This window comes from Mesoplodon bidens (genome assembly GCF_964165515.1).
Source record: "Mesoplodon bidens genome assembly, chromosome: 3".
In the NCBI taxonomy this organism is placed as follows: domain Eukaryota; kingdom Metazoa; phylum Chordata; class Mammalia; order Artiodactyla; family Ziphiidae; genus Mesoplodon; species Mesoplodon bidens.
Genome location: NC_138178.1, coordinates 132,619,455 through 132,747,219, shown reverse-complemented (window position 1 = coordinate 132,747,219; position 127,765 = coordinate 132,619,455). Strand labels below are relative to the sequence as shown.

General features: G+C 40.9%; 3 protein-coding genes, 1 long non-coding RNA gene and 1 pseudogene across 6 annotated transcripts; 2 read left to right on the top strand and 3 right to left on the bottom strand.

Annotated features, from left to right (window-relative positions):
* Positions 1-40,131: 40,131 nt before the first annotated feature.
* On the top strand, positions 40,132-80,729 carry DLGAP5 (DLG associated protein 5). Of its 2 annotated transcripts, none has more exons than XM_081228843.1 (19): positions 40,132-40,276; positions 42,718-42,956; positions 45,289-45,482; positions 49,277-49,339; positions 51,250-51,334; positions 51,408-51,527; positions 52,845-52,915; positions 54,768-55,042; positions 55,790-55,914; positions 56,308-56,437; positions 58,946-59,031; positions 59,802-59,962; positions 65,999-66,091; positions 69,416-69,635; positions 72,842-73,025; positions 75,497-75,557; positions 76,383-76,626; positions 77,464-77,513; positions 80,163-80,729. In XM_081228843.1, the coding sequence occupies exons 2-19, from the start codon at positions 42,719-42,721 to the stop codon at positions 80,301-80,303; spliced, it is 2,541 nt and encodes an 846-aa protein (XP_081084969.1). In that variant the 5' UTR covers positions 40,132-40,276; position 42,718; the 3' UTR covers positions 80,304-80,729. The 2 variants fall into 2 exon arrangements, with proteins under 2 accessions (XP_081084969.1, XP_081084970.1); XM_081228844.1 differs by having other exon boundaries at positions 80,167-80,250.
* Positions 42,300-42,566, bottom strand: LOC308614937 (large ribosomal subunit protein eL43-like; annotated as a pseudogene). Its single transcript has one exon. The product of its transcript is annotated as a large ribosomal subunit protein eL43-like (transcript).
* Positions 80,730-83,978: 3,249 nt separating the features above from the next.
* LGALS3 (galectin 3) lies at positions 83,979-100,928 on the bottom strand. The gene is made up of 6 exons (XM_081228858.1): positions 100,825-100,928; positions 94,339-94,360; positions 92,515-92,856; positions 90,955-91,043; positions 86,001-86,166; positions 83,979-84,289 (listed from the first exon to the last, which is right to left on the bottom strand). Exons 2-6 carry the CDS (start codon positions 94,354-94,356, stop codon positions 84,134-84,136), a joined length of 771 nt encoding a protein of 256 aa, XP_081084984.1. The 5' UTR covers positions 94,357-94,360; positions 100,825-100,928; the 3' UTR covers positions 83,979-84,133.
* Positions 94,377-127,511, top strand: LOC308614429. Its single transcript, XR_014015388.1, has 3 exons — positions 94,377-100,627; positions 104,694-104,770; positions 126,971-127,511. It is a non-coding gene; the product is annotated as an uncharacterized lncRNA (long non-coding RNA).
* On the bottom strand, positions 108,423-109,590 carry LOC308614426 (calpain small subunit 1-like). Its single transcript, XM_081228867.1, has one exon. The coding sequence runs from the start codon at positions 109,468-109,470 to the stop codon at positions 109,000-109,002; it is 471 nt and encodes a 156-aa protein (XP_081084993.1). The 5' UTR covers positions 109,471-109,590; the 3' UTR covers positions 108,423-108,999.
* Positions 127,512-127,765: the final 254 nt, after the last annotated feature.

Here is a 127,765-nt window from a genome sequence, read left to right as displayed (position 1 = left end):
AATGCTCATACAGATAAAAGTTATTATCTGCAAACAGTAGCTATCGATTATGGCAAAGCTTACAATAACATTGTTAATATTTTAGAGACACATTTATTGAGTTAAATTTGTGTTAGCTTTTTTTCCTTTTTAAAATTTATTTTGGCTGTGCCAGGTCTTACTTGCCTCATGTGGGATCTTTTAGTGCAGCATGCGGGCTCACAGTTGTGGCATGTAGCCTCCTAGTTGTGGCATGTGGGCTTCTTAGTTGTGGCATGCATGTGGGATCTAGTTCCCCAGCCAGTGATCGAACCTGGGCCCCCTGCATGGGGAGTGTGGAGTCTTACTCACCGGACCACCAGGGAAGTCCCTGTGTTAGCTTTTTTTTTCCCCCATTTTTTTATTATGGTGAAATATACATAATATAAAATTTACCATCTTAGTCATTTTTAAGTGTACAGTTCAGTGGCATTAATAAACACATTCACATCATTGTGCTCTGTGTTAGCTTTTTAAGATCAGTCTTTCAGTACAAGACGTGATTTTTGTGGCTAATTGAATTCTTTTAAATTCTCACTATATTTTTTTCCTACAGTCATGTGTCATCTATAAGACTGTTTGATGTATACCCAGAAAGCAGTTGAGCAAATATTCTCATTGTGTCATAACAAACACATAAACGCAAAACCAGAAATTTCAGATAAGAAAATTTGAGTTATAATATTTATGACATTAATTTCTACAGTAAAACGAATCTTTTAAATTATGATAAATTATATTAATGGAATCCCAAGTTTCAGATACACTCTCTTTTGCATAAAGAATAGGAATGAGTTGAAAAAAAGCATCTCATCTGCTTTGTATTGGTATAATGCAATTCACACGTTATAGTGGGAAGAGCAATGGAGCTGGCTGATTGGGAGAGGCCTCATTTCCACTACACGATGGCCTCAGTGGGGCGTGATGTCTCAGTCTGCCATTAGGTCAGGAGATTGATGGCATACAGGAAGATTAAGTAAGTATATTGAGACAATGGGAGCTAGACTTAATGTGGAAAGGAAGAAAACTTGGCCTGGAAGAAGTGATCCCCTAGTAGTAATGAACACTCCTAGCACCCAGAGGGTGGCTTCTGAATATTGTTCTCCACTAAGATGATCCAGAACTCCTTGAAAAAATGGCTGAAATCAGGGCTGGGACAGGGAAAGTACAATATGTTCCTGGAACATCTTGTTGAGCATAAAAGTAAAGAAGTACCCGAAAAATGATGAGGACATGTGGTGAAAAATGATGAGGCTCATGAGGACAAGAGCCAGACTGAAGAGTTTCTGTTAGCTAAATCTGGGACAATTTAAACTTCTTTTTTTTTTTTTTGGCCACACCATGTGGCCTGCAGGATCTTATTTCCCCAGCCAGGGATTGAACCCGGGCCCCCTGCAGTGGAAGCACGGAGTCTTAACCACTGGACCTCCAGGGAAGTCCCTGGGGCAATTTAAACTTAAAATGAATAATGAAAGCAACAGATTATGATTCTTTGGATAAAATAGGAATCCATGGGTCTATCCTGATGTAAATATATGTAAATAACTAAATGGGGCAAGAATAGAAGCTTTATTTTAGAGTACGACAATGCCAACTAATAAATGTAGAAGGAATGATGCAATTAGAATATCACCATTTGCCAACCATTATAGTAATAATTGGTTCAGCAAAGAACCAACAACGGACATGAAAACTGGGAGTGAAAATGTGATGAGGAACAGGACATTTACATAATATCAAAGTAGCTCTCCATAAAATACTTATTAACAATGTATTAATTAATAAGTACAAGATACTTATTAATTTTACAATGAAGTTTGGCAGACATCATTTTAATGAAATGATAATAGTCAACACTGATAGAAATGGGACAAATTAACACTTGTTAATTTGCCTCCTGATAATGCACTGAGAAGAACATAGTATCATGTCTCTGGTACTTCTCCAAAAAGATGAATAACCTGAATCCAATCATAATAAGTATAAGGCAAACTCAAATTGATGGACGTTCTACAAAGTAACTGGCCTATTCTCTTTTAAAAAGTCAATATCAGGAAATCTCTGGCAGTCCAGTGGTTAGTACTTGGTGCTTTCACTGCTGTGGGCCTGGGGTTTGATCCCTGGTCAGAGAACTAAGATGTCCTGCAAGCTGCGTGCTGTGGCCAAAAAATAAATAAATAGTCAACATCATGAAAGACATGGAAAACTGAGGAACTGCTCCAAGAAGGAGACTAAAGACACATAAAATTAGGTACAACACATGATCCTCTATTGGATCCGGGATTAGAAGGGAACGGGTGATTTAATGGTACATAACTAGTGAAATTCGAATGCAGGCTATGGGTTGGATGGTAGTTTTGTGTCAATTTTAATTTCTCGATTTTAATGATTTTACTGGATTTTACTATACATACAAAATAATTGAGTGAGAAAGAGATAAGAGAGAGAGAGAATAAGACAAATATGGTAAAATGTTAACAACTGATTAGAGAATCTGCATAAAGGGCAAACTAAAATCCTTCATACTGTTCTGACAATTTTCTGTAAGGGTGAAATGATTTTAGAATTGTTATTTTGAAAAAGCATAATGTGTAATATAAAAAAAATTTAATTTCAGTCCATGGAAAGTTATATTGGGCTTCTAGGAAGTAACACCATAGTTTTTGGATCTTCTCAAAACCCTACATACAAACAGAGAAATTGAAAAGCGAAATTAAAACTCATGGATAACACTTACAACAAAACAAGATGATAAGTTATCCCCACAAAATATGAGCAGGTGGGGACAAATCACCAACAACCACAGGACCATGATATTAGAATCTATGCAAGAGAGGAGAAGAATCAATCAATTAGATATTCAATGAACCAGAAAACTGGAGAATCCCAAAGAGAGACAGATATTTGCTGGAAAGCCAATCTGAGAATAGCAAATGAAACTGGGAGGGGTTTTGTCCATTCCAATAGCAGATGAGTGCAATGGAGCCCTCATAAGACCTGTAAGGGTGGGAACAGTCTCACCCATATGAATTCTCAATGCTGACCAACCAAACCTCCCTTCCAGGACATACCTCTGAGGAGAAACTACTGGCCTTGGAATAAAAACTGATACGGATAGGGACAACACTGATGAAGTAAAAAGGAGATCCAGATAAAAAGTAGTTGAGGGGAACAGGGTCAGGAAATCTCAGAAAGCAGTCATATTTTATTTTATTTTTTTTATTGTGGTATGCGGGCCTCTCACTGTTGTGGCCTCTCCCATTGCAGAGCACAGGCTCTGGACACGCAGGCTCAGCGGCCATGGCTCACGGGCCTAGCCACTCCGCGGCATGTGAGATTTTCCCGGACCGGGGCACGAACCCGTGTCCCCTGCATCGGCAGGCAGACTCTCAACTACTGCGCCACCAGGGAAGCCCTACAGCAGTCATATTTTTTAAACATTGCATAAAAACAAGAAGAAGCACCACGGTCAGGTTAGATAGCTTTTCTATTTTTTTAGTAATTGGTGATAATATTAGTAATATTAATATCCGTAGTAGTATTAGGTTTGGGGTTTTTTTTGGTTTTTATTTTGTTTGTTTTTTTGGCTGCACCATGTGGCATGAGGGACTAGAGATGGAACGTGTGCCCTCTGTAGTGGAAGCACGGAGTCTTAACCACTGGACCACCAGGGAAGTCTCAGTATTGTTATTCTGAGACAACTAGGATTGTTATTCCGGGACTGTTGTTGGTATCATGTGGGAAAAAGTAAATGAAAACTATGGAATATTCTAACTCTATCATCCCCTGTTACCTTGAGAACCAGGGTTCTTGGTGTGGAAGACAGAAGACACAGATGTAATATATTAGAAGAGGTTAAGTAAAAACTATGTCGTTCTGAATTTAAAACAGAAATGTGAATATGAACTTGTAAGGTAATATATATTCTACTAAAGAGGCTTAGAAATAGCAACTATGTTGTGGTCTTGAAACATTTCCCTTTCAAAGAAACCAGGAGTCCTCAGGAAAATGGCTGACTCTAGGGTTCAAAGTCCGTGGCAGAAAATGGAGCATCTTGACATACCAGCTGGCAAGAATGCTATTGAAAACTATTATGATCATGTCCAAGGAGCCAATTTGAAGAGTCCCTACAATCAAACAAGGGAAAATTGGAACTTCAAAAAAGATAAGAGTTGGGGAATTCCCTGGTGGTCCAGTGTTTAGGACCCTGAACTTCCATTGCAGAGGGCGTGGGTTCCATCCCTGGTCGGGGATCGAAGATCCTGCATGTCACAGGGTGCAGCCTAAAAAAATAAAAAGGATGAGTTGCAATAAACTGAAATCTCTTAAATATGTTTATTTACTTATTTATTTGGTTGTGCCGGGTCTTAGTTGTGGCAGGTGGGCTCCTTAGTTGCAGCTTGTCGGTTCCTAAGTTGCAGCATGCATGTGGGATCTAGTGCCCTGACCAAGGATCAAACCCCGGTCCCCTGCATTGGGAGTGCAGAGTCTTATCCACTGTGCCGCCAGGGAAGTCCTTTAAATATGTTTAAGTTCATTATAATATTTTTAAAATCTCATTGAAAAAAGAATTTTTTAAGAAGATGTTGGGGGTAGGAGTTTATTAATTTTATTTATTTATTTTTGGCTGCGTTGGGTCTTTGTTTCTGTGTGTAGGCTTTCTCTAGTTGTGGCAAGTGGGGGCCACTCTTCATTGCAGTGGGCGGGCCTCTTACTATCATGGCCTCTCTTGTTGTGGAGCACAGGCTCCAGACGCGCAGGCTCAGTAGTTGTGGCTCACGGGACTAGTTGCTCCGCAGCATGTGGGATCCTCCCAGACCAGGGCTCGAACCCGTGTCCCCCGCATTAGCAGGCAGACTCTCAACCACCGCGCCACCAGGGAAGCCCTCACTGAAAATTTTAAAACATGATAGGGAATCAATTCATTGTACCAAAAACTAGGGAAGTAGAAGGGAAAACTCAAACACTTTTCCTGCCTTTTCTGTAAAGACTGTTCCATTGGATAACCAAATAGTAGATGAAAGATAGCACCTAAAGTAATACATAAAAGCAAAATGGTAGAAATAGAATATCATCTTTTTGCAACTCTCAATGAATTAATGAATCTAAATATTGAGTATCAATGGCTGCTAATGTTAAAAGGAAAAAAGAAACTAGACTTCTTGAAAAAAGAACACAAAGGAATCGAACCTGAGCCTGATGAAGCCTCTGGATCCAGTTGCCAGCTTCTAGGAAATGCAGAGGCCACAGGAACTTGCTGAACTATATCATGAGTGTGCAATCAGCAAAATCCAGTTGGTAGAACAGTCTATGTGCCAAACAGACTGAGTTTATAACAGATAAAATATAAGGCAAAGAAAGGACAGAGGGAGAACCTGTAGATTAAAAGAGATTTAAAAGACATAACAAGATGGGTTTTTTCTTTTTCTTTCTTTTCTTTTTTCTTTTTGGCTGTGTTGGGTCTTCATTGCTGCACGCAGGCTTTCTCTAGTTGTGGCGAGTGGGGGCTACTCTTCTTTGCGGTGCGCGGGCTTCTCATTGCAGTGGCTTCTCTTTTTGTGGAGCACGGGGTCTGGGTGTGCGGGCTTCAGTAGTTGCAGCATGCAGACTCAGTAGTTGTGGAACACGAGCTTAGTTGCCCTGGCATGTGGGATCTTAGTTCCCCGACCAGGGATTGAACCTGCGTCCCCTGCATTGTAAGGTAGATTCTTTACCACTGGACCACCAGGGAAGTCCCTCTACGTTTTAAAAAGTTACAGTGGTTTACAGAGATAAATAAACCTGGAAAAGGTAAGAAAATAAGTATGTCCAATAGACCCTTATTATTTATTTATTTATTTATTTAATTTTTGGCTGCATTGGGTCTTCGTTGCTGCATGCGGGCTTTTCTCTGGATGCTATGAGCAGGGGCTACTCTTCGTTGTGGTGCACAGGCTTCTCATTGTGGTGGCTTCTCTTGTTGGGAGCACGGGCTCTAGGCATGCAGGCTCAGTAGTTGTGGCTCACAGGCTTAGTTGCTCCGCGGCATGTGGGATCTTCCCGGACCAGGGCTGGAACCCATGTCTCCTGCATTGGCAGGCGGATTGTTAACCACTTCGCCACCAGGGAAGCCCGAATAGACCCTTATATAATATAGTTGATTATTATTATGTATTTGGGCAAGGGCAGGTCCATTTTTGTCTTCCAAAACTTAACCATATAAAATAAAAGTAAAACTGTTATAGAATCATAGAATATAAAAACTACTATACATAAAATAGATAAGCAACAAGGATTTACTGTATAGCACAGGGAACTACATTCAACATCTTGTAATAACCTATAGTGGAAAATAATCTGGAAAAAAATATATAACTGAATCATTTTGCTGTACATCTGAAACTAACACAATATTGTAAATCAACTATAATTTTTAAAAAAGAATCATAGAACATATATAAACAGAAAAACAACAATACGAAGAGCTCTTACAGTTCAGTATTTTCTAAAACTGCCTTCTTTGGAACATTCATTCCACAGGAGTTTAAGTGCTATCCCAAAAATGCAAAAAAAAAAAAAAAAAAAAAGCCTAAATGGTCAAATAAGTCAGGGAAATGGAGTTAAAGAGTTTCTTTTACTGGCTAATATCTTAGGGGCTTTAATATACCACTGTGTAATTTGAAGCATTAAGAAGAGACTATAGTTGCATTATTTCCCAAACTTATTTGACCACAGTTTTTTTTCTTTTCTAAGGACACAAATATTACAATTTTATTAAATAGAGTAATGCCTATCTCTAACAACAGCAAATAAGGGATTTTATCATGTTTCATAATACCCTCTTCTCAATGAGATCAGGGACTTAGTTCTATGTATAACCCCAGTTCCAGTGCCTAAAGCTATGCCTGATACACAGTAGGTGCTCAAAAACTACATATGAATGAATGAATGACTTCTCAACACGGCAAGCAGATAGGATTAAAGAGCTTTTTTTTGTAGAAGGTCAAATCCATTTGTAGATTTTGTAGAAAAGCAAAGAGTAGTGGCCTGATTAACAGATCTGCTGCCATCTCAGTGGTCTTATGTGTTCCTTTCACATTATTGTGTTTCCACCAATAAATTTACAGGAACAATTCTTTAAAGAAAGCTGTAATAACCAAGTACTAAGTTCTATTCCTTTTATGAATAACTTTCATTTTATTGTCTAAACATTTGCCTTTGCACCTTATGCATCTGGGGAGACAGTAAACATCATAGTTAATTAAGATCACAGGCTTTGGACTTAGGCAGCGACACCCCATTCTACTTATTTCCTTCTATTCTTACAGGAGGAAATTTTAATACCACAACATACTCTGACATCATGCTAGAAAAGGAACCAAAGATTGTCAGCTGAATTAACATAACCAGAGTTTCTGCTGCAATGACTGTATTTCCATGCTGCCCCACTCTCCTATTTATTTCAGTTTGGCATTTTGACAGAAAAAATGATCTCATGAGTAGAGCCTTGAACTAAAATTAGAGTACTATTTTTCATTTCCAGTGCTACCTCTGATAAGCACTATTACCGAGGGAAAGTTATTTAACTTAAGTGCATTTCTTTCTTCATCTATAGCAATGACAACATTCTGACCTTCATGGAAGCAGATAAGATGATAACAAATAGCATAATGTGCTATTTTTTATCTCAGTATATTAAGGAAGTAGCAGGGTGTGGTGGAAAGTGCAGTGGGCTGAAAGAAAATTTGGATTCTAATTGTGATATGTCACTAGATGGCTGGGTAGTCTTGTACACATTACTTAACCCCTGTGGGTTAGAAACTAGCTGCTAGCTGACCTCTGGGATCCTTTCCAACTTTTAAAAAACAGTCTAAGATTCTAGTCATTACTCTGGCGATTACTATTGTGCACGTCTAAAACTTGTCTGTAAATTGTTCCTTCTATTGCCCCATGCTGGGGTCTTTAAAGGGGCCCAACACTATCACCCCTCTTTCCTGCCTCAATTCTGAGCCAATTGAGGAATAACATAAAGTCTAAGGCATTTGGGGCTGAGATGAACCAAAATATCAACTTTATTATTAATAAAGACTAGAGTGGATAATATGGCATATACCCGTGGGCAAGTAGACTTCTTAAAACTGAGTCCCACACTTAGAAGACAATCTCACCCAGGCCCAGACATTGGACTATCCCATACCTCTCTACATAAAATCAGGTAAAAGTAAAGTTTTTGGAATGGAAGAACAAAGGAAGGTGTGGGCTCCCAGGAGAAAGACTTCTGTAGATGTCCTTTACTAGGTTGAGAAAGTTCCCTTTGATTCCTGGTTTATTGATTGCTTTTATCATGAAAGGGCATTGAATTTTATCAAACGTTTTTTCTTACATCTATGGTTTTGTCCTTTATTCTGTTGATAAAGTATATTACATTAATTCACTTCAGGTATTAAACCAACTTTGCATTCCTAGGATAAATTTCTTGGTTATGGTGTACAACTCAAATCCAAGCAATATATTCCAAATCCCATGTTATTCTACCATCCCATACTCTCTCTGACAAGCTGTACAATCATCATATATTGCTTAATGGCAATAAAGTGAGAAGGATCAGAGAAATTAAACACCATTGCTCTTATTCAGAATGATATGAGAGCATGTGCTTCCCTAATTAGAAAGAAATTAATACCAACCATCAGTTGCTATGAGTTTTAGTGAGCATGGAGAGACACATACTACTAAACAGGATTGACTTATAATTTCCCCAATGTGAAAGAAAGGATCTATTAACTTCTTTCTATATATACCATCAAAGACGATAATAAAAGCAATTTAAGACATTAAATATATCTTCAAGTCTGAGTTTACCCATTTCACCTGAGGGCTGAAGTTGAAGGAAGGTAGGAGTCAAGAATCAGGGAGTCAAACGGAAGGTAAACGACAGGCACAGATTTATGGAACGGTGAGTTCCAATAATTAAATAACCAAAAGGTAATACATAAGAGAAGTTGCAACACAAATTGTAACCAAAAGTGCCTTGCAGTTTTCTGTGGAGAGAATAGGATTATGGATACCTTACCATAAGGGTCTGAGAAGACTTTGTAAACTAGGGATGTCTTTCCATGTGTCTTGAGTGAAGACTGGTTTTCTTCAAATTCTTATTTTAAAAAGCCCAGGTCTGGACAAAAAAGCTTAAAGACTTTGCCACCTTCTAAAAATCGTGAAATATTGGAAAACAAAATGACTATCCTTACGCGGGATTTAAACTTTTCTACAGTAGCTGGACGCTCTTCAAAGGAAATTTCACAAATAATTTGGAGGAATGCACATCTTGAGGCAAAAATTTTTCATTTAGGGCCATTTAGATGGTGAAAGAAAGCAACACCTCCCACCCAGAGATGCTGTGATAAAGTGTTGCTAGATTTTATACTGTTATGAAAGAATGTTTCACAAAAAAGATTGAGCATGTAAAATAAAAAAAAATACTTCTGATTGTTCCAGAAGAAGTAAAAATATCATCAGTTTATGTCAAAAAGCCATTCCTAGTTTACCACACCTGCTATAGTCCTTGTTCACTATGTAACTTATTGCTTATTTATACAGGACAGTTCAGCAAATGTCACATCTGGTTATCCTACAGGTTTGGAGTTTTAGGTTTTTTTTAGCTGGGATGGCATGAGAAAGTTCAGTGCCTTGAATGAGCTTACACTGCAAAATATTTTAACCTGAACTTTGTTACATCTAAGACTTTACTGAAACTTCAAGATTGACCTGAAAAGGAAGAGAAAGTGAACACTGTTCAAAAGAAGTAGGACAAGAAAGATAGGGGGAAAGAAACATCAGTACTGAAACCTTCCAGATTAACTGTTCACCCTGGACCTCATACACTTATTAATGCTTTATCAGATAACCCGGTTCTGTGCAGTGAGAGAAAACCTTTCAATGATTTGGCTATTATACATAGTGGTTAGCACAGTTTTCAAATCACAGTTTTCTGAATTTAATTTAATTTTACTGTAAGCCCCTCTTAATATTTGGCAGGCAAAGAGTTGTACACTCTGGAAAGCATCATGATGCAGGGTTACCAGATTTCTGAAAAATTAGCACTATTCTTTGTTTCATTGTGAAACAAAATAAACAACAACAAAGCTATATTTGAAAGTTAGCTGCAATAGCTACCTAAACTAAACATGATCAAAATAACACAAAAACCAAAACACAAAACCCATCCTCCAAACACGACAACACACATACACACACACAGAGGCTAGAAGTCACAAGGCAATAATTTGATTAAAAGTACTTCTATTAAAATTATACAACCCCAAAACAAAAATACCAGAAACAGAAAGGATATGGGTAAACAGGAACCTTCATTTACTGCCATGGAAAATAGAAATTGTATGATACAACCTTTTGGAAGAGCAATTTGACAATATCCAGTACAGAGATGTGGGACTCACAAAGCAGCAGTTTCACTTGTAATCAGACAAACTAGTGAAATTCTCAGACATGTGCACAAGGAGATATGTTCAAGGCAGCACTGTTTTTACCAAAAGAAAAAAGAATCTAAATGATTATTAATTAAAAAATGGAAAATCGAATTCACAGAGGGAAAACTATTGAATAGATAAAATGAATCAACTCAAGCTATCCAATACATGTATCAACATGGATAAATTTTGAAGTCATGCTGAATAACCACGATGAGCCACAGAAGAATATGCACAGTAAGAGGTAATTTTTACAAACTTTACAATTTTACAAAGTTATGTTATATATATTTTAAAAGAGATCTGTGAAAAAAGTAAAAAGCCATAGAAGTATACTGTTTAAGACGCTTGTCAAAATCACCGTTGACTCCCTTGTTTAGGCTAAGCCTAATTTGTGATCTTTTAAAAATAAGCAGTGATGGGACTTCCCTGGTTAAGACTCCGTTCTCCCAATGCAGGAGGCCCAGGTTCGATCCCTGGTCAGGGAACTAGACCCCACATGCATGCCACAACTAAGGAGCCCTCAAGCCACAACTAAGGAGCCTGCCTGCCACAACTAAGACCCAGCACAACCAAATAAATATTTTAAAACTATTTATTTAATAAAATAAATATTTTTTAAAAATAAACAATGAGGTAGAAGTTTCAGAATATTTTCAAAAGACTAGAGATTATTCAAAGATTTTTTTTAACTTTTAATTCTTTCTGCAAAAGTGTTCAGACATGACCACAATGGTTTCATCACTCTATTTAAGAAATTTCTTCTTTTCATATGTTCAAGTGAATCTGAACACCCCTGCCCCCATGACCATCACTGCTCATACAGAGGGCTTTGACCCAAATTTATGTATGCTTCAAATGGGCAAAATGTGGTACTATGACCCCTTAAAAAATAAATTCTCCTGAAGTCAGAATAAATTATAGTATAATATATAATATATCCAATCATAACCTCATTTGAGTCAAGTTTGATGGGTAGATTCCTCTTTGTACTTTATTAGCAACCTTAAGCAGAAGGCTGGCACACTTTGTGAAGAGCTTCTCACGGGAACTTTGCAAGCCCTACTATTGGAATAATGTGAATTAATCTTAGAAAGATGCTTGCAGATCCTGATGAGACTTACTTGAGAACAACTGTTACCAGTCAATTTGTTATTGCTGTCTTTTTTTTTTTTGAATGACGTAGGAAAATATTTAAACCTTTGGTGCATAAGAGGGGGTTTTCAAGTATAAAAAGGGTCTCTCCAAAAACAGATGCACATCACCTTCAAGGTGGTGATTACCTCTGGGGAGAGGTGGAGAGGAATAGGATCAGTGAGAATATAAAATAAGTTTTGATTGTATCTGTAACATTTTATTCTTTCATTTTTAAAAAGTGAAACAAAATTGCAAAGGCTAACATTTTAAAGCTGAATGGTGGGCATACAGGTGCTCATTACATAATTCTCTCCTGTTTTCTGTATGCTTGAGATGTTATACTAGAAAGAAAGAAAGAGAGAGAGAGAGAGAGAGGGAGGGAGGGAGGGAGGGAGGAAAGTAAAAGAAAGAAAGAAAGGAAGGGGGGGAGGGAGAGAAAGAAAGAAATGTTGAAGGACAAACAACAGACTTGGAAAAATATATTCAAACCATATGCTAGAAAAGGGTCTATTTTCTTTCTTTCTTTCTTTTTTGGCCATGCCCCACTGCATGTGGGATGTGGGATCTTAGTTCCCTGACCAGGGATGGAACCCATGCCCCCTGCAGTGGAAGCGTGGAGTCTTAACCACTGGACCTCCAGAGAGGTTTCAAAGGGTTTATTTTCTTAATTTATAAAGACAAATCAATAGGGAAAAGACAGATGACCCAAAAGAAAATCGGCGAAGGATATGAATGGGGAATTGATAGGAAAATAGTTAATTTATAAAATAGCCTAAGTATGTATGGGTCTCTCCATTTGTGTTTTGTGTGTTATACATTCATTAAAGAAATGCATATCAAGAAAACAATACTGCTTTTCATTTTCGTATTGGCAAAATTTCTTAAATTTCCCAAAACGCAGTGTTCACAATGGTGGGGAGAAACATTTTCTGTTTCTGAGAAGAGTGTGAATTTGTGTAATTATTCTGGAGGGCAAAATTGTTAACATACATTCCCTTTGAAAGAGCAATTCCGTTTCTAGAGGTTTTTAATAATTGCATAAATGCACAAAGACATGTATCAAGGTATTGTTTATCAAGGTAAAAACTGTGGAAAAATTAATTTCTATCAGTGGAAGACATTAAATTGATGATGATACATTTACAGACTACTTTGCATCGACAAATGAAGATGTCCACAATACAGCGTAAGATTAAAAAAAGCAAGTGGTGGAATACAATCTTATTTGCATGAAAAGGCAAACAAATGTCTGAAAGAAATGTAACAGTGATTATCTTCAGGGGATGAAACTGGATGTTGGGGAATAGGAAAGAAGTCTTTAATTTCCTCTTAGACTTTTATTGTATCAGTTAGGACTCTATTACTGCAAATGATAGAAAACTGCAACTCAAACTGCCCTTAAAAATGAATGAATTGGGCTTCCCTGGTGGCGCAGTGGTTGAGAGTCCGCCTGCCGATGCAGGGGACACGGGTTCGTGCCCCGGTCCGGGAAGATCCCACATGCCGCGGGGCGGCTGGTCCCGTGAGCCATGGCCGCTGAGCCTGCACGTCCGGACCCTGTGCTCTGCAATGGGAGAGGCCACAACAGTGAGAGGCCCGCATACCGCAAAAAAAAAACAAAAAAATGAATGAATTTATTGGCTCAATTTAACTGAAAAGTCTGTGAGGAGTTTCAGTTCATCTTGAACCAGGGCTCCACAGTATCACCAGGATGCTTTTTCTGGAGGCTGACTTTATCTTTTACACCTGTAATTGATGCTCTCTGCGGGTGTGTATCTGATGGTCCTGATTGTTTGGATGGCTTCCCTCAAATTAGCAACATAGTGACCGTAACCAAAGGCAAGAGTGAATGCTTCACTTTTCCAGAAGCCTCTACTTAATGTCTCTCAGGAGTTCATCAGTTATAATTGAATTATTTGCCTATCCTTGAGTCAGTCATCATCAATTGTGGTCATGGGCTTGGGGTCAGTTCCACCCAAACCAAATAACATAGAACTGGGTCTGGTGATTTCCCAAAAGAAAGAGGAATGCTGGCCAGCAAACATCAGATATCCAATATTGCTAGAAAACATTTTCCCTAGTGCACATAATTATCTATCTATCTATCTATCTATCTATCTATCTATCTATCTATCTATGTCTGTCTTCCTGTCTGTCATCATCTTACAGTCCCTTAGGGCCTAGACACTGAGTTCCACAGGAAACGACTATGTCTGTGTCATTCATTATCCTGTCCTTTGGGTCTAACTTGGGTTCTGGCTGTCAGAGAATATTTGTAGAACAAAAACAAAACAACCTCGCAACTTCACACTCCTACTAATCATTGCCTATGAATTAGAAAAACTTTAGTCACAGAATGAGCATCATCAGGGCTATCTTCCACAATATCTTCATCCAAAATCATCAGAAGAGATGCTGATGCAGTGAGAGAGATGCAATTTTTAGCAGAAACACTGGTGGCTCTATTAAATAGTTGCTGATATTTCTTTTTGTTGGTAGAAATTATTCAATAGTTTATGTCGATTCATTGCTTTTGAACTATTGCAATAATGGTTAAACTCAGCACATCCATTACTCTGTTGTTCAAATAGGGGTTTAGGATCAGGCTAATTTATTTTAAGCCTTTTGTTACCAGTGGGGCAGAAATAGAGACACAGATGTAGAGAATAAACATATGGACACCAGGGGGGGAAAGTGGCGGGGGAGTGTGTGTTTGTGTGTGTGTGTGTGTGTTTGTGTGTGTGTGTTTGTGTGTGTGTGTGTGATGAATTGGGAGATTGGGATTGACATATATACACTAATATGTATAAAATGGATAACTAATAAGAACCTGCTGTATAAAAAGAAAATTATAAAATTATTTTTAAAAAAAGGACTTTTCTTCCTCCTCTTCCCTTTCCTTGATCCTCCTCTGGTTACTCCACTCAATGGCCCACTGAGAACTGGTTCTGCCTGTGCAACTCGCCACATAATTAGTGTTGCCACCACATAATTGGTGTTGCCAGATTAAGTAAGTATCCCAGATATTGCATGGGATCAGATATTGAATGGGGATATACTCATCCTAAAAAATTAGTCGTTGTTTACTAGAAATTCACATTTAACTGAGCTTCCTGATTGTTATTGGCTGTAGTTTCTTATTTTATTAGCTAAATCTGGCAACACTACATATAATGCCAGGTGCCTGTGACTACTTTCAGTTTGCCAGAAGATAAATCCCTGGGCTTTCTGGACTATAAAAAACCTGATTATTGGATTTTTACCTTTAAATCTACCTCTTTTGCACTTCAAGAGAATTATAAAGCAAACCCCTGTGTAACCACCACCCAGGTGAAGAAATATAGCAGAATGATGCCAGGACCTTAGAAGCCATCTGTGTTCTCCTCTGCAGATGGCATCCTCCTCCCTCCCCTCAAGGGGTGACCACTATTCTGCCTTTTATAATCATTCTGGTGTTTCTTTAGGTTTACCACCTATGCATGTATCCATAAACAATATTGTTTATTCTGACTATTTCTGAACTTTATATAAAAGTTTATATATAAGTGACTTTTGTGACTTGTTTCATTCACCTAATTTGTGTTGTGAGAGTTATCCATGAGGCTGCATGTAGCTGTGCTTCCCTAATTCTCATTACTGGATAATGTTCTAATACGTGATTATACCCATGATTTATCCACCCACTGTATTGTTGTGCTGTTGATGGTCCAGTTTTAACTGCAATTGACAATTTTAACGTTGACAGTTTCAGAATGTTTTAAATTTATTGCACTAAGTTAAAATAACTATTGTTAAAACTTTCAGGGCTTCTCTGGTGGCGCAGTGGTTGAGAGTCCGCCTGTCAATGCAGGGGACATGGGTTCGTGCCCCGGTCTGGGAATATCCCACATGCCGCAGAGCGGCTGGGCCCATGAGCCATGGCCGCTGAGCCTTCGCGCCTGGAGCCTGTGCTCCGCAACGGGAGAGGCCACAACAGTGAGAGGCCCGCGAACTGAAAAAAAAAAAAAAAAAAAACTTTCATAATGTTTAGGGGAATTGTTAATACATAGTACTCCTCTGAAATTTTTTTTTTAATATTTATTTATTTTGGCTGCGCCTGATCTCAGTTGCAGCACGTGGGATCTTTTCGTTGCAGCATGCAGACTTCTTAGTTGCGGCATGCTGACTTCTTAGTTGCAGCATGCATGCAGGATCTAGTTCCCCGACCAGGGATCGAACCTATGTCCCCTGCATTGGGAGCAGGGAGTCTTACCCACTGAACCACCAGGGAAGTCCTCCCTCTGAAATTTTTTGTTGTTGTGTTCAATAATAGGGAAAAGTTTAAGGTGGCTTATATAAAATGTTTTTCATTTATAATCACTTAAAAATTTTGTATTGAGGTATAATATACATATAGTAAAATGCACAAATCTTAGCTATATAGCTTGATGAATTTTTATATATGTATATACCTATGTAACCACAACCCTGATCAAGCTATAGAACATTTTTAGCATTTTAATTTTTTTGAATAAATAAATATTTATTTATTTGGTTGTGCTGGGTCTTAGTTGCAGCTCGAGGGCTCTTTAGTTGTGGCATGTGAACTCTTAGTAGCGGCATGCATGTGGGATTTAATTCCCTGACCAGGGATTGAACCCTGGACCCCTGCATTGGGGGCACGGAGTCTTAACCACTGCTCCAGCAGGGAAGTCCCTAGCATCTTCTAATACGACTGTTTCACAGCTCTGTTTGTTTCCTGTTGCTACCTACAAGATAGCTGTCTGCCTACATTTTTAAATACAGGCCTGATACAGGTCTGTAGGATGCTGGTTTCTGGGCTTTCGTGTGCCACCACGTGGTCAGTCTGCTGTACTGCAACTTGGTTCCTTTAAAGAAGGACTCCAACAATTAGATTTCCAAAATGAGAAGTGGTAACACAGATTCTGATGCAGTTAACAAAGTAGGTGAACTTACGTTTCTATTAAAAAAAAAAGATTTATCTTCCAAAATGAGGATTTAAGATCAGGTAGATAATGACATCACATATATTTATAGTTAAATTGAATATATAACTTTCTGCGTGTATATTTAGCATATAAAGAAAAAAATGACTTATTGCAAATAATATCAGCTGCTAGCTGTAAAATGCCTTGAAGCTGGTAATGTATGGAAAGTATAAGAATAAAATTATATGCAAGTAATTTATTCAAACCTTTGAACTTATTCATTTTTAAAAATTATTGTACTGTATTCTGACTATAGATTGCTGTAATTCCCTTTGGAGTTATGCCATTCTACAATGGCCACATAATAGTATAGTAATATGTCTTAAAATGAAATTTTTGAAAGCTCACTAGAGATACATCATTCAAATAGGTCTTTCCAATATTTTACACTTTCCAGTTTTTACATTTATGGGGAGAAAAGAGAACTAAGGCACTGAGAATTTTAATGAATATTAAGGAAGAGCATACAGATGATAAACGATTTTGTGTGCATATGCAATGCATGTTGAAGAATAAAGGAAGGAGGAAGAAAATGGATGACGCTAAACAGTGTTATATTCCTATAAATTTGGTGTTTATTAAGACTCTCTAAGGGGGGATTTCCCTGGCTGTCCAGTGGTTAGGGCTCTGTGCTCTCACTGCCGAGTGCCTGGGTTCAATCCCTGGTCCGGGAACTAAGATCCCACAAGCTGCATGGTGTGGAACAAAAAAAAAAATCTCTAAGAAGAATTCCAGGTCCAGGTGTAGACTGTGACACATGACAAACCCCACACCCTCCCACTGGAATAAGACAGATATTTTTTAAAGCACAAAGCCACATCAGTAGAAAATGATTAGAGTATCATCAGTGTACCAGAAAATTTGAGGACTACCTAGAAAATAGAAAGCAAATGGGTTTGAATTTCATGAAAAAAATCAAAAGAGAAGAAATTGCATCTCAGGACAAAGGCAAGCCACGTTCCTTCTAAGAGGCTCAACAACAGCAAATTCTAAGAGAGGAGCTGTCTGTGGAGCAACCATCAGTGCAGTTCATGAAAGATGCTTTCTGGTAAGAGTATTGGCGCTTCAGAGAAAAATCAAAGCCAGACTTGTAGTAACTTCAGAATTTGGGCCAAAAAAGCATTAAACAAGATACTTTATAATACTGAAGGGGAAATTCACAATGGAGATATAAAATCTATCCACTGAAGAACATAGCATTAATATTCATAAAGCAAAAACTATAGGCGATACAAGGAGAAATAGAAACACACAAGAAATAGAGGCTCCAATTCACTTTTCTTAATCTCAAGCAGGTGGAGAAAAAGTAAGACTATAGAAGAAAGTGGAGGGGATTTCCTGGTGATCCAGTGGATAGGACTCCACTGCCAAAGACCGTGCTTCAATCCCTGGCAGGGGAACTAAGATCCCACAAGCAGTGTAGCCAAAAAAAAAAAAAAAAAAGAAGAAGAAGAAAGTGCAGTAATGTCTTCAAAGATCTAAGGGAAGATCTTTTTAAACTTAGCCTTATTATTAAATAAGCATGAGGACAAAATAAATATATCTGGGAATTAAAAATTTACCACTCATGCTCCATACATGAAAAAATTACTTGAGGAAGTGCTTCAGCACAAAAATAAGAATCCAAGACACCAGGTTATACAACAATGGTGGCAACTAAGCAGAAGCAGAAAAAATTAAGGAAAGATTTAAGCAGCAAACTTTTTTTTTTTTTTGCTGTATGTGGGCCTCTCACTATTGTGGCCTCTCCTGCTGCGGAGCACAGGCTCCGGACACGCAGGCTCAGTGGCCATGGCTCACGGGCCCAGCCGCTCCACGGCATGTGGGATCTTTCTGGACCGGGGCACAAACCCGTGTCCCCTGCATCAGCAGGTGGACTCTCAACCACTGCACCACCAGGGAAGCCCTAATTTTATTGATTTGCATCTTCTCCTTTTTTTTCTTGATGAGTCTGGCTAAGGGTTTATCAATTTTGTTTATTTTCTCAAAGAATCAGCTTTCAGTTTTATTGATCTTTGCTATTGTTTCCTTCATTTCTATTTCATTTATTTCTGTTCTGATTTTTATGATTTCTTTCCTTCTACTCACTTTGGGTTTTCTTTGTTCTTCTTTCTCTAGTTGTTTTAAGTGTAGGGTTAGATCATTTATTTGAGAGTTTTTTTTGTTTCTTGAGGTGAGATTGAATTGCTATAAACTTCCCTCTTAGAACTGCTTTTGCTGCGTCCCATAGGTTTTGGGTCGTCGTGTTTTCATTGTCATTTGTTTCTAGGTATTTTTTTATTTCTTTGATTTCTTCAGTGATCTCTTGGTTATTTAGTAGCGCACTGTTTAGCCTCCATGTATTTGTGTTTTTTACAGTTTTTTTTTCTATAATTGATCCAATCTCATAGCATTGTGGTCAGAAAAGATGCTTGATATGATTTCAATTTTCTTAAATTTTCCAGGGCTTGATTTGTGACCCAAGATGTGATCTATCCTGGAGAATGTTCCATATGCACTTAAAAGTGTATTCTGCCACTTTGGGGTAGAATGTTCTATAAATATCAATTAAATCTATCTGGTCTATTGTGTTATTTAAAGCTTCTGTTTCCTTATTTATTTTCTGTTTGGATGATCTGTCCATTGATGTAAGTGGGCTCCCCTACTATTATTGTGTTACTGTCAATTTCTCCTTTCATGGTTGTTAGCATTTGCCTTATGTATTGAGGTGCTCCTATGTTGGGTGCATAAACATTTATAATTGTTATATCTTCTTCTTGGATTGATCCTTTGATCATTATGTAGTGTCCCTCTTTATCTCTTGTCACAGTCTTTATTTTAAAGTCTATTTTATCAGATATGAGTATTGCTCCTCCAGCTTTCTTTTGATTTCCATTTGCATGGAATATCTTTTTCCATCCCTTCACCTTCAGTCTGTATGTGTCCCTAGGTCTGAAGTGGGTCTCTTGTAGACAGCATATATATGAGTCTGTTTTTGTATCCATTCAGCCAGACTGTGTCTTTTTGTTGGGACATTTAATCCATTTACATTCAAGGTTATTATCGATATGTATGTTCCTATTACCATTTTCTTAATTGTTTTGGGTATTTTTGTTAGTTTGTTTTTTGTTTTTTGTGGGTCTTTTTCTTCTCTTGTGTTTCCCGCCTAGAGAAGTTTAGCATTTGTTGTAAACCTGGTTTGGTGGTGCTGAATTCTCTTAGCTGTTGCTTGTCTGAAAAGTGTTTGATTTCTCTGTTGAATCTGAATGAGATCCTTGCTGGGTAGAGTAATCTTGGTTGTAGGTTTTTCTCTTTCATCACTTTAAGTATATCCTGCCACTCCCTTCTGGCCTGCAGAGTTTCTGCTGAAATGAGAATTCCTTTATATGTTATTTTTTGTTTTTCCCTTGCTGATTTTAATATTATTTCTTTGAATTTGATTTTTGTTAATTTGATTAATATGTGTCTTGGTGTGCTTTTCCTAGGGTTTATCCTGTATGGGACTCTTTGTGCTTCCCGGACTTGGGTGACTATTTCCTTTCCCATGTTAGGGAAGTTTTCAACTATAATCTCTTCAAATATTTTCTCAGACCATTTCTTTTTCTCTTTTTTTTCTGGATCCCTATAATTTAAATGTTGGTGCATTTAGTTTTGTCCCAGAGGTCTCTGAGATTGTCTTCAATTCTTTTCATTCTCTTTTCTTTATTCTGCCCCTTTGCAGTTATTTCCACCATTTTGTCTTCCAGCTCACTTATTCATTCTTCTGCTTCAGTTATTTTGTTATTGAGTCCTTCTAGTGTATTTTTCATTTCAGTTATTGTGTTGTTCATCTCTGTTTGTTTGTTCTTTAGTTCTTCTAGATATTTGTTCAACATTTCTTGTATTTTCTTAAATCCATGCCTCCATTTTATTTCTGAGATTCTGAATCATCTTTACTATCATTACTCTGAATTCTTTTTTGTGTAGATTTCCTATTTCCTCTTCATTTATTTGGTCTTGTGGGTTTTTACCTTGCTCCTTCATCTGTGACATATTTTTTTGCCATCTCATTTTTTTTTTTTTTAATGATTGGGATTGTGTTCCTGTCTTACTGGTTGTTTGGCCTGAGGCTTCCAACACTGGAGTTTGTAGGCTGTTGGGTAGAGCTGGGTTTTGGTGCTGAGATGAGGATGTCCGTGAGACCTCACTCTGATGAATATTCCCTGGGGTCTGAGGTTCTCTGTTAGTCCAGTGGTTCCAACACAGAGCTCCCACTGCAGGATCTTTGGCCCGATGCCTGGCTCGTGAACCAAGATCCCACAAGCTGTGTGGGGTGGCAAAAAAAAAAAAGAGAGAGAGAGAGAAAAATAGCAAAGTAAAAAATAAAATTAGACTAGGAAACTAACAGATATGTTAGAAAGAATATAAAAATAAAAATATAGATGAATCAACAACTGGAAGGTACAACAGTACCACAATAGTAAAAAAGAGGAGAGGGAAAAGAGAGAAAAAAAGAAAAGGGAGAAAAGGCCTTGGCTGTGGAGAGCGGGGCCTAAGCAAGGGTGAGGTTTGGGTGGTGGGCGGAGCCTATGCTTAGGACCCACAGGGCTGGAAAAGGCCCTGGGGGCTGTGGGGGTTGGGGCTTAGGCTCAAGGAACAGAAGGGGCCCAGGCATGCCCCCCACCCCTGGTCTCAGAGGACAGGGAGCCCAGCAGGCCTCCTGGACTCGAGTGGGTGGGGCAAAAGCCGTCCTCTCCTTTGCTGCTCCTCTGGGTCCCAGAGGGCCCCTCCCCCCGCCTCTCCTGATCTCCTCGGCCTCCTTCCTATGCACCCAAGGACCCATGAGGCCTGGAGGGGTCTTTGGAGGGCGATGGATCAGCCTGGGAGCTCAGGAGTCTCCCCGGCCTGAGTGGGTGGGGCAAATGCCCTCGCTCCTCTCCTGCTCCTCCCGGCTGGCTCCTCCCACCTACCTCTCCTGATCTCCCTGGCCTCAGGGGCACCAATCCTGTCTGGCCTCCAATTCTCCTCCCCCCACTCCATCCCTCCACGTCCTACCGGTTCACTTGGGGGTTCCTCCCATCTCCTTGGGCATCAGGGTACCCCACCAGCAGCTGGCAGGCGCCCTAGTTGTGGGGAGACGTTAACTTGGTGTCTTGCCTAAGTTTTTTTTTAAATGTGGACCATTTTTAAAGTCTCTTTTGAGTTTATTACAATATTGCTTCTGTTTTATGTTTTGGTTTTTTTGGCCATGAGGTATGTGGGATCTTAGCTCGCCGACCAAGGATCGAACCCACACCCCCTTGTGTTGGAAGGTGAAGTCTTAACCACTGGACCACCAGGGAAGTCCCTTAATTTTTAATTTATGTAATTCAATTATTTTCTAACAAAAATTGGATTAATTAAAGATAAATAAATAAGACTATTTAAAACACACTGTCTCATTAATATTTATAAGATGTATTTAAAAAGAACTCACACACTAAAATACACCTGTGGGTACAAGGCCTTTACTCTAAAAATTCACTATTAAGTTCCTTCCCATATTATGAACACCTGCTAAAACAATCATGCTGAAACACAAATCTCCTTAGTTTTATACAGATGAACAAATAATTTACCCAAAAAGAAACACTTGGAAAATAATTAGAGGGAAATACTAATACAAAATAGCAAGAGTGACAGAGCAATGTTAAGGAGCATGCAGCCTTTCAACAGAAGAAATCATTCAAAATCATTCATTTTCATTATCAAAATCACAAAAATAACTATATCCTTTGATCCACTAAAACCATTTTAGAGAATATATTCCAGCACTCTGTTAAATTAAATCACAGTTTCTCTATATATTCTCTATCAATATACATCACACTATATACTTAGTCATGAATCTAAACTTCATGTAACAAATAAATACATAAATCCTGAATCAATTTGGAGTTATTCAGATAAATCCTGAATCAGAAAAAGTGTATTATAGTCATTAAGCACATGGACTCATCACCTGCATCACAGTGTAAATTCCTTTAGGAACTGGGCAAATTCCTTCATCTCTAGCTCTCATTTTTCTCCTCTGTAAAATACTTATCTACTGGATGCTAGTTATTGTCCAAAGAAATTTATTATCAGTTCTCTTATCTTTTAGATACCAAATTTCCATCTGACATGTTAATTTCAAGCATTTCCCCATTCCATTGGTCTTCTTTTACTTTTTGTGTTCTTTCATGGAACTGTTTCTTATTTTTTATATATATGAAAATATATTTTATATATGTAGTATTTGAATTTTTCTATTTTGCCACCAATAATTTCCTTTACTGTTTCTATAATTTCTTTAAAATTTTAAAAATTTTATACAATTTTTAAGGGTTACTTTCCATTTACAGTTATTACAAAATATTGGCTATACACCCCATGTTCTACAATATATCCTTTAATCTATCCTACACCCAGTAGTTTGGGTCTCCCACATCCCCACTCCTATGTTACCCCTCCCCAACAATGGTAACTGCTAGTTCGTTCTCTGTACCTGTGAGTCTGCTCTTTTCTGTTATATTCACTAGTTCGTTGTATTTTTTAGATTCCACATAAGTGATATCATTTCTATTTCTATAATTTCTATGTTATTAGATCCCTTATTACTCAGTAATTCCCTGTCTGGGATTCTCCCCTAAGAAGTGATCAGAAACTTGAACACACAGAAAGGGATCACAAGAAGATGGAGATGGCAGTGGTGGGGAGTTACAGGTGGGAATAGGTGGTAAATGTATAAATGTTGCATTGTTTGACAGATATTTTTACTTCTTTCAGTTAAAAAAAATAGTTTTTAAAAATGATACCACTCCCCTCTCCCATTATAAAGACTAGGAAATAAAGAAATAATTTTGTGATATGAAAAAATAAATGGGGCTTCCCTCATGATGCAGTGGTTAAGAATCCGTCTGCCAATGCAGTGGACATGGGTTCGATCCCTGGTCTGGGAAGATCCCACATGCCTTGGAACAGCTAAGCCTGAGTGCCACAACTGCTGAGCCTGCATTCTAGAGCCCACGAGCCACAACTACTGAAGCCTGTGTGCCTAGAACCTGTGCTCTGCAACAAGAGAAGCCACGAAATGAGAAGCCTGCACACCTCAAAGAAGTGTAGCCCCCGCTTGCTGCAACTAGAGAAAGCCCATGCGCAACAATGAAGACCCAATGCAGCCAAAAAATAAATAAATAAAATAAATTAATTAAAAAAATTTTTTAAGAAAAGAAAATTGACCAAAAATTGACATTTTAAAAGGTGTTAATTAAATGATTATTTAAATAGGGAACAAAAAAGCTTAAATAGTTAATAAGAATAGAATGATTGTAATATATAATATATATAAGACAATAAATTATGCAGCAATAAAATAAAACATTTTCTTTTTCAGAAAGAAGTGTTTTTGTTTTTTTAATTTATAAGTCTATTGTTTATTTTTATTTATCTATTTTTGGCCATGCCGTGCAGCTTACAGGATCTTAGTTCCCCGACCAGGGATTGAACCAGGCCCAACAGCAGTGAAAGCACCGAGTCCTAGCTGCTGGACCACCAGGGAAATTGCAGGAAAGGTATGTTTCTTAAGTAACTGAAAAATTTAACATTTAATTAGCTCTTCATGGACATATAGTTACAGTTAGCTATTTGCACGAATTTTTAAGCTATTATTTATTGTACAAAAATTATTACAGGGCTTCCCTGGTGGCGCAGTGGTTGAGAGTCCGCCTGCCGATGCAGGGGACACGGGTTTGTGCCCAGGTCCAGGAGGATCCCACATGCCGTGGAGTGGCTAGGCCCGTGAGCCATGGTTGCTGAGCCTGCGCGTCCGGAGCCTGTGCTCCTCAGCGGGAGAGGCCACAACAGGGAGAGGCCCGCGTACCGCAAAAAAAAAAAAAAATTATTACAACACTGTTAAAAATTAAAATACAAGAAAGGTTCACACAGTCTTGCCACATCATACGGTTCCTTCCAGGCTTTGTCAGTGTGTATGTATAACTTTTAAATCATTGCAATCTGCCAACTCTGTATTTACACATTTTCAGAGATGATTTTGGAGGTGTGTGCTTAAATTTTACGGAGCTTTTAAAAAAAGTGTTTTCAATCATATTTTATCGGTTCACAGCACCATTGAAAATGAAATATTTGTCACTGTATATAAAAATCTACATACAAAAATCAACCTATTTATTGCATTTCTGCTGTGTTTTCTCAGTTTCTGAGGGAAGAATCATCAATAGCTTTTAATGATTGGTGGAAACAAAGCAGCAATAAGTGGAAACAAAGCAGCAATAAATGAATGAGTTCTTTTTTCAAATTTCAAAATGGCATCTAGGGGTGCAAGCAATGGCTTAGAGTGTTATGAATTAAGTGAAATCTAACCCACCCTTTAAACTAGTAAGACTGATTGGGAAACATCTCTTATGCTTGTTTTCTTTTTTTTTAATTAATTTATTTTTTTTTGGCTGTATTTTGGCTGTGTTTTATTTTTATCTTCGTTGCTGCACGTGGGCTTTCTCTAGTTGCAGCAAGCGGGAGCTATTCTTCGTTGCGGTGAGCAGGCTTCTCATTGCAGTGGCTTCTCTTGTTGCAGAGCATGGGTTCTAGGTGTGCGGGCTTCAGTAGTTGCGGCATGTGGGCTCAGCAGTTGTGGCTCATGGGCTCTAGAGCACAGGCTCAGTAGTTGTGGCACTCAGGCTTAGCTGCTCCACGGCATGTGGGATCTTCCCGGACCAGGATCAAACCCGAGTCCCCTGCATTGGCAGGCGGATTCCTAACCACTGCTCCACCAGGGAAGCCCTCTTATGCTTGTTTTCTGGAAAGATTTTACCAGTTTATAGTTTTGACCAACTAACGTTAATTTTGTCATTCCTACAAATTTTTGATAGCAATACGTCTTGCACTTTATTTCTCAATATTTTAATCAGAAGTGTGCATAGTTTCTATTGGTAGATTCAAGGATACTGTTATTATTCTTATTTTTGTCACTGTTATTATTTTAAAGTACCATTTGTTGAAAATCTACTATTTGCCAAGTATTTTATGCAATGTTTCTTTATCTTAAAATTCCATGAGGAAGGTGTGATCAAACAGAGGCTCTGGAAGGATTGAGTCTCTTGTCCAAGGCCATATGTGGCCTTTAACCTATGGATTGAAAACGTGGCAGTGTTGGGATTTAAACCCAAATCTATGGAGTCAAAGCCCATACTCTTTCCACACTATGCTATACTCATCTTGGTAGCCTGCTAATCCAAGGCCTGGTTTACATGGACCTTGGAGTCACTAGGCAGTAAAAGTTTATTAAGTTACAGAGTGAAGTAAGTCAGAAGGAGAAAAACAAATACCTTATGCTAACGCATATATATGGAATCTAAAAAAAAATGGTTCTGAAGAACCTAGGGGCAGGACAGGAATAGAGACGCAGACAGAGAGAACGGACTTGAGGACACGGGGAGGGGAAGGGTAAGCTGGGACGAAGTGAGAGAGTGGCATGGACATATATACACTACCAAATGTAAAATAGATAGCTAGTGGGAAGCAGCCGCATAGCACAGGGAGATCAGCTCGGTGCTTTGTGACCACCTAGAGAGGTGGGATAGGGATGGCGGGAGGGAGACGCAAGAGGGAGGGGATATGGGGATATATGTATACATATAGCTGATTCACTTTGTTATAAAGCATAAACTAGCACACCATTGTGAAGCAATTATACTCCAGTAAAGATGTTTAAAATAAAGTTTATTAAGCATATAAAGTAAGAGCATCTTTAAAACCTGGGAAAACAGAAAAGGAGAAGTCTTTGTGTGTAATTCCTTCACCCTTTAATTCCAGTGGAGATTAGAGGCCCTTTCACCCTCCTTTCAACTTTAACTGTTACAGGCAAATTGATTAATTAGTTAATTAAATTCCATTTGCCACCCAACCCCTCTCCCTGCCTTGTCAGAAACAGGGCTGGTCCAGGGAACACAGGAATGTCCACAGGATTTGGTTCTCATCCTAACTTTTCCCCTTTGTGGTCAGCCAACCATAACAACCATTTTTTAAGTGTTCACTGTACGCTAGCTGCTCTGCTGAGCTCTTCAGACAGGGTATTTTATTTAATCCTCATGACAAACTTACCAAGTTGGTATTGATAGAACCTGCATCAATGAAGTTTGAGAACAGACATTGAGCAACCCAGGACTCAGCTCAGGTTGGCTGGACTCTAAAACTCCACCCTTTACATCATAAATGTTTCTTGAATCAATGAATGATTCATTCCTTTTTGGTAATCCAGTTTCAAGACTCCACTTCAAGGGGTCCACAGATAAAGCTCATCAGGAACACACTTGTGGTTTAAGTTTGGTTAATTTACTTGCTGCGCAAGAGAGCATGCAGCCTCTCCTGGGGATCCTGGGATGTCTGGGCAAGAGAGACTTGGGAGGGGCTTACCTCAGGGCATGGGCCAGTGCTGAGTGATGCTGAGGAGGGAGCAGAAGAAGCGGGCATCCACTGTGGACTGGTGCTGTCACGAACAGGGGCACTTTAGGTTTCTCTGTCATCTTTGTTCTGGAAGCAAAAGCAGAGCAGGCGATGTCACTGGTAAAAAAGCAGTGACCACTCCAAAGGAGAGGAATTGTACAGCCTGAGGAGAAACATTGTACGTGGCCTTGGCCTCCTCCTGTTGGAAACGTTTTTTAAACTTCTGTTAGACATATTCTGGTCTGATTACCTGTTTTCTTGGAAACTACCATTTAAAAACCTCTTTTCTGAATCCCTGGGTTGGAAATTGAGGCTCCTTCCCTGTGTCAAAGTAACCCACAGGGAGTGAGACGTTCCATTTTCCTGGATATTTCAGACAGCGAAGTTTCTCATAAACTACAATGGCATTTTCCAGTAGCAATGTAATGTGAGCCAGACACGCAATTAAAATTTTTCTAATAGCCACATTAAAAAGAAACAGGTGAGTGGCGAGGCCTTCGTGGGGCAGCCAGAGCTGTGTCTGCTCAGAGGCCAGCCTCAGACACCAGCTCTCAGCCTCCCTCTCAGCCTGTGTCCTTGAAGCCAGAGGACCAGGAGGGCACTGGCCATGCCCAGCGGGCCCAGCATGCAGGAGGTGGATGCTAGGCAGCAAGGCTGCTGCCAGAATCATTTCTCCAATCAGTGTTCAGTGTATTATCATTTTGTGAATTTGTGGTGGGGGGAAGGTAGGGTTAATTTATTTTTCAGTAAGGTTGGAGAGGTAAGTTTGGTCCACTGGCCGTGCGGAAAGAGACCCACTGAAGGGCTCCTCAGGCAGTGTTACCAGTGGGTTCCCTGTAGAGTGCGAGTGCCAGGACTAGCCTGCTCTGGGGCTCTGGGAAGGGGGGCAGGATCTCAGGCCAGTCCTCTCCAGCTCATGACACAGTTTGGCTTTTTTGGGGAGCAGATGGGATATTCCCACTCAGCAGCCCCCAGCTGTCCCACGGGGAAACCCTGGAGCCATCCTTTAAGCCAACAAGATGCCCCTGGGCTTGAGCAGAGAGAACTTCAGCACCTGGGAGGTGAGCCCTGGCCCAGCCTGATGGGCCTCACCCCCTAGCTGCCACCAACCCCTAGGACTGTGCCCCAGGCCTGGAGTGACCAACTTGGCAGCTGTTCTGAGTTTCAGCAATGAGACTGCCAGGTCCTTGGACCTGGACCAGAGGGAAGTGAGGCTCAAGGACCTCACCCAAGCTGTGGCAGCCATCCTGGGCATCCATCATGGAAGCAATAAAGCTCTTCCCGGAAATAAATAAATAAATAAATAAATAAATAAATAAATAAATAAATAAATAAATAAATAAAAATTTAAAAAACAACAGGTGAAATTAAGTTTAGTAATATATTTTAACTCAATAGATTCACAATTTATCCAAAATATTATTTCAACACAGTATCAATATATTAATAAAAAATGTTGAATTAGACATCTCACTTTCTTTTATTCACATGAAGTCTCCAAAATCCAGTATAGCAAATCTCAATTTTGAGTTTAGATTTTCATTGAAACAGTTTATCTGTATTTAGATGTCATAAAATTTACAGTTGAAAAAGTGTACTCACGGACCCAAGTTGTTCCAAACATACATGAGTTTTCTAATAACTGAATCAAGTACCAGGTTGTAAATTCAAATTTAGACTGATTAAGATTAAGTAAAATTTAAAATTCAGTTCCTCAGTCACCCTAGTTACATTTTAGCCACATGTGGCTGGTGGCAACCATGTTGGATAGGTCAGGTCCATGATTTTAGAGAACAAGTTTTCTCATCACCATGACCTTGATGGTAACTAATAAAAGCAGATTTTATAGGTTCACATTATCCTTAGTTCTTTCTTCTCCTATCCCACCTTTTTTGTACCACAAATTCTCTGCCACGCTAAAAGAACTCCCGATTTTCTTAGATTCCAGTTTTCCTCTTCAGCTGCAGGGCAGGCCCGGCTACCCTAAATTGAAGTTCAGGATGGCTGATCAGCCCTGTTTCCTCCCCTTTGCAGAGAATCTATCATTATTGTGAAATAGAGACATTATCTTCTACATCTTGCAAGTACATCCCTGACAGCATAAAGGGACTATAAAGAAGTTTTTCAAAGCTCTTCCCTGAAATTAGATGCTGTTACAAGTAAGACACAGCACAGGTTCCTTTGGACAGAAATAATTAGAAGTGCCTGGAGTCAGCATTAAAGAGTTTTGGCAGGGCTTCCTTGGTGGCACAGTGGTTAAGAATCCGCCTGCCATTGCAGGGGACATGGGTTCGAGTCCTGGTCTGGGAAGATCCCCCATGCCGCGGAGCAACTAAGCCCATGTGCCACAACTACTGAGCCTGTGCTCTAGAGCCCGTGAACCACAACTACTGAAGCCCACGCGCCTAGAGCCTGTGCTCTGCAACAAGAGAAGCCACCGTAATGAGAAGCCTGGGCACCACAACAAAGAGTAGCCCCCGTTCACTGCAACTAAAGAAAGCCCACACATCAAGGAAGACCCAACGCAGCCAAAAATAAATAAATAAATAAATAAATAAAAATAAAGTTCCCTTTAAAAAAAAAAGAGTTTTGGTAGACTATGGGCAGCCTTCCCCCTATGTCCATCTGTTAGGATAGGGCCATATCTCACCTAGTTCCCAAGGACCAGGCATGTTTGTATTCTGTGATGATTTGATAGAGGTAAAAGTACACCCACAGTTATGTTTCCGTTTTGCCTTTGACTAATTACGAATCATTGGGTAAATAATTTTAATCAGCACATTTTCTTTTTGTTGTTGTTGTTGTTCTTAACTTCTGTCTCCCCCTGCTTCTTTTTAAAAATTTTTATTTATTTATTTTATTTTTGGCTGTGTTGGGTCTTTGTTGCTGTGCGGGCTTTCTCTAGCTGTGGCGAGAGGGGGCTACTCATGAGATCTTCCCCAGGAAGAAGTGGCTCTTCTACCAGGAAACTAGAACTGTGCAGGTCAGCTCTAGAAAAGTAGACAGGGCTTGTCTAGAACTGTAGGAGCAACTCTGGGTGGTGGGCTTAAAAGATATGCCCCAAATATGAAGGGAGACAAGAAGGCAAAGAGGGAAAAATTATGCAAGATCTCTTTATTTCTGGGTTCCCTTGGGTCTGTACCAGGTTTGCACCAGGTCTGTACCAAATCAGATTATCTCCAGTGCTTTGCACACTGAAAAATACCTAATCACAGTAAAATTATGGGGCTTCCTGGAGCATCTACCTTTGCTGAAGATTTTGGGAATAAAATACTAAATAAATTCCATATAGAGTTCATGTTTTATGAGGAAAAATGCATCAAGGTGATTTTTAAGGAAAAATGGGAGAGTTTGACAGTTTTAGAATGAGATGGACCACTTCGGGCTGCTTCTTCAGACCACTGGAGACACTATGAACTCCCTTCTACCCTTAGATCTATGCAATGGAAAATGTTTAAGAAATACAGCATGACAGGCATTGTCCTTTCATAATACCCTAGCATTTAAACTAAAGTCCTGTTTGAAATAAACCAGCCTTGTTTCAGTTACAAGTAATCAATGGATTTACCATGTGGGCTAAAGATCCCTAAAGGGTGGTATATTTCAGGGAGATTAAGTTGGTGCTGCAAAGACGAGCCACCACCACTTACAGTGGGAAACTTAGAGGTTCTTGATTTTATTTTTAGTAAGGAAGATGGCATTCTTTATACCAACTTTCTTCCTTTTATTGAATTTACCATGAACTGAGTTGGAGGAGGAATCTCTTAGAACTTATCTGTAAAACCATTTGGGCCTGCTGTTTTCTTTATGGGAACATATGTAACCATAGTTTTAACTTCTTCAGCTGGTTATAGGACAACTTAAGCTTTCTATTGAATTTATTCATTAATCTAAGTTCTCAAAATTGGCATATTGGTCTATTTATTTATTTATTTTTGGCTGCATTGGGTCTTTGTTGCTGCGTGTGGGCTTTCTCTAGTTGTGGCAAGTGGGAGCTACTCTTTGTTGTGGTGCACAGTGGCTTCTCTTTTTGTGGAGCATGGGCTCAGTAGTTGTGGCTCGTGGGCTTAGCTGCTCTGAAGCATGTGGGATCTTCCCAGACCAGGGCTCGAACCCATGTCCCCTGCATTGGCAGGCAGATTCTTAACCACTGTGCCACCAGGGTAGTCCTGGCACATTGGTCTTAATGGTATTCTCTTCTTGTTTTTTTAGTACTTTAACTGTAATTATGCCTTTCCTGTGGATTGCTAAAAATGGCTCCCAATGAATCATTCCGTCCTGTGCCCACTCCTCTTTGAACATGACTCTGCTACCCTTCCCATAAGATTGAATCTCCTTGAATCTGGGTTGGCCTTGTGACTTTCTTTGACCAATAGAATGAGGTAGAAGTGACATTCTTGGACTTCCAAACCCAGATCTTAAGAGGTCTTCCACATATGCTGAGAAGGAACTCAGCTGCCATGTACAGAAGTCCAAAATAGTCTGCTGAAGAAAGAGGCCAAGAAGCTGCTGGAGAATAAGACTAACTATGTAGAAAGAGTGGCCCCAGGTGATGGTCCATAACAAGGCTCCACACAGGTGGGTGAGATCATCTTGAATCCTCCTGCTCTACTGGGACAAAGAGATGAGAGAATGAGAAGAGAGAGCCCTATCCATCCCCGCCAGCACCTAACCAAGCCATCCCAGCTGCGACTACAGGCGTGAAGCAGAGATGAACTGTTCCATTGAAATCTGCCGGAATTCCTGACCCATTGAATCAAGATCAAATAATATAGCTGTCATTGTATGCTACAAATTTTAGGATAATTTGTTACACAGCAGTAGATAACTTGTATAGTCCCCTTTGTGTATCCTCATTCATGATGATATCTGTGTCCTGTTTTTTTTCTTTTTTTTTGCGGTACACGGGCCTCTCACTGCTGTGGCCTCTCCCGTTGCGGAGCACAGGCTCCGGACGCGCAGGCTCAGCAGCCATGGCTCACAGGCCCAGCCACTCTGCGGCATGTGGGATCTTCCCGGACCGGGGCATGAACCCGTGTCCCCTGCATCAGCAGGCGGACTCTCAACCACTGCGACACCAGGGAAGCTCATGTGTCTTGTTTTTTGAATTGGTCTTGCCAGAGTTTTATCTATTTTAATTTTTTCAAAGAATTAAGTTTTAACTTGGTTGATTTTCTTATTGTAACTTGCTATTTCACTGCTTTCTTTTCTTTCCTTTATTATTTGTTTCCTTCTATTTTTTGACATTACTCTGTTGTTATTTTTCTAACTTCTTAAGAGGGACACATAACTTATTAATTTTGAGACTTGCTGCTTTTCTAACATAAGCATTTAAGGCTTGAAATTTCCCTTAAACATCTATTTTGCATTATCTCACAAATTTTGATTTGTATTCTTTTCATTGTCATTTAGTTTTAGGCATTTAAAATTTTCCATCATAAGTTCTTCTTCGGCCAAGAAATATTGAACTGGGATTTTTAATTTATTTTTTGTTCTCAATGACTAACTTTATTTTTTTAATTTTTTAATTTTTAAATTTAGATTTATTTATTTATTTATTTTTGGCTGCACTGGGTCTTCGTTGCTGCGCGCGGGCTTTCTCTAATTGCGGCGAGTGGGGGATACTGTTCCTTGTGGCGTGCAGGCGGTGGCTGCTCTTGTTGCAGCACGTGGGCTCTAGGGTGAGCAGGCTTCAGTAGTTGTGGGACGTGGGCTCTAGAGCGCAGTCTCAGTAGTTGTGGTGTGTGGGCTTAGTTGCTCTGTGGCATGTGGGATCTTCCCAGACCAGGGCTCGAACCTGTGTCCCCTGCATTGGCAGGCGGACTCTCAACCACTGAGCCACCAGGGAAGTCCCTCAATGACTAACTTTACTGTACATATATGCTTTGAAATTTGTTGAAGCTTTCTTCATGGCCTAATATATGATTATTTGTAACTGTTCCATGTATACTTGAGAAAAATATGTATTCTCTGATTGTTGGATGTTTATTTGGCTTAGTTGTTAATTGTTTTGTTGACATCTTCCATACGTCCTTGCTAAAATTTTGTCTGTTTGGCCTATCAATAATGAGAGAGGTGTATTGAATTGCTCACAATAATGGTGGATTTATCAATTTTTTTCTGTAGCTCTATAAATATTTGTTTCATCTACTGTGAAGCTATTTTGTTAGATGCATACATGTCTCAGACTGCTCTAGCTTGGTGAATTGAATCTTTTGTCATTACACCATGACCTTCTCCACCCCTAACAATGTACCAGCTTTCTTCTGGTTAGTTATTGCCTGACAGAGTATATACCATCCTTTTATTTTTCACTCTTTATATCCATGTGCTTTGGGCATATGTCTTTTTTTTTTTTTTTTTTTTTGCGGTACGCAGGCCTCTCACCGTTGTGGCCTCTCCCGTTGCAGAGCACAGGCTCTGGACGCACAGGCTCAGCGGCCATGGCTCATAGGCCCAGCCACTCCGCGGCATGTGGGATCTTCCCAGACCGGGGCACGAACCCATGTCCCCTGCATCGGCAGGCGGACTCTCAACCACTGTGCCACCAGGGAAGCCCTGGGCATATGTCTTTTAAACAGAATATATCTGGATTTCTAAAATCCCATCTATCTTCTGACTGGTGAGATTACTTCATTTATACTTACTATAATTATTGATATATTTGTAACTTTTTCTATCATCTTAATTTGTAATTTCAATTTTTCTCACCTTTTTTATGTTTTCTACTTTAAAAAATGATATAGTAGAGAAGAATTTTATGACATCTTCATATCCCTTGTTTTTCCTTCATTTCCACCTTCCATATCTTGTTATTATCTAGAGTGTTTCATTCTCGGTTAGTTTAAATATATGCTCTCCTTTTCCTTTGCTTGTAGCAGTTTTTAAACAACAACAAATATTACGAAGGTATTTGCTCATCTTAAAATATCTGTTTGTCTCTCTGTACCTGCTGCTATATAGAAGCAGGTGCAGTTTGTCCCAAGAGAATAGCAGGGATGACACAAAAGCCAAACAATTTCTATCATATTTTATCCTCCTTTGCCTTATGCCCCATGCCATATGCATTATCCCATAAACACCAGTTCAGAACAGCCATATTGCCCCAGAATTTTCTATTTCCTTGGTATTTAGGTGTTTACCAGGTAACCTGGCTGTTTTTTGCTTTTTTTCTCTCTCTGTAGCTCCTCTGAGATTGATCTCTGGGGAAGGAGCTAGTAACTTTATTTTGTCAGCATCTTGTAGGAAGCTGAACAGGAACTAATTATTTCATTTAATTTTCCTAACATTCCTAAGAGGTAGATAAGGAAATGGAGATTCAGAGAAGTGCAGAAAACTTGCCAATGTGAAGTGGCAATTTTAAATGCCATCCATTTGACCCCAAAGTCTATGCCCTTTTCCATTCTCAAATCAACATGGAAACAAGCTATGTTTCCAGCCAGGAAAATGAAAATACCTCAGTTTGAGTCCTGATTCTGCTACTTAGTTAGCTGTGGGATCTTGTACAAGTCACTGATCTTCAAAGTTCTTTCCATCATTAAAGCTGCTAATTCCTCAGTTATACTCTCTGCCTGTGTTTCAGTAATTCCTAATGAAGTTTTAATTCATTGCAGTATGGTTTCTGCCGCCATCCTTCAGCTGAAATAATTCTCACCAAAGCTGCCAATCACACCCTTGCTGCTAAACGGATTGAATGTGCAATGCTGTGTCCTTCCATATGTCATGCTTCGCTTTATTATTTCTTAATTATTTCTTTAGTTTTAGTTAACTCAAAAAAATCATCTGAGGCTTTGCAGGGGCAACTTTTCCCACAAACAGCTAAACACACGGGTTTTATTTACATGTGATGCTGGACAATGTATTAAAAAAGTGAGAAAAGATTGAAGATACCACACACAAATTAATTCAAGATGGATCACAGACCTAAACATAAGAGCTAAAACTACCAAGTTTCTAGGAAAAAAACATAGGAGAATAACGTTACGATCTTGTGGTAGGCAAATAGTTCTTAGAGAGGAAACAAAGCATGAAAGATAAAAGAAAAATGTTTTAAATTAGACTTCATCAAACTTAAACCCTCTGCTCACCAGTGATGCTAAGAAAATGCAAAGGCAACCAACAGAGCCAGGTTTTCTACTGTTAGGGTGGGAGGTTACAGATAAGCAAAGGGAGGAGGCTAGAATGATCCATGTGGTAATGGATTAGAGTTGGAGACATCAGCATGAACTCATGATTAGCTTAATGTAGGTACAGATGTTTACATATAGAAATATTTATAGATCTGTATATACATATGTTAGTCTAGTTTCTCACCCCATCAGCTGAGAAACTCCCTAGTTGCAAGGAGCACACCTACTGTCCAGATCTTGGTTTCTAGTACCATTCTCCAATAAGAGGAACCAGTGCTCCTTAGAGAAATGGCTCATTCTAGTACTGAGGCAAGGAAAATATAAGATGAACCTGGAGCATATTGTAGAGCCAGAAAGTAAAGTAATACTAAAACAAATAAACAAAAAGAGACAAACAACAAACAAAACACCCACAACTGTGGGGACATGTCCAAGTGATGGAGGAACAAATTGAAAGAGCTACCAATGGCTGAAATTAGAACAATGTGAGCAACAAAATAAAGTAGTATTAGCATATAACCCAAAATAGAAAATAAATATCCACAAGTTCTAATGTAAGTGATTGCATAAACAAATAATGGGGGAGAAGAGACAAATTTCCCATGCAGAATAATTACAAGTAGTTTTTATGTTCATATTTTGTGCTCAAGAAGATGGAGTATAAGTTCTCAGTCCTTAAGTGTGTTCTGCCCATACTTTCTTCCTTCCAAAGAGTACAGTATGGAAAGGGGGAAAGAGAGTAATTTTACACTGGAGAAATCTGGCAAACACTCCCTCAGCCAAATAATCAAGGTTAACAATAACAGTAATAAATCATGTTGATAAGATATACTCTTGATGTGATATGAGAATGGCACTTCACCTCTATGGTGTTTCTCCCAAAAGCCCATAATCCCAGTCTAATTACAGGAAAACATCAGGCAAATTCCTATTGAGGGGCATTCTACAAAATACCTGACTAGTACTCTGCAAAACTGTCAAGGTTACCAAAAATACAGAAAGGTCTAAGAAACTGTCATAGTCTAAGAAGCCTAAGGCAACATGATGACCAAATATAATGTGGTATCTTGGAACAGATAAAGATCACTGGGTAAAAATTAAAGAAATCTAAATAAAGTATGGACTTTAGTTAATAATAATGTATCTGTATCAGTTCATTAATTGTAACAAATGTACCATACTAATGTAACAGGGGGAAATGGATGTGGGGCATATCGGAACTCACTTTACTATCTTTGTGATTTTTCTGTTAATCTAAAGCTATTCTAAAATTAAAGGTTTATTATTTTAAAAAGTCAATGCACAGACTGGGAAAATATACTCAAAATACATATATCTGAAAAAGGACTTGTACCCAGAATAGATAGAACTGCTACAACTGAATACTAAAAAGACAACCAAATTTTAAAAGATAACCCTCAATTTTAAAAACATAGGCATGACTTCCCTGGTGGCTCAGTGGTTAAGAATCCACCTGCCAATGCAGGGGATACGGGTTTGCTCCCTGGTCAGGGAAGATCCCACATGCCATGGAGCAACTAAGCCCATGTGCCACAACGACTGAGCCTGCACTCTAGAGTCCGTGAGCCACAACTACTGAGCCTGCATGCCACAACTACTGAAGCCCATGTGCCTAGAGCCCGTGTTCCGCAACAAGAGAAGCCACCACAATGAGAAGCCCGCACACCGCAACAAAGAGTAGCTCCCGCTCACCGCAACCAGAGAAAACCCGTGCACAGCAACGAAGACTCAAAGCAGTGAAAAATAAATAAGTAAATTTATTAAAAAAATAGGCAAAAGACTTGAGCAGGAATTTCACAAAACAAGATATAAAAATAGTTAATAGGGCTTCCCTGGTGGCGCAGTGGTTGAGAGTCCGCCTGCCGATGCAGGAGACACGGGTTCGTGCCCCAGTCCGGGAAGATCCCACATGCCGCGGAGCGGCTGGGCCTGTGAGCCATGGCCGCTGAGCCTGCGCGTCCAGAGCCTGTGCTCCGCAACGGGAGAGGCCACAAAAGTGAGAGGCCCGCGTAACGCAAAAAAAAAAGAAAAAAAAAAAGTTAATAAGCACATGAAAAGATGCTCATCATCATTAGTCATTGGGGAACTATAAAATTAAAATGAGATACCATTTTACACCACTAGAGGGGTTAAAATTAAAAAGAACTCCAAACGTTGGCAAGCATGTGGAACAACAACATGAGCTCTGAAACATCACTAGTGAGAGTGTAAAATAGTACAACCACTTTGGAAAACAGCTTGGCAATTTTTTATAAAATTAAGCATACCCAGAATGACCTAGAAATTCCACATCTATATTTCCCCAAGAGAAATAAAACATACCCACAAACATGCTTGTACAAGAATGTTTATAGCAACTTTATTCATAGCCAAAAGATAGCCAAAGCAATCTTGAAAAAGAAGAACAAAGCTGGAGGTATCACACTTCCTGGCTTGAAACTATACTACAAAGATACAATAATCAAAATAGTATGGTACTGGCACAAAAAGAGACACATAGATCACTGGAACAGAATAGAGAGGTCAGAAATAAACCCATGTTTATATGGTCAATTGATCTATGAAAAAGGAGGCAAGAATGGGGAATGGGGAACAACAAAGGGGAAAAGATAGTCTCCTCAATAAATGGTGCTGGGAAAATTGGACAACTACATACAAAAGGACAAAATTGGGCCACTTTTTTACACCATATATGAAAATAAACTCAGAACAGATTAAAGACTTCAATGTAAGACCTGAAACTACAAAATTCCTAGAAGAAAACATAGGCAGTATCCTCTTTACATTGGTCTTAGCAATTATTTTTTGGATATGTCTCCTCAGGCAAGGGCAACAAAAGCAAACTAAAAATTTTTTGCACAGTGAAGGAAACCACCAACAAAATGGAAAGGCAACCTATTGAATGGGAGAAGATATTTGCAAAAGATATCCAAAAAGCGGTTGATATCCAAATATATAAAGAACTCATACAACTCAATATCAAAAAGACAAACAATCCGATTAAAAAAGAGGACCTGAATAGACATTTTTCCAAAGAAGACATATAGATGGCCAATAGACACATGAAAATGTGCTCAGCCTCCCTTATCATCAGGGAAATATTGATACAAATCAAAACCACAATGAGCTACAACCTCACACCTGTCAGAATGGCTATTATCAAAAAGACAAGAAACAACAAGTGTTGGCAAGGATGTAGAGAAATGGGAACACTTTTGCACTGTTAGTGGAAATGTAAGTTGGTGCAGGCACTATGGAAAACAGTATGGAGGTTCCATAAAAAAATAAAAATAGAACTACCAGTGATTAGATCCAGTGATTCCACTTCTGGGTATTTATCTGTAGAAAATGAAAACATTATTCAGAAAATATATACCCCTGTGTTCATTGCAGCACTATTTACAATAGCCAAAATATGGAAGCAACCTAAATGTCTATCAATGGATGAGTCGGTGGTATAATAAGATGTAGTATACACAGACACACAGACACACACACACACACACACACACACAGGAATGATACTCAACCATTAAAAAAGAATGAAATCTTGCCATTTGTGGCAACATAGATGGAACTGGAGGGTAATATGCTAAATGAAATAAGTCAAACAGAGAAAAACAAATACCATATGATTTCATTTATATATAAAAATCAAACCAAACAAACAAACAAAACAAAACAGAAACAGACTCATAGATACAGAAAGCAAACTGTTCGTTGCCCAGGGAGGTAGTGTCAGGGAAAGGACCAAATAGGTGAAGGGGATTAAGAGGTAAAAGTTTTCAGCTATAAAACAAATGTCACAGAATATGGTAAATAATATTATAACAACTTTGTATGGTGACTGATGGTAACTGGATTTAGTGCGGTGATCATTTCATAATGTATAAAAATATTGAATCACTATGTTGTACACCTGAAACTAATACTGTGCTAATTAGAACTCAGTTAAAAAAAAATTCCACACCTACATTTATTTCCCCAAGAGAAATAAAACATGACCACAAAAAGACTTGTACAAGAATGTTTATAGCAACTTTATTCATAATAGCTAAAAATTGGAACAATCCAATATCCATCAACAGGAGAATGGATAAGCAAATTATTCAATGGAATACTTTTCAGCAATAAAAACAACGGCTGATTCTTGTAACAGTAGGGATGGATCTCGAAAACATTACATTGGGAGAAAGAAGGCAGACAAGAAAGAGTACCTACCAATCCTATTTTTAAGGTGATAGAAATCAGAAGAGTGATTGCCTAAACTGTGGGAGATTTGGAAGGGGGCTTGAGAGAACCGGGTGATGGAAGTGCTCTATATCCTGATTGGGTGGTGGTTACACAGCTGTTTACATTTAGCAAAACTCATCAAATCATATACTAAAAAAACTATGCTTTTCACTGTATTTGATAATTTTACCTCTATTTAAAAAGAAAAAAAAAAAGGACGAGAAAAAAAAAGACTGGTAACGCTGAAAGGTAACAGTAAAAGATGTAAGGAGAAATTTGATGTGGTGATAAGCCCTTTCTTCAAAACGTTAAGTGAAGAAAATATTCCAATAAGCTCTGCTGGATTTATGTAATTAAACAAGGACATTAAAAAGCCCTGCAGACTCTGAGTCCCCTCTCCTCCGTCCGAGTTCCTCTATCTTTTCTCGGATACCCGCGAGGCCCCGGGAACTCCAGGGCGGTTTCTGGCGTATCCTCTGTCAACCGCCGGCAATTGTAGCTCCCCGCCAGCCCCAGCGTTCCTACCGCTCCGCCCCTCATCAATATCGCATCGCGGACCCGCCCATTGATTCAGCTCACAGCTACCCTTTGAACGGTCAGTTCACCTTTCAATCAATTCAAATATAGCAAGGAGCGAACCAATCGCAAGCCTCGTCGAAGGGAAGAGGCGCGTACTTTTACAGGAAGTGTTGCTTAAAATACCTCCAATCAGAAGTTCGGTGTGGGAAGTTTGAATTTTGCCGAGTCTTGTAGGCATTCCTTCTTCGGAGGCGGCGGTGGTCTTCCAGGCCCAGAGGGTTCCTTTACTTTTAGTTTGGTTGAGGTTTCACGCTAGAAGCTGCCTCAGGTAGGTGGATGTTGGGGAGCTGGGGGAGGGCGCTGGTCCGCTTCCTTCTAGAAGGTCTAGAAGGGTCGGAGGACCGGCGGCTGCGAGCTGGACGCCGCTCAGGGGAGGCTCCTCTTAGGACCGTGTTACCTGTCCTTCCCGAAGCTGATGACGCAGTCCTTCGGAAGAGTAAATATTTGTTGCCATGATCTGTGTAGCAGCATCAGTTCACCACCGGGGCGTTATTGGCTTTGGGCCCCAACATTATGCCAGTGCCTCTTTCCAGGTTCTATGACAACTAAAAACGCCTGGGTTGACAACCTTGGCAAGCAAAACTAAGGCATTCTAGACTTTCAAGCTGGAAGAAACTCCAGTCAGCCAAAGAAGAGAACTTAGATATGTGTGAAGAGCCAAGCTGCCTGGCTTGAGATTCCAGCTCCACTACCTTTTAGCTGTGCAAATGTGGGCAGTTAATTTACCTCATCTGTATAACGGCAGTTATACTAAATACCATTTAGGGTTTAGGTGATAATTAAATATGCCTTCGGTGTTAGTTCTCTCTCTCTCTCTCTCTCTCTCTCTCTCTCTCTCTCTCTTTGCCGTGTATAGTTCTATGCTGTATTTTTAAATACCTAATACGTAATTTTAATTTTTCTTTAATATTTGCGGGAAGTGGCAAATCAAACAGTAGAGGAGAGTTCTTGGTTAAAAAAGCACAGTCCTTTGTCACTTCCCCTGGGCCCTTAAAGGAGAATGTTATTAGCATCCAGGTCAGATGAATTCTCGTTTTTATACTCTGTTGATTGCCTAAAATCATACAACATTTTAATTTGTTGCATTTCTTGTGCAGTTTTTTTTATTTGCATTTTTCTAGTGGACTCTTTTCTTGTTGAAGGTATAGTGTGCTTATATATATATTTTTAAATAGACCTTTATTGGAGTATAATTGCTTTACAATGGTGTGTTAGTTTCTGCTTTATAACAAAGTGAATCAGCTATGCATATACATATATCCCCATATACCCTCCCTCTTGTGTCTCCCTTCCACCCTCCCTATCCCACCCCTCTAGGTGGTCACAAAGCACCGAGCTGATCTCCCTGTGCTATGTGGCTGCTTCCCACCAGCCAACTATTTTATATCCGGTCGTGTATATATGTCCATGCCACTCTCACTTCGCCCCAGCTTCCCCCTCCCACCCCATGTCCTCAAGTCCATTCTCTATGTCTACCTCTTTATTCCTGCCCTAACTTTCTAATGGCAGACCTCCATCCTTTTTTTTCCCCCCTTCTCTTTTAAGCTGGCAAGACTTTTCCCTGGAGAATCAGTCCGCTTTCTCCAGTTTGGCTTGGTTGTTCTCCATACCAGCTGTGTAGGAGATGCCTTTAGACTTTCCACTTTCCTTTATTCTTTTCCTCAGTTGGATCCACGATTTCTTGGAACCCATGACATTGTCTTTCTTGTTCTCCCAAGGATCTTTCTAAGAAAAGAGCATATGCCAAGTAAACTGTATGATTTCTTACATGTCCGAAAAGAATTCTATTCTGCCCTCACCAGGGCAAACTGATATGATTATCCTTCTGCAACACCATGGTACTTCTGAAAACCCTTCTTTTTCTCAATCTCATATATCTAACTTCCTATTTATCATTCCTACCTACCTAATAAGCATCTTGTGTGTTTTGTTTGTTTTGTTTATTGGCTTGAGAAAAAAATGCCAGCCTGCCTGCATTCATCACCAGGGGAAAGTTAAGGAAACTATTCTGTATACTATATCCCTATTTTCACCTTTACTTCCTACTCTATTTTGCAGTGTTCTCTATGGTAAGCCTAGGCCCTCTTATTTATATTCTGGACTTTAGCTTCCTGTGCTTCACTTCATCTGTCAAGCAAGTTCCTGTTCAGAACCCCAAAATAGGTTGTAGTGTTTTATCTTTTGATAACCTCCTTCCCACTCTTCAGTCACATATTTATTCCATTTTGTATTTTTTATTATGTAAATTAACCCATTTATTATAGGCTAGCAATGTTTCAAATGGTGGCCTTCTACTGGTCCTTCAGTTCCTTCAGTCTTCTGGTGACTTTACTGTGACGGCAGAAGTGGTGTTGTAGGTCCAGGCACTATCAGCCACCGTTTTCATGCAGGAAATGCCAAATGCCCACAGCTTGTCTCTTCATCTTGGTTTTGCCACAGGAGCAAGTGTGCTAGGCGTGCTGACTGATTTCAGTTTTCTTCACCATTTTCCTGAGGGAGGCACCATAATGGGTCCAGTATTTACCCACGATTCTGACCTTCTTGGTGCATTTAGCCATGTTGCCACAACCTAGGTCTGAGCCCAGAGAGCTGTATTTTAATATTTTTATTTCAGAAGACTCTGGGGTAGGAGGTGAACTGGAATCCTGACTTTTTAAATAATCAAATGAAATTTCATGTAAGTTGGTCTTTCTCTCTTTTTCCTGATAGGATGGCTTCATCACATTTTGCCAGTCGACACAGAAAGGAATTAAGTACCGACATGATTAGAACTAAAATTGCTCATAGGAAATCACTGTCTCAGAAAGAAAACAGACATAAGGAATATGAACGAAATAGACACTTTGGTTTGAAAGATGTCAACGTTCCAACCTTGGAAGGTAGAATTCTTCTTGAATTAGATGAGACATCTCATGAGCTTGTTCCAGAAAAGGCCGATGTCAAGCCAAGTAAGTAAAAGTCTATTGTAATTTCAAGTGTTTGAAGAGTGAATAAAAGTTACTTTAATACCTGAGGTTAAAAACAACCCTGACGAGAAGAATGGAGTTTTGAAATGCCATTCTAAATAACTTGGTGTTTTCTACAACTAAATACTGTCTATTTCAAGTAAAGGCTGTGTTGGGAATTCCCAGATGGTCCAGTAGTTAGGACTCCACACTTCCACTGCCAGGGGCCCGAGTTTGATCCCTGGTCGGGGAACTAAGATCCTGCAGGCTGCCTGGCGTGCCCCCCTCCCCCCACAAAAAAAGCACTCAAAGGCTGTGGACGTCCTAGCTAGGCTAAAACCATTCGCCTGTGGAGTATTATAACACTTTTTATCTATATGGCCTTACAGGAATCCTAAAGTTCTTATTTCTGGAGCTTGGATAAGATAAATATTGACAAGATAAATTGATAAGGGACATAAAAATAGAACTGATTGAAGTATCCATGAAGTAAGGGTACTTTGCCAATGGGGACACTTCTTGGAGGGAAGAGCAAAGGATTCATCCCTGTAGTTTGCCCAAAAGGATTTGGGGTAATTAGTAGGGAAAGAACCAACCAGAAAAGAGAATGATCTCAGCAAGAGATAAAAATAATAAAAATGAATGTCTTAGAAGGCAAGGGATGCTATAGAAAAGAAGGAAGAGAACTGGGAAATGACATGCATTTAATCGGAAGGACTTATTGGACTCCTATTTAGTTGTGTTTATGTAGCAGGCACTAAGATTTAGATTGCAGTGAAATAAAGCAAGGATAAATTGTGAAGAAATAGCAGAAAGCTGAAGTCTTAGAAGTTTTATAGAGAAAGAAATGAGATGTCAAGTTGTTTTACGTGTTCACTACTTCAGTTTTATCATTTTTCCAGAACCAGTGTAATGTGTGACACGTACAAGACACTCAACATATTCAGCTTAATTGCTTCTGTAAAAGGGGAGGTTGGGCTAAACTATTTCTTCCAGACTTGTCATTTTTGTGATTCTAAAGGAAAGTGAGAGAAAGGAATTGGATTAAAGTGTCGTAGGGTACTTTTTTATTTTTGAGATGAAGTGATCAGTTTGTTTGAAGGTCAAAGGAAGTGGGTTTGGTGGTTGAGGGGGATAGAGTAAAGAATAGCATCTCTTAGGAGTTCAGAGGAAATGAACACTGGGTCGTAGGATTATATAGGATGGCCTTTGAAGGAAGAACTAGACATTTTCTGTCTGAGAAGAGGTGACATTACCTTCTGAGTTGTCTCCTTGCCTCTACTCGTACCCTCTCAAAAGCTTCTTTCCTTGATCAAAATCTTTCAAACAAAATTTAACCTTGTCAGTATGCTATTAGAATATCTTTTATTCCTCATTTGCGAAGGCCTGGAGGTGGGAGTGGGTGTGGTATGTTCCAGAGCAAGCAAGTAGGTAAGCATGGCTAGAGAAGGCAAACAGGTTAGCTCCCATAGAGCCCTGAGGGCCATCATTATAAGGACATTGGCTTTTTTTTTTTTTTGGCTGTGCTGGGTCTTAGTTGCAGTATGCGGGCTTCTTAGTTGTGGCACATGGGCTTCTCTCGTTGCGGTGCCTGGGCTCAGTAGTTTCAGAGCACAGGCTTACTTGCGGTATGTGGGATCTTAGTTCCCCGACCAGGGATTGAACCCGGGCCCCCTGCATTGGGAGTCTTAACCACTGGACCACCAGAGAAGTCCCTGTTTTGATTATTGTAAAGGATCTGCTTCTAAGGTGACTCATTCACATTACCAGCAAGATGATGCTGGCTTTTGGCAGGAGGCCTTAGTTCTTTGTCATGTGGACATCTCCATGGGGCCGCTTGAGTCTCCTTAAGGTTCCACGTGGCCACTGGCTTCCCCCCAGAGCAAGTGATCCAAGAGAGAGCAGGACAAAAGCTGCGATGTCTTTAATGACCTAGTTGTGGGAGTCGTTCTCTATCATTTCCACAGTACTTTCTTGGTTACACAGGTCAGCCCTATTCAGTATGGGAGGGGATGACACAAGGCATGTCTACCAGGAGGTGAGAATCACTGGAGGTCAGCTTGGAGGCTGACTATCATAGAAGCTAATTAATTTAAAAGTGAAGTAATACATGCCTAGAACATAGTAAACAGTTATATATTTGAACAAATGAAGGTGAAAGAAATAGGAATTTTAAAATAGGGGTGGAAATAACTTGAAGTGCTAAGGAATTAACAAGAAGTTACTAAAAGCATTTCTTAGCAACAGTTGAAGTTAGAAGTTAAGATGTTTGCCTAACTTTTTATCTGAAATGTTTTATATATTGTTTTTTTCTTTTTTTCTTTTTCCTACTTAGAGTCAGTGAAAACTATTCTAGGTGATCAACGAAAACAAATGCTCCAAAAATACAAAGAAGAAAAGCAGCTTCAAAAATTGAAAGAGCAGAGAGAGAAAGCTAAACGAGGAGTATTTAAAGTGGGTCTTTATAGACCTGATATTCCTTGTTTTCTTTTCTCAAACCAGAGTACTATGAAAGCTGAGCCAAAAAAGGTAAGTTTAGTATCCTAACTTGATATAGAGGAATAGTTCCTTTTAACTGGAATTTTCTTTAGGAGATTAGATGACTAAAATAACCATTTCCCGAGTCCCTTTATTCATTTAATTAGTTGGTAGGAGGTGGGAATGACATAATAGTAACTCAGAAGATGAAAACAGGGTCTCTTGATGTAGCTATATTTAGGTTGAGATTGGATAAAACTAGGAAAGCTGGTAGAGCCAGGCTGAACAGTGAATGCTATACCAAAGTATTTGGCATTTATCCTCTAGATATGGAGAGTCAAGGGAGGTTTATAAACGAGGTTGTACCATTATCAAAGTAATACTCAGGGAAGATTAGCCTGGACTTGAGGATTATAGTCTAGAAAGGGAAGCATTTACAGATAGGAAGACCAGTTGTGAGTCTATATTGTGAATATTCTCTATAGAATAGGTGAGATGAGATAAGTGGACTGAGCCATTGGTTTAAAAGAAGAAATAGGTGGCTTCCCTGGTGGCGCAGTGGTTGAGAGTCTGCCTGCCGATGCAGGGGACACGGGTTCATGCCCCGGTCCAGGAAGATCCCACATGCCGCGGAGCGGCTAGGCCCGTGAGCCATGGCCGCTGAGCCTGTGCATCCAGAGCCTGTGCTCCACAGCGGGAGAGGCCACAACAGTGAGAGGCCCCCGTACCGCAAAAAAAAAAAAAAAAAAAAAGAGGTTTAAGACATCATTTTTCTGGAGATATAATTGACATATTTGTTTCAGGTGTACAACATAATGATTCATTATTTGTATACATTACAAGATGATCACCACACTTAGTCTAGTTACCATCCATCACCACACATAGTTACAAAACTTTTTTTCTTGTGATGAGAACATTTCAGATATACTCTCTTAGCAACTTTCAAATATGCAATACAGTATTATTAACTGTAGTCACCATACTGTGTATTACATTCCCAGGACTTATTTATTTTAAACCTGGAAGTTTGTACTTTTTGACCACCTTCACCCATTTCACCTACCCTGCACCTCACTCAAGCGATGGACACTTGAGTTGTTTACAAGTCTTGGCTATTGTAAATAATGCTGCAATGTACATGGGGATACATATATCTTTTTGAGTTAGTGTTTTCATTTCCTTTGGATAAATACTCAGAATTGGAAATGCTGGATCGTATGGTAGTTCTAATTTTAATTTTTTGAGGATCCTCCATACTGTTTTCCATAGTGGCTGCACCAATTTACATTCCTACCAACAGTGCTCAGGGGTTCCCATTTCTCCATATCCTCACCAACATTTATTATTTCTTGTCTTTTTGATAATAGCCATTCTAACAGGTGTCATGTAAGACATTTTAAGAGATAAATTTGATAGGACTGGTGACCAAGTAGATGGTGAGGGGTGGAGGAAGTTGAAGAGTTAGAGATAAGATGATGATTCTGAAGATAATAGTTTGATCAATAATACAAATTTTGCTGCTGCTAAAAGAGATGAGGAAGGCAAGAAAAGCTTAAGTGGGTGAATATTAATACCCTTTTTTAAAAAAATCATATTTGGGCCATCTAGACATCAGGCGGTTGGGAATAAAAATTTGGAAATCAGGATGAGGATCCATGCTAAGATGTGGATTTTGGATATGATATTGGGAGTATGAATGGACACTTAAGCTGTAGGACTAAATGAGACCATTCCAATTAGGATATATAAAATTATGAAAGAGTGAGGTCTAGAGAACGCCTTTAGGTGGGCAGTGATAGGCTGAAAAGGACTGGGCAGAGTGGCAGCGAGCTAAAATGGAGGATAGAAGCTACAGGAGGGGTGATCTAAAGAGAATGGTTAGTGAATCAGGAAGGATGAAGTTTGAACAGGTCAGTTGGATTTGTAAACTTGCCAGTCACTGGTGATTTGCTATTTATTTATTTATTTATTTTTGGCTGCATTGGTTCTTCGTTGCTGTGTGCGAGCTCTCTACTTGCGGTGAGCAGGGGCTACTCTTCGTTGTGCGCAGCCTTCTCACTGAGGTGGCTTCTCGTTGCGGAGCATGGGCTCTAGGCGCGCGGGCTTCAGTAGTTGTGGCACGCAGGCTCAGTTGTTGTGGCTCACGGGCCCTAGAGCGCAGGCTCAGTATTTGTGTCGCACAGGTTTCGTTGCTCCGCGGCATGTGGGATCTTCCCGGACCAGGGCTTGAACCCATGTCCCCTGCATTGGCAGGCGGAGTCTTAACCACTGCGCCACCAGGGAAGTCTCTGATTTGCTATTTAAAGATATGTATAAAAGATCTCATTGACTGTATACTCATTCCTGATTTAAATAAGAACTGAATAATATAAAGGCTGAAGATATTGCTTGTTTTTCTAGGCTTCATGAATCTCAATGATTCATTTGACAGATCTTTGATTTATTTACTCTGTATGATCTTAGGACACTGTAGAAGAGACCAAAATTAATAAACTGTAGTTCATGGTGGAAGGATACAGATAAATATGCTCTTTATATTAGAGGAGGGATAGATTGTTTATATTTGGAGGAACATCAAAGAAGACCTCTTGGAAGGGATTAGGTTTAAGCTGTCTTTTTAGGAATATGTAGATACCAATCATTGGTCTACACTGTAAGCAACTATTTTAAAATATCTTTAAAATATATGTAGGGGGCCTCCCTGGTGGCGCAGTGGTTGAGAGTCCGCCTGCCGATGCAGGGGATACGGGTTCGTGCCCCGGTCTGGGAGGATCCCATATGCCGCGGAGCGGCTGGGCCCGTGAGCCATGGCCGCTGGGCCTGCGCATCCGGAGCCTGTGCTCCGCAACGGGAGAGGCCACAACAGTGAGAGGCCCGCATACCGCAAAAAGAAAAAAAAAAAAAAAAATATATATATATATATATGTAGGAGGAACAAGAGACACATCGTTGTGGGGTTTTTTTTTTTTTTAATTTTGGCTGCGTTGGATTTTCGTTGCTGCATGTGGGCTTCTCTAGTTGTGGCGCACGGGCGTAGTTGCGCCATGGCATGTGGGATCTTAGTTCCCCAACCACGGATCAAACCCATGTCCCCTGCATTGGAAGGTGGATTCTTAACCACTGGACCACTGGGGAAGTCCCTGATTATGTTTCTTAAGAAATTTTACAGAGTTGATAAATAACCTTATAATTTTTTAATTGATCTTTCTCATGCTAAATTTTTTTCACATTTTGTGATTAGGTCTCCATTTTCTTACTGACAATGGACAGGTGTATAATCATGAGATTTGAAGGCATATTGTCAAAGCTAGGGATGTAAGCTGTACAGTATCTTTTCATAAACAGAAAACAAAAGATCCTAATACTCTAGTTTGTTCATCTACCCCCTTTCAAATATGTCTAGCTAATCATATTAATGAGGATCCTAATACTTGGAAAATAAGCTTTGAAATTTCTTCTCTTTCCTCATTGAGAAATATGGGTAAGTTTTGAAGTTATTAACTTAAACATAATTTAAATTAAGCCAGAACCAGAAAAAACAATAACTTAGGGAATTCCCTGGCAGTCCAGGGGTTAGGACTCAGTGCTTTCACTGCCAGAGGCCGGGGTTCAATCCCTGGTTGGGGAACTAAGACACGCAAGCTGCACGGCACGGCCAAAAAAATTAAAATTTAAATTAAAAAAAAATTAATTTAAGTTAGCACGTATCTTTTTGCCATAAATGATTAAGGATAAAATTTAACTTTAAAATGGAAACTTTATTTCATAATGAAACATGGAAGTAAATTTTGCCAGTTTATTTATTTATTTTTTTAACTTTATCTTCTTTTGACTGTTTTAAGGCTGTTCCATCTTCTGTACGGATTACAAGGTCAAAGGCCAAAGACCAAGTGGAGCTGACAAAGGTATAGTTGATAGTTAGTAGGTCATTGTTACTAAAATGACAAATTGTACTTTTTTTCCTCAGAGTAAGTAAATTTATTTTTAATCTAATACCGTCTTCAAGCATAGTGATTATTTTTCTGGAGCCAATAGTACTACCAAAATCACTGTTTTGGTTTGGTGGCAGAGCAGATTTGGCCAGATGCTAAGGAAATAGTCACTTAAAGTATTCTTTGCCCAGACATCCCTTATGAGATCTATACTAAACTCTGTGCCACACTCTTTTTTTGTTTGTTTGTTTACCGGGCTTCTATTATGCATCCCATGTCACCATGAAGTGCAGATAGGAATATAAAGCATACAGGGTGAGTGTTATAAACTTATGGGTCTTCAAAACACGGTTATGGATAAACTTATTAGGAGGATTACTAAAATAAAGTCAAGTGGGCAAAGTGGGAAATAGTATGCCTCTTTGTCAGGTGAGGAAGCTAAGTTTCATGTATTCAATGAATCTGAGTCACTACCATGTTCCTCTAGGCTCTAGAATATAACTGAGCAAAACAAACAAAATTCCCTGTTTTCAAGGAGCTTACATGAGAGATAGCACTAAAAAAGAACTATATAGTGTGTCAGATGGTTAAAAGTATTAAGTATTATGGAGGAGATTAAAAAGAAGAAGAAGGGAGGTGGGGAGTTTTGAAGTAGGTGTAGGGTGGAATTTTGATCAGGCGTCACTGAGATGGTGGCATTTTATTTTATTTTATTTTATTTTTATTTTTTTTTATTTTTTATTTTTTTGCTGTACGCGGGCCTCTCACTGCTGTGGCCTCTCCCGTTGCGGAGCACAGGCTCCGGACACACAGGCTCCGCGGCCATGGCTCGCGGGCCCAGCCGCCCCGCGGCACGTGGGACCCTCCGGGATAGGGGCACGAACCCGTGTCCCCTGCATCGGCAGGCGGACTCTCAACCACTGCGCCACCAGGGAAGCCCTATTTTATTTTTAATAAATTTATTTATTTATTTTTGACTGCATTGGGTCTTCATTGCTGTGCGCGGGCTTTTCTCTGGTTGCAGCGAGCAGGGGCTACTCTTTGTTGTGGTGCGCAGGCTTCTTATTGTGGTGGCTTCTCTTGTTGCAGAACACGGGCTCTAGGCATGTGGGCTTCAGTAGTTGCAGTGCGTGGGCTCAGTAGTTGTGGTTCACGGGCTTAGTTGCTCCATGGCATGTGGAATTTTCCCAGTCCAAGGCTCAAACCTGTGTCCCCTGCATTGGCAGGGAGATTCTTAACAACTGCGCCACCAGGGAAGTCCCCAGATGGTGGCATTTTAAATGAAGTCTTTAAGGAAGTAGAAGAGTGAACTGTGGGAAAGAGCTTTCTTCCAGGAGAAGAATTTTCTAGACAAAATTCAAAGGTCTTGAACTGAAAACATGTCTGGTATGTTTAAGGAGTCTCAGAAGATTATAGTCAGTTATTTTTTAATAGCTTAGGTTATTAGCATTTTCTAAATTCTAGGATTCTGAAAAAGCTTATAAGGAAATGTATATAATGGAAAACTTGTTTCTTCATCTCATTTTATTTGGGGTAGTGGGTTTTTTGCTGAGTCATTTACAATATCAGGTTTCAGATGAGGGGTCAATTTACACATTAAAAATGTGGTGAGGGCTTCCCTGGTGGCGCAGTGGTTGAGAGTCCGCCTGCCGATGCAGGGGACGCGGGTTCGTGCCCCGGTCTGGGAAGATCCCACATGCCGCAGAGCGGCTGGGCCCGTGAGCCATGGCCACTGAGCCTGCGCGTCCGGAGCCTGTGCTCCGCAAGGGGAGAGGCCGCAGCAGTGAGAGGCCCACCTACCGCAAAAAAAAAAAAAAAAAAAAAAATGTGGTGGTTTGGTTCATTATGCAATTAAATCACATAGTACCTAATCTTTTGAATAGATTGATAATGGGAGTGATGTTAGAGCAATCCGACCTGTTCAAAGACAAGCTTCTGAAAAGAAAGTGTTGGACAAAGAGAAAAAAGGTAAGTTCTGATGTTGCCACAACAATAATTAAAAATTACCACAAACATTTGATTTTATTATTTGTTGCCACAGCTATACAACCTGTAATGCCACCAGTGAGAATGACTCGATCGGCTACTCAAGCAGCAAAGCAGATTGCCAGAACAGTGCCTCCTACTACAGCAAGAAAGCCAGTGACAAGGGCTACTAATGGTAAGAACATTTCTTGATCAGTGGCTGAGCTAGGATGTTTTGGTACTTGAGGTTCTTTGTGTTCAATTTTTTTAAATTGATTAATTTTTGGCTGCTTTGGGTCTTCGTTGCTACGCGCGAGCTTTCTCTAGTTGCGGCCAGCAGGGGCTACTCTTCATTGCGGTGCACGGGCTTCTCATTGCATTGGCTTCTCTTGTTGTGGAGCATGGGCTCTAGGCGCACGGGTTCAGTAGTTGTGACACGTGGGCTCAGTAGTTGTGGTGCACGGGCTTAGTTGCTCCGTGGCATGTGGGATCTTCCCGGGCCAGGGGTCGAACCCGTGTCCCCTGCATTGGCAGGCGGATTCTTAACTATTGCAGCACCAGGCAAGTCCCTGTGTTCAATTTTTTAAATCATCATGTACTTCTTTGAGTAGGAGAGGAGGAAACGGAGATTCTAATTCCCGAAGATAGGTTTTGTGCCCTGATATTCCGTTAGCACACAGTGGGTGCTCAAATGTTGAAGTACTGAATCGGTGTAAGCAGTGCTTCAAAGTGAAAAATTAATGGTCCCAATAAGTTACAGTCCATCCATTTGGTGGAATACAATGTAACCATTTAAGAACAATGTATGAAAGAACACTTAATGACATGGTTAATCATATTAAGTGGGCAAAGAAAATCAGCTCAAACTCTGAACAGTATGATTGAAATTCTAAAATATGTATGTGAATGTGAACATAGGAAAAAACTGGGAAAACGTACTCTGAAGTGTCAATAATGATTACCACTGAGTAGTGTAAGCTTGGGTAAAATTTTTGATTGTTGTTGTTTTTGTGCTCTTTAAAATTTTTTCTAATTTTCTATAATAAATACGTATTTGATATTCAGAGGCAAAAGGTAAAATACCTTAACACTTTTGTTTTGTTTTGTAAATAGATGGCCTAAACTTGGCAGGAAATTTCATCTATTTTTTTCCTATTTTATAACGTGACTTTTAATCATAAAATTCTTTAAGACATACATTCCTATTGCCTTTTTTCCTTTCCCAAATTACCTAGTACTTTTTTTCTTTTTTTTCGGTACATGGGCCTCTCACAGCTTCGGCCTCTCCTGTTGTGGAGCACAGGCTCCAGACGCGCAGGCCCAGCGGCCATGGCTCATGGGCCCAGCCGCTCCGCGGCATGTGGGATCCTCCCGGACCGGGGCACAAACCCGCGTCCCCTGCATCGGCAGGCGGACTCTCAACCACTGCGCCACCAGGGAAGCCCCCCTAGTACTTTCAATGCAGCATTTTTTATCTAGTCTAAATGGATGGCTTATTTCACTTTTATTTTAGATAATGAAGCAGAAACAGAGACACCAAATCAAGGAAGACCTGCCAAAAAGATAGAAACAAAACCTGACAAGGTAGAGTATAAACATCTGTTTATTTCTAGGTACTTTGAAAATCTCACAGCTACTTTCATAACATTGAAATTAAGCATATAGAAGTGCTTCAAGAAGTTAACTTACATGTGTATTAAAATCTCTTGAACCATAAAGAAGCATCAGGAGGATTTACTGTTGTTTTTCAGGTGTCTTATCCTCAGAGTTTTATAGGTAGAGAAAGCATAATTTGATTAACAGGGAATAGAGAAAAGTGATAAAAACACAGCTGACAGAAACCTTCATGTGGGAACTAGCTAAGAGATAGGATGGAGTAGGGTGAAATGCATTGACTCTGGATTCAGTTAGGCCTGAGTTTGAGTATTGTCTCTGCTTCCAGTTAGCTATGTAACCTTGGACAACTTAGGAATTTGTTTTCCCATCTCCAGCCCGTAATGCCTACATAGAGTAGTTTTAAGAATTAAATAACCTAACATTTCTGATAGCGTCTACCATAGTACATGGTAGAATCTTCAAAAAAGAGACACAATTTTGAGGCCCCAATGCCTTGTTTTATAATCCATGCTACACAGTTCCCTAACCTTAAGAAAAGTTAGGGACTTCCCTGGTGGCGCAGTGGTTAAGAATCCGCCTGCCACTGCAGGGGACACGGGTTTGAGCCCTGGTTCGGGAAGATCCCACATGCTGTGGAGCAACTAAGCCCGTGCACCACAACTACTGAGCCTGAGCTCTAGAGCCCACGAGCCACAACTACTGAGCCTGCATGCCACAACTACTGAAGCCCATGTGCCTAGAGCCCATGCTTCTCAACAAGAGAAGCCACTGCAATGAGAAGCCCACGCACTGCAATGAAGAGTAGCCCCCGCTCGCTGCAACTAGAGAAAGACTGTGTGCAGCAATGAACACCCAACGCAGCCAAAAATAAATAAATAAATTTATTTTAAAAGAAAAAAAAGACTCATGCCAAAGTATAAGAAATGTGGCTAGATTCTTAACTAAAAATTAAAAATCAGAAATGTAAAAACCTCTAAAAATTATGTTTATATGGGTGGGTGAAATCGGTGAAGGTGGTCAAAAGTTACAAACTTCCAGTTACAAAGTGAGTCCCAGGGATTCACTATAAAATATAGTGACTATGGTTAATAATACTGTGTTGTATATTTGAAAGTTGCTAAGAGGGTAGGTCATTAAAGTTCTCATCACAAGAAAAAAAAATTGTAACTTTGTGTAGTGACAGATGTTCATTAGACTCATCGTATAGATCATTTTGCAATATATACAAATATCAAATCATTATGTTGCACACCTGAAACTAATATAATGTTATATGTCAGTTATATCTCAGTTTTTAAAAAAAACCAAAATAATTAAATTGACAGAAAATAAGCTTCACATTTTATATGGTTAATCTCACTGTGTCACACTGAAAAATATTTTTCTCATATGATAAATTTATTTATAATCAAGGTTATTTTAAAAGAGGATTTGGTCCTTGACAATAGTAGTCATCCAATAAACATTGGATTTCTGATTCTCAACCATTGTAATTATCAACATAATTTAAATAAAAAGGTAAGTATTTGTTAGGTGGGTAATTTTTCCACCTTAGTTTTCATATATTTAATTTTAATACTTAAAACCTATTATTTAGTCCTTTTAATGAGGATTGGTTCTGTCTCTTTCTGGATCATGACAGTGGTTTAGTTAGCTGGCTACTGATTCCATATTTACATTTAATTGTATTTATTTTTTTCTCTTAAATTATGCACAAGGGACACATATGTCAACTTTCATATTTTCAGGCCTGTAAAAATTGGTTTGAATATATCCCCAGAAGAGAAATTCTTACTCCATTCTGTTTCCTCCCATCTAGGCCATTTCTTTTAAAGTTGATAGTGAAGAAAGTACTTTGGATTCACAAACCAGTACAACAATTGGAATGGATCCAGATGGAGTCTTATCAAAAATGGAAAATTTATCTAAGACAAATAGTGCAAAAATGAAGGGGAAGAATTCCTTTGCACCTAAAGATTTTATGTTTCAGCCACTAGATGGTCTGAAGACCTATCAAGTAACACCTATGACTCCCAGAAGTGCCAGTGCTTTCTTGACACCCAGTTATACCTGGACCCCTTTAAACACAGAAGTGTAAGAATTTAATGTTAATAATGAATTCCTTGCTAAGATGGTTAACAAATGCCTTTCTTAGATTTGTCCTGTGCTTTTTAAAAGTTAATATTTAGTTAGTAAATTATATTAATTATAAATCATGAAAATTTGGTCTTTTAAAATATTCTTCAGAAGGCTACAGTAATGTATTTGTTTTGATATTTCCTATACATTGTTTTTATCATTATTTTCATGGTACACTTTGTGTTGTTTTGCTTTTTATAAGTGACTTTATTATAATACTTAGAAATAAATGTTTAGAAGGAAAAAATTTCTATAATACTGTAGCCCAGACATGGTTTGGGGTTTTTTTGTTTGTTTTTTTGCCGAGTATTACTTTAGAAAAACTACTTCTAAAGCCAAAAATAATTAACTTGCAAAGTGGGGGGAAAATCAGTTGGAATCTTTAAGAGAAACAGCAAGATTGTTTCGCAAAGACTGGCTGGTGGCAAATTTACTAGAAACTGCTCAGCAGCATCCAAGACTATGAGTGCTTATGTTCCATGAAGAGATCTTCACAGTATTTGGATCTCATTATAATTAGTAAAGATGAACATTCCCACTACAGGTGTTTAAATTTTTTCCCCTCCAGAAAGACACATTAAAAAGAAATAGAAACATTTCTATTAAATCCCAGGTTTTTAAAAAGTAACATCATTTTGAAATCCTTCAATTAGATATATGAGGCTCATGTTTCATAAAGTATTTTTTTGCTATTGTTTTTAGTGATAAGACTGAAGCAACAAAAGAAATCTTGGCACAAAAATGTAGAACTTTCTCTGCCAAGACAGTACATCAAGATTCAAGTAAATTACAATGTGCTTTGGGTTCTCTAACAGTTTGGAGTAAAGGTATTGTATTTTAATTAATTTTTTACTGGCTTTTCTGGATTGTGATTTATCAGACATTTGTTTAGAGCCCTTTTCAACATATAGTTCAGGGATGTGATCTCGGGGTCAGGAGAGATGGGAAAACATGGGGAAAGATATCTGGAGAGACAAAGAGTTGGAATAAGGAATACAGACTGAGAAGATGGGGGGAAATAAATGTAAATTTGAGGAGATGAATATAAGGAGACACTTTAGAGGATATGTGTTGAATGAAATCATTGAGTCAGAAATAAAATTTTAAAATTCAACATTGAAAAAAATTAAAGGATTTAAAAAAAATTCTGTCTTGTGGGGGATGTCATTTTCTGAGTTGCTGCTTTGAAATTTATATGTAATATTTTCTTTAATCTATAGAACATGTTTTAAATAAAAATGAAACTACTAATAAAAATTCAGATGGCCTTTCAATAAAAGAAGAAGTCCCGTCACTTGAAGTAAATAAAGATCAGATATCTCAGCCACAACATGATGTGCCATATTTCAGGTTTGTCCATTTGTTCCTAGTGTAAGAATTTTGTATCAATGTCTAGACATTTAAAACCAAAATTACACTATTTTTAACCTGAATATAATAGATGAGTTGGGGGAAATTGAATTTTGGTGATTTTCATTTATCTTTTAAATTTTAATGATTTTTTTTCAGTAACTAGTACATTCATGTGGTTCCTAATTCAAAAGGTAGAAAAAGGTACAAGTGAGAAGTCTTTTTCCCACCTCTGCCTCCCAGGGGATAGTTTGAACCTTCCACGGAGGCAAGTGTTACTCATTTCTTGTGAATATTTCCAGAGGTAGATAATGCATATGTAAACTAATATAAACATATATATATATATTTTTTAACATAAACAAGAGCATACTGTTTTGTTTCATTTAATGTTAAATGCAGTAGACATTCCATTTTAGTACTTAAAGAGCTTTCTCACGTTGTTTTGTGTGTGTGTGTTCTTTAATGGCCACATAGTATCCAATAATATGGATGTACCATAATTAATAGGTCCCTGTTGGTGGTTATTTACATTGGGTTCAGTCTCTTACTATTACAATCAAGGCTGCCAACAACAAACTTGTATATGTTTCAATTTTCTCATGTACAAGTATATAAGGACCTCAATTTACATTCCCCCCAGCAAGGTATGGGAGTTCCTATTTTCTCATACCTTTTTTTTTTTCCCTCACAAAGAACTAAATTAAAGTTTATTTTATAAAATAAGGATAATGGGAGATGGTAGGAGGCTCTTTGGCCCACCAAATTATGAGACAGGATTATGTTTCTCTAACTGAATTGAAAATTAACATCCTGTTTGGGGAACTTCAACATGTCACCTAAATGCCTTGGAAGCATATCAGAGGCCTGCATTTCGAGAAAGGCCTTAACATTCCACATCACACAGAAAATGATTACACTCTGTTATCTTTGAATGAATATAGCAAGAAAATTCCCATACCTTTTCCAATACAATGTTAACAATTTTTGAGCTTTACCAATCAAACAGATAAAAAATATTAGCTTTCTCTTGTTTGTTTTATTTATTTATTTTTTATTTATGTATTTTTTATTTATTTATTTATTTTTTGGCTGTGCTGCGTGGCATATGAGATCTTAGTTCTCCGACCGGGGATCGAACCTGTGCCCCCTGCAGTGAACGCTCCGAGTCCTAACCACTGGACCACCAGGGAATTCCCCTTGCTCTAGTTCTAATATCCATTCTTTCTATTATGAATGAGTATCTTTTTATATTTTGGGGAACCACTTCAATTGTTTTTAGAGCATAACCTTTTAGAATTATAAAGTCTTTCAGAGATTAGCTAATCCACTGTGTTGTTCAACTGAGACATTGAGATGATAAAGAATTTATCCAACTAAATAATGTCAGATCTAAGCCAGGTCTCTTTCTCATTAATTAAGCTGTTCTCTGTTGCCACTGGACGTAGGCAGCTAAATTATTCTTCTAAGAAAAACTATCCTCAGTTTTCTTGCTTGGATATTTTTGTAAAGAAACAGTTTAAATTTTTAAGCCAGGGTTTCTTTTTTTTAATAAATTTATTTATTTTATTTTATTTTTAAAATTTATTTTTGGCTGCGTTGGGTCTTCGTTGCTGCGCGCGGGCTTTCTCTAGCTGTGGTGAGCGGGGGCTATCTTCGTTGCGGTGCGTGGGCTCCTCATTGTGGTGGCTTCTCGTTGTGGAGCACGGGCTCTAGGTGTGTGGGCTTCAGTAGTTGAAGCTCGCAGTCTCAGTAGTTGTGGCTCATGGGCTCTAGAGCGCAGGCTCAGTAGTTCTGGGGCATGGGCTTAGTTGCTCTGTGGCATGTGGGATCTTCCCGGACCAGGGCTCGAACCCGTGTGCCCTGCATTGGCAGGCAGATTCTTAACCACTGTGCCACCAGGGAAGCCAGAGCCAGGGTTTCTTAACCTTGGTACTACTGACATTTTAGACTGGATAATTCTCGTTGTGGGGTCTGTCCCCTGCGTCGCAGGATGTTTTGTAGCATCCCTGGCCAGTAGCACTCCTCCAGTTCGTGACAATCAAAAATGCTTCTAGATATTGCCAAATACTCCCTGGTAGGAAAAATTGACCCAGTTGAGAACCATTGCCTTTGGACAAGCAAAGCCTAATAGAATCTGTAAGGCCCTATCAGTGTAATTTGAGACTTACAGTAATTTGAGACTTAACAGTTTTTAGCTTCATCTTACTCTTGGCAATTGAATTCGTCTTAGTTCCATGGAAAATAACAGAACTAAGGAATGTCTGATTCTTTCTGCTTAGCCACTGAAAAATAAGAACAGAAAAGACTAGAAATATTAGCTTGAAAAATGGGCTCTTGGCATTAACCATCCACTTAAGTTTTAGGTGTGGAAGGATGGACATACATAGACTATCAAATTGTATTTATGGATTTTAACATATCACATTTCATAAAATAATTAAGCATCAGCTCTGGGAAGTTAACATTGTATAATTGTCATAGTGCTAATGTATGTCATCATTTTAGAAATACTCTCCAGTCAGAAACTGAGAAGTTAACTTCACACTGCCTTGAGTGGGACAGGAAGCTTGAATTGGACATTCCAGATGACGGTGAGGGAACATTTATATGTTTCTATGTCTTACCTTTATTTATTTTAATATGGTTACATTTATTTAAAACACAAAAATCCAGTGTTGTCCAACTTTATAATTTCATTGTTATTCAAAATAGCAAGAATTTTTCATATCTCACATATGTTCACTAATATCTCTGTGCTAAAATGGTACCTGACTTAAACGATATAAGTAGTCAGAACATTGACTATGATTCCTGAGAGTTCGACATTTGCCTGTTTTATTATTAAATTCTTTTTTTACTGTGGCTTTATGAATGACAGCTATAGCTGGTATTGCTTAATTATACAAAAATATTTTCTGAACAAAAATTACCTAAATCAATATGAAATCACATCAAAATCAATCAAGTTTTCTGAAAAGTTCCAACCTTGCCTATTCGGGAAAAGCTATTTAGAAAAACGTCCTTGGTGTGCTGCCACGTCAGTCCTCAGATACTGATGTGCAGTGAGTTGTCCGACGTTGAATTCTTATAAAATACAAGGAGAGGTAGAATGCTCTTCACTGTGTAGCAATATGTATGAGAATGTATATTGCTAATTGTTAGCAGGAATTGAAGCAGGTGGTAAATGCTCAATGTTTGTATGGCAAAGTTTTGTAGTAGATATTTTTTGTTTTGCCTTAAAGTAAGAATTTGATTCTGTAACTGTAGGATATTTGGAATGAGGTCGTCTTATCAGCTGGTTGGCTTGCAATAAAGGTCCTGTCTTGTCCTTTAACTTTTAAAAACCTCGTATTTCTTTTAGCTAAAGATCTTATTCGCACAGCAGTTGGTCAAACAAGACTCCTTATGAATGAAAGGTTCAAACAGTTTGAAGGACTGGTGGACAATTGTGAATATAAACGAGGTGAAAAGGAAACTACCTGTACAGATCTGGATGGATTTTGGGATATGCTTAGTTTTCAGGTACGTGGTCAAGTATTTTGAATATGTTAACTTTGAGTCTGTTTTTTCTGTTTTTTTGAAAATGAGGTAACAGTAGTATAAAAGGGTTAGTATTAGCTACTTATGTGCCTGTAATATTATTTATGTATTTCTTTATTTATTTGTGGCTGCGTTGGGTCTTCGTTGCTGAGCGTGGGCTTTCTCTAGTTGTGGCGAGCGGGGGCTTCTCTTGTTGTGGAGCACAGGCTCTAGGTGTGCGGGCTTCAGTAGTTGTGGCACGTGGGCTTCAGTAGTTGTGGCTCATGGGCTTCAGACGTTGTGGCTCGTGGGCTCTAGAGCACATGCTCAGTAGTTGTGGCGCACGGGCTTAGTTTTGCTCCGCAGCATGTGGGATCTTCCCGGACCAGGGCTTGAACCCGTGTGCCCTGCATTGGCAGGCGGATTCTTAACCACTGCACCAACAGGGAAGTCCCTGTGCCTGTAATATTAAATGAGAAATTAGCACCTTTATAAACTGTAATGTGCTGTCTAAATTTTTTTTATTATTTTATTTATTTATTTGGCTGCGTTGGGTCTTAGTTGCAGCACACGGGATCTCTGTTATGGCATGCGGGGTCTTTTAGTTGTGGCATTTGGGAATCTTTCAGCTGTGGCATGCGGGATCTTTAGTTGCGGTGCATGAACTCTTAGTTGCGGCATGTGGGATCTAGTTTCCTGACCAGGGATCGAACCCGGTCCCCCTGCATTGGGAGGGCGGAGTCTTAGCCACTGGACCACCAGGGAAGTCCCAAGTGCTGTCTAAATTTGATGACTGATTTCTTCTTCTCCCCTATATTGTCAGTATGATTTCTATTTGGGTTGGAAACTGAGATTATATTCAACTGTTGAATAATCTGTAATGATTCTACATGTGAGAAGATGAGTAAATCTAGTCTTTAGTAGTTCCGTTCATCCAGCAGTTACTGAGTTCCTACCGTGTGCCAGGCATTGTACTAGGAGTTGGTAAAATAAGGCACATTCTCTGCCCCAAAGGAGTTTGTAGTTTGATTAGTGAGTTAGACAAAATATATAATTCCAATCTAATGTAAAAAAGTACTATGAGAGAGGGAATCACTAGGAAGATCAGTAAAGGCATGGGAGGAGATGATACTTTGTAGATTTTTGAGCATATTTTAGAAATAAGCATATAAATTACTATTTCAAGAACCTATAGTCAACACCTATTAGACGTTTCAAGAAAGCCTCAAACCTGAAAGAAAGAAGCCAAAGCAAAAATAAGAAGAAAGGTATTTGGATGGAGGAAGTGGACCAATCTAGGAAGTAGTATCCAAATAATAGGAATTCCAGAAAAAGAGTACTGAAAAAATAGAAAATCATCAATGGAATGGTTTTAAAATTTTCCCCAGTACTGCAGCACATGAGTTCCAGATTGAAAGAGCCCACTGAGTGCCTAACACTGTGAATCAAGAGTAGACCCACACCAATGTCTGCCATTAAGTATAACTGTACAACTCTTGGGCTGAAAAGAAAATTGTAGAAGCTTCCAGAGAGAAAACAAGTTTCATACAAAGGGTCAAGGATCACAGTAGCCTTGGATTTCTCAACTGCAACATTTAAAGCTGGGAGAACAATGCCTTCAAACTGCTGAGGGAAAAAACTTCCAACCTGGAGCTCTGTAGCCAACCAATCAAGTGTGAGGGTGGAAGGGCATTTTCCAAACACACACAGTCTCAGATTTTACCTCCCAAGCACTCTTTCTCAGCAAGCTAAGTGAGAAAGTACCTCACAAAAAATGAGGGAGTAAGCCAAGAATGGAGGAGGAGGTGGGTTGGATCCCCAGCAAGGGGCCAAGAGAATTGAGGCTGAGGGGAGACAAGAATGTGTGAAGCACGCTTAGGAAGCAGCACTTCCTGTTGAGCACAGGGGGACCAGGGGTTCTACCAGACCTGTCTCTGGAAAGCTGAACTGAGTAAAATACCTGATTTGTTTTTTATTAAGAGGAGATTTAATGCATTCTCTTTTTTTCTTTTTTTAAAACTCATTTTGTTTATTTATTTATTTTTGACTGCGTTGGGTCTTCGTTGCTACGCGTGGGCTTTCTCTAGTTGTGGCGAGCAGGGGCTACTCTGTTGCGGTGCGTGGGCTTCTCACTGTGGTGGCTTCTCTTGTTGCGGAGCACGGGCTCTAGGCGCATGGGCTTCAGTAGTTGTGGCACGTGGGCTCAGTAGTTGTGGCTCTAGGACTCCAGAGCACAGGCTCAGTAGCTGTGGCGCACGGGCTTAGTTGCTCCGCGGCATGTGGGGTCTTCCCGGACCAGGGATCGAACCCGTGTCCCCTGCATTGGCAGGCTGATTCTTAACCACTGCGCGACCAGGGAAGTCCTTAAGAGGAGATTTATACTTACTGTGCAGAGTTTAGACTGAATCGTTGATAGACGCATGAACAACTAAGCAAACAAAAAGCAAAACAATTATTAAGTCTAGAGAAAAGTGAGTAAGGGAACATAATAGTCTCCATAACTTAATGGCCTGGATGTGAATAGTGTTTATGTAGTCATAATATAAGCATTACTTTGTGAGCAGTTTTTATACATTTACCAGTTTTCATATTGATGAGTTAGTTAACTAGTATCCTTTGATGGTGATCAATTAATTCTGTGTTTCTTACTATCATTGTTAATTTATGGATTTAAAGATATTTGATGTGTTTTCATTATTTACAGTTACTATCTTTATTGATGCTCATTTCTCAGCTTTGGCCAGTGACAGCCTCTTCAAACTGGCTGCTGGGGCCTTTTTTTTTTTTTTTTTTAAGAGTTGTATTGAAGTATAATCTGTGTCATAAAATTTGCCTGTTTTAAATACCGTATGCTAACACATATATATGGAATCTAAAAAAAAAGAAAATGGTTCTGAAGAACCTAGGGGCAGGACAGGAATAAAGACGCAGACATAGAGAATGGATTTGAGGACACGGGGAGGGGGCAGGGTAGGCTGGGACGAAGTGAGAGAATGGCAAGGACATATATACACTACCAAATGTAAAATAGATAGCTAGCGGGAAGGAGCCGCATAGCACAGGGAGATCAGCTCTATGCTTTTTGTCTACCTAGAGGGGTGGGATAGGGAGGGTGTGAGGGAGATGCAAGAGGGAGGGGATATGGGGATATATGTATACATATAGCTGATTCACTTTGTTATACAGCAGAAACTAACACAACATTGTAAAGCAATTATACTCCAATAAAGATGTTAAAAAAAATTTGCCTGTTTTAAGTGTACATACAATTCAGTGATTGTCAGTAAATTTACAGACTTGCACACCGTGACCATAATCCAAATTTAGAACATTTTTAGCACCACAAAAGGATCCTTCCTGCCTATTTGCAAGTCAATCCCCATTCTCACTCCTAGCCCCAGGCATCACTAATCTTCTTGCTGTCTTTGTAGATTTGCCTTTTCTGGGCATTTCACATTACGCAGAATAATACAATATGTGGTCTTTTGTATGTGACTTCTTTCACTTAACATGATGTTTCTGAGGTTCATCCGTGTTGTAGTTTGTATCTATATTTATCAGTTGATGGACATTTATATTGTTTCTACTCTTTGGTGATTATGAATAGTCTTCTATGAATATTCATATACAAATATTAGTGTGGATATATATTGTCATTTCTCTCGGGTAGATACCTAGATTTTGCTGGATTGTGTAGTAATTATGTTTAACTTTTTAAGAAACTGCCAAACTGTTTTCCAAAGTGATTACACCATTTTGTCTCCACCAACAATGTGTGCTCCTGTTTCACCACATCCATACTTGTTATTGTCTGTCTTTTTTAATATAGCCATCCTAGTGGGTGAGGAGTGTCTCTATAGTTTTGATAATGATGTTAAGCATCTTTTCATGTGCTTATTAGCCGTTCATATGTCTTTTTTGGCAAAATGTCTAGTAAAATCTTTTGCCCATTTTTAAATTGGTTTTCCTTTATTATTGAGTGGTGTTTTTCATATATCCTGGATACAAGTCCTTTATCCGAAATATTATTTACAAATATTTTCTTCCAATTTGTGGCTTCTGTTATAATTTCTTAATGATGTCTTTTGCAGTATAAATGTTTCTGATTTTTGTATTTTTTGGCCACACTGTGCGGCATGCAGGATCTTGGTTCCCTGACTAGGGACTGAACCCGTGCCCCTTGCATTGGGAGCGCAGAGTCTTAACCACTGGACCGCCAGGGAAGTCCCAAATGTTCTTGATTTTGATGAAGTTCAATTTATCAACTTTTTTTCTTTTATGTTGTGTACATGTCTAAGAACTCTTTTTGCCTAACCACAGGTCACAAAGATTTTCTCATGTTTTCTTCTAAAAGTGTTATAGTTTCAGCTCTTACAGTTAGGTCTGTGATCCATTTGGAGTTTGTTTTTCTGTATGGTGTAGATAAGAGTCTAAATTTATCTTTTTTCTTGAGGATATCCAATTTTCCCAGTACTGTTTCTTGAAAAGATTGTCTTTTCCTCATTGAATTACAGTGGCAATTTTTTGAAAATCAGTGATCATAAATGTAATCCTGAGTCATTTTGACATTTAAATTTTTTTTTTTTTGAGAGAGAGATTGAGAGTACATATGAATATAAATGCATAGTAAGGGGACTTGAAGCAAGTTTACCAAACTGTTGACAGTGGTTACCTCGTTGGAGGAGATTGGAAATACCAGAAGGATGGGGATATTATTTGAATCTTTTAAAATGAGATTGTGTGAAGAGAATGAGAAGGCATGCCGCAGACTGGGAAATGAATGTTTGCAAAAGATGTATCTGGAGCTTCCCTGGTGGCGCAGTGGTTGAGAGTCCGCCTGCTGATGCAGGGGACACGGGTTCGTGCCCTTGTCCGGGAAGATCCCACATGCCGCGGAGCGGCTGGGCCCGTGAGCCATGGCCGCTGAGCCTGCACGTCCGGAGCCTGTGCTCCGCAACAGGAGAGGCCACAGCAGTGAGAGGCCCGCATACCACAAAAAAAAAAAAAAAAAAAAAAGTATCTGATATTTGATACAAACATCTGTATCAAAATATCCAAAAACCCTTCAAACAACCTAATTTTTAGATGGAGAAAAGACCTGATCAGACCCTTCACCAAAGAAGATATACAGATGGCAAGTAAGCATATGACAAGATAAGGGAATTGCCAATTAAAACTACAATAAGCTACCACTGGATACCTATTAGAATGGCAAAAATCCAAACCACTGACAACACCAAATGCTGGTGAATATGGAGAGCAGCAGGAACTCTGATTCATTGCTGGTGGTACATTGCAAAATGGTACAGCCACTTTGGAAGACAGTTTTTTACAAAACTAAACATGCTCTTATCATACAATCCAGCAATCACAGTCCTTGGTATTTTCCCAAATGACTGAAAACATATGTCTACACAAATATGTGTACACAGATGTTTATAGCATCTTTATTTATAATTGCCAAAACTTGGAAGCAACCAATATGTCCTGTAAAAAAAGAGAGAGAGATTGTATTCATATTTTGTAATTTAGGAAACAAAAACATTTAGGATATCTCTCCTACAATTTTAGTGATCAAAAATAATTTAGGAGAGTTATTCATATATTGCATTCTTTTTTTTTTTTGCGGTACGCGGGCCTCTTCCCTCTGTGGCCTCTCCTGTTGCGGAGCACAGGTTCCGGACGCGCAGGCTCAGCGGCCGTGGTTCACGGGCCCAGCCGCTCCGCAGCATGCGGGATCTTCCTGGGCCGGGGCACGAACCCGTGTCCCCCTGCATCAGCAGGCGGACTCTCAACCACTGCGCCACCAGGAAAGCCCCCATATATGACATTCTTTATGTAGATTTTGAAGGTTTGTAAGACCAAAAATAACAATGAACAATTTTACTATAAGAGTTTTTCATTTGAATACTAAATTCAGGGTGATTTAGTCTAATTTTATGTTGCCATTCTCAATTTTTTTGAAGCTTCAGTTTATTAGTTTGTAATTTTAATGTGGTTAGCATTAATCTGATAAACTTGTGCTTTATTTATTAATAGATAGAAGACGTAAATCAAAAATTCAACAATCTGACCAAACTTGAGGAATCTGGGTGGCAAAACAATAATAATACAAGCAAAAAAGTTTTTCGGGTAAGTTTGTGGGTTTCTAATATAGACTCTTCTACTCTAAAGAATTTTTATTTTCAAGCTTTATAAACATTTAGCTTCAGATTTTTTATCATTTTTTAAAAGAAGTTTCATATATTGCTTACAATGTGCTGATTGTCTTTGAAGAAAGAAAGGAAATGAGCAATGCAAAATTCAGGATGGTTATTTCCGGAGGGGGAGGAAGGGTAGGGGCTATGATTGAATTGGGGTTGTGATTGATTGAGAGCTTCTGAGTTGCTACATAGTGTGTGTGTGTGTGTTTGTTTTATTCTTTAAATTGTGTTTATACTTTTTTTGTAATAATAATGGTAGAAGTAGATAATTTATGTAATGCTTAGTATGTGCCAAATGTTGTTCCAAATACTTTACATGTTTTAACTCATTTCATCCTCAACAATCCTACTGAGGTGGATACTGTTATCCCCATTTTACAGTTGAGGAATATGAGGCCCAGAAATATTAAGTTACTTGCCCAAGATGGAGCTGGGTTTCAGGCCAGACTTTCTCATTCCAGAGTTCCTATTCTTATCCAGTAGGCTGTGCTTTTGTGTGATATATTTCAAAATGAAAGATTTTAGGGGGTTTTTTTGGCCATGCCGAGTGGCTTGCGGGATCTTAGCTCCCTGACCAGGGATCGATCCTGGGCGCCCTGCAATGTAAACGCGGAGTCCTAACCACTGGACCGCCACAGAAGTCCTGAAACAATTTTTTAAATAGAAAAGAAAGAGGAACAATGGCTCTTTAGAATGTCTGTCTTCTTCCCTATACTTTGTCTTGTAAAATTTCCTATTACTCTACTTTATCATGATAGCTTCCATTCTTATCTATTTGTAGAATTTTTTCTAGTAATGTTTTAAACTCAGCGTTTTTGATTCAGATGAATGCTTCTCAAACCACAGTAGAGCATTGCCAGTTTTCCTTTTAGATTTTAGAAAAATGTCTGTGGTTATAAAATCAGGTTTCTAGATTGGTACTTTCTCATGCTGTGTAATCTGTAGAAAAACTGTTTTGAATCCTTAGGAGTTTAAGCTGTTAGAGTATTAAAGAAACGTTTTAATAAAATTATTTTACTAATTGTTATGACAAAGACTCAAAGGACATTGACAAAATTGATTGAATGAGTTTAAATCTACTAAACAATGAAGGATGCTTGAACATTTTGAAGCTACTGTGGATATTTCTTATTGAGTACTTAGTCCTGGAAACATTAATATCGTCAGTGATGCAGACAATGGCTGTATCAGTACAGCAGTATATCAGAGCCTTGTAATTCTGCCCCTTATCACCAGGTGTCTCTCTCCTCCTACTTTATTTATAGGCTGCTGTTAAGATATCGAACAAATAAAATAAAATTTATCTTTTACCTGTACTTTGTTACCATTCCCTTCGACCTCCTATTCATTGCCTCTCATTCCATCACTTATCCTGTTTTCGTCTTTCCCTCTTTTTTCCATCAGTTTTTAGATATGTTTAAGGGTCTTGTCTCTGTTTACATTAGGAAAAAGCAAAACAACAACAACTAAACCTGTGAGGTCCACATCTCTTCCAGTTATCTGTACCTCCCCTTCCCCATTCCCATTTCTTTCTCCCCAGTCACAGACAAGCTTCCTGAAAAAGTTGTCTATACTCTGTCTTTACTGTTTTGGTTCCCACTTACCTTTCCAACTCACTGCAATTCAGCTTCACCCCCTCTATGCTTCCAGAACAGTTATAACCAAGGTTATTGATCCACTAATTGCTGCAGTTATTAGGTACTTAATTATAAAATCTAGTCCCTCTGCAGTATTAAATACAGTCTACTCCCTCTTTCTTGAAGTTATATTATACTGATTTTCCTCCTACCTCTGTCCCTTTTCTTCAGTCATGTTTGCAAGTTTCTTTCCATTCATCCCTTAAGTGTTTGTGATACTCCAGTTCCTACCTCGACTCTCTTCTCTCCTTCCATATTCTTCATGCGCAATCTTACCCACTCGGCGATGATTCCCATATCTGTATTTCAAGCCACTCTTACTGCTGACACAGTAATACTTTAAAATCTGTATATCCCAAACTGAAATCATCTGCACACACATCAATGTTTCCCTGTCTCAGAGAATGGTATTATCATCCCTCCAGGCATCCAAGCTAGAAACCTGGCTATCTTCTGTGGTCCTTTCCTTTCTGTATTTCACCACCTTCACCTGCACCTATCTAAAAGATTGCTAAGTCCTGTCAATTCTTCCTCGTAAATATCTCCTGAATCTCTTTACTTTTTTCCATTTTTTCCTTCTGTGATCTAACTACTAGCATCTTTTTCCAGTATCACTGAAGTAATCTCCTTCCTAACTGGCTTGTAACCCTCCAATCCATTCTCCAGGCTGGACACAGAGTGACTTTTCCAGAATGCAAATTTGATAATGTTAACCTCCTGATTAAAAATCATCAGTAACCTCTGTTACTTTGTCCTCTGTGTAAATGTAGCTCCTGAAAATAGTTACATGTGAGGGATTATAATTAGCTGTTACTTACCTCTTGCCAACTCCTCTGTGCTTCCTTTCATTTCTGGTTTTGCAAACATGCTATTCTCTCTACCTAGCCCTTTCCTCATCCCATCTTGTAGCCCACCTAGCTGTGATTTCAGCTCAGGTGCTACTTCCTATAAGCCTTTCTTGATGCCTCTGAATTTCAGCCCTCTGAATTTATTTCTAACACGACATTTATTCTTCTCAGTGTCCTTATCTAGCCCTTCCACTGTGAAGCTGAGGACTCCTTGAGGGCAGGAACTTTGTCCTTTACCTTTTGACACCCAGCATTTTATTTATTTATTTATTTATTAAAAATGTATTATTTTTAAATTTTTGCCTGCTTTGGGTCTTCCTTGCTGCACGTGGGCTTTCTCTAGTTGCAGCAAGCGGGGCCCCTCTTCGTTGTGGTGCGCAGGCTTCTCATTGCAGTGGCTTCTCTTATTGTGGAGCACGGGCTCTAGGCACACGGGCTTCAGTAGTTGCAGCACTCGGACTCAGTAGTTGTAGCCCGTGGGCTTCGGAGCACAGACTCAGTAGCTGTGGTGCACGAGCTTAGTTGCTCCACGGCATGAGGGATCTTCCCGGACCAGGGATTGAACCCGTGTCCCCTGTATTGGCAAGCGGATTCTTAACCACTGCGCCACCAGGGAAGTCCAACACCCCCCCCCCCCCAGCATTTTAGCACGTATTAGGAGCTTGGTAAGTATATGATGAATGTGTTGAGTATTTCATGTATGCCTTATTTGTTTTTCTTATAAGATGGTAATGAATCCCTTTAATAAGTCATAATTTCTCTTCACAGAAAAAAGTTGTTTCAGGTATAGCGAGTAAACCCAAACAGGATGATCGTGGAAGAATTGCAGCTAGAAATCGCCTAGCTGCCATAAAAAGTGCAGTGAGAGAGAGAATTAAGCAGGAAGAACATGCTGAGGCAGCAGCCTCTGCAATGCCAAAGGAAGTGGATAAAATAGTGTTTGATGCTGGATTTTTCAGAATTGAAAGTCCCGTTAAATCATTCTCAGGTTAGTTTTTCTGCTGATACTACTAAAGGGAAATATTTGGGTTGGATGGGAGCTTGTGTAAGAGGTGAAAAATAGTTTTCACATGAAGATTTATGTGTTTTCTGTGATTTCTGAGAAATAGCTTATGGAAGGTGGGTTTGGTTTTATTTTCATTTGGAGTAAAATTTTTCCTCCTATCTTTTTTTTTTTTTTTTTTTTTAATATAATAGTGTTTATTTTTACTTGTTGACAGTTTGCTTTATTTATTTATTTATTTTTGGCTGTGTTGGGTCTTCGTTTCTGTGCGAGGGCTTTCTCTAGTTGTGGAGAGCGGGGGCCACTCTTCATCGCGGTGCACGTGCCTCTCACTATCGCGGCCTCTCTTGTTGCGGAGCACAGGCTCCAGACGCGCAGGCTCAGTAATTTTGGCTCACGGGCCCAGTTGCTCCGCGGCATGTGGGATCTTCCCAGACCGGGGCACGAACCCGTGTCCCCTGCATCGGCAGGCAGACTCTCAACCACTGCGCCACCAGGGAAGCCCCCCTCCTATCTTTTTGATATACAGAATGTACCAATTTCCTTATTTTATTTTATTAAAAAAAATTTTTTTTTAATTTATTTATTTGGCTGCACCGGGTCTTAGCTGCGGCATGCGAACTCTTAGTTGTGGCATGTGGGATCTAGTTCCCTGATCAGGGATCGAACCTGGGCCCCCTGCACTGGGAGTGCTGAGTCTTAGCTGCTGAACCACCAGGGAAGTCCCCCATTTTCCTAATTTTAAAATATTGCAGTGTAACAAGCTTTTACTACTTCAGGAAACCATTCTTTCTTATGATTTTCTAACTCTGGTTGTATTTTTCAATAGCTATTTTTCACAGGCTATCTTTATTAGATTGAATTTATTTACCTAGATTGAAATTATATATAAGCCATATAATGAGAGGTCATAGTTGAAGTAATCTGTTCCTTCAATCTTGGTAGACACTTCTATTAATGCTTTAAGTGCTAGATGTTTATTTTCAAGGAGAAAGGGGCTAAGTCCTCTTTAACTACTAATCAGCAGAAGGGATTTTTTTTCCTATTATTTAACTGTGTCCACTTGGAAGATTTCTGACAATAAACTTGAGTTGCTATTTAATATTTACATTAAAATGTAAATTTATCACCTCAAGTATATTATTACCTCCCTGTCAATTTAGGTATCACACCTAGTGTATGGTTTTGGCGTGTTTCCTTTACTCCAAGCAGCTGCACTCCCTGGACTCCAGGAATTGCCTCACTGCTAATGGCATGGGTCCTTGTTACTTACTTCTCAAGGATCCTAGTGGTTTCCATGACTATGGGCCCACTGCTGTCTGTTCTTTCAGGGAGCCATCTGGGCACTTATGACTAGAGAGATCAAGGTTTTTGACCAAAATTGATCTTTCTGAAATTGAGTTTTAATTATAGAACTCAATAGAGTTTTAATTGTAGAACTCATAGTTTATATGAGGTTTGTTACAAAACAGAAGTCCCCCAAGAAGCCCCACTCCTCCCATTTGTCACTTCTCCTAAAGGCAACCACTTCCAGTGCTTAAAGGAGTCTTGGGGTATTGTTTACAGCCCTCCCTAAACAAGGTGTAGATTTTTTTCTTGAATTATTCCTTTGATGTACTTTCCTTGGTTTTCTCTGATCTTTCTTTCAGAAACTCTTATCTTTCTCCTGGGAAGTAGACTGTTTTTAGCATTCTTTCCTGTACTTGTCATTTTCTTCTACTTCCTGAATTTCCTTCAGCTTTCCTGTTGGCTATCATGTTTTTAATTCCCAAGAACTCTTAGTCTTTGAATGTTCCATTTTATAACATTCTGTACTTATTTCATAAGTGCACTGTCTTATTTTTCTACAGACGTTAACGATAGCTTTTTTCTTTTTTCTTTTTTTTTTTTTTGCGGTACGCGGGCCTCTCACTGTTGTGGCCTCTCCCGTTGCGGAGCACAGGCTCCGGACGCGCAGGCTCAGTGGCCATGGCTCACGGGCCCAGCCGCTCCGCGGCGTGTGGGATCTTCCCGGACCGGGGCACGAACTCGGGTCCCGTGCATCGGCAGGCGGACTCTCAACCACTGCGCCACCAGGGAAGCCCAACGATAGCTTTTATGTATCCTTCCCCTGGATAGTTTGTTCCAAGATACTCTCATCTGTTTGGTTTTGGTTTCTGTCTCTCGTATTAGAGGCTTCCATCGGGTGTCTGATGATCATTCACTGCCTGCTCATGGTTAAGAGCAGGACTCTGCACGGCAGCGTGTGGGTAATAAGGTCTTTACTGTGGGGTGATTTAGCTGCACCATTATGCTGGGAACCTGCACATCATCACTGTATTTAATTTGTCTTTTCTCATGGGCTAGTTAGATTCCCCAGAGAAGATCCTTCTGATCTGTTGCCTGGAGGGTATAATTCTGGCTTCCAGTCTTTCAGGAGCCACATGGGGGGAGGGAAACTGAGTGTATCAACAATTTGAAAAATACTCATTTAATCCCCCCTTTTCCATATAGTACCCATCTCTCAACCTTATCGCCTAAACCAGAGACGCCCTGTTTCACCTTTTTGGGGAGATAAGCCTCTAGTTTTTTTTATCTTGGTAGTGGGAGGGGGGTTGTTGACAGTTTCCCGGCTGTGCATAATGAGGAAAGGAATCTGGACTCTAATTCTTCTTTAAACTGACTTTGAGCCAATCTTCCTGTTTTTACCTCTGCTTGCAGAGATTCTTGAGGCCACCAATTCTTTTGAGAGGTGCTGTGGTACAAACTGGGTTGATTCACATCTTTCCTGACTAGTGGCTTAGGATTTATTTTCTTGAGTCTACTGAGTAATATCCCACTCATCTATCTACATTACACTTCCAAACTTTTCTGAGTTTTGTTGTTTCTGGTTTAGTTTCCTTTGTCCTTGAAAATTATATTTCAAATTTTAAAAGCCATTGACCTTAAAAAAAAGGATGCTTTGTCCTTGTAGCATTCAACCTTTCAAGGTTATCTGTTACTGTTTATAGTAGTGAGATGTCAAGAGGAAGCAGTTTAGTGTGTGTATTCAGTACTATCTTTAACTGAAAGTCCCAGGCATTGACTTTAACAAACATTATTTTATAGGAGAAAGGTAGGGGAATAGGAAGAATTTGCACTGTCTTCCTAGTTATAATGAAAAATGAATGAAAGAGCTTTTTGGTATTAAGATGATTTCTCTCATCTTCTAGGACTTTCTTCTGAATGTCTTTCTCAACGACTTAGAATACCTAAGTCTGTCAGCAAAGCTGCGTCTGAGAGCAGGGCTGAGATGGGCATTCTAAGACAAACTACATCACCAGAGAATCCTGATCCCCAGGGTACCAAAATTGAACATGTTGATAAGACTTTGATTTCAAATATTCCTGGAAACAGGTATTTCTTTAATATGTTATTATTAAGAGTTTAACAGATGCAGACATTAAATACCATTTCAGATTGTTAACCTGGTTAAGTATGCAAGATATGTATTGTTTATTAAATTTCACAATGACCCTGTAATGTATAGGCAATACTTTTTTTTTTTTTTTTTTTTTTTGCGGTACGCGGGCCTCTCACTGCTGTGGCCTCTCCCATTGCGGAGCACAGGCTCCGGACGCCCAGGCTCAGCGGCCATGGCTCACGGGCCCAGCCGCTCCGCGGCACGCAGGATCCTCCCGGACCGGGGCACGAACCCGCGTCCCCTGCATCAGCAGGCGGACTCTCAATCACTGCACCACCAGGGAAGCCCAATACTTCTATTTTATAAATGAGGAAATTAGGGCTTCAGATTTCAGATTGGTAAATGGTCATATCTAGATGGGCAAAGTAAATGCTGCAGAACCAAGAAGAAAAGAAGTAATATAGTGTTCTTTGTTGACAAACGGCCTGAAACTTCGGTGCTTGACAGATCTGAGCTCAAAATCATCTCTATAACATACTAGCTATGAAACTTCAGGACAAGTTTAATTAACTCACTAAGCTTCAGTTTCCTCATCCACAAAACAGTCCTGATACCTCCCTGCGGGGTCGTTGAGAGGTAGGCACTTTTGTACCGGCCATTATCAAAAGTACCTTGAGGTTGCTAACTTGACAGATGGCAAAGTGAGAGAAGGGGGAGCTAATATGTACTGAACAATTATTATGGGCTGGACATTGTTCAAGGTTCCTATCATATATTATCTCATGTAATCCTTAGAACAGCCGGGCTTCCCTGGTGGCACAGTGGTTGAGAGTCCGCCTGCCGATGCAGGGGACACAGGTTCGTGCCCCGGTCCGGGAAGATCCCACATGCCGCTGAGCGGCTGGGCCCGGGAGCCATGGCTGCTGAGCCTGCGTGTCCGGAGCCTGTGCTCCGCAATGGGAGAGGCCACAGCAGTGAGAGGCCCGCGTACTGCAAAAAAAAAAAAAAAAAAAAATCCTCAGAACAACCACGTGAGGTACTAGATCTCCATTTTCAAAAAATGAGGAAACTTGAGAAGTTAGTAACTTACCCCAATTCAGCTTTTACAGTTGGTGAGAGTGGATGTTACCTACGTTCCTTATGCTACATAGTACTGCCTCCGCACAGATGCATCAAAATTACCTATATAGTCCTTGTTCGTGGAACATAAATGTACCAGAGATATGATAGGAAAAAGATACTTTAAGTAGGAAATAAAATTGTAGTCTGGAGCCAAGACAGGACTGTTGGATTTATTATTAATCTGGAGATGCAACAGCATTGAATATCCCGCTGTCACACCAACCAAGGTTGTCAAAACATAAAGAACACCCTGTGCAGTGACTCTTTCAATGGGGAAACAAGTGAAAGTTTTGCTTCTTAAATATTTCATGGAACAAGTTATAAAATTTCTAGTTTTCAGTATAAACTAAAGAATATTTAGCCTTTGTAGGGATTAAATTAGTTTCGATGTTTTAGAAATCTGTGGATTATAAAATGCCAATTTATTGTCATTTCTTAAATGCAGGTTACTTTACTTTGTATACCCTGTAGTTCATTATCTTGTACTAAGAAGATCCAAAATTGTATTTAAGTGATATTACAAGTACTCCTTAAAAATATTTTTTACTTTATTTCCGATAATCGTCCTGAAAGAGCATCTTACAAATAAACAACTTCACACAATGAAGGCAAAGTGAAGCTGAAAACCAGAAAAATAGAGTATATATACATATTTTTATTTTTATTTTGGGGGGGGGTTGGGGTTTTTTTTTCACGGTACGTGGGCCTCTCACTGCTGTGGCCTCTCCCGTTGCGGAGCACAGGCTCCGGACGCGCAGGCCCAGCGGCCATGGCTCACGGGCCCAGCCGCTCCGCGGCATGTGGGATCCTCCCGGACCGGGGCACGAACCCGTGTCCCCTGCATCGGCAGGCGGACTCTCAACCACTGCGCCACCAGGGAAGCCCTATACATATTTTTAAATGACTCCAAGAGGTTGAGACAAATGTTTCTAGTAAAATTCAAGTTAAGAACTTCAGGATTAGAATATATTGTGCTATCACTAGCTAACAAGTAAAGGTAGGCAAGTCCAGCCATACAATAATTGAGTTGATGCTTTAATCCCCCAGAAGTAAGCTTTATCCTGACTTTCTCTAGTATGTGGCTCTGGATTTGGCTGAGGTTCAACAGATTGCCAGTAGACTGACCAGCATGGTCACAAGCTTGTGAGATTTCTGAGGAAAATGCGTTTGGTTTGTAAGGCCATCCTGCAGTAGCTGTCATCCAAAACTAATCTATTTGGATCAGGCCTGATCTTGGATGAGGCTCCATCTTTGACCCATAAAGGATAGTCTCAAAACACAAGTCAAAACATAGCAAAATGTTTAATTATCTGAGTACAATGCTGCTTTTTTCTTTTTTTAGGAACAGCATAGTAGAAGATGCTAAGTGTCCTGGATTACAAGATTTAATTGAAGTAAACCATGTAAGTCCTATTCCAGTGCATTAGATAGCCCAGTATGTTATCTATTTCTATCATTATATATAGTAACTCAATAAACAACCTCCGGAATTTCCATTGGAAATCTAAAGCAGTCATATAGAATGACAGTTCTTATTTCAAAGACCTTTGGCTTGTTTGAGATCATAGTGCCAATTTGGTTTTCAGCTCACATCAAGATTATTTTTGTAAATAAAGTTTTATGGTATCACAGCCACAGTCATTTGTTTATGTATTGTATCTGACTGCTTTCAAAATACAACGGTAGAGTGTTCATGTTTGTGCAGAGACTCTTTGGATCACAAAGCCTAAAATGTTTATAGTTGGCTCTTGAACAACAGCATGAAGGGGGTGCCATCCCTCTGCACAGTCAAAAATCCACGTATAACTTACAGTTGGTGCACCCCTTATACTTGGTTCTTCCATATTTGTGGGTCCGCATCCATGGATTCAACCAACCACAGATCCTGTAGTATTTACCATTGTAAAGATTCTGTGTATAAGTGGACCCTCGCAGTTCAAACCCATGTTGTTCAAGGGTCAACTGTACTGCCTGGCCTATCACATGGAATGTTTGCCAATCTCTGAGCTGGACTGTTGGTACTTGCTGAGAAACTTTCCTTCATTTATACTATTGCTGTAATGTTATCTGGTCTAATTGTTCAAGAAGCAAGATGGTAGGAATTACAGTGTTCTTTAGCTTGTGCTCAGAATGTTATCCTTCTATTATTTCTTATTTTTAATAGCAATAAGACTTTTTCTGTTTATTTCAGTTTTGGGTAATTAAATGTAATAACATTTTTTTTCCAGGATGTAAATAAGATAAACTTTGAAATAAATTGTTTACCTAGTGAAAGAATGAATTGGGCTCTCCTTGCTGGCAAAGTGGCAGATGATGTTAATACTAACAAAAAGGAAGAAATTTCAGATGTTGTGTATGGAATGGAACTAAATTCAATTACAGCACAGGATGTTTTGATGATTAGCCCTGAAAAAAATGTACCATCACAAAATAACATCTCACAGGAAGAAGAAACAAAAATTTCTCAGTCAGGTAAAGTCTTTTAATGTATTTAAATGAGGCTTTGTTAAATAAATGAACTTGGACTAAAGTATAGATTATTATAAACACTTCGGGATACAGTTTCCAAGAATGAAGGTTGAGAAATCGGACACTTGCAATAAATACCTTGTGAGAATTAGTTTGTGTTGTGGTACCCTACTATTCACCCAAACCTTTTGAGGTAGACCCATTAAAAATCAACAACAGATACTAATCCATATTGGATGTCAGCAGCACTTTACATTAGACCTAACTATGTGGGATCCTTTGTTGTTTGTGAAGACTCAGAAAAATTCCCTGAAGTTTTTTTAGTTCTCTTCTTTTCCATCAAACATCCTCAAACCTTTCTTCAAAACACCCTCTTTTTCTGCCCTAATGCCTTTTCCTACCTATTGTGTTGTGATTGTTCAGTAGGAAATGGCTCTTGTATTTTTGTTATAATATAATGTGTGATGGTTTCACCTACTATTTTCATCTGCTACTGCATGGTGCTCTTCTGGGTGGGGTCTAAGGCAAAATAAACATTATAACTTTGGTCAGACATTTAAGGCACTCCAGCTATGTTCTAGCATCTTTTGGGTACCTTTAAATTACAAGCATGAGATTTATTTATAGAAGCCTTTTTTTATACTGAAATTAAGGATGAGAATTTTACAAAGAAATTTAACTACATTTAAAAAAATATTATAGCATAAGATGATCCATATTTTTCTTAGCATATGATGTATGGAATTTTTCATATCTTTCAAGGCTTTGTTCCTTTCTAACAACACTTAACTGTGAGAATATTACTTTAAAAGTTAAAAATGATTCCTTTTTGTTTTTCAGTACCATTTGATAATAAAAGTCTCACTACTGAATGCCATCTTCTTGATTCAGTAAGTTTTCCAACTTGATTTGAAAAGTTCTTTATATTCCAGATTTGTTTTATAAAATGAATATTACTCACTTTTCAATTTATGTGCAAAGTTTACATCTTGTCATTGTTTTATTTACTCTGAAATCCACTTTTATTCATTTTTTCTCAAAATGGGAAAAATTGTATTAAGTTATAGTAATACTTTAAAATATAGTGTGCTTTAGTATTAAACTCTGAAGATTTAATTCTCTATATGTTTTATGTATCAAATTTGTTGTGACAAAGTGGTTGAATACTTGAATATCTAACATGTAGCTTGGATTATGCTGGGTAGTTCTCAGTGATGTATGAAAAATATAATGCAAGGTTTCTATCCTTTTGAAGCTTACAGTTGGGGAGATAATGTCTGTCCTACCTTCAGTCATTGCTTATTTTCATTCTAGTTCTTTTAGATTACTATATTTATGTCCTGCTGTTTTATTTGGAAGCTCCCCAGCCTTTACTTTTAGTGACCTCTTGCCTCTAAATCTAGTTCAAACATTTGCCCATCTGTGAAGCCTTCCTGTAAAAGCTCTCATCTCTCGCATGTTAATTTCTGTATAGGCACAGGTGAACAATGCATACAGTGCACACACTGAATCTCTTATTAAGAGTATAATATGAATAAATGATACTGTATTCCTAAAACATATTGTACTTTCAGGAATCTATTTCCCTTATTAACTATAAATTCCTCTTTAGGCAGAGCTGTCTGATGCGCATTCATGGATGCTGACACTGAATAGTAGGGCATGAATGGAATAGTGCTCTCTTGCCTACTAAGTGTTTACAGCATTGGCTTTCAGCCCACCTGCCAGATATTTTTATTTCAATGATCTGTATTAGGACGTTTGTCAGGCGATTCTAACATGTGGCATGGTCAGCAACTCTGGTTTATAACCTTACCTTGAAATTTTCCAGGACCAATTGCTAAAATAAATCAGGGAGTGGCTTTGGTTTGCTAATCTTTGATCTCAGAATATAAAAAATTCATTAAGGCAAATGTAGGATCAAACAGAAACAATTTTTGTTAACCTCATGAAGGCTGGCAAATGCTTGGCTTCCTTAAGCCACTAATTCCTTAAGGGCCTCTGAATACGTTGGCTTTTATTATCTTCCGAAGATGCCTTCTTTGTATTCAGCCTCCTGGGCTGGCTGCATCTCAGGAGCTGAATGGAGTGTGTTACTGCAACCACACTGTTCGTTCTCAGTCTTGGCCTTCTTTATTTATTTATTGTAAAAATAAATTTATTTATTTTATTTTTGGCTACATTGGGTCTTCGTTGCTGCACACGGGCTTTCTCTAGTTGTGGTGAGCAGGGGCTGTTCTTCGTTACAGTGCGCGGGCTTCTCGTTGTGGTGGCTTCTCTTGTTGTGGACCATGGGTTCTAGGCGTGCAGGCTCAGTAGTTGTGGCACACAGGCTTAGTTGCTCTGCAGCGTGTGGGATCTTCCCGGACCAGGGCTCGAACCCGTGTGCCCTGCATTGACAGGCAGATTCTTAACCACTGCACCACTAAGGAAGTCCCAGTCCAAGTCTTCTTTTTTTTTTTTTAATTAATTAATTTATTTATTTATTTATTTTGGCTGCATTGGGTCTTCATTGCTACGTGCGGGCTTTCTCTAGTTGTGGCAAGCAGGAGCTACTCTTCGTTGTAAATTGCAGAGCATGGGCTCTAGGCACACGGGCTCAGTAGTTGTGGCTCATGGCCTCTAGAGCACAGGCTCAGTAGTTGTGGCTCATGGGCTTTAGTTGCTGTGGCATGTGCGATCTTTCCAGACCAGGGCTTGAACCTGTGTCCCCTGCATTGGCAGGCGGATTCTTAACCACTGCGCCACCAGGGAAGTCCCAGTCTTGGGCTTCTTTAATCCTAGGCTGAGACCTAGAGGGACGGGATTTCAGCATAAGGCCAATTTATATAAACCTGATTTAATCTTGTTCTCAGAGCTGAATTCTGAATGATTGGTTCTGATAATATGTGGTATTATAAGTAAATCTGGATGTTAATGAATCATAATATTCTATTTTTGATACATTAGTAATATGATTAAAATTGCTTCACAGTTATCATATATTATCTTGTTGATAAATCTTAGTATCTTAAAACTTAGTCTCCCTGTGAATTATTTTCCACTTCCATAAATTTTAGAATTTATATTTTAGGATTTTTTTTTAATAGGTCCACCTGTCTATTTTAGACCCACATTATTACTAGCTCTATGCATCATTTGAACTTGAAGTAGGGTTTGAGAGGGAACAAAGAAAAGGATCCCAGCAGGATCACACTAGTAAAAGACCTATTAAGTACAATTATATGGACTAGGATTTGTGGAATCTGCATAAGTGGCCTCAGTTTTATTCACCCTGCATATGTTGCTGAAGTCCATTTACATATTACTAATCACCTTTTAAGGTGTATGTTCCTAATATGCTTTTCAGTTAAAAAAAACTATATGTTTGAAATTAGATCCATGGAAAGTAGCATAATCATGTTATTAATAATTTTTATTGTGTATAAGAAATGTCAGTTATATTATTAATTAATCCATTACTAATTTGCAATGTTGAAAACTTAATTGGTGAAACTCTTGATGGTTACTTTAGTGACTTCTCTAAATTTATTCTCTAGCCAGGCCTAAACTGCAGTAACACATTCACTCAGGTGGAAAGAAGACATCAAGAACATACCAGACACATTCCCTTTGGTGGTAACCTGATTACGTTTTCACCTCTAAGGCCCCTCAGTGGAGATCAACCAGAAGAATTTTGAATTTAAAAATAAATCCAGACATTTTTCTTCATGTTATCAGTGCTGTGGTATATTCTTAGGATATTGAAAAGTTGAAGAATATGTATTTGTGTTCACTTCTATTCAATCCATTTATATAGTGTCATACAGCAGCCCTCCGTATACTGAGGGCCTACTGTTGGGGACTTGAGCATCCTTGAATTTTGATATTCGTGTGTGTGTGTCAGGGGAGGAGGTGGGTCCTGGAACCAATACCCCCCAGCCCAGGATTCTGAGGAACAACTGTATACTATTTCAATATTCAGTGTTCATCAAAGTATGTTTTAGATAGGATACTGTTTCTCAAGGGAAGTGGGGATATTTTGTATATTAACCATGCAGAATAAAAATGTACTGTGCCTTGCCTCTCTTGTTTAAAATGTATAAGCTTAAATGTTAAGTATACCTACTTAATCAAAATACAATGTTAAACTCTGACAGAAATATTTGCATTCCTTTATACTTTATTCTTAATTTGAACTCTTAAATTTGTTGATGTTGAACAGCTTTGCATATTGCATTTTCCAGGGTGTGTTGAGTTTCTTTAGATGAGCTTTCTGGATTCTGAAGTCAGTTTACATGCTGCAGTTTCAAATGGTTAAATTATAAGCGGTTCCCATTAAATTCTTGTATTTTTTTTTTTCATTTTCCCCTTGACGTGACTGACAGCCTTTGAAGGAAATGCTGCCTTCCCTTAAAGAGAATTATGTCAATCACTTAATGCGTTCGAAATATTTTCTCTTTTATAAAACTCTTAACTACAGGATTTGTAGAAGACAGGGTGATCAGAATAACAGAGCACCAAGATGACTCATTGTAGCTAAAGCTGGTCACCAGACCTGGATCCAGTTTTTTCTGTTTGCAAATGAGGTGAGTGTTCGAGGTATTCACCAAACAAGCAGCAACTTTATGGATAGTCCTTTAAGATGAGGAGTTTCCAAACAAGAAAGGAAAGCACATCTACTTTTGTTGTCAGAGGAAGGTATGTTAGGCTTGTGGAAAAGACAGTATTTATTATCAAGCCCACGTGAGCAGCTATGTGAGGTGCTGGTTTAGAAGCATAGTCTCAGAATGCCTAGTCTTAACAAAATATAAAAGCAGCTTTAACAGCCCATTTTTGAATAATTCAAGCAAGACATTCAGAACAAAGAAACATTTTATGTAAAAGTTAGCGTTTTCTAAGGGCCCAGGGCCATGAACATGTAAAAGAGATGGGTACAAAGTAACCCAAGACTTAGAATCTATATAAAGCAATATGCAACAATTGGACTTCCCTGGTGGTGCAGTGGATAAGACTCCGAGATCCCAATGCAGGGGGTCTGGGTTCGATCCCTGGTCAGGGAACTAGATCCCACATGCATACCACAACTAAGGAGCCCATGTGCCACAGCTAAGGAGCTGGCGAGCCGCAACTCAGGAGCCCTGGAGCCACAACTAAGGAGCCTGCCTGTCTCAACTAAGACCTGGCGCAACCAAATAAATGAATTTTTTTTAAAAATGCAACATAACAATAAAGTAATATTTGCCCTCAAGGATAAAGTAGGTGAGAATAAAACAATGTGAGTAAACATTTTTTTTGTAGGTCTAATAAGATGCACTATTGAATCATTTAGAAAGCTTTTGGCTATTAAGTGATAATGAATTGAACTCGAATTGGCTTAACAGTAAGGAAATTTATTATTTCACAAGTTGTCAAGGTGATTTCAGGCACTTTACAATCAACAGCTCAATGATGCCATCGAAGTCCAACATCTGTTCATAGTTCATTCTGGCATCCTTGGTGTCAGTGTCTCTAAAGCTGGGTCCTTTTGGAGTCACATGATGGTTGCTGGTGGTAATCAGAGCTGTGTCCTTCCCTTTAGTCTCGTTAGGCCAGCTAATGCCACATCTCCATCTGCAGATCAGCTGGGGTTTGCTTAAACTAATCAGGTTTCCCTATTTTATCTGGGATTATACCTGGGTAAAACCAGGACTGTTAGGAAGCAGGGAATGAGTTGGGTAGGCAGCCATCAATGTGTCCTACAACTAGAGAGAGTGTCCTTGGGCTATTGGATTCTAGAATTATGAGGTATTAAGAAAATCTTTAAAGACAAAATGAAAGAAAACTGGGTAGAACAAGAGCCTTTCCAAAAATTTTAAAAAAATGGAATTTCCATTTATTGAGGACCTACTATATGACAACCTCTTTGCAAACAATATTTATTCAATGGTCATAGTAACCCATTTTATAGACAAAAGATGTGTTATAAAATGTATTATACAGTTCGTTTTACAGACAAAGGAACGAAGGCTCAGAGGATTTAAGTAATTTTGTGTAAACCAAGTTCCCTTTTTTCTCCATAGCTTACTGTGTTCTTCTGTTTAATCACTGGAGTAGAACAGTCAAGATCAGAATGTTAGAATAAGGAATTAACATACTTTTTGAAATGAGCCGTGATATGCTGCTCACATCCCACTTTAGGACTGAAGGACTCATTTCTTTAGTTGCTATAACTGCTGCTAGCAGACAGTCCTTGGGAATCATCCCGTGTGAGAACTGTCTCAGGTGAAGAAAGCCACTTCACCCAAGATCAGACTGTTTCCTAGGTGGCCTGTATCCACTGACTGAAGTGAAAATATGAAGGCATCCCCCTCTCGACAGCTCTAAAACATCATCCCAGCTCATAACCCCTATAATGTAGGCTGAGGCATGGATGCTCACCTTCTTACTCTGCCTAATTGTGTGCCTTCTCGTCTCCACACCTGTTGAGAGAAAGGTCACTCCTTCATAAACCTCTTGCATTCTAATCCCTTTGCCTCCTGGGGGACCCAACCTGTGGCAACAAAATACTTGAGAAGATGGTATTGTAGAAACAATAATAGATCAAATAATTTTTGGTCTCCTATAAAATGAGGTGATGTGAGCACATCCTGGTTTTGAAATTATATTAATCTTTGGCCTTGCCGGTAATGAGGAAGGGCAGAAAGGCATGGCTGAGAGTATTAACAGTGGAAACTATTAACTTTTTCAAGCTGATTACATTTCTAATTAAAAACCTACTATTTTTTCCCTCTACAAATCTGGAGATTTCATAAAACCAAAAGAACCCACGGGAAGATTGTCTGATATTGGTATCAATTACTGATTTGAAAGCAGTGAAGTATAGTTCAGAGAGATGAAATAGTTAAAAGGAGTCCAGAGAAATATACCAGAATGCTAACAGTAATTGTCTATGGGTCACCTATATGTAAACTTCTTCTTTCTGCTCTTCTCATTTCCTGATTATGTTTCCTGAAGTAAGAAAATAGAACGATTTCTTTGTAGCATCTGTTGGAGAGGTTAATTTGGGGGTAGTATTTACTCCTATTTACTTTTTGGTTTTTGTCTTTATTGAATTTGTTACAATATTGCTTCTGTTTTATGGTTTTTTGGCCATGAGGCATGTGGGATCTTAGCTCCCTGACCAGGGATGAACCCGCATTTCCTGCATTGGAAGGCGAAGTCTTAACCACTGCACTGCCAGGGAAGTCCCTCCTTTTTAAAAAATAGTTTAGCAAATATTGAAAACTTTGGGAGACTCTAATGCAGTATTAACATTGCTACATATTTCTTTTTCCATTGAGTCCTTTTCCATTGAGTCCATTGCGCATTATCAAGAATAAACTGCCCCAATTAAATGACATATGAAGACAGGTAACTCTTTATTAAATGGATGATTTGCAAGAAGGACATTGATGAATAAAGGTACAATTTTTCACTCATAGTGAACATGAAGCTTTTAAATGTGTAAGGTTTACATTCAATTTCATTTCTTTAAAAAGTATCTGCCCCTTTATATCATGGTGTGCGAAGCACTGGTGAGATTTATGTCACCAGAAATTCCCAGTTTGCTGATCTCCCTGAGATTTTTCACCCGATGATTATACTGCAACAAGTGAGCATCATTGACCGCAACCTTGAAGTGATCAGCTTCAACCAGGACTTGTATCTGAAATGGCACGTACACAAACTGTTAGGAATGCCCATTCATCTCAAAACCAGTCTGGCCTGAGCTCAGGATGTCCAGCATTTCACCTTTATGATCAACTGTAGAACTAATTAAAGTCATAAAAAGTAACTTTACAGCAAAAATGAACTCCAACTTATTCAAGATTTAAACAAAACAAAATGATAAAATTGTTAGAAGGATATATAGTTGAAGCCACAGAGGAAAAGATTAATAATTTATCTACATAAAAACCTAAAGTTTTTGTATGGCCTCAAACACCTAAAACTAAAACTAAAAATAAATGCTAAAATAGGAATCCTCTACTTAGAGTGGCAAATGTTATGAAGATTGATAATAACCACTTTTGGCAAGAGTAGGGGAAACATACTCTATCCCAGTAGTTAGAGGATGTGTTAATCCTTACATCCTTTTGGAAGCAGCACTTTGGCAATATCCTTATCTAAATTTTAAACATGTGTATTCTTTGAGTAAAGTTATTCTAGGAAGCAAAGATTTATAAGGATAGCTATTACAGTATTTTAGTAAAATAAATAAAACTTTCCCGGTTTGATTTGTTTGGAATATTTCCATACTCCAAATTTTCAGCAGTAGGGTACTGGCTGAATTATTACACATCTGAACAATGAAGTACTATTAGGTGGCAATGTTCTCATAAGGAAAGATGTCCACCAAATGTAGAATATGGTCCCTGTTAGACCCTGCCCTTGAGGAGCTGGCGGTCTAGCTGTTTTATAACCCACTCTATAGTCAACCCTTACCCGATACTGTGGACCTAATAAATATTTGTGGAAGCAGTGCTTAAAAATAAAAAGCGTGCAGAGCTTCCCTGGTGGCGCAGTGGTTGGGAGTCTGCCTGCCGATGCAGGGGACACGGGTTCGTGCCCTGGTCCGGGAAGATCCCACATGCCGCGGAGTGGCTGGGCCCATAAGCCATGGCCGCTGAGCCTGCGCGTCCGGAGCCTGTGCTCCGCAATGGGAGAGGCCACAACAGTGAGAGGCCCGTGTACCGCAAAATTTAAAAATAAAAAATAATAAAAAAACAAAAAGTGTGTTGCTTGTCATAGAAAACACTGGAAAGATACTCAAGTTGCAACCTTTGTGAGGATGGGGGAAGCGGTAAAGGATGGAGGACTTTTCAGTTAATTTTTAAAAATCTATAAATTTTTCTTTTCATAAAACAAGCATGTATTACTTTTAAATTTAAAATTTTTTGGTTTTTTTTTTTTTTTTTTTGACCACGCCACATGGCATGTGGGATCTTAGTTCCCCAACCAGGGATTGCACCCACGCCCCCTGCATTGGAAGCATGGAGTCTTAACCACTGGACCGCCAGGGAAATCCAATAAAAATTTTGTTTTGATTGCCATGCTAACTATGTTGTTTTGAGGAATTAAGTCTCAGCACAACTGTACCATAAAGACTTTCTACCTTTTTTATTAAAGATGCTATTTTTCTCACTTCCAGAAAAGCTTAAACTCAGAAGGGTGGTAACGGGTGATGGTAAGGTGCCTGAATGGAGTTGGGGAGAGTGCCACTATTTCTGAGACCAGTCCCCTGGTATGGAGAGCAGATGTACTGGTTAGGTGTCCCAGGACAGCTGATGAAAATTCGTTTCCAGTGCATTGTGGTTTAAGAGTGATTCCCCATGAGAAATATACATTATCAATATATAATAGTAACAATAACTTACTTTGAAAGGTTTACCGCTTTCAAATGGGAAAACCGTCTGTCTTTCTTCCTTCCCCCAGTTATTATTCAGCTTCGAATTGCAAACAATGACTCTCCTGTTGTCCTCATTGAAGCGTGGGTTAAAGTGGAAGGCGACATCACTCCCTGTCTTGAAATCTAAAGCAAGTCTGTTTTAAACCAAAGACCAGAGTTAGTAAAATTATTCAAGTTGTACATTTGTATCAAGTGAAGAACATAAAATTTTCTAAAGAGCAAATCATTTATAAAATACAGGGAAAATTTCTAAACAGAAAGCAAATAAACCAGAGAATGGGTTCAAACTGGAAAGTATACTGGGCCAAGTACAGCAGTTCCACTTTATGTGCAGAGGGTATGTTCTAAGACCCCAGTGACCATGGATAGTACCGCGAACCAAATATCTATTCAGCTAGCTATCCACGCACACTTTTTTCCTATACATGTATACCTATGATAAAGTTTAATTTATAAATTAGGTACAGTAAGAGATTAATAATAAAATAGAACAATTACAGCAATATACTGTTGTAAAAGTCATGTGAATGTGGTCTCTCTCAAAATATTGTACACATTTAATGCCTTTTCCATCTGAACTACGCACTTATGCACTGGGGCTGTAATTTTTGCAGTTTGAGGTACGACAGGAAAAAAAAAATAGCATGAGTTTCCTTTCTCACAGTTTCATGGACAGAAGATTTGTACTTACTATAGGTCTTAGCAACCTCAGCATACAATTTTTTTCTTTCCATTAAGTCAAGAACCTTCCCCTTTTCACTTAAAAGGAGCCTTTTATAGCTTCTCTTTGGCATATCTGAATGGCCAGCATCACTACTCCTGTTTCTGGGGTCACAAAATAAGGGTTCCTTGGACACAAGCACCAGGGTACCATGACAGTGGATCTGATAACTGAGACAGCTACTAAGTGACTAATAGGCCAGATATGCTGCACAAAGGGATGATTTCACGTACTGGGCAGGATGGGGCTGGACAGCGTGAGATTTCACCATGCTGCTCACAACGGTGGCAACTTAAAACTTATGAATTGATTATTTCTGGGAATTTCCATTTAATATTTTCAGACCGCGATTGACCCTGGGTAACTGAAATCGTGGAAAGCGAAACCACAGATAAGGGGGGACTACTGTATTCGATGTACTACCACACTATCTCAAAGTAAACAAGACAATATGTGTTAAGTTTTTTGGCCTCGTTGGCTTTGGTCATATCCTTCTATTCAGCTGTAATTCCCTTTTTACTCTCTACATATAAAAACAATCAAGGTGTGCTCGCTTCGAAAGCACATATACTAAAATTGGAACGATACAGAGAAGATTAGCATGGCCCCTGGGCAAGGATGACACGCAAGTTCACGAAGCATTCTATTTTTTTTCCCTGGTGGTGCATTGGTTAAGAATCCGCCTGCCAATGCAGGGGACACGGGTTCGAGCCCTGGTCTGGGAAGATGCCATGTGCCACGGAGCAACTAAGCCCGTGCTCCACAGCTACTGAGCCTGTGCTCTAGAGCCCACGTGCCACAACTACGGGTGCCTAGAGCCCGTGCTCCACAACAAGAGAAGCCACCGCAGTGAGAAGCCCGCGTACCGCAACGAAGAGTGGTCTCTGCTCGCCGCAACGAACAAAAGCCTGCACGCGGCGACAAAGACCCAGTGCAGCCAAAAATAAACAAACAAACAAAAAGGGTCAGGGTTTCCTTGTAGAGATTTGGGGCCACTTTGGGGGCACTTTATACCTGACATTGTGGAAATGATGGCTACCTTTTACCTGCCCTGCCAGGTTACTTTTAATCCCTGTTAAAAGTAAGGCAGTCACATAAAAAAGTGCTATCAAAAACCTGGCTTCCTCATAGTTAACCAAAAACCTAGTCCTAAAATAGCAAGAATGAGAAAACACAGTTAATATTCAGTATCCTATTGCTAAGTTGTAAAGTCATAATAATACATGTACTAAACATTCCATGATGTGAAGTGGAATTAATGGAAGTGCTGGATAAACTTTCTACCCTATTTCCTCTCCTTGGATGTTAATACAAACACAAGTTATCTGGCTGTTAAAGTATTACCCCTACCCCACAGTTTCTCAAAGTGTGCTCCCCAGAGCGCTAACCTCAGAAGCAGCTGGTGCTCTTGTTTAAAGCAAGGTCTGCGGGCTTCCCTGGTGGTTCAGTGGTTAAGAATCCACCTACCAATGCAGGGGACACAGGTTCGAGCCCTGGTCCGGGAAGATCCCACATGCCATGGAGCAAGTAAGCCCGTGCACCACAACTACTGAGCCTGCACTCTAGAGCCCGTAGGCCACAACTACTGAGCCCATGTGCCACAACTACTGAAGCCTGCACGCCTAGAGCCTGTGCTCCGCAACAAGAGAAGCCACCACAATGAGAAGCTCGTGCACCACAACTAGCGAAAGCCTGTGCGCAGCAACAAAGACCCAACGCAGCCAAAAATAAATAAATAAAAATAAATTTTTAAAAAAAGAAAATTCAATTGAGTAAAATTTAAAAAAAAAAAGCAAGGTCTGCTTTCTAGACCTACTAACAATGATTCCTTGGGTATTTCATTCACCCAGTAACAGACACATACAACCACCAATGATTAAATTCGCAGGGAAAGGACCAATATGGTCAAATGGCAATAGAATTTGTATTTGACTAAATATGCAATGCCTGTATTTTCTCAGCAGTGAAAAGGAAGATAACTGTCAACTCTACCACCGTAAGGACTTTTTTCTTCCATGTAATTGCTCACATAGATTTTGCAGATCAAAGCAATATATTTCTCAGTTTACTACCACCTTAATCATTTCAACCAAAATTGGTTTTGACCTGCCACAGTCTCAGTCGACATCTCTATTGTTATTGGAACTAACCTTTTTAGTGCAACAGTCGTAAATAAGGCAAAGATACCAGTGTGGTCCTGCGTGACAGCAGCTGCAGCAGGAGGAGAGCAGATATTACCAAATCGTGAGTGCTGTCTGCAGAGGATCAGGGCGCTGGGTCCTATGTTATTTGGGGAGGCAAGATGGATAAGGACACAGGCAGAGGATATATATGTTGTGTAACTTGCTGTGAGACAAGCTTTATTGTGTAGGGAAGTATTGTGCTGAGAGAAGCTGTATATGCTGTGTGGAAGGAAGAGCTGGCTTAGGGTAGTGACTACCACGTAGAACCAGAGGAGGCTGGCTGGCGGTGGAGTGAACTGGTTAGCTGAATGTAAAACGATCAGATCAGAATCTGAGTCCACCTCCGGGTAACAGAGGAGGTTGCTCCTGCCGATTCCCGAGGATCAAGATGACAGGTACTCACAGAGGCTGTTTATAGATTCTTAAATAAACCTGTGTACACAGCTGGAATTTGTACCTTTTGTGTCCTGTCTATAAGACCCAGAAACAGCTATTAATTAATCTAGGAGCTTTAATAGTACTACTAACCTCAAGGACAGACATACTGAACAGCTTCAGGATAGCCCTAGCCTGCTTGTATTATATATAAATATAACCAGTGGTGATAATATAATATATTATATTATATATATATTATATTATATATTATATATATATTATATTATATATTATTTAATATATAGTATATATAATACTATATATAATATAATATAATATAATATAATATAATATAATATAATATAATATAATATAATAAATATAACCAGAGCCAGACATCCCAGGGCAGCCCGTAAATCAGCATGGATTTTCCTAAGTGAGCTCAAAGTCTTACCCACCCCGAGCTCACCTCAACCAAACCAGTACCAATGGCAGAGGCTGATTTATTTTTACAAAGTCTTTAACTTGCAGAGTCTTTTCAAACCTTTTAAGTAAACAGTGTCTACTCAGAAGACTGGGGTTCCCCACCTTGTCACTTATCATCTGTAGACCAGGCCAACAACATGGGAATCTGTGACTCTGCTGTTTCACCCAGTATGAAGACGGAAATGGCGGCCAAGCTCACAAATCTGAGAGTGCACCAAGACCTGCACAACTGCAGGGAGATTTGTACCAGTATGAGGACAGAGAGGTATAATATTTAAGCTCTCAGATCAACTAGGCATCTTTTTGTCTTTGACCCTAGTTTTTTTTTTTTTTTTGGCTGCACTGGGTCTTAGTTGCAGCACGCAGGATCTTCGTTGCAACATGCAGGATCTTTTAGCTGTGGCATGTGGGATCTTTTTTAGTTGTAACATGAGAACTCTTAGTTGAGGTATGTGGGATCTAGTTCCCTAACCAGGGATCAAACCCCTGCATTGGGAGCATGGAGTCTTAGCCACTGAACCACCATGGAAGTCCCTGACCCTAATTTTTTTTTTTTTTTTTTTGTGATACACGGGCCTCTCACTGTTGTGGCCTCTCCCGCCGCTGAGCATAGGCTCCGGACGCGCAGGCTCAGCGGCCATGGCTCACGGGCCCAGCCGCTCCACAGCATGTGGGATCTTCCTGGACTGGGGCACGAACCCGTGTCCCCTGCATTGGCAGGCGGACTCTCAACCACTGCGCCACCAGGGAAGCCCTGTGACCCGAATTTTTGATTGGCTTTGTTTTTTAGACAATCTATGGCTCAGAGGTGGAGGGATGGCCAAACATTACATTACAAAGGCTCTACTTTCCTTTAATTCTAAGGCTTTCACTGCCTAGAAGAACCAACAGAATGGGTTTTCCTGCTCTTCCTCTTTGTCCTCACAAAGTAGAACTCTGTTTTATTCTGGTTCTGGGAGAAACACAAGATTTAGTGAGGGAAACCTTGTCTTCTTGGTGGGAATGCATATTGATTTATAGGAAAATCCCAAACTGTGGTATAGCCAAGATTCTAAATGTGCAATTTTAAAAACTCTATCAAAATTCAAAACAGATCGCCCTTTATTCCAAAAGCAATCAATAAATATGTTAGACTTGCTGACTTGGCTCTTTACCTGTTTGCATTGGGCTTTACTGTGCCCAGGATTGTTATCAGCATGCGAGGCATGACTCCTCCGGAAAAAGGCAGGTCATAAGGCACATTCTGGGAATAAAATATATATATATATATATATCAATAAAGAGTCATGTTTTCTTGAGGGAAGAAAGAAAAAGATATCACTAAAGTTCAACCACTTTTAATATGTGTGAATAACACATAACCCTACTTTAGCCATCTTTTCAGACTCTCAGGCCACCTTGCCCAGGGCCTGAAGAGAGAAGGCTCCCTACACAACTGCAGCTAATAATCGAGAATAAGGCCATCCGTTAATTGGTGCCAAAGGCAGAACATATTCCCTTTCGGAGCACTGTTATCTCTCATGACAAGGCCCATTCCAATCTATGACTCATCCACTTGACCTATTTTTTGGAAAGATCCTTGTCATAGAACATTCTTTGTCAGGTTCTTCTGCTCCCTGTGGGCAGGCACTGTGGTACCTTCTGGGCTTGAGGCCCCCTGTGTTCCCCTCACACAAGGCCCTGAGGAGTGCTCTGAATGTGGGAGGCACTTGATATTTGTAGAATGGACACTTTCCAATTAATACCTTCCCCAGTTCATTTTACAAATATTTATTGACCTTCTATGTTCAAGGCGCTGTAAATATTCCCAATGCTCTGTCCTTGGCCTCTTCTCATTTTCCTGTAAAATTGTTTCCCCCTGGGTTCAACCATCCGCAAGTCTTTTCTCTCTAGAACTCTCTAGCACTGATCTGTCTGATCTGTACTAGTCCTGTGCTTCCTCCCGGAACTCAGCAGTCCTGTGCTATTGAACTCTTTCCTCATATCTGTATCTTTTCTCCCAACTACACCATCTGGAAGGGAAGGGTCTGTGTCTGAGATGTGGCTGGAGCCCCACAGAGTTTTATGCTTAGAATTCATTTATTAAAATGGGTTTTAATGTAAGTGAAAATTTAATCCTTAGATCACAAAATTATCTTTAGAAGGTTTTTAAAAACCCGATTACCGTGGTTCCCCCAAAGGTTCCCTCTATGACCATGGGAAGGTTGTATAACTCTTTATTGCCCCATTTCCTCATTTGTGAAGTGGGGATAATAACAGTATCTTAGAGGGTGCTTATGGGGTTGAATGAGATCATCCATGTAGAAGCACACAGCTAGCACATGTTATATACTCAGTGTTTATTAATAATAATAACCAAAACTTCCCCCATTGCTATGATCTTAACTTGATTTATATTAAAGCTGCTTTACAGATGCCTTCAAAAGATGCATTAGCTTCTCTTTACTCTAACAGTACACATACTGAACACAACATGAGCAACTATTTTTTCTATTGGACCAACATACACTGTGGCTGGTCCTTGCAAAGCGGCTCTAAGCAGTGAGTTTAAAGCTTCAGTTCTCCCGGAAGCCCTTTGCAGGTCAGTACCCAGAGCCAGCTCCCAGCCACAGCACTACAAAGTGATGGCACCACCGCTCCAGACAATTGCTACGTGTTTCATTAGCTTTGTCCTGGTCACATTCAAGCATACGAAATGACTAACACCATCTTACCAGGGGTCCAGAAGGGATGCCATAAGGGCCAGCAGCAGGGTAGGCTCCAGGAGCACTTGGCTGTCCAGGAGGTGGGTAGACCCCAGGCCCGGGGTAGGCACCTGGTGCAGTTGGTCCAGGATAACCAGATGCAGTTGGGCCAGGGTAGGCCCCTGGAGGTGCCTGGCCTGGGTAACCCCCAGGAGGTCCCTGGCCAGGGTAGGGGCCGGGCGGTGCCTGTCCAGGGTAGGCCGCAGGATAGGATGCTCCCGGGTAGCCTCCTGCCCCAGCAGGCTGGTTTCCCCATGGAGCAGGCCATCCTTGAGGGTTTGGGTTTCCAGACCCAGCTAAGGCATCATTAAGCTGGAAAGAAAGACATAAACAATTACAGGATGAAAGACATTCACAACAACAGAATTTTCAGGAATATGTGATCTAAGAATTAGAGCGATATGGTGAAGATATGAAATTCATATCAATAAAATTTTCCCCACCTATTAGTTTTGAGTTCCTAAGACTAAAATTAGACTTTAGGATTATGCATGCTTTATCACTCTATTCTTGCTTTCCGTCATCTCAGATCATTAAGGGTTGCCTTTTTGTAATTTGCTAAAGTCAGGAGCTAGCCATCCTCTGTATAAAAGCACATACTTTCTAACTGACATGAGAAAAACAATCATGAAAATCAAGATGCATTTGGGCTGGAAAACCTCCACCAAGCTGGAGACAGTTGCCTTGGCCTTCCCTTTGCTGGATGTCTACTGCACTTCAGGTGCACCAGGTTAGTCACCACTTAGTGGCATCCAGGCTAGAATCAGAGAAGCTGCCTTGTACACAGGGAGGAGCCTGGGATGTGGAATCACAAGATTTGGTTTGAAATCCAGTGCCATCCTTCAAGAGCTCCAAACTCTTGGAGCCATCGTGTCACTTGTATAGGACTTAGTGTCTTTGTCTGTGTAACAGGGATAATGATCTTATCTCAAGTGATTGTTGTGACGAACAGATGAGGCAGCATTTGGGACGGCTCTTTATGGACCGCAAGATGCTGTGCCAGTGTTGGTTTGTGTCCTTTCTCTCCAGGAAGAGACTCTGCCTTCTCCCTCTCTGACTTCTACAGTATTTAGCAGAGTGCTAGGTGGTACATGGAAGATACTCAGTAAAAACTTCTATGTTGATTGAATATGATCTGCCAGGATTGTCTGACCCTTTGGTGCATCAGGAACCCAACCCCAGACCTGGTATCGGGGCAGCAGAGTGAGACTGTGAAGGGAGCCCATGGGGTCTGGGGGAGGGGGAGAGATAAACAGAGGGCTGGATGATGAAGGAAAGTAAACCGGATTTAGAAAACAACTCAAGCTCATGGCTGTAGGTGGTGTGAGTCATTCTGTTAAGGAATTTGAGAATACATAAGCATGCATGCTAATAGGAATTTATTTTGGCTGCTTCTTACTCCAGCATTTGGGAAAGGAGGAGGAGTAGAGGGCACTGCAGGATTTTAAAAAAAACCAAAAAACAATCAGGATGCTCAGACCGTACCACACTGCCCTTTGTTCAGCTGGTTTCTCAGCTCCTGCCAGTGGAATCCACCTACTTCTGTCCTAGGCCTTGGGTAAAGGGGTTACTGTTAGTGAGGCCCAGGCCTCTCTCTGCCTGGCTTTCTTCCCAAATCTGTTGCTGGAAAAACAAGACTCCAGCTAACAAGCCCTCAATGGAAGGGTGAGGCCAGAGGAAGCCACCGTCGTGGGAGAATTAGGAAAACTTGAGTGGTTAAAAAACAAACAAACAACCTTCAACCTTCATGACTGTATACATATTAGGGTAGGAAAACAGACCTAAAACACTTACCGAAAAACTGTCTGCCATTTTCCTGAAAGGAGAAAAAAACAAACACAGGTTATTGATCCTAAAAGATTTCACTGGTTTCCGTATGAATTTAACATCACAAACAGCTCATTGTGCAGGTCTAGTCAATGTACAGGCATTCTCCTAACACAAGCCAGTCTATTCGTCAAATATGCTGAAATCATTAGCGGGGAACCACAAAAATGTCTCATCAAAGGGTGGAGATGCATTCCACCTGGATCACCACGCCCTATTTAACTCATACCTTTAAACTCTAATCACACTAGCCTGTGGCCTGAATCCTGGGAGTACCCGGTGATCCAACACAGGCACAGGCGGGAGGGGGGATAAAATGCTCTGCCCCTTTCCTAGGTAACACATGTAAACAGTCCTGGGGTTTTGGTCCTCCTTCACCTTCCTTCCTGTGTTCTTTTTCTACCACCTCATAAAACGTGTTCAGTGCATTAATCTCACCCACCTCCCCTCCGGCTCCCTCTAACAGCCCCACGCCCTCCTCTGGGTTTTGGGAGGAAGCAGTTGGTTCTTCCTACTGAGATTTGAAAGACAATCGTTGCCTTCCCAGCCCCACCCGCCAAGACCTAGTTGCTGCTGTTGATTTATTCCTTCATTTGTACACATTTATGCCTACTTTGGACCAGGCACTGGGTGGCTCCTGTCTGGATTTGAAGATGAAATCGACCAAGATGTATGGCCAAAGGGTCCAGAGGCCAGAAGGGGGTCACAAGATGGACGCTGTGAGCCAGACTGCATGCTGTGGGAAGTCACAACTCGAAAGGTGACTTCTAACAGGGGAAGAGACAGTGTTGCTTGAGCTAAGCCTTGAAGGAAAGGTGAGATTGCGATGTGGAGCAATAAAGAAGAAAGGCGGGCACAAGATGATTCCCTTTTTAAAAGATACCTGTTATTCCAAATGAAATGTCTGGCAGTATAACAAACAACTAAGGTTAAAAAAAAAAAGTCAGACAATGTGGAGGAAAATATTTTTGGGTAGGATGCTACCAGAGAGGGTTGGCCTTGCCCACAGCTGCCTCAAAGGGTGGCCCCGAGACATCATTCTTGCTTCTCCGGCTCCTCCCCCTGTGCCAAGGCCCCATCCAAACAGGATGTTTTACACCTGCTCCCGCTGCTTTCCTTAAGTCGCCTATTTGTGATAGTTACTCAATTATTATTCTTAAAATAATTGAGTAAGTGGTGGCTACTTGATAGGTCCTAAAAATGTAAAATATTAGATTTTATTGTTAAAAAAACCAAACAGGCAGACCTCCTCCTAGAACTTAATGTGTGCTTTATTTATTTATACACCAGATATTTTATCCTACTCTGCTGTTATTTATAACACGCAAATATTATCCTTCACTAAATTATTTTTTTCTTTTTGCACATCTCTTTTAATCTGGGAATTCTCAAATATATTTGGAAACCCTCAGGTTATCACTGTTATCACTATGCCCGTTTTCCAACGTGGAAACTGCTAGCAATTTGATTAGGAAGTCACGGTGACTCTCTCAGGACTTATATTCACTGTATTTAGTATATAGTATTTGACCTTTTAAAGCAAAAGTCAGGTGCTCTTCTGTGCTTCCTTCCCCAAAAGGCTACCACTGCCTTGAAAACTGTGCTGCTACCCAAGAGAGAACTTAAGAGTTGTTAAAGAGAAAGAAAGGACATTTCTTAAGTCAAGAAAATAAAGCTTCTCATTTTGGATGCCAGTAGGAAACAATCTTCAACTTCATAGTGGGCAGAAAGCTTAGTTACTTTGATTACACAACTTCTTCTTCCACTCCTGGGCAACGTATCAAAGCCTCAGCAATAACATTGTAAGTGTTTTGACTTCTTTTAAATATCCCCATCGTGTTCGGGCTTATTCCCAACCTCACACCACTGACATTTCAGGTGGGATACTTTGTAGGGAGGGGCTGTCCCATGCATTGCAGTATGTGCAGCAGCATCCCTGGCTTCAACACACAAGATGCCAGTAGCACCCCTCCCCCCACATTGTGATAATGCAGAATGTCTTAAGACGTTGCCAAATAACCCTGTGGGAAGTGGGAAGAGGGCAAAATTGTGCCTGGTTTGAGAACCACTGGTGTAGGCTAATTAGCATATGTATCCTCACATAAATGTACCTATGAAAGTCAATAAAAAACAGAAAGGTAGTTTCAATTGTTAAAACTATCTAAATCTGTTCCATTGGCCTCATAAAGTGTCTTATTAACATAAATCCAATTAAACTTAGATGTGTTTAAAGGCTGATCATAACCAGAAACTCACACAAAGACATTTACATTTACATTTCCAAAATGTAACATTTATTCTTTTCAAAGTTTCTGTTCAAGCATATTCAGTTTATTTTCCAACTAGCCCCAAACAATTTAAAAAACAAAGCAGATTCCACTTTATTTCCACTGTGTTTCACATGACACCAAGGATGACAGTTTGGATTGTGTTGTGACGCATTAGACAAGCCCATTAGAATAATGACACCCTGCATTTATGTGGTGCTTTTCAGTTTACAAAACACTGTCACATACCTTACCTATTTTGATTCTGATAATAATCTTATGAGATTGACAGGGAAAAGTTAATATCCTCACTTTAAAGGTGAGGAAACTGAGTCTCAGAGAGGTAATGTGGTGACCCAAAGTCATTCTGTCATTGGCAGGCCAAGGACCAGGGTCCAAGCATCCTGACTCCTAATTCAGGCTGATTTTACATTAGTATAAAACCTCACACTTTGAAATTTTAAAGTATAGTCCTTCGAAAGTGTTAGTTACTTCATTTAGAAATTAATTCTCTGGCTTAAACATTCAGAACTGCATAAACATGCTGAAATTGTAAACAAATTAAAAAGAGATCATGGGCACTTCCCTGGTGGCACAGTGGTTGAGAATCCTCCTGCCAATTCAGGGGACATGGGTTCGAGCCCTGGTCCGGGAAGATCCCACATGCCGTGGAGCGGCTGAGCCTGTAACCCTCAACTACTGAGCCTGTGCGCTACCACAATGAGAAGCCCGCCCATAGCAATGAAGACCCAATGCAGACAAAAATAAGTAAATAAAATGAGTAAATTAAAAAAAAAAAAAGATCATGTTTTTGTCAGAAAACTAGCTGGGTGACTCAGTGTGCAGTGATATTGAATACAAGGATGGCATTTTGCACAGTCACTTTGCTAATTATAACCACATTTAAACCGAAAAGGCTTACTTTTCCAAAAATTGGGTATGCATTGTTTTGATTATGTCAACTCCCAACCATCAGATCTCTGATGAAACAGGTTCTAACCAATGTTCTTTTGAAATCAAGGTTAGCAACCTTAGAACTTAAAAACAAAAAAAGGAACCAAAAAAAGAATAAAAAAAACAACAACACATCTATTTGGGTAAATATCTTCCTTACTTGCCTGGAAGTTTTCTTTTTTCTTTCTTTCTTTCTTTTTTTTTTTAGAGGAGTAGCTTATAGAGACAATCAAATGTAAAATTTAAAAAATCTTCCCACTCCACAGGTACTATAGGTTTGTGAACTCTGGCATTCCCAGAATCAGAGAATTTTGAAAAGCCAGGATAAAAACACTACATCGAAGACAAAAATATTTAAAAACTACATCAAAGACAAAAACTTTAAAAAACTGCTATCTGAGTCTTCACATTTGGAAAAACCTACAGAAAGTAGGTTTGGAGTAAGGAATTTAAACATGAGTCAGAACGCAGACCACTTTAATCGGTTGTTAATTGCAGCTCTGCCCTTTAATAAAGAGTGGCTATCCACTGTACTATGCTGTTCTAGGCCCATGTAGCAATTAATTCAGTTGCCAGGGTTCCCAGGAGCACTTCTGAAATTTCTGCCCACAAAGGGCCCCAACTTTTATACGAGCTGTAAGGGAAGTAGATCCCAAACGTATTTCCTCAGAACCCCAAGCACTGCCCACACTCCTCCCCAAAGAACACAGGACAGGCAGTCTACGTCCTGGCCTTGCTGAAACACGGGACAGGCCTTGAGGAACGCCCACTTACCAAAGCCAAGTTCAATGATGCTGGTTAGAATAAAGGAAACTGGTCCTTTACGAGGATTTCTTTTTCATCATTGTTCCTCAGCATCAAGGAAGGTAAAGTTACTTTGTGCCTCTCAGTTACTGATTTTTTTTTTCCCTTATGGAAAAGCTGAACATCAGTCAAGAGAGAACACATGATACTTAGTCAGCAGCAAATTGGAATTACTGCCTTGGCAGGCTTACCACTCAGAATTTAATGAGAAGAACCCGTTCAGGCACCAGACACAAAATATTAACTAGCTGTCCTCAGCAGAAGCCTATGTCCCAAACTATCACAGGAAAGAGGCTAAGTTTTAGATCAGTTACTATGAGTCTCAGGTACATGAAGTTTACAAGCCAACTGGTATTTAAGGTAACATAAGAGTCTCAAGTTTTACTATATGAATAAATATCTCTATTACAGTTAAAATTTAGAGCCTGGCTGATGAAGGTTCTAGGCAAACAGTATCTAAATCATAGGTGAGACCAATATTGGCCTTTGACCTCACGAGCAGTAAGTAAGTAAAAAGTCTTTATAAAGCACTTCTGCATATTTGTGGCATAGCAAAATGTCATTGATTAAGGACCCCTCAACACAGTGAGATTTGATATTCCATTTTTTTAAAAAAACTAGCTTCTGGACTTCCCTGGTGGCGCAGTGGTTAAGAGTCCGCCTGTCAGTGCAGGGGGCACGAGTTCGAGCCCTGGTCCGGGAAGATCCCACATGCCGCGGAGGAACTAAGCCCGTGCGCCACAACTACTGAGCCTGCGCTCTAGAGCCCGTGCTCCACAACAAGAGAAGCCACCGCAATGAGAAGCCTGCGTAGCGCAACTAAGAGTAGCCCCAGCTCGCTGCAACTAGAGAAAGCCCGCGTGCAGCAACAAAGACCCAACACGGCCAAAAATAAATAAATAAAATAAATAAATAAAAATTAAAAAGGCATTGGTGACTTACAAAAGAAAAGCATGTCTTAAAAAAACCCAAAAAACTAGCTTTTGGGGTCAATCTATCAAGCAATGCTCCTTCTTTTCTGCTTCTTATGTAACCTGGTGAGGCACCACCTAATATTTCTAAACTCAAAACATTCAAGACCCATCATCAAACTTCTCCCAAGAATATGACGTAAATGCTGATTCTAAGTATAACGCCCACACATTATTAACTTAGGAAAGAGCTCCAATCTCCCATAGATCAAGGATGGGGCACAGCCATGAAAGGAATGAAAGACTCTCCTCTAGGGATTCAAAGTCAGTGTCTGAAAAGGAGACTATTGTGCAACAATAAATTTTTATTATTAAACTTTAACTTTTATGGAAACAATTTCCTAGTATGAAAGATAAACTTGAGGCAAATGAGTCAGAATTTTGGAAGCTGGTGAAAATTTTCTCTCATGCTCTGTGCCAAGAGGTCAATTTTCATTGCTATCATTTTCTTCAGAACTAAATGAGCCTTTCTTCCATTCCTTTCCAGAATCCTAGAAACAGACTGGGTCACTGAGGTCCAACCGTCCTCATTGTCCAGCAACCCAACTCCCAGGAGTCACTTTACAAATATTCCACGGTATCTGGAATAGGAATCGCTAAGGGGAGGGCATGAAGCATAAGGCACAACCTCAAGCCCTGCGTCCCTGAGCTCCTGCTCCTCAAAGTGCATGCATTTTAGTGCTTTGATTTGAGCAACTCACAATCCAGAATAAATGCTCAAACATGTTTGAAAAGCCTCCCCACCCCCGCCTCAGCTAGGAGGCCTCTGCACCCTGGGACCAACATTCTGCCACACCCCACATATCCCCGGCACAGATGTGAGATCGTTAATGCCCAAATCTGGACAGGGATGAGTCACTGGTTTGTAAAAACTCAGGGTGTACGGTCTTTGTCAAGCCGGGCACATGTCCACTCAGCCTTGGGGCAGCACCATTTTCTGCGGGATCAGCGTCCAGGGAGAGGCTGCAGCCCTTGACCCTGTTGGCCTGGTAGCAGAGCGCATTCCCATCCCACAGCAAGATCAAGTCAGGGGTCGTGGAGCCGCCCGTCAGAGTCCGGGAGCAGTACCTTCTGTGGAATGGGGGCAGGAGGGCCTGCTTCCTCCCGCCCAGCTGGAGCGGGCGGCTGGGGTGATGCGCGCGCGCGCACCGCTCACCGCCGGCGGCCCTGGGCGGCCGGGGACGGGAGGGCGCGACGCCGGGGCTGAGCCTCCCAGTCGCCGCAGAGAGTAACACACCCGTCCGCCGCGAGTAAATGCAGGTGAGTCCTTGTAAGGCGTTGCTAACTTTCCCCGAGTCTCAGACTCCGCTCTCCCTTCTCGGCGACCCCCTCCCGCGGGCCCCCGGGAAGTCAAGCCCCGGCCGCGCACCGAGCAGCGCCCGGGCGCCCTCGCCCTGCCAGGCTCACCCGCCAGCAGGCCCGTGCGCGCCCCCGTCCCGGCGCCCCGAGCCACTCACCCGACGCCTCGGCACTAGCTCGCACGCCGCGGGGGTGACTTCGGCAGAGGTGCTGTCGTCCTGGCTGGGCGGCGGCCGGCTCTGCGCCTCAAATACGCCGGGCCAGGCCCGCCTTTCCCGGGGCGGGGCCGCCACCCCCGGCCTCGCTCTGCGGACCAGGCGGGGCGAGTCCGCGGTCCCGCTGGACACCCGGGCGCCCAGGCGCCGCGGTTCCAGGGCGCAGAGGAGACGCCTGACTCGAAACAGCGGCGGGTGGGACCCTGACCCGAGGCCTCCATCCCCGGAGCGTCCAGTCGGTCTCCTCCGCAGCTGCTGGAGAACGTGGTTCACCGCCGTCTCACGAGATTCACCTGCTAACTCCTCAGACCAAGATAGGGAGAGTCTGCGAAGCTTTTTGTGTGTGCTTCTTTGGGGAGTTTTGCTTGCTTACTTGCTTTAATCGTGTTTACTCTTTTTCTGCCTGAATCTCAGGCACTCTCAACCGTTCTGCATTTACTTTACCTAAATCCCTTCTCAGCATCAAAGCCTTCGCGCAATGACTTGGGTCACAGTTTTCTGAGATGCTAGGTGAGATGCTCCATGTTCTTGGCCTTGCTTTCATTCCCTTTATGAACTGTGATGTGGGTCCACACCTCAGACTAGGAGCCCTAAATTGTTTTGCTGTTTGCTCCCCACTGCATCCTTAGCATCTACCCTGTGTTTGGTAAATATTTGTTTAATGAATGAATGATTGAAATGGTGAATCACTTCCTATTGGGAAGAGTCCTGATAAAGGAGGGAAGAATTAAATAAAATAAAGCTACGGCTCCAAAAAGTTTGTTACAACAAGTAGTGATGCTTCCAAGAGAAATGGTATTTGTTTGGTGGCATTTAGCTGGGTAATAGCTGAGTGAAATGGCTAAGGATGTCAAAGATGAATTTTTTTTAAAGTTTAGACTTACAAAAATTAACTCCACTCACAGACATCGAAAACAAATTTATGGTTACCAACGGGGAAAGTGAGGGGGGGATAAATAAGAATTTGGGATTAACAGATACATACTACTATATATAAAATAAACAACAAGGAACTACTGTATAGCACAGAGAACTATATTCAATATCTTGTAATACCTATAATGGAAAAGAATCTGAAAAATATATATATGACTGAATCACTTTGCTGTACACCTGAAACATTGTAAATCAACTATGCTTCAAAACAAAAATGATTAACTCAAAATGGATTAAAGACCTAAATGTAAGACCTGAAACTATAAAGCTCCTAGAGGAAAACAGGGGAAACCTCCTTGACATTGATTTTAGCAATGATTTTTTTGGATATGACACCAAAAGCACAAGCAATAAAAGCTCAGAGTAAACAAGTGGGAGTACATCAAACTAAAAAGCTTCTGCACAGGGACTTCCCTGGTGGCGCAGTGGTTAAAGCATCTGACTGCCAATACAGGGGACACAGGTTCGATCCCTGGTCCGGGAAGATCCCACCTGCTGTGGAGCAACTAAGCCAGCGAGCCACAACTACAGAAGCCCATGCGCTCTAGGGCCCGTGTTCCGCAACAAGAGAAGCCACCACAATGAGAAACCCATGCACTGCGACGAAGGGTAGCTCCTGCTCGCCACACCTAGAGAAAGCCCGCGTACAGAAACGAAGGCCAAATGCAGCCAATAAATAAATAAAAAGCTTCTGCACAGCAAAGGAAACCATCAACAAAGTGAAAAGTCAACCTACAGAATTGGAGAAAATATTTGCAAATCATATATCCAAAGAAGAGGTTAATATCCAAAATATATAAGGAATTCATTCATACAACTCAATTACAAAAAAAAAAAATCTGATTAAAAAATGGACAGAGGGGCTTCCCTGGTGGTGCAGTGGTTGAGAGTCCGCCTGCCGATGCAGGGGACACAGGTTCGTACCCCGGTCCGGGAAGATCCCACATGCCACGGAGCGGCTAGGCCCGTGAGCCATGGCCACTGAGCCTGTGCGTCCAGAGCCTGTGCTCCGCAACGGGAGAGGCCACAACAGTGAGAGGCCTGCTTACCGCAAAAAAAAAAAAAAAAAAAAAGGACAGAGGAACCAAACAGACACTTTTCCAAAGAAGATATACAAACGGCCAACAGGTACATGAAAAGGTGCTCAGCGTCACTAATCATCAGGGAAATGCAAATCAAAACCACAATGAAGTATCACCTCATGCCTGTTAGAATGGCTATTATCCAAAAAGACAAGAGATAAGTGTTGGAGACGATGTGGAGAAAAGAGAACCTTTGTGTACTGTTAGTGGGAATTTAAATTGAAACAGTATGGAAGTTCCTCAAAAACTTAAAACTAGAACTACCATATGATCCAGCAATTCCACTTCTGGGTACATATCCAAAGGAAATCAGATCACTATCTTGAAGAGATATCTGCTCCCCCACGTTCATTGCAGAATTATTAATAATAGCCAAGACCTGAAAACAACCTAAGTGTCCGTGGATGAATGAATGGGATAAAGAAAATGTGAGATATATATCTATAGCTATATACTGTATCTATATCTATACACATTCATACACACACACACACACACACACAGTGAAATATTATTCAGTCATAAAAAATGGCAGGAAGGAAATCCTGCCATTTGTGATAACATGGATGAAACTTGAGGGCATTATGCTCAGTGAAGTAAGTCAGAGAAAGACAAATACCGAAATGATCTCACTCATGTGGAATCTAAAAAAGTCGAACTCATAGAAACAAAAACATAGTTTGGTGGTTGCCAGAGTCTGGGGGATGAGAGAAATGGGGAGATATTGGTCAAAGGGCACAAACTTCCAGTTACAGGATGAATATGTTCTGGGATCTCATGTATAGCAAGGTGACTGTAGTTAACAATACTTGAAAGTTGCTAAGAGAGTAGATCTTAAATATTCTCATCACACACACACAGAAAGGTAACTATGTGAAATGATGGATGTGGTAACTATTGTGGTAATCATTTCATGTATATATGTATATATATCCATTATACATAAATATATCTCATTTTATATGTATATGTAAATGAAGTTTAGATAATATTAATGGCTACTATTCATCAAGCACTTCTTATGTGCTTTGTATTATACCTAGTGCTTTACATGCCTATATGGTGGGGGGAGGTATTTTTATCCCTGTTTTAAAGATGAAAAAACTGAGGCACAGAGAATTAGATATGACCAAGATCACAACACAGATCAAGTTGAAAGTATGTCAGGGTCTAAGAAATAAGCCATTGGAAATGGGATTTGCTATTCCACAGATTGAGGCAAAGAATACACCAATGAACGAAGGAAGGAAGAGAGGGAGGGAGGGAAAATGCCACTGCCAGCAGGCCACCAAAAATTGGTAGATTTAGAAGTTGGAGGGGATCATTCAAGAAAGGAAAGAAGAATTGACCTCACAGTGAAATGATCTCTGAAAGAACAGAGGAGTAGACTTGCTCTTTTGATTCCAGTGTTTCAATTCTGAGGGACAGTTTTCTATCTTATAGTGGGATTCTGTGTCTGGCTGATAGCATATGTGAGAAAGCTTCTGTATTTGCTTGACCTGTGTCTGGGAGCTTTTGGGTTTTTGGCTAGAGGAGGAAGGGACTTGGTGCTAGACAGTGGAGTAAGGACAGAGAAGTAGGGAGGGGATGTCGAAACCAATTCCAGTCCAGCCTCTTTTGCTGGGCTGGAGCCCCAGGGAGAGAGGAATGGGGCCAGAAGCTGATGGGGCTGTCTTTGTGAAAGCTTTTTGAGAAGTGGCATCAAGGCCCAAGTGACAAAATACAGCTCTGGGGTGTAAGGCATCTATCCTTTCCCCTTCTGCACACACCCCAGGACTTGCTGGCTCTTTGCAGATTTCCAGAGCAGACTCCCCGGGACCGACATTAGCGTTCTCACCAGGAAGAACCACTGGCGCTGGGGGTTCCCTCATGTAGGTAATGGACATTTCCCAAGGGGCGAGCAGAGGCTGCATCTGCCAGGGGCTGGGGTGGGGGGTAGGGGAGTGAGGTGACGTGGCCGGCACACTGGTTTGTTAGCATGAGTGGGGTCCGCACAGGTTACTTCTTTGGGGTGCACTGAGCAGGGGAGGGGCTGCGGAGGGCTCTGCTCTATGCCAGAACAGACTATGGGAGCCATAGTCCCACAGTGGGACAAAGGAGGCCTCGCTAGAACTGGCCAACTGGGAGTTGTGATGTAACTTGGTGATAGCTACATGTGTTCTGTGTTTTGGGCAATGAGTTCACTCAGTAAACCAAAGTGGAAAATGGAAATGTGGCCTCGTGGTGTAATCTCTGATACAATAGGATCGAAGGGTAGAAATTTATGAAAAGTCCAAATTACATTTTATGCCCCCAAAATATATTTAGATATATAAATATTTACCACTCCATGTATCCGTAAATAACTCTGAAAACTAAGATACATTAATGTTTTTAAAATGTGTGATTCATGATGGGCTGCAGTGTTCCTATGAACTCCGACATTACTTTAAGGTGACCCAGGTGGCCTGACAATGTTGCTTGCGTGGGCCCTATGATGTCAGAGAATGAAGGATATGTAATATATAAAGCTGTATTGCCCCTAAGAAAGTTGAAGGAAGCAAACATTTATATTTGGAGTTTAACTCTTATTTCCCTCCTATTCTCCTCCCCTTGCTTACCCACTGGGGCCACAAGGGCCCCCAGCTGTTCCATCCCTGCACACAAGGTTCGCTCCGAGCTTAGCACCCTTGCCCGGCTGTCCCCATGTGTGAAACTGTCCCATTACCGACTCTGTCGCCTCCTTCACGTCTTTGCTTGCGTGGCGCTTCTCCAGGAGTCTACTATTCAGTATTTTAGCTCCTTATTCAAAATCGCAGCTCAAAAGTTCCCCAGTTCCTCATGCTGCTGATCCCCCTTTACCCTGCTCTAATTTGTCTTTTCTTCATGGTATTTATCAATTTCCAGCATGCTATAGAATTGATTTATTTCTTTTTTTTTTTTTTTTTTTTTTTTGCGGTATGCGGGCCTCTCACTGTTGTGGCCTCTCCCATTGCGGACGCGCAGGCTCAGTGGCCACAGCTCACGGGACCAACCGCTCCGCGGCATGTGGGATCCTCCCGGACCGGGGCACGAACCCGTGTCCCCTGCATCGGCAGGCGGACTCTCAACCACTGCGCCACCAGGGAAGCCCTGATTTATTTCTTATATCTACTGTTTATTGTTGGTTCCCCCTGACTTTCTTCTACTCCCCTCCCTGACCGCGGAGTTCTTTGCTGTATTATTCACTGACGAATCCAAGAGGCACATAGTAGGCACTCAATATTTGCTAAGTAAATAAATTCATAGTGTGGGCGCTGGAGAAAAACCCTGTGGCTGTTTGATTTTATCACTTTCAGTGCTTTTCCCTCTTAGTTAACTATTTAATGCCTCTTAAAATGATTAAAATTTTAATAATGAAGAATTCAATTAATAGGTTGCTATGTTTGTAAAATACAAACAAAACAAAACAATAAAGAGCAAAAAAAAACTTCTTAATTTTTTTTTTTTTTTTTTTTTTTTTTGCGGTAGGCAGGCCTCTCACTGTTGTGGCCTCTGCCGTTGCAGAGCACAGGCTCCGGAGGCGCAGGCTCAGCGGCCATGGCTCACAGGCCCAGCCGCTCCGCGGCATGTGGGATATTCCCGGACCGGGACACGAACTCGTGTCCCCTGCATCGGCAGGCGGACTCTCAACCACTGCGCCACCGGGGAAGCCCCTCCTTAGTACATTTTGCACAGGAAAGTCAAATTATGTATACTCTCCTTTTAACTTTGTCTTATCCTTTTGTTGGAAGACATACATAAGTATTATCATCTCATTTTTACTGTTAGGGAAAGTGACAGTTATCCAAGCTCATCCATGTCTAGGAACAGAACAGAAGTCCTGACTTTTACAACTCATCTACACAAACACGGAGCAGTGAATCCTTGCAGGGACTGGCTTATGTAAACTAGGGAGGAAACCAGGTATAATCTGCTTCCTAAATAATTCCTGTCCTCTCTAAAATAACCAAATAATTCATTGTGTAAAGATGAATTCTTTCATCCAGTCTTCTACCATAGGAGGGAAGTGTGCACATGAAGGACTCGCTTGATGGAACTGGGAAGGTGTCTTGCATCCTTTAGGATACATTTGAAAGTGCCTTAGTGGCTGGTACTGTTTTTTCATTGCTGTCCTCTCTAGGCTTATACATAGAAGACACTGTATGCTGGGGATTGTTTATGAAAATATAACCCCTTCTCTGAAGAGGGTGCCTGGCAACCAATTGACTTGAAAGAATCATCCATAGTAAGTGACTAACCTATGAGTATTAAAAAGGAGTTACCCACAGGAATGGCCTTTGCCTCTTCAGAAAATGCTGTAAATCTTAAGACTTTGAGTCATGAGGCCACTGGGCGGGCGAGGAGTGGCATCGCTGTCCTTAGAGGGCTAGGCTCTGGTAATAAGAATAAGGGATGGCCAAACCAGTTGTTATGGAGACAAGAGATGAGTCACCCTCTTGCCTTTCTTTCCAGTAATCCTCGGTCATTTCAGGGATAGATAAAGCTCATGCCCTTGCTACTTAGTGGGCTCATCATGTGCTCAAACATCTTTTTCGCTTCACTTCCTTAATTGCACATCCCCAAGCACCACTCTTTGGTGTCAAATCCATGCCCCTTAGAGCTAACAAAAGGGTTTTGCTATGATTGGGTGTGCCTGGGAATTTATAATTTGTATACATGCAGTAAATGACTCAACAGTACCCTACCCAAAGCCTATAAAACTCTTCCAAGGTAAGTGTAAAAAGCAATCTAATAACGTCAATAAAAATATCATTGAGTGACTACTATATACAAATCCCTATGGTATTTGAAATAAGGGACGAGCCCAGTATTAGCCCTCAAGCAATAGTTTGGCTGATTTCTACTGATAAAGAGATTTTTAGGACCCTGCCATGAAAGCAAGGACCCTGGGAGAGGCCTCTCACCAGGATGGGGAGGAGGAACTTTGAGGAAGCTGGTGGCATGCCAGAAGATCCAGAGGGCATCTGGATGAGGGGAACTTTTGTTAGAGAGAGCCAGGGGAGAGTAGACAAAGAGGGGAGCAAAGAGGGTGAGTAAAGAAAAGAGAGAGGGCTTCCCTGGTGGCGCAGTGGTTGAGAATCTGCCTGCCAATGCAGGGGACACGGGTTCAAGCCCTGGTCTGGGAAGATCCCACATGACGCGGAGCAACGAAGCCCGTGCGCCACAACTACTGAGCCTGTGCTCTAGAGCCTGCAAGCCACAACGACTGAGCCTGCAAGCCACAACGACTGAGCCCGCGCGCCACAACTACTGAAGCCCGTGTGCCTAGAGCCCGTGCTCCACAACAAGAGAAGGCACCGCAATGAGAAGCCCCCGCACCGCAACAAAGAGTAGCCCCCGCTTGCTGCAACTAGAGAAAGCCCGCGCACAGCAATGAAGACCCAACGCAGCCAAAAATAAATAAGATTAATTAAAAAATAAGTAAAAATAAAAATGGTCTTAGAAAAAAAAACACCACCAGGCACTGAATGAATACATGTTGAATAAAGTGAATAACTGGTTAAATAGCATCCCCTTTTCTTAGACATGAAGGAAGGAGTCACTAGGACTAATATTCTTGATAGCAAGGGGTGAAGACAATCTTTTTTTTTTTTTTTTTTTTTTTCAGAGAGAGCCCCAACTAGGGTGCATTTATTTCCTCCTGGGCCTGGCAGGCTGGGAGCAGAATACAGACAGAGGCACTGGGGCATGTGACCTGTTATGGCCTGGAGTTCAGCTGCCTGGGTGGTAACTGGGTGGGTGTGCCAGGGTGTGTAGGGACTGGAGTGATCCTCCCAGAACTGAGAGAAGGGCCCTTGGGGTATGCAAGCAACACAAATGTTGGGCTTGGCACAGGTGCAAGAGAGGGGCTACGGCGCAGATGTGAGATGGGTGTGCTGGGGCACGGTGTGTTGAAGCATGTTGGGCCCTGGCTGTTGACTGAGAATCCGGGTGCCAAGGGCTGGGAGAACAGAAAGGCCTGTGGGTCCGCAGGAGCCATGAAGATGTGACTGCAAACAGGATCAGCCCTGGGGGAGACTGAAGAGTCCAAGGGGACTCCTGCAGCGAGGCGATGAGGGGGCGGGTCTGGGACTCCCGTTCAGGAATACATGGTCAGCTGCAGCCACTCCTGGGTGTTCACCTGGGTTTGTCCAGTGCCGTCTTTGTCAAGAGGTTTGAAGGCACGGAACAGCGCATCCAGTCTGACCAGGCAGCTGATGAAGTTGTCAGGATCAGTGTTCCCTCCCTCCTCTGAGTAGCGTCGGATGATCGTGTGGTAGAGACGCTCATTCAGGCGGAATCCTGCTGCCTCAAAGGCCCCCGGGAGTTCACTGCTGCCAGTGGTCCCTGAACGGTCAATGTCAAACTGTGTGTATACGGCCTGCCACTTTTTGATGTTGTTCCACAAGTACGTGAATTCCTCGAAGCCCAGCTTGCCGGTCGTGTCACTATCCATAACGGCCACCATGCTGAGACCTGTGTCAATGCCAAAACCATCAGTCTTCAGATCAGGATGTCGGGTCACGACTTTGTTGAGAATGTTCATGAGTTCTGTGGCACTGACCTCCATGTCCTCTCCGGCCAGCTGGGCAAAGAGCTTCCGGAACTGCTGGACCTGCTCACTCTCATTGGCCTGGATGTTGGAGTAATGGGTGCGAGGGGGCGGGGGCTCTGGGTTGTACTGCGCAGACGCCTCACCCATTCTGTTCTTGCTGGACAAGCCTCTTCCTCCAGGCCCCGAGACAATCTTTTTTAACTGGTGATAAAGAAGGTGGTGAAGAGTGCAGGTGTGGGCCGAGAAACTGGTGGTCCAGTTATGATCAAATCCACCAGAATTCATATAAAAGCTATACCAGAATTTTCACTCTTAAAGACAAAGAAAGAAAGGCAAGTCAATATTTCCTTTACAAATACACACTAAAAGTCATGTGACTAAGTATTTCTAAAGCTCAGTGACTAATGATGGATATGGTACTTCCTTTATACTTTTCTTTCAAGAGATAACACCCAGACAAACATAGAATAACCAGCTTTGTCTTCTAGCATTTCTCTGATAGGTGGAAACTTTCTAAAATAAATAGAAGTGCACTATTTTTTCAAATATAAGTGCGATCAGGTCTGGGAAAAAAGTGTTTCTTCCACTTGTGTCTTTTTTTCCCTTTGGGATTAAAAAATTTTTTTCAGTGTTTTCCCTTTGACATAGCCTGTGAGGAAACAAAATTGCATAGATTTCTTTTTTTTTAATACATTTATTTATTTAATTTATTTATTTTTGGCTGTGTTGGGTCTTCGTTGCTGCGCACGGGCTTTCTCTAGTTGTGGCGAGCGGGGGCCGGGGGCTACTCTTTGTTGTGGTGTGTGGGCTTCTCATTGCGGTGGCTTCTCTAGTTGTGGAGCACGGGCTCTAGGCACACAGGCTTCAGTAGTTGTGGCACGCAGGCTCAGTAGTTGTGGCTCACGGGCTCTAGAGCACAGGCTCAGTAGTTGTGGCGCACGGGCTTCATTGCTCCATGGCATGTGGGATCTTCCCAGACCAGGGATCAAACCCGTTTCCCCTGCATTGGCAGGCGGATTCTCAACCACTGCACCACAAGGGAAGCCCCAAAACTGCATAGCTTTTTGCCAGTAAAATCGTAATTCTGGCAGCTACGTCATCATATTTGTACCTCCTTATAATTAAGATGAGGTTTGAAAAAATATTTTTATTCCTTTAATGATACTGTAGAGCCTATGTTATTCCTTCTGCTCTTTCTCATCTGCTGATCTGCTTTTTCGGAAGGGTAGGCACTTTTACATGCCAGTAGTTTCCAGGTTACTGAGATCTTTAGACAGCTCTCTCTAACTGCGTCACTCCCCGTTCCTCACCACCTCTTTATATTTTCAATTGTCAGTGAACTCTGGGACAGGAATGAGGTCTGCCACCCCAGGACACAGAACAGGCCTCAGGGCCTCAGATTTCCCACTTCTTGAAGAGACAGAACCCCTGTTTTTTTTTATGGGGACTCTGTACAGGTTGGTTGCTAACTCCCTAATTCTCTCGAAACAGATTTGAGATTCTTAGAGGAAAGGTCTGAGTGAGGAAAATCCAATGTGGTTTTGAGTTGGAGGTCAGTTGGCCTTGTAGGTGCCCCCAGGGTGGGTCCTCGCAAAGCTGGAGATGAGGCAGATTCAGCCATCCCAAAGAAATGGGTCCCTCTGACCATCGGTCCCTAAAGCCAAAGTCTTACGGAGTAGGTATGTTAATGTTTTGGGTTAGGTCCCTTTGGCTATTTTTAAAAAGAGGATGCTTGGCGGTTCCTCATATTATCACAATGGCATCAAATCCTATGTTTCTGTGTTTGGACATCAGGGTACCTCCTATTCCTGGCTCAGTGGGTTTAGAGGTATGTGTCATGTGCCTAAGCATAAGAGCCTCTCTGGGGAATCCCTTCGTCTCCTGTTGCTACAGGTGAGTGTGTCCAAGCATTTAGAAATAGGGCGTCCTCACAGCTTAAGTGCATGTGAGGAAAACATAGATAGAACTCAAGCCAAGTAGCATGGTTTAGTGGCTGAGTTGGCAGTAGAGACTCTCATGACCCAGGAGACATGCTTCAGACAAGGACAGAGTCTTGCATCTGGGTGTAGCCCCTCAGGGCAGTTCAAAGCTCCAGACTTGACTTGAAGTCAAAGGGAGTCTCTGTGGTTGAATGGAAGCAGTGGACGGTCTGATGTCAGTCAAAGCCATATGAACTGTGGTTCAGTCCTCTGTGCATCTGGGCCTGGTAGGCAACAAGGCAGGAGGCCTGGGGGTTTAGGGGCAAGAGATCCAGTTCCCATATTCATAAGAGCCTCACATTTGGACTTCTGCACTACCTGCAAATGAGGTTATGAATTCAGACACAAAGCTGTAGTTACAGGAAGGAAAGAAGACAGTATTCATCATATAAGTTTAATTTTAAATACACAAACATTAAAACTTACTATGACTTAAAATCTAATTTAGCCATTGTTCATTTTTTAAATATACTAAGAGCCTCAAAGATGGAATTGACCTGCCTTCACTCTGCCTTCTTGCTCTTACTAACAGGGGCTGTGAGTAAGTAAGTGTTGACTGAATAACTAGGAGGCAGAGAGTCTGAATAATACATGATTATGGAGAGTTTACCAAGAGAAACAGTTCTACACCCTTTTCCTGGCAGTCATATGTCTCCTGTTCGCCCCCGAGAATGTACTGCTCCCAAGGGACCACAGCCAGCTGCTACCACCCCTGCCAGGGCTGCCAGAGCTGCAGTGAGCTCCACACAGAGCCCACCAGCTCTAGCGCAAGGCTCAGCTTCCTCCCAACCCCGGTTGCTCCTTGAATGGCTCCATCCATCTACTGAGCACGTTGGGTGGTGGGGAGACCAAGATATATCTGGAAGAGGGCACGTGAAAAGAGACATAATAATAGTGCAGGTTCCTCCCACTGCACGAGGGGAAACAAATCTCATGATGATTTATAGTTCATGTTTTGCTGCAGAGCTGAGCTCTCACTGCCCGCAAAGCCTTTGGGATGAAAGATGACACTAACGCTCATTTCTCCCTTGGCTGTTCACACATCGTCAGTTGTTAAAGCCACACCTGAAGCCTTTCATTTAGAAATACATTTAGGTTAATGCATTCAGAGTATCAGTATAATCAGCCACAGAGCTTTGGTATTCAGGCTCTTTCAGTTAAACAGTGTAAGGCCCAGGACACCAAGAATCACCAGTCAAGATAGACGAACCAGCAGCAATATCCATGGGGTGATAGGAATGATAATCTCTTTTCAGTTCGATCCAACAAATATTTATCTAGGCTTACTCTGTATAAGCACTGCCAGGTCTCAGGAGGAGAGGGAATTCACTTCTTGTCCTCAGAGACATTGGGAGCAGTTTGGTGTCATTCCGACTTTAGGCTTTGGAGTCAGATAGACCAGTGTGCAAAAGTGCTTGGCAGAGAAACTGTCACATACAGGATCTGAGTAAAGGGTGTGGTTCCTTTTCTTTTTCTGCCAGAAGCTTTGCTCTCACCAGCCCTGTCAAGGACCGGCCTCCTGCCCCTGAGTCCCAGTTCTTGGCTGGGCCCCTGCACTGTGTTGCCAGAGCTGGTGGAAGCCAGGCACCTTCTTGGCCCTCTGCTCAAGTCTGCTCCTTATAACCAGACACCATATTCCTTCTGCTCTCCAGGATGCTTATCTGTGGCCAAAGCTGAACCTCCTTGATGCTGCCTACCTGAATTTCTGGGATCCATGCCTGACCCAGCCTGTCATGAGACCAACTACATCTAGGCTATGTCCATTTTACTACTGAAAAACCTCTGATGCCCCAGCTCCAGGCAAATCAGTTTTCTTAAACGTCACCTTTGGTCATATCACACCTGTGCAGAAACTCTCACTGACTCCCCATGACCTCTAAATTAAGATGAAATCTCAGCCTGAGGGTCTCGGTTTGGCTTAATCTAGCCTAGCCCACCTCTTTAGATTCATCTTTCTTCCCACCTGTGTGTAACATACCAGCCTTAGTGGCTCCACTCTTAGGGGACTAATTGCATTGCTTAAGTATGTTCTGACCCTTCCTTCCTGTGTTCTTTGCCCTTGCTAGACTTTGATGGGATTTCAACATAGGAAGATAGAGGGAGGTGGAGGAAGATGGCTAAAGGGGGCAATAGGAGCATAGATGACATAGATCTGGGAATGTATGGAGACCAGAGAGGAGATATGTTTGGTTACTGGATATCAGGCACTTACAATCCCAGAATTATAACCCTTAAAGAGGAAACTTAATGTACCATCTGGTCTACCCCTGGCCTTCATGCTGGAGAAATATTTTTGTTCTTATTCTATATATTAGACCACAAAAGCTCAGAGAGGTTAAAATGACATAAATGGAGGTAGGGAGAGAAATGTTTAGGCAGACAAATTGAGGGCATCCTATAGAAGCCTTTGATGCCAGGTTAAACAGCTTGTACTAAATTCAGTCAATGATGGGGACTACTGACATCTTTCACTGGGGTAGTGACGTGATTAGAGCTCTGTGGGGGGCAGTGTTTCCAGACTGTGGGATATGATCCATTAGTGGCTTACAAATCCGATTTCGTGGGTCCCACGATAAAAAAAAATATCAGAGTGCAGTATTGCTTTGTGTGTTTTGTATGTGTGTACTGGGTTGTGAGGTAAAAAAATAAATATATACATATATTTTTAAAATTTATTTTTAAATTTTTTTTGGCTGCATTGGGTCTTTGTTGCTGCACATGGGCTTTGCCCTAGTTGTGGCAAGCAGGGGCCACTCTTCATTGTGGTGCGCGAGCTTCTCACTGCGGTGGCTTCTCTTGTTGCGGAGCACGGGTTCTAGGCGGGCGGGCTTCAGTAGTTGTGGCATGAGGGCTCCGTATTTGTGGCTCACGGGCTCTAGAGCGCAGGCTCAGTAGTTGTGGTGCAGGGGCTTAGTTGCTCTGTGGCATGTGGGATCCTCCTGGAGCAGGGCTCGAACCCAGGTCCCCTGCATTGGCAGGCAGATTCTTAACCACTGCGCCACCCGGGAAGTCCCTAAAATATATTTCTTATTGTGAGTCATGGCCAAAAAATTTTGAAAGCCCCAGAGTTAGGAAGACTAATCTGATGACAAATCAGAGGCTGAATTAGGGGTGCGGAGGAGGAAACTGGAGCCTGTGAGTCTAGTTAGGATGCTCTTGTCATAGCCCAAGGGGGCAGTAAGAAGGACCTGAATGGGAAGGAGAAGCCATGGGAAGGGTGATGAGGGGAGGACGTGAGGTATTCTGTGAAGTGGGAGTGTAGGGTCTCAGAATGTTGCATTGTGGGGGGCTCAGGGAGAGGGACAAACCAGTCAGGGGTGACTGAAAGTCATATGCTGGTACCCACAGCCAAGGGGGAGAGTTGGAAGAAGGGGCTGGTTTGAGTCCTAGCACAAAAGACTGATGGAAAGACACACAACCACCGTCAGGTACTGGATCAGTCAGGGTCCCAGCAGTAGAAGGAATCCACTGTCATGGTTCCAGTGCAGAGACTGAAGGAAAGGAGGATTTCCAGAGCTATGCTCAGGCTTAAGGGAACCACCTGGGATGATGAGGTGCCCAGAGATTAACCACGGAAGGAAGCCCAAACCTATAGGGCACCACTCCCAACTTCTCTTCCACTCTCCCATCCCTGAAACAAGTCCCTGACTGCCTTTTTTTTTTGTCGCTATCATTACTCCTAGTGCTATTATTTCTAGCCTCATTGTCACAACGGGCAAATGTTTATTGAACCCTTACCCTGTGCCAAAGGCTCTACATTTGATTTAATCACATTTATGTCATGAGTTGTTTCTATCAATATTTTAGCTTCACAGATAAAGAAGTAGAAACTCAGGGACATTAAAAAAAACTTGGCTAAAAACAAAAACAAAAACAAAAAACCTTGGCCAAGACCACACAGTTAATAAGTGGCAGAGCTAGAGTATGAAGCCAGGCAGTCTGATTTCTTGACCACTGTTATTCACTGCAATGCACTCCTAATTATTGAGAAAAAGAAGATAGCAAAGGTAGCAAATGACAGAGCAGTTGAGCAGCTTCCCAGGTGGCACAGTGGTTAAGAAGCTGTCTGCCAATGCAGGAGACACGGGTTCGAGCCCTGGTCTGGGAAGATCCCACATGCCACAGAGCAACTAAGCCTGTGCGCCACAACTACTGAGCCTGCGCTTTAGAGCCTGTGAGCCACAACTACTGTGCCCGTGTGCTACAGCTACTGAAGCCTGCATGCCTAGAGCCTGTGCTCTGCAACAACAGAAGCCACTGCAGTGAGAAGCCTGTGGCACCGCAACGAAGAGTAGCCCCCACTCGCCGCAACTAGAGAAAGCCTGTGCTCAGCAAAGAAGACCCAACACAGCCAAAAGTATAAATAAATTAATTAATTAAAAAAAAAAACTTAGACTAAGTCACTGGTCATGTGGGACTTACTCTAAATTTGATACAAGTCGAACTAGGCAACTCGTGGTCCCTCTTTCCTAATTCCTTCTTCAAAGCTCCAGTGGGACTTGTCAGTTCGTTTTTTTGTTTTTTGTTTTTGGCTGCGGAGAACGGGGGCTACTCTTTGTTGCAGTGCGCAGGCTTCTCACTGTGGTGGCTTCTCTTGTTGCAGAGCACGGTCTCTAGGCATGCGGGCTTCAGTAGTTGTGGCGCATGGGCTTAGTTGCTCGGCGGCATGTGGGATCTTCCCGGACCAGGGCTCGAACCCGTGTTCCCTGCATTGGTAGGCGGATTCTTAACCACTGCCCCACCAGGGAATCCCCTGTCAGTTAGGTTTTATCTAGAATATCATCCTCCCACTCACCCACCACCTACAGGGTCAGCTGCTAGAGTCATGATCTCCAGTTTTAGCTGGGAGCAGAATTGGGTTGCCCTAGTTGCCTGACCATGGATTCTGCAACCTCTTTCAGAACTTCCTCCTCAGTTTTTCCTCTGGTTAGGGCCTCCTGGTTGCCCTTTGGCCCTTCTTCTCTGCAATTGCTTGAATCAAGTCCAAGTTGGGAGCCCCGTGATTCCTCTCAGGGCCGCAGGCTGGTGCACTGATTGTAGAGTTGTCCCCTTATGCTCCCTCTGCCCTCTTGCACTTCTCACCTTCGAAGTCTTGCCTTTTCCCATGATCCAGTTCACATCCCCGTGCAAGGTGCCTGAAGTGTGTGTCACCTAACCAAGTGTTACGGCTCGGTCTATCCTAAGTCCAGATTCACACAGTCCAAGCCACTCTGTGAACCTCATTTTCCAGCAGCTGAGTGGCCCCCGCCGAAATCCCAGGACCTGTCTGTCTGCCTTCCCCCTGTACCTCCAGCTGCCCCCAGCTGCCCACCATCCTGTACATCAGCCTTCTCTGGACCTCTCACGAGGCCCTCTTCTCACATCAGAAGGGCCTGATATCCTGCTCAGCTCACTGATCGGAGAGGCTTGTGCAGGGTTAAGCAAGGCTCCCCTAGCTCATGCCAGCAACCCCGTGCTCTCCCCAAGCTGCCTTCTGATGACTCACTGCCCTCACGCCCATGCCTTCCCTCCCCACTTTATTTCAGGAAATGACTTTTGCGAACGGTCTCACTTTTTTTTTTTTAAGAATAGAAAAATACTTCTCACTTACACGGAATAAGAACAGCAATCCCTAATGCTGTTAATAACACACGCGCACACACACACACACACATACACACACACATACACACACTCTCCAAAAGGGGCTTTCAAAAACCAGGCTTACATGGAAGGGGACTGGTAGGGTTCTCCTGGTGAAAGTAGTAGAATATTAACTACCTTGTTTCCACTGCTCCCACAAATAGAGAAATCACTTCAATCTGGATAGGAAAAGAACAAGGGCGGTCCAGAAGAATGTAAGCCTGTGATCAACTGCATGTCAAGAAGAGACAATCCAGCTACTTTAAGGGCCATCAAGTTTCTATGTCCAGAAATATTATGTCCCAGGATGTGGGTTGCAAATTTTTAGTATTATAACTTTTTCAGGCAAATCTTATATGAACCCTAATTTTTTTAATGTTTAAATAATTTTTTTGTATAGATTTAAAGTTAAAACTTATTTAGCATTCACTTCTTATAAAGTTAATCTATGAGGAAAAATTATTGTCTTGATGAATACCAAATTTGGAACAATTAATATAGGTATGACCATTGCAATCTTACATAAGCTCAGCATTTAATTTACTTCTATACATTATTTTAGTTGCAAAGAGTAAACAAATATTTATTAGAAAACAAAATAAAAACAGCTTGCCTTATCACCTATTATTTAAACTGATCCAGAAGTTTGAAAAAAGGAGTACTAGAACATTTAAAAATTTTCAGATAATCATAATTAAGACTATTGAATTTCTTGTCCAGGATACAAAAGTCAGACATGAACTACCCAACACTTTTTATAAGCAGTAGAACCAGGTGACAGGTTACGCATTCACTTGTGAAAGATCACTGAGGCCTGACAAGAGCAGGGACCAAATAGATGCTTCTGAGTCTGGTGTGACTGAGTGCTGCATTTTGGGGAACTTTGTTACAGGAACAGACATAAAAGGTCAGTGCAGACCCATAACCCTCCTAATCAGTGGTACGTGACTGACTAGTCTATGGTGGTAGAGTCAGATGGTGATGGGGGAAGGGTGCCAGTGACTTGAAAGGGCATAAGGAGACTCTCTGCAGTGCTGGACATTGTCTATATCTTGATATGGGTGGCGGTTATATGGAGTATATATGTGTGAAAATTCATGAGCTGTATACCTAAGAATTGTGCATTTTGACTGTAGGTAAATTATACTTCAAAGTCCTATTGGCTGAAAGAGAGAGAGAGAAGAGAGAAAAGCAGGGAGGGCCCAAGAAACTCTATCCCAGGATTTGTTCATAAGCTTGTCAGCAAAAGTTATGTGCCACATATATGGAATCTAAAAAAATGGCACTGATAAACCTAGTGGCAGGGCAGGAATAAAGACACAGACATAGAGAATGGACTTGAGGACACGGGGTGGGGAAGGGGAAGCTGGGACGAAGTGAGAGAGTAGCACTGACATATAATCACTCGCAAATGTAAAATGGATGGCTAGTGGGAAGCTGCTGCATAGCACAGGGAGATCAGCTCGGTGCTTTGTGAAGACCTAGAGGGGTGGGATAGGGAGGGTGGGAGGGAGACGCAAGAGGGAGGGGATACGGGGATATATGTATACATATAGCTGATTCACTTTGTTGTACAACAGAAACTAACACAACATTGTAAAGCAATTATACTCCAATAAAGATATTTAAAAAAAAGTTTATGTACAGTGTTTTCCATTGTGTTATGATTTGATAGCTAACACAGCTGCATGTTTGTGTTTTTAATTATAGTTTTAAAAAATAGTTTTAAATGTATGTTAAAAATGAAATCCAGGTATATTTAAAATATAAAATTCAAATCAAATATAGCTAGAAGGTGAAATTCAAATCAAATTCAAATCACTAGTGACCTCTCCATCATTCCCGACAATATGCAAAAACTCATGGAAGATTGAAGATGCTCTGGGTGACCAGAGATGACCAAATGGCTGGAGGTCAGGCCAGTGGAAAAGGCGAGCACAGCGTGCACAGCCCCTTGGAAAGCACACAGGCCTCTGCATGTACTACCTGGGTTCAAGTCCTAAGTCTGCTGGTTACCTAAGGTCCTGCATCTAGTACCTTATCAAATACACAGCCACAGTTTCCTCATCTGTAAAATGGGTATAATGCCATCTGCCTCAGAGTTGTTGCGAGGTTAAGTGAGAATATAACTAAAGTGTCCAGCACACTTAGCTGGCCCCCAACAAATGTTAGTTCTCATCTCTTCTGCATCCCATAATACAGTAAAATATACTGGGTTTAGAGGGAGTCTGCCTACCTTGAGTAAGGCATGCCTTTGACTTGTTTTCCCAGAGGCAAGAGGGACTTGCATCTCACCATACACAGCCAAACCTGGCACCTCCTTGCTGCCAGCGACACATCTGCAGGACTATACACAGGCCCTGGACAGAAACGTTCAACACAAGTGGAGGTGCTAGTCATTCTACTTTAGAAGGAAAATGACCAGAATGTGAGTGAGCAGACTACCCATTCCAGGCCCTGGCTCTGCAGCCACAGGAGCAGAACAGAAATTTGTGAGAGGACTGGAGGAAGTTTCTTCTCTTTCGAGGTTTCTCCTTCCTTTTCTTTTCCTCAGCCAAGCTTGGGAAATGGGAGAAAACTAACCACAGGCAAGAAGGCAGAAGGCGGGAATTCCCTGGTGGTCCAGTGGTTAGGACTTGGCACTTTCACTGTCAAGGGCCCGGGTTCAGTTCCTGCTTGGGAAACTAAGATCCCGCAAGTTGCATGCCATGGCCAAAAAAAAAAGGCAGAAAGCATCTCTCATCCTTTGATCATGAGAGTGAAAACATGTTTCATGTTTCTCATAGCATATTAAATGCCAGGTTCAAGATGTCCTGTTGGGGAGGTGGTGTCCATACTGGAGATGGGTGTGGCCATCACACCAGTGTGTTAGCCTCAGCATTCTCGGCTTGCATGGACTCCTACTATTTGGTCTATCGGAAATATTTCCTTGTAAGGATGAACGCTTAGTTTGGTCTCAGGGCCAGGTGTTCCCTTTCAGATCATTGCTTGAAAGAAATGGTTTTAAGCTACCAAGAAAACAAGTTAGGTCTGTCTCACTTATTCTATGTGAACCTTCAGCTTCCAGCAAACCTGCTTCTCAGATGTACCGGATTTTCATCTTCCAGTTTCAGAGATCTGAACCAATTATGCCCTGGAAACAGATCTCAGTTTTCAAGCACTCCTCTCTGCCTGGTATTCAGGGTATGAGGGGCTACATCCTGCTTTGGTAAACTCTGTCCTGGTAGGAGTTCAAGACCAAGAGTAGTTAAAGCTGGAGCCCAGAGGCTTGTAAGATATTTACCAAGTTGCCCTGAGAGAGGTTGCTTCTCAGTCTTTAGCCCTTTTTATTTATTTTTTAAATCTTTCTATAAATTTATTTATTTATTTTTGTGTGAGTTGGGTCTTCGTTGCTGTGTGTGGGCTTTTTCTAGTTGCGGCGAGCGGGGGCTACTTTTCGTTGCCGTGCGCGGGCTTCTCATTGCGGTGGCTTCTCTTGTTGTGCGTGGGCTTCAGTAGTTGTGGCTCGCAGGCTCTAGAGCACAGGCTCAGTAGTTGTGGCACACGGGCTTAGTTGCTCTGTGGCATGTGGGATCTTCCTGGACCAGGGCTCGAACCCGTGTCCCCTGCATTGGCAGGTGGATTCTTAACCACTGCACCACCAGGGAAGTCCCTTTAGCCCTTTTTATAAGTAAGGCTTCATGCCCTCCCTCTGCTGGAGACTTCAGACCCCAAAAGGTATTTGCCTTTCCAGAGGCCTCTTCTTTCAGGTCAGCCCCAGGCTAACCTAACCTTGTGCAGTTCTGACCGGCTCTGTTAACCTTTTATTTCACTCTCACAGACCTGGTGAATGCCTTTGTGAACTGGCCTTGAAAAAGTTTTACAGACTCCACAGTCTGGCTTTTCTCTGCCAGTACTCTGTTTGCTTGTTATGTTGCAAGAATGGGACCCAACAGCCTCCATACCCCACGACTCAGCCTCACTCTAATGAGCTGTGTGTTGCAGGCCTTCCTGGGGCAGCGACCCCTCTAACGTCGGCCAGGTGCTGCCTAGGCCACCAGAGCCCTGCCTGAGCCAGGATGCGAGTCAGAAACACTCCCCACAGGCAGGCAGAGGGAAAGGGAAGGTGAATTCCGGTGTGTCCCACTCCCCAACACTGCAGCCACTCTTGGCCTTTCCCCGTCACAGCCTGGGAGGCACCAGTTAAGGGTTAGGAAGAACTTCTGTAGTGAGATCCTTTTTTTTTTTTTTTTTTTGTGGTACACGGGCATCTCGCTGCTGTGGCCTCTCCCGTTGCGGAAAACAGGCTCCAGACGCACAGGCTCAGCGGCCATGGCTCACGGGCCCAGCCGCTCTGCCGCAGGTGGGATCCTCCCAGACTGGAGCACGAACCCACGTCCCCTGCATCGGCAAGCAGACTGTCAACCACTGCGCCACCAGGGAAGCCCGTGAGATCCATTTTGATCCATCCTTTTCTCAGAGTCAGAGATAGAGTGGCTATCTCTGACTCTGAGAAAAGGCAATGGTGATATCCACCTCGGGGTTGTGTGAAGAAGCCTGTCTTATTTTCAGCTAATTGGCCTTAGATTTGTGGGGCATCAATTTCCTGGAAAAAAAAAGTCTGACTGTTAAGCTTTTGGGGGCAAACCAGAGGAAATCATAGAATTAGCGATTTAGAGATTCTCAGAATCTCTGGCCAAAAAAAAAAAAAGAGAGATGACAGAGAAAAAGAAATCACTGTGCTCTAGAGCTGTGGCAGAAGGCCAAACACTGGATAATGGCCACCGAAGAGATATTAATGAATTACGTTTAAACATATGCTTCTCTTTGGAAAGGAGTTGCTTAGTGGGAAAACTGCTAAATGGGAAAACCTTAACTGATTTTACCTTAAATTCTTTTAACCTTAAACTCTTTTACCAGATTTAAAAAAATTCAGGCCTCCTTGCAAAAATGCAAACACATTTCTATCTCTAGATGGACCGTAACAAAAGCAGAAGACTTAAACAATAGTCAGTTTTATGAAAAGAGATGAAATCTGACCACAGTTCACACATTTCCCAATGATTTTCTGTTTGCTACATCTTATCTGTGAATCATCTGACACAAAACAGCTGTGAGGCCTCTCTGCTATAAGGACATGATGGTGTAAGTTCCATGCTCTAACAGGAACTGCACCCCAGTTTGTGGTCTAGTCGATGACAAAATTTACATAACACGAGTTCCAGTCCACTAAGCCTACCCCACAGGGTGGCTACCCCTCCCCTCCTGCAATCCCTGGAATGGCCATACTTTGGACTGGCTCCCGTCCCAGCAGGAAACACAGGCCTCTTGGCTGCTAGTTCCAGAGTGTTGCCTGGTTCCTGACCACACCCGTAGATTTGTTTGCTTTCTTTCATTTTGGGGAGGATCTTTTTATTTTATTTATTTATTTTTAAAATTTCATTGAAGTATAGTGTTGATTTACAATGTTGTGTTAATTTCTGCTGTACAGCAGAGTGACTCAGTTATACATATATATATTCTTTTTCATATTCTTTTCCATTATGGTTTATCACAGGATATGGAATCTAGTTCCCTGTGCTATACAGTAGGACCTTGTTGTTTATCCATCTTATATATAACATTTTGCATCTGCTAATCCCAGACTCCCAATCCTTCCCTTCCCCTCCCCCACCCCTTGGCAACCACAAGTCTTTTCTCTGTGTCTGTGAGTCTGTTTCTGTTTTACAGATATGTTCATTTGTATTGTATTTTAGATTCCACATATACGTGATATCATATGGTATTTGTCTTTCTCTGACTTACTTCACTTAGTATGATAATCTCTACGTCCATCCATGTTGCTGCAAATGGCATTATTTCATTCTTTTTAATGGCTGAGTAATATTCCACTGTATATATATATATATATATATATATATATATATATATATATATATATATATCACATCTTCTTTATCCATTCATCTGTCAGTGGACATTTAGTTTGTTGCCATGTCTTGGCTATTGTAAATAGTGCTGCTATGAACAAAGTGGCACATGCATCTTTTCAAATTATATTTTGTCTGGCTATATGCCCAGGAGTGGGATTGCTGGATCATATGGCAACTCTATTTTTTAGTTTTTTGAGGAACCTCCATACTGTTCTCCATAGTGGCTGCACCAATTTACATTCCCACCAACAGTGTAAGAAGGTTCCCTTTTCTATACACCCTCTCCAACATTGATTATTTGTAGACTTTTTAATGATGGCCAGTTTGACCTGTGTGAGGTAGTCACTACCTCATTGTAGTTTTGATTTGCATTTCTCTAATAATTAGCGATGATGAGCATCTTTTCATGTGCCTATTGGCCATCTGTATGTTTTCTTTGGAGAAATGTCTATTTAGGTCTTCTGCTCATTCTTTGATTGGGTTTTTGTTTTGTTTTGTTTTGTTTTGTTATTGAATTTATGAGCTGTTTGTATATTTTGGAAATTAGGCCCTTATTGGTCGCATCATTTGCAAATATTTTCTCCCATTCCATAGGTTGTCTTTTCATTTTGTTTATGCTTTCCTTTGCTATGTAAAAGCTTATACGCTTAAAGAGGTCCCATTTGTTTATTTTTTGCTTTTATTTCTATTGCCTTGGGAGACTCACCTAAGAAAACATTGGTATGATTTATGTCAGGGAATGTTTTGCCTATGTTCTCTTCTAGGTGTTTTATGGTGTCTTGTCTTATATTTAAGTCTTTAAGCCACTTTGAGTTTATTTTGTGTATGCTGTGAGTGTGTGTTCTAACTTCATTGATTTACATGTGGCTGTCCAAGTTTCCCAGCACCACTTGCTAAAGAGGAATTTTTGTTTTGATACAATTTCAATTTTACAGAAAAATTACAAGAATAGTACAAGGAACTCCTACAATCTTTGATCCATTTATTTGCATTTTTGCCTTATTTGCACTCAGGTGCTCTCTCTCTCTCTCTCTCTCTCTCTCTCTCCCTCCCTCCCTCCCTCTCCCTCTCTCCTCCCACCCCTTCCTTCCCTCCCTCCCTTTTAAAAGTGAGTTGGAGATGTGGTGCCCCTTTACTGCTAAATACTGCAGTGTGCATTTTCCAGGAAGACATTCTCTTACCACAGTTCAGTTAACACAATCAGGGAATTAAGCATTAATCCAATACTACTATCTATTTCATCAATTGTTCCCAAAATGTCCTTACTTCTTTTTTTCTCTCTCCAAGTCCAGGACCAAATCCAAGATCACACACAACAGTTAGTTGTCAGATCTATTTATTTTCCTTTATTCTGGAACATTCCTTCGGCTTTTCTTTATGTTTCTTGACCCTATCATTTTAAAAGAGTACAGGCCAGTTATTTTGTAGAATGTCTTTCAATGTGAGTTTGTCTCATGTTTCCATGATTAGATTCAGGTTATGCATTTTTGGCAGGAATATCACAGAATTGTTGGTGTGTCCTTCTCCAAGCATCCCAATCCGAGGCACATGGTATTGGATATTGGTTTATACCAATATAGCATTGTTAGGTTTGATTACTTGATTAAGTGCTTTCTGCCTTAATAATAACTCTGAAGTTATTATTTTTTCCTTTGTAGTCAATAAGTAATTGGGGGGCATACTTTGCAACTGTGTAATTGTCCTTTTTTTTTTGAGACTCATTCTCTTTTTTTAAAAATTTTTTTGGCTGTGTTGGGTCTTCATTGCTGCACACGGGCTTTCTCTAGTTGCAGTGAGCGGGAGCTACTCTTCGTTGCAGTGCACGGGCTTCTCATTGAAGTGGCTTCTCTTGTGGCGGAGCACGGGCTCTAGGCGCGTGGGCTTCAGTAGTTGTGGTGCATGGGCTTAGTTGCTCCACGGCATGTGGGATCTTCCCAGACCAGGGATTGAACCTGTGTTCCCTGCATTGACAGGCGGATTCTTAACCACTGCGCCATGAGGGAAGTCCAGTAATTATCCAATTTTCTGTCAAACTTTTCCCTATCAGTTTTCTACCTCTGTTATTTTGGTGTTCTAAGTGAAGAGGTTTCCCTTTACCTCCATTTATTTATTTGTTCATTTATTTATTTATATCAATATGGATTCTTATTTTATTTAGTGGGGTATAATCCATTACAAATATTATTTATTTTGATGTGAGATTGTCCCAGATTGGGCCAGTGGGAGCCCCATCAAGCTAGCTTCTGAGTCCTTTCAACATGATTCTTTGAGTATTTCTTTACTTTTTGGCTCAACAAGATGTTCCAGGCTCATCCTGTACTTTTCCTGCCCCCAACCCTGGAACAAGCCATTTCTCAAGGATCCCTGGTTCCTTCAGTGGGGAATGGTACTTAGAAACCAAGGTCTGGGGGTTAAATATGCTCATTCCCACTGTGTCATTGCTTCTAGTCCCTTTTAGCAGACAGAATTAGATTATATTACCTACATAAACACACAGAAATAGATTATTTTCTATCTATAAATAGATTATTATTTCTAATAATGTATTAGAAATATATCGGAGGCATATATAGAGATATATTAGTCATATATAGTTATATGGATAACTCCACTTCCAATGCAAAAAACACCTTTTCTGTATCTGTACTTTCTCTCCCCAGCATTTGGAAATCAGACTCCCACTTACCTCATGCCCAAGAATATACAGGTTGTAGTTTCAGAATTGCTAATTCCTAGCACTACTAAAAGTAAACCCAAGGTTTGATTTGTTTACTGTTTTTTTAGGTACAATTTACATACACTGAAATGCACAAATCCTAAGTATACAGTTCAACGGCTTTTGACAAATAGCTGTACCCACATAACCCACACTTCTTTCAAGATATGGGACATTCATCTCTGTATCTTCTCAGAAAGTCCCATCGTGTTTCTTCCCAATCAGTCCTCCCCCCACCTGAGGCAACCACTGTTCCAGTCTTTTGCTTAGTCTGAAGACATCAATTGGCTGCCCTGGTTTTGAAGCCCCATCTTCATCTTGTGCTCTACTCTGGGCTCTCCCACTCCAAGGCTCATGCCACCTCAGTGCCTGGACTTAGATTTTGTTGTGCTGCTCTTCCTTGGCAATCCCAGATTTGATTTCCAGTTCCTCTTCCAGTCTTTTGCAATCTCTGGTGCCAATGAGTCTGCTCCTCCTACAGGCTACACGCTGATTCGGTGCCTGCACTAGTCTACACTCCTCATTCCTACTGGACTTCTGACGCAGCTCCAAAGAATATCTGGCCTGGAATATACTTCCAGAATAACACAATTTACTAATGATAGTTTCATTAAAAGGCACAGCACCTCAACACTTGGTAATGTCTCCCTGTCTGGTCCTGCTTGATGGCTAGATTCTGAGCCACACCTATTTCTCTGTTCCTAAATCTTGCTTCCTTACTCCAGTTGGGTGACAGTCACAGTTCTCCCTTCCCAGTGACAGCTGGAGCCTTGTGAACGTGACTGTGATAAACAGAAACCATGTATCTTGTGCATGTTTAGTCAATGTGAAACCACTCAGCCCACCACCAAGACACGGCAAGTGGCCAGAGGTGGGGGCACAGGCAGAGAAAGTGGGTGGACCCCATGCACCCTGTAAATGCTTAATGAATAACTCCCTTTAAGTAGCACTCAGCCTAGCCAGAGCTATAGGGTGTAGGGTAGAAACTAAGGTGAGGCCTCAGAACCAGAAAGTCACACTCGTGCTAATATTTAGAAAAGAGTGGGGTTATGATAGCTTATTTTCCAGGCTCCCTAATGAAAAGACTTAGTGTGATTCAATCATGAGGGTTTCTGAAAAGGCTATTTGACATGAAGGCACTTAGCTCCACTCTTCATGTTGGCCCTTGATTATCTTAGCAGTTTAATAAGCAGTTGCTTGTTTTGTCTCTTGTGTGCTTGGATTTCCCCAAGCAAGGTTAGAAGCTCCTTGAGGGAGGTAACAGTGTTGTTTTCCTCCTGTCTCAGCACCAGCTCCCTGTCCAGTGACAAGACATGTTCAGTAGATACTTCTGAATTAAATGGAGTCTTCTGGGACTTCCCTGGTGGCGCAGTTGTTAAGAATCCGCCTGCCAAGGCAGGGGACACAGGTTCGAGCCCTGGTCCAGGAAGATCCCACACACCGCAGAGCAACTAGCCTGTGAGCCACGACTACTGACCCTGTGCTCTAGAGCCCACGAGCCACAACTATTGAGCCCACGTGCCGCAACTACTGAAACCCACATGCCTAGAGCCCGTGCTCCGCAACGAGAGAAGCCACGGCGATGAGAAGCCACGGCGATGAGAAGCCCGCGCACTGCAGTGAAGAGTAGCCCCCGCTCACTGCAACTAGAGAAAGCCTGCACACGGCAGCAACGAAGACCAAACGCAGCCAAAAATAAAAATAAATAAATAATAAATAAATAAAATAAATGGAGTCTTCTTAGTCACTTTAATGAGGTCTTCTTTCCACTGTATCCCAGTTCCCAGTGCAGTACCAAGCCCAGAGTAGGCATTCAAATTGGCTGAGTAAATCATGAGCTAATTCCATTAAATTGTTGCTGAATCAAAGTGTCGTTCCTTTTAGGAGTGCGCATTTTCAAAGAGGACAGCTATGAAGGGGCAATTCTTAATAACCCAAGTGGAATTAATCTCATAGCGGAATTACAGGCAACAGGGAGTCTGGATGCCATAAAGGGGTCATTATATTCTGCTGATGGTTCCCTTTTGCTGTCTACCTTTCCTGAGTTTTCTCTCTCCTATTCAATTTTTATTTTGTTTCCT

Coding starts and splice junctions, on each gene's coding strand:
- DLGAP5 (XM_081228843.1), top strand. CDS start 42,719: ATGGCTTCATCACATTTTGCCAGTCGACACAGAAAGGAATTAAGTACC. Junction 51,335..51,407: donor GTTGGACAAAGAGAAAAAAG/GTAAGTTCTGAT, acceptor TTGTTGCCACAG/CTATACAACCTGTAATGCCA. Junction 55,043..55,789: donor ACCCCTTTAAACACAGAAGT/GTAAGAATTTAA, acceptor TATTGTTTTTAG/TGATAAGACTGAAGCAACAA.
- LGALS3 (XM_081228858.1), bottom strand. Junction 86,167..90,954: donor GTAAAGCCCAATGCAAACAG/GTAAAGAGCCAA, acceptor GGTTTAAAACAG/ACTTGCTTTAGATTTCAAGA. Junction 84,290..86,000: donor AAAGCGGTAAACCTTTCAAA/GTAAGTTATTGT, acceptor GTGCCATTTCAG/ATACAAGTCCTGGTTGAAGC.
- LOC308614426 (XM_081228867.1), bottom strand. CDS start 109,470: ATGGAGGTCAGTGCCACAGAACTCATGAACATTCTCAACAAAGTCGTG.